The sequence below is a fragment of the Panicum virgatum genome, chromosome 9N (assembly GCF_016808335.1).
Source record: "Panicum virgatum strain AP13 chromosome 9N, P.virgatum_v5, whole genome shotgun sequence".
In the NCBI taxonomy this organism is placed as follows: Eukaryota; Viridiplantae; Streptophyta; class Magnoliopsida; order Poales; family Poaceae; genus Panicum; species Panicum virgatum.
Window position 1 is genome coordinate 28676138 of NC_053153.1, and position 143276 is coordinate 28819413.

The 143276-nt window shown below is 47.0% G+C and overlaps 5 protein-coding genes, 1 long non-coding RNA gene and 3 pseudogenes across 17 annotated transcripts; 2 read left to right on the plus strand and 7 right to left on the minus strand.

Annotated features, from left to right (window-relative positions):
* The first annotated feature begins 18575 nt into the window (after positions 1 to 18575).
* Positions 18576 to 22792, plus strand: LOC120692743 (type I inositol polyphosphate 5-phosphatase 4-like). Of its 2 annotated transcripts, XR_005682715.1 has the most exons (12): positions 18576 to 19069; positions 19208 to 19307; positions 19628 to 19702; positions 19831 to 19918; positions 20031 to 20135; positions 20246 to 20773; positions 20919 to 21054; positions 21166 to 21356; positions 21458 to 21566; positions 21766 to 21914; positions 21997 to 22548; positions 22634 to 22792. XR_005682715.1 is itself a non-coding variant. In XM_039976127.1 (11 exons), exons 1-11 carry the CDS (start codon positions 19019 to 19021, stop codon positions 22241 to 22243), a joined length of 1779 nt encoding a protein of 592 aa, XP_039832061.1. In that variant the 5' UTR covers positions 18576 to 19018; the 3' UTR covers positions 22244 to 22792. The 2 variants fall into 2 exon arrangements, 1 of the variants encoding a protein (XP_039832061.1); XM_039976127.1 differs by having other exon boundaries at positions 21997 to 22792.
* Positions 22793 to 48480: 25688 nt separating this feature from the next.
* On the minus strand, positions 48481 to 51890 carry LOC120689746 (annotated as a pseudogene).
* A 1131-nt stretch (positions 51891 to 53021) lies between these two features.
* LOC120693201 (FCS-Like Zinc finger 8-like) lies at positions 53022 to 54565 on the minus strand. The gene is made up of 2 exons (XM_039976620.1): positions 53611 to 54565; positions 53022 to 53509 (listed from the first exon to the last, which is right to left on the minus strand). The coding sequence occupies exons 1-2, from the start codon at positions 54357 to 54359 to the stop codon at positions 53446 to 53448; spliced, it is 813 nt and encodes a 270-aa protein (XP_039832554.1). The 5' UTR covers positions 54360 to 54565; the 3' UTR covers positions 53022 to 53445.
* Positions 54566 to 67474: 12909 nt separating this feature from the next.
* LOC120693308 lies at positions 67475 to 68593 on the minus strand (annotated as a pseudogene).
* Positions 68594 to 68659: 66 nt separating this feature from the next.
* LOC120688940 lies at positions 68660 to 95331 on the minus strand (annotated as a pseudogene).
* A 205-nt stretch (positions 95332 to 95536) lies between these two features.
* LOC120691756 (glutathione S-transferase T3-like) lies at positions 95537 to 97805 on the plus strand. 2 transcript variants are annotated; one of them, XM_039974943.1, is made up of 4 exons: positions 95537 to 95889; positions 96310 to 96592; positions 96668 to 96864; positions 96959 to 97805. In XM_039974943.1, exons 2-4 carry the CDS (start codon positions 96385 to 96387, stop codon positions 97532 to 97534), a joined length of 981 nt encoding a protein of 326 aa, XP_039830877.1. In that variant the 5' UTR covers positions 95537 to 95889; positions 96310 to 96384; the 3' UTR covers positions 97535 to 97805. The 2 variants fall into 2 exon arrangements, with proteins under 2 accessions (XP_039830877.1, XP_039830876.1); XM_039974942.1 differs by lacking the exon at positions 95537 to 95889 and having other exon boundaries at positions 96069 to 96592.
* A 6563-nt stretch (positions 97806 to 104368) lies between these two features.
* Positions 104369 to 106126, minus strand: LOC120691895 (uncharacterized protein sll0103-like). The gene has a single exon (XM_039975096.1). It carries the CDS (start codon positions 106096 to 106098, stop codon positions 104506 to 104508), a length of 1593 nt encoding a protein of 530 aa, XP_039831030.1. The 5' UTR covers positions 106099 to 106126; the 3' UTR covers positions 104369 to 104505.
* Positions 106127 to 107329: 1203 nt separating this feature from the next.
* On the minus strand, positions 107330 to 114657 carry LOC120690225. Of its 10 annotated transcripts, none has more exons than XR_005681659.1 (4): positions 111717 to 114647; positions 111239 to 111350; positions 110997 to 111152; positions 107330 to 110757 (listed from the first exon to the last, which is right to left on the minus strand). It is a non-coding gene; the product is annotated as an uncharacterized LOC120690225 (long non-coding RNA). The 10 variants fall into 10 exon arrangements; XR_005681665.1 differs by having other exon boundaries at positions 107347 to 111152; positions 111717 to 112955; positions 113994 to 114657; XR_005681662.1 differs by having other exon boundaries at positions 107347 to 111152; positions 111717 to 112964; positions 113994 to 114657.
* A 19015-nt stretch (positions 114658 to 133672) lies between these two features.
* On the minus strand, positions 133673 to 137213 carry LOC120688941. The gene is made up of 4 exons (XM_039971284.1): positions 135747 to 137213; positions 135161 to 135257; positions 133857 to 134119; positions 133673 to 133750 (listed from the first exon to the last, which is right to left on the minus strand). The coding sequence occupies exons 1-4, from the start codon at positions 137211 to 137213 to the stop codon at positions 133673 to 133675; spliced, it is 1905 nt and encodes a 634-aa protein (XP_039827218.1).
* Positions 137214 to 143276: the final 6063 nt, after the last annotated feature.

Genomic DNA, 143276 nt, shown 5'->3' on the forward strand with positions numbered 1-143276 from the left:
ATAACCGAGGGTAGCTCTTTGAGCCACCTCCGGCCAAACTTGTTCAGCTTGTTGAAGATCCTTGGTTTCAGTCCTTGGAGGATCATGCCATTAGCACGCTCCACTTGCCCGTTCGTCTGTGGGTGCGCCACAGCCGACCAGTCCACACGTATGTGGAAGCTGTCGCAGAACGCCAAGAACTTCTTGCCTGTGAACTTGGTGCCGTAGTCGGTGATGATCGAGCTCGGGACCCCGAACCTGAAGACAATATCAGCAAAGAACAGAACGGCTTGCTCGGATTTAATCTTGCCGATGGGTCGAGCATCGATCCACTTGGAGAATTTGTCGATTGCTACCAACAAGTGGGTGAAGCCCCCGGGCGCCTACTGTAGCGGGCCGACGAAGTCCAACCCCCACACGGCAAATAGCCACGTGATGGAGATGGTCTGCAGAGCGTGGGCCGGGAGGTGCATCTTTCGAGCGTAGAACTGACAACCCTTGTAGGTCCGCACGACGTCGGTGGCGTCGGCGACCGCGATGGGCCAGTAAAAGCCTTGTCGAAACGCATTACCCACGAGGGTTCGCGGCGCGGCGTGATGACCGCAGGTGCCAGCGTGGATGTCACGGATCAGCTCATTCCCTCAGAGATGGGGATGCATCGCTGCAAGACGCCCGAGGGACTGCGCTTGTACAGCTCGTCGTCGATTAGGGCGAAGGACTTGGCCCGCCTAGCGAGGCGCCGCGCCTGAGCGCGGTCCGAGGGTAGGATCCCTCGAATCATCTAGTCGAGGTACTGGGTGCGCCAATCTTGCGAAGTGGGGGCCTCGTCGTTCTCCATTGCTTCGGCCTCGTCCATGGAGGAGGTCTCGAAGTCAATGTCCATGGGCTCGGCCTCGTCCGCTGGGGGGTTCCCCCCGGAGGGCCCGGCGTTCGAGGGGCCTGGCTCCGCCGGATCCTTGAATTCGACGGAGGGCTTGGTGATGTCGCGAGCAAAGATGTTCGGGGGGACGGTGGTCCGCCCTGACACGATCTTGGCTAGTTCGTCGCCATCCTCGTTGTACTTGCGCGGGACATGATTGAGTTCTAGGCCGGCGAACTTGTCTTCAAGGCGGCGTACTGCTTTGCAGTTTGCCTCCATCTTCGGGTCGTGGCAGCTAGACTCCTTCATCACTTGGTCGATGATGAGTTAAGAGTCACAGCGTACGTCGAGGCGTTTGACGCCAAGCTCGATGGCGATGCGGAGGCCACTGAGGAGGGCCTCGTACTCCGCCATATTGTTAGACACAGGGAAGTGCAAGCGTATTACGTATCGCATGTGATCTCCGAGGGGTGAGATGAAGAGGAGGCCAGCGCCGGCGCCGGTTTTCATCACCGACCCGTCGAAGTACACGGTCCACCATTCAGCCTGAATTTGTGGTGGGGGTAGCTGAGTGTTAGTCCACTCAACCACGAAGTCAGCCAAGACTTGGGACTTGATCGCTTTGCGGGGGGGCATTGGTGAGAGTTTCTCCCATCAGCACCATGGACCATTTGGCAATTCTACCCTCGGCTTCCCTGTTGCGTACTATCTCTCCTAGAGGGAAAGACGAGACCACGGTGACGGGATGGGCCTCGAAGTAGTGGTGCCGCTTGCGCCGGGCCAAAACCACTGCGTATAGCACCTTCTGAATCTGCGGATAGCGTGTCTTGGTTTCAGACAACACCTCGCTGATATAGTACACCGGCCGTTGGATAGGCAGAGCATGGCCCTCCTCTTGTCTTTCGACAACGACCACCGCGCTGACCACTTGGGTCGTCGCGGCTATGTACAGATAGAGGGGCTCGCCATCCACGGGTGGCGTGAGAATGGGGGCGTGAGTGAGCGATGCCTTCAGCCTGTCGAGGGCTTCTTGAGCTTCGGGGGTCCACGTGAAGCGTTTGGTTTTCCTTAGTCGATACAGGGGTAAGCCTTTCTCGCCGAGACGCGAGATGAATCGGCTGAGAGACGCTATGCATCCCATGACCCTTTGTACCCCCTTTAGGTCTCGGATCGGTCCCATCCGAGTGATGGTCGAGGCTTTTTCAGGGTTGGGTTCGATGCCCCACTGGGAGACAATAAAGCCCAAGAGCATGCCTCGAGGGACTCCGAACACGCACTTCACGGGGTTGAGTTTTACCCCTTTGGACCTTAGGCAATCGAATGCGATCCTGAGATCGGCAACCAGGTCGTCCGCCTTCCTGGATTTTACAACAATGTTGTCGAATATGCCTCTACTTTCCGCCCGAGATGGCCCCTGAAAACGTGGAGCATACACCGCTGATATGTAGCTCCGGCGTTTCTAAGGCCAAAGGGCATCGTGACGTAGCAGTACTTGCCGAAAGGTGTGATAAAAGAAGTCGCGAGCTGGTCGGACTCTTTCATCTTAATTTGGTGGTAACCGGAGTAAGCATCAAGAAAGGAGAAAAGTTCGCATCCCGCAGTTGAATCTATGATTTGATCAATGCGTGGCAAAGGAAAGGGAACCTTCGGACATACTTTATTTAAACTAGTGTAGTCTACGCACATCCGCCAACTCCTATTCTTTTTCTTCACTAATACAGGATTAGCTAGCCACTCGGGATGGAATACTTCCTTGATGAATCCGGCCGCCAGAAGTTTCTGCAGCTCCTCGTCGATCGCCCGGCGCTTGAGCTCGTCGAAACATCGCAGGCTTGGAGTTGGGTCGAATATCAAGGGAGTGCTCGGCGACCTCCCTCGGTATGCCAGGCAGGTCCGAGGGGCTCCACGCAAAGATGTCTGCGTTGGCGCGAAGAAAGTCGACGAGCACCACTTCCTATTTGCTGTCGAGGGTGGCGCTGACCTGCAACGCCTTGTCGGAGCGATTCGGGTCGAGGGGCACCTTCTTGATACCCTCGGCGGGTACGAAGCTGCCCGCGTGTCAGTGCGTGGAGTCCAAGGCCTCGCTTGCCATTTTGTCGAGGGTGGCTACGAGGGCCTCGTCCCCCGCTTGAGCCTCCGCGTGCTCAACGCACTCGACATCGCACTCGTAGGCGTGCTCGAACGAAGAGCCGACACCCTTCGGACCCGGCATCTTCAGCTTGAGGTAGGTGTAGTTGGGGATGGCCATGAACTTGGCGTAACATGGACGACCAAGAATGGCGTGATAGGATCCACGAAACCCCGCCACCTCAAAGGTGAGCACTTCCTTGCGGAAGTTGGCTGCCGTGCCAAAGCAGACGGGTAGATCGATCTGGCCGTGGGGTTGGACTCGCTTCCCCGGCGCAACGCCATGAAATGGCGACTTGATGGGGTGAAGCTTGTTCAATCCAATCCCCATGAGCTCTAAGGTGTGGGCGTACATGATGTTGAGGCTGCTGCCTCCGTCCATGAGCACCTTGGAGAAGCGGGTGTTGCCGATGATGGGGTCGACAACAAGCGAGTACCGTCCCGGGTGTGGGACATAGTTGGGGTGGTCCTCGCGGCCAAAGGAAATGGTGTCCTTCGACCAGTCGAGGTAGGATGGCGTGGTCTTGGTGACGGAGAAGACTTCCCGGCGTTCACGCTTGCGCTGCCGAGAGGTCATGTTCGTCGTTGGTCCTCCAAAGATGAAGAAGGCGCTCTCCACAGGGGGGAACTTGTCATCTCCATCTTTGTCGCCAGTATCCTTCTTATTGTCCTCGTCGCGACGCGCGACGCAGTTATAGTACTTCCTGAGCATTTCGCACTGCTCGAGGGTGTGGTTGACCGAGCCCTTGTGGTAAGGGCACGGCTTCTTGAGCATGTCATCGAATAGGCCGCCTCCACCTCGAGGGGGACCTCGAGGTCCTTTGCGGTCCAGGGCGGCGACGAAGGCCTCGTCGGAGTCTTCAGCCTGCCCCAGTCCACGCTGGATTGGTGGGGCCTGCTTCTTCCCTTTCCTCCCTCGCTTTTGTTTCTTAGCGGGGGCGTCGATCTTGGCGTTGCCGCCCTCTGCGGGCGCATCTTCCTAGCGCTTGTTCGGCATGTCGTCGAAAATGGCACCAACTGCCTCCTCGCCGGCGGCGTAGTTGGTAGCAGCGTCGAACAACTCGTTGGTGTTGGCGGGACGGCTTCGCGCAAGCTCGTGCACCAGGTTCCTACACGTCGTGCCCTCGAGGAAGGCGTTGATGACCTCGACGTGGGTGACGCTGGGGAGCTCAGTGCATTGCTTGGAGAAGCGCCGCACGTAGTCGCGCAGGGACTCATTGGGCTTCTGCCGACACCCTTTGAGGTCCCAGGAGTTCCCAGGGCGCACGTACGTGCCCTGGAAGTTGCCCACGAAGATCTGGACTAAGTCGGCCCTGTTGTGGATCTGGTCCGCGGGCAAGTGCTCGAGCCACGTTCGTGTGGCGTCAGTAAGGTGAAGGGGAAGGTTGCGGATGATAACCGCGTCTTCTGTCGCACCGTCCAGCTGGCATGCTTGGCGGTAGTCGTTGAGCCAGACTGCGGGATCGGTCTTGCCCGAGTACTTGACGAGGGTGGTGGGCTGTCGAAAGCGTGGGGGAAAAGGAGCGGTTCGAATCTCTCGGCTGAAGACACGGGTGCCCGGAGGCTCCGGTGACTCGCCCCTGTCGTGCTCGGGGTCGAAGCGTCCACCCCGTCGAGGGGTGTACTTCCTGCCGTTGACGATGTAGCGGGCGTCGCCGTCGCCAGCATGCCCGCGCATGTCGTGGAGTCGCTCCCTTGCGGGAGCCTTTCCGATGCGGTCGTGCACCGAGGGTGCCTTCGCATCATGCGCTACGGCTGCCTTTCCCTTCCCCCCTGGTAGAGTGTGCACCGAAACCTCGTGGTCCTGGCGTGCAGTCCCACCGGGCTGCTTCGGGACTATCGAGCTCATGCGAGACGCAGAGCTCTCGGCATGCTGCACAGCAGCTTGCTCGATGAGCGCCTATGCCTCGCGGCGCAGGTTGCGACCCGAAGTCGTCGACGGCTCGGGCATCGCTTGGAGTAGGTAGGCCGTAGCGACGAGTTTTTCGCCGGCCGTTTTCAGTTCCGGAGGTTTGTCGACGTTGTCATCGGCTAGGATCCGCTCCCGGGCAACGCGTGCCGCCGCCTGGGCATGTGCGCCACGCGCGGTGCGCTGCTGCTCGAGTGCGGTGCGCAGCTACTAAGTCTGCCGACGCTGCTCGTCGAGCTTGGCTTGAAGCTCCTTGAGCTGCGCCAGCTGTGCCTGCCACGCCGCCGAGCTTGACGAAGAAGAAGGGGCCGCAGCCGGCACCACCGGTTGGTTTGCCTGCGCGTCTGCCCCGCCGTTCCCGTCATCTCCCGGAGTGTTGTCCTCTTGCTCGTCCGCGAGCTGGACCGTGAAGCACTCCCGGGCGGGATCGTAATCCCCCTCGCTGGAGTCCTCGGAGCAGGTGAGGCAGTAAGACGCCACGAGCTGGAATGAGCGGAAAGCGTCGGGGTCACGGACCCCGGAGTAGTCCTCGGTCTCCTCGGCCGTGAAGTTGTCCATGAAGAAGCTGATGTCATCAGCGATCGAGCTCGCCGTCTCGGGGTAGGAGTCGTTAGGAGACGATGCAATGAGGTTGCGGATCGACAGGGGGTGATGACCCGGTATATCCTCATACTCGGCGAAGTTGGTGCTGGACGAAGAGGCGTAGGAGGCAGCGTTGCGCATCCCGATGGGGAAGGGCGACGTCGCAGTCGCGCCCCCCTGGGAGGCACTAAGGCTGCAGTCTATGATGGTGCCGTCATAGCTGACGCCGAGGCACGTGATGACGATGCGGTGGCCCCGTCGGCCGCGACGTTGAGCTGCGACATGGCAACCTCAACCCACGTGGGGGAGCTGAGGCGTGCCGCCCAGCGCCGCTCCACGCGCGCTTGTCGCGAGTGCTGGCCCGAGCGCCTGTTGCGTCGGGCTGGTGAAGTCGGAGTGTCGGGGTTGCGTCTGGGCGAGAGGAGCTCCATGAGGTAACCGTTGCCGGTTGCTCTGAACTCAAGACTCCTGAACCAGATCACGTATCCTGCTGGGAGCGGATCCAAGACGGCCATGGGGAATGGGTTGGATCTGCTCGCCATCCCTGGATATCAAATGGGAACAAAAGAGAAAAATCACGCAGCGTCCCCTACCTGGCGCGCCAACTGTTGGTGTCCTAACCCGGCGGTCCGGACCCAATTAGTAATGTTGCTGCGTGTTTCCTCGTCCCAGATGTTGATGCAAGAGGCAACACAATAACGCACGGGTTTATCCTGGTTCCGGCCGCGGGGCCGTACGTCCAGCATGAGGGTGTGCGAGGGCACTGTATTATCTTGCATCGGAGGTGCCTGTAGTAGGGGGTACAGGAGAGGCGAGAGAGGGAGGGAAGCTCCCAAGTCTCTGCTAGAGAAGGAGTTGATTGAGGCGTGTGCCAATATCGGAGGCTCAGTGGTGCTGAGTGTTGCGTGCTCTCGAATGGGTCCAACCGCGACCCCCTTAAAGGAAGCCCGCCTCCTCCTTTTATATACACAAGGAGGGACGGTGTACATGCACAGGGGATCGTGGAAGTCGTCGTCTTTTCCCCGAATCGCGGGGGTGCAGTGGTCGAGCACTGTGGGAAGTACACTGTGGGGTATGGCGTCGGGCGTGGCAGTCGTCCTGGGCATCGTCCTCGGCCTTGCGGAGATCGTGCCGGCGTCCTGACAGCCCCAGTAGGTGTGGTGAGGTGGAGTCCGGACAGCAGGAGTTGCCAGAATAGTAACGGGAGCCGTGCCGAGCACGTCTCGTACCGCGTCGCAGGTTCCCACAGTGTTGCCACAGCGTTTGGCATGTCGGAGCAGTGACCGGAGTTGGCGGACGGGACTCCGGTCACAGCCACTGTGGGGAGTGGCGGCCTGACGCCGTCTGACCTGGGCGCTGTGGAGGAGTGGTTGGCATTTAATGCCTCCGTACGACGAGCGGTGAGCGGAAGGGTCGTTTGTCCTCTTCGTCGAGGGGTGGCCTCGAGCGAGACGGAGACGATTCACCCCGCTCGAGGGTAGGTTCGCTACCCTCGAGCGAGGCGGAGACGATTCGCCTCCCCGAGGGTAGGATCGCTACCCTCGAGCGAGGCGGAGACGCGGGGCGCGGTCGAGGGTCTCGATGGGAGCCCTCGAGCGAGACGGAGATCACCCCGCAGGTCCGAGGGGGGTGCGGTTGGGCCGCGTGCTGGGCTTCTTTGAGTCCTTTCCTTTCTCCCAGATTGAAAGGAGGCCGTAGGCCTTCGTGGGCTCAGTTGTCTAATATGTGTTTGCGTTTTTGGGGTGATTTTAGTACCCGATTAGGGTGCCCCTAATCGTGGTCCCCGACATGAACAGAATGATTGTTAGTTTGACATGTGGGCCCTACTCATCATCCCCTTCCTCTTTCCTCCTCTCCCCAATCCATGGCTTCCTAACGATGCTTGGCACACGAGAGGCTACGGTGCTGCCGAAAGCTCATTGTCAAAGGTAGCCGGGTCAGCTACGAAGCCATCGAGAGGCGCAGCTTGGTCGATCGTGCCTGGTTGAGATTGCGACAGCTGCAGCTCGCCGGTGATAGCAGGGGGCTCGGGTGCCAAGGCGTCGGGAGGTGGAGCCTGGCCGTCCATTCCAAATGCGGGAGATTATTGGAGCCCTATGTGTAGCCGCGTCAGGGTCGCCGCCGCCGCTGCCGCTCGAGGTCGTCGGCTAGCGTCTGCGGGCGGTGGCGTGCAGCCATGCCCACCGCCTCGCCACACCGAGCACCTCCCCCAAAAGCGTAGCTCTCCCTCCTCTGCTCTGCAGCGCCTACCGCCTCCCTCTCCAGCAGCTCACCGGCATCCATGGTGGTGCCAAGCACCACTACCAGCCTAGCTCCTATCAACGCCTGCCTGTGCGGCGCAGCACGGCTACGGCTGGTGTGGTGGATGGTATGACCTGGCATGGCCGCGGAGCAGTTGACACGGCACGGCCGCCAGCCCAGTGCGCAGGCGGCGCGAGCGGCCCCAAGCTCACGCGCTGGAGGCCCCAGACGGCGAAGGCAGGCACGCTCATGGCTCACCCCTCTATAACAAGGTCGGGCCTGCATGTCAGCGACGAGACTAACGGTGTTGCTAACATAACATGATGGTAGTGTCAAATAGGCAAAGAAAACTTAGGTTGGGGATATATAGGCAAGATTTTATATTTTTAGTGTCAAATAGGCAAACTCTATTTTTTTTTCTAGTTTGAAATAGGCAATCCTCTTCTCTAACTATCATCGTAGACAACGCAACTCTGATAGACTTCCTCCGACTCGGAGTCTCGGCGGCTGTGGCTCCGGCCGTGAGCCTGGCCTGGGTGTCCGTGCGCAGCATAACACGGCGCCGCAGCGGCACCCCTGCGGCCTGTGCGGCTGCGCCTGCCCCTTGCCAGCGCGGCACTGTGGCAGGCGGCCCGTGGAACGGCCAGGCTTGGAACGGCGGAGTAGGGGCGGGCCGCTAGGCACTGGATCAGGATGAGTCCTAGGAGCGCGCTCCGGAGCCAACGAGCGTGACACGGCGGCGATTGGCGAGGCAAGGAGGCGGCGCGGGCGCGCTAGGGAGCCAACTTGGCTCAGCCAAGGAGGGCAGGGAGGGGGCTGGTCGGGTGGTTTGGGGGATTGACTCAATTTTGGGCCATGCAAGGGGATTGGGCCGGTGGTGAGGTGGGGTGGACTGCTTAGTGTTTTTGGGCTAAAAAGGAGATTAAGCCCTTGCTAGTCTTGTTTGTAGTATTATTTTTTTAATCATATATATACCTATAATATAAATTTTTGTTCAAAAATAATAAGTACTCAACTGAATACCATTGAATTTAATAGGGTCCGCCTCTGATATTATGGGTGATAAGGAGGGGGTGATGGTTTGGAAAAGATGAAGGAGGTCATAGCGGGACTCAACAACATGTATACTGTGGTAGGGGATACTATGTCCTTCGTGGCGCCGGTGACCGGTTATGATGGCATCAGGTGCTGTGGTGAAAAATCTCGCGATGACGTTAGACTAAGGTTTACCCAGAGTGGTTCTCGGTGAGGGGTTAAAAGATATTCATGGACAGCGATATCGAGGCGACCTTTGTGGACGTGTATGTGATCACATGACTGCTTATGGATGAAATTGATGAACCTAAAATACAGTTTCATAGTTTATGGACCTAAGTGACACAAATTACAAGCTTATGAACACAAAAATACACTTTCGGAGTTTTATGGACCTATATTTTCAAAGTTTATGGATCTAAATGATACAAATTATACACTTTAGAGTTCGTTGATCTAAATAACATACTTTTACAAAGTTAGTGGACCTTTGGTGTGTGTGTTGTTATTATGTAGGCGAGCTTTGGGTGGGTTTTATCTTACTGTGGTCGGCCTCGTGGGCCTGACATGCTGAATGCCCATTGCCCAACAAGGAGTGTCTCGTCTACACTGGGACGGATGTTTGGAATGGTCCGAACAGCTGTTGTGGTGTAATCGTGTGTTTGGTGTCTTAAGACCATCCCAACCCTCCATGTAGGATGGTGTCCATAACATTAAATATACTGTCTTATAGAACTTTTTTTATGTGGCACTATAATAAATAAGAGAGAGTGGAAAGTGGAAGAAATTGGGTCTCATGCAAGACTCAGTGTCAACACGTAAATCAATACGCTAGCACCACATGTTGTGCCTTGAGAGTGAGGTGGTGTCTTCATAATAAATGAAGAACAAATATGATAGGTGGAGAAAAGAGAGAGTTTAAGGTTAATCCCAACCCATAGTGTCTATCAGTAGTGTCTATGTCGTCATATCATCAAGACATCATCTTTAGAAACTATACTCTACAACCCATGATTTTTTGGTGTGGATTCCTATTAGACCCGTGGAACGGCCAGGCTTGGAACGGCGACCCATGGAACGGCCAGGCTTGGAACGGCGAAGCCGGTGGAGTAGGGATGAGCCGCTGGGCACTGGATTAGGATGAGCCTAGGAGCGCGCTCCAAAGCCAACGAGCGCAAGACGGCGGCAACCGGGGAGGCCAGGCATTGCGGCGGCGCGGCCGCGCGGGCGCGCTAGGGAACCAAGGAGGGCAGGAGAGGCCTGGTCGGGTCGAGTGTAGGGATGGCAATGGGTACCCAAAATCCGAAATCCGATGGGTTTTTGCTCTATTAGGACACGGGTTTGGGTCAACTTTTAGACCCGTAGGTTTATTAATGGGCACAAAGTTATACCCGTTGGGTTTATGGGCACGGGTTTGTTCCTACAATACTCGAACCTGTGAACCCATGGGTTTTTTTAAACCCGGTTCAATATAGAGCAATTGTCATTTTATTTTGTTAGTTTATAACAAATTTAACTTCAATTTCCTTCAATTCTTATTTGAGTGAACCCTTAAGTGGTGGGTATGGGTGTTGTCACTTTGCAGTTGTCGTGTTTGTATATGCATATGATGGATTGTGACTTTGTATGGTGTTATGATCATTTAAATATAGAGCTTGTTATTTATATTTTTATTATCTTTTGTAAGTTTTAGTGAACATAAATTTCTTACTCATAATACACTACAATGATGTTTACTATATTAAACTTAATGATCTGTAGGAAAAAAATGTATAGTAAAGTGTAGATCCATGGGTGACCCGTGGGTCTACACTTACCCGATGGGTTTGGGTTTGGGCAAAATTTTAAACCCGTCACGGGTATGGGTTTTTTAATGGGTTCAAATATTTTTCATAGGTTTGGGTTTGGGACGGCAAAACTCGATGGGTTTAGACACATTGCCATCCCTAGTCGAGTGGGGGTGGGGGAATTGGCTCAATTTTGGGCCATGTGAGGGGATTGGGCCGGTGATGGGGTGGGCTGCTTCGTATTTTTGGGTTAAAAAGGAGATTGAGCCCTCAGTTGTATTGTTTGTACTATGATTTTTGTTTTTTAATCATATATACCTAGAATATAAATCTTTATTCAAACATAATAGGTATTCAACTGAATATCATTGAATTTAATAGGGCCCGCCCCTGATATTATGGATGATAAGGAAGGGGTGATGGCTTGAAAAAGATGGAGGAGGTCGACTCAACAATATGTATACCGTGGTAGGGGACACTATGTCCTCCATGGCGCCGGTGACCGGATATGATGGTGTCAGGTGTTGTGGTGAAAAATCTTGCGACAACGTTAGACTTAGGTTAACCTAGAGTGGTTCTCGGTGAGGGATTAAAAGATATTTATAGACAGCGATATCGGGGTGACTTTTGTGGACGCGTATGTGATCACATGACTGCTTATGGATGAAGTTGATGAACCTAAAAATACATTTTCGTAGTTTATGGATCTCAGTGACACAAATTACAAGCTTGATCCAAAAATACGCTTTCAGAGTTTTATGGATCTGTATTTTCAAAGTTTATGGATGTAATTGATACAAAATATAAGTTGATGGACTTAAAAATTTACTTTTGGAGTTCGTTGATCTAAATAACATATCTTTGCAAAATTGGTAGACCTCTAGTGCATTTTACTTTTTTTCCCCCTGCTTGTATGTGTTGTTATTACGCAGGCGAGCTTGGGTGGGCTTTATCTGACTGTGGTCGGCCTCGTGGGCCTGACATACTGAATGCCCAACAAGAAGTGTCTTGTCTGCACTGGGCCGGATGTTTGGAATGGTCCGAACGGCTCTTCTGGTGTCATCTGTGTTTGCTGTCTTAAGAGAAGAGAGTCCAGAGCAGCCAAAGAAGGTTGGGAACATATAGGTAACATTTCATTTTTTTTGTGTCAAATAGGCAAACTCCATTTTTTCTAGTGTAAAATAGATAATTCTCTCCTCTAACTATCATTGTAGACAACCTTGATAGACTTCCTCAGACTCTCAGAGCCTCGGTGGCTGTGACTTCGTCCGTGAGCTGGCCCCTACCCCCTGGGCTGGGTGTCCATGCGCAGCGCAGCATGGCGCCGCCCCTGCGCGCCAGCCCCTGGCCGGCGAGGCACCGTGGCAGGCGGCCTGTGAAACGGTCAGGCTTGGAACGGTGAAGCCTAGGTGGAGTAGGGGCGGGCCGCTGGGCACTGGATCAGGATGAGCCCTAGGAGCGCGCTCCGAAGCCAACGAGCACGAGACGGCGACAACCGGCAAGGCCAGGCAAGGCGGCGGCATGGGCGCGCTAGGGTGCCAAGGAGGGGGCTGGTTGGGTCGGTGGGGGAATTGGCTCAATTTTGGGCCATGTGAGGGGATTGGGCCGGCGGTGGGGTGGGCTGCTTAGTGTTTTTGGGCTGAAAAGGAGATTGAGCCCTTAGTAGTCTTGTTTGTAATATGATTTTAATTTTTTAATCATATATACCTTGAATATAAAAATTTTGTTCAAAAATAATAGGTATTCCACTAAATACCTTTGAATTTAATAGGGCCCGCCCCCGATGTTATTGGTGATAAGGAGGAGGTGATGGCTTGAAAAAAGTGGAGGAGGTCATAGAGGGACTTAACAATATGTATGCCGTGGTAGAGGATACTATGTCCTCTGTGGCGGCGGTGACCAGATGTGATGGTGTCAGGTGTTATGGTGAAAAATTTTGCGACGATGTTAGACTTAGGTCAACCCAGAGTGGTTCTCGGTGAGGGGTTAAAAGATATTTATGGACAACGATATCGGGGCGACTTTTGTGGGCGTGTATGTGACCGCATGATTGTTTATGGATGAAGTTCATAAACCTAAAAATGTTTTTTCGTAGTTCATGAACTTAAGTGACACAAATTAAAAAGTTTATGGACCAAAAAATACATTTTTGGAATTTATGGACTTGTATTTTCAAAGTTTATGGATCTAAGTGGTACAAATTACAAGTTGATGATCTAAAAATGTACTTTTGGAGTTCGTTGATCTAAATAACATACCTTTACAAAGTTAGTGAACCTCTAGTACATTTTATTTTTTTCCTGCTTGTGTGTGTTGTTATTACGTAGGCGAGCTTGGGTGGGCTTTATCTGACTGTGGTCGGCCTTGTGGGCCTGACATGCTGAATGCCCAACAAGGATGTTTGGAATGGTCCGAACGGCTCTTCTGGTGTCATCGTGTGTTTGCTGTCTTGAGAGAAGAGAGCCTAGAGCAGCCAAGGAAGGATAGATATAGTAGACATAGGCAGGCTTTCCATGAGTAGCAAGCATGATGCGATGATTGCGTGCTCGTCGTTGGTGGGCCCTGGCTCGCGACCACGACGACATGCTCGATGCCTCCACGGACCGTCAATGATGGGGGCGGGGCCCAGCTGGAAGAGAGAGATGCAGAGGGAGGTGGAGCCGCCTGGCCTAGCGCCCTAGCCGTCGCTGCTGCAAGTGCAAGCAAGGCAGGAACGGCTAGTGAGTGGTCCTGCATGTGGGCGGCGCGGCGTGGGCGTGGATGGACGACAAAAGGGGGAGGGGGAATGACAGCAAAGAAGGGAAGGCGCAAAGAGGGACCGAGGATGAAGAAGGCTGCAGCAGCAGAGGCGCGGGCGATCAGATCACAGGCGCAACGCAAAGCAGAGCGGGGCCCAGCCGCAGCCGCAGCCGCAGCCGGCCGGACCCCGGTAGCTCGCCGCAATGATCAGCAGCACGCGGTCACCGTCTCGCCGATCCGATCCGATCCGCCCGCTAGCTATAGCTAGAGGCTCGCGGCCACGGACAACGACGTTGCCTTGCCCGCCGGCATGCCATTCTCTTCGTCGTCAGCGCTGCTGCATGCAGCACACGGCCAGACCTGTACATGCATTGCTCTATTGCTCTCGAGGGTGCGGAGTCGGTGTCTCGTGCCATGAATCTTTGCCTGTGCTGTCAGTCCTCCAACGATCCTTGTTAAAAGGTTTGTTGTGTTTTCTTCAAAAAAAAAAGATTTGTTGTGTTTTCTTCAAAGAAAGGAAGGTGGTTTGCTGTGCACCGAAATTCCCCACCTCTCTCTCTCTCTCTCTCTCTCTCTCTCTCTCTCTCTCAAAGTCAGCACAGCAGGCAGCATCCAATTGGATTTTGATAGTACCGTACTCCGTAGGTCATATATACAGACGGAGTGACGGACTGACGGATTCTTGGCGGTACATTTTGAATGGCTTCCCCTACTGTATCTGACGTCATTATCGCAGCCTTTTCCTTGGTCGACTGCTGCAGCATGCAGATCCCGGTCCGTCGACCACGACCATCGAACCAAAGCTCAAAGAAGAAGAGAGAAGAGAGGAGCAGCCGAGCAGGGCCCCGCTGCCAAAAGCGAGCATGCAAGCCCAGATCCTGTTTTGACCGCCCCCACGGCGACACGCGCAATGCCCAACACCAGCTAGAGCTAGCAGCTCAGTCACCTCGTCACCACCATCATCATCATCGCAGCAGCATTCATAATAACGATCCTAATAGCCCCGACCTCGATTAGGCTAGCCTCACTGATTATTACGTGCGTCCCGCATGGTGCTGCACGCCCCACGCCCTAATTAAGCATCCCACTGGGCGACATACAATCGTGCTTCCTAATTAGCCCATTCAGAGAAGAAAAACTAGCCTTCAGTTTACTTGCATGTTAGGGTTTTTTTTTTTGTGGAGTTAAAGTTAAGTGCTAAACTTCAGCACATATCAATTAGCACTCGTACACATACTAAAATTTTTAAATCTTGACTAAAGTTTACCCCGCCCTATTATTAGCACTTCTGTTTGGATAAGCTAGTGTTAAAGTTTAGTACTTTCATTCATTAACATTTGGATGCAAACGGAACCTTAATCCGGCTGCTGCTACATATTACACCCTGCAGAGGCACAAAACAACAAGCCAACTCTGGCCTGCCTGCCACTGCCCTGACACATATTATGCACTCAGCCATTCTTAATTGCCCTCTCATGCCCTACTTGGTATGTATGCCTAAAACACACTATCCTAATAGCAAAAAGAAGAGCAATTAGTTTCCTCTCTTTCTCTTTCTAGCCTAATTTGACCCTGGTCAAAGCCCCTGCCCACGAGACAGCAAGGCTTTTTAATTAGCTATTAGGGGTTTGTTCTGCTGGAGGGAGCAACGCTACTGCCCAGAGGGCGTACTTTAGCGAATTAATTAGTAAGATGCTAACGACCTGGGCGCCGTGTACTTTGCCGGTCTAAATCCTAGATTGCGACCTTTAAGTAGGCTGCTAATCATATCTGATGCCCGCTCGTGCAGTTCCTTTTTATGCTCACATATCTGTTAATGCCACCACGGTCGTCGGTCCCAGCGGTGAGGTGCTCAGCATCATACTGCGGGTCTGAATTACGGGTTGCTCCTCCTCCGTCTTAAAATAAGTGTTTTTATAGCAAACCTCAAACACATTACTACTTATAATACTCCCTCCGAATTATTAATCATTTTAGCTTTTCGAGATTCATAAACTTTACTACGCATAAGTATATGGAAAAAATAAAAATGACTAATAATTAGGGATGGAGGGGAGTAGTTAGTTGTGATTAAATGTTGAGCTTTAAGTTTGGGTTTTTATATCATAATAAACAAATGCATTGTTGGAACTAGAAAATACAAGCAATTAATCATTTCAATGGCTCCGTGTGGCTCTCTCTCTATGTTTTTTATTAGTGCTGGACTGCTGGTGTTTGCTCAAATTCATTGAGCCTCATTAGAAGCTTCAGGTGTATTTTTTTTAGGTATGAAAACTAAAAGTTAAAAGAACACTTATTTTGAGACTACTTATTTTGAGACTAAGGAAGTATTTAGACTCCACGTAACCTTGCTAGTTGTGGCGGATTTTCCCATTATTATGATAGTACCACCAAGGTTAGGTTACACCAAATTCTTGCCCATTTTTGAAAACACAAGGCCATTACTCCACTGACACATCCTAAATAATGGTGATAAAAATAAAATAATTAAGTGAGCTCTAGTTTTCGACTAGGTTAGTTAACATGACTTATCAAATAAATACATTAGTGATACCTATGTAGCCCAACTTCTAACTTGACAATCAATTTTCTCTATTAGGTTCTTGTTAGAAAGATGTATTGACACAACAAGCATGACCGTAGAAAAAACTACTATGCCAAAACCATCTATATCATACTGCACTAGTTGAGATCCAAAATCTCACCTAGGAATACAAAAGTTTTTCTCCCTGCTCTTTAGAATTAACTCTACAAGTCTACATAGGGTTGAAAAATTAAGATTTACCTAAACATGAATTCTTTTCATTTCCAACAATAAGGAGTATGGAAAAAATAAATCTACCTAGGGTTGAGGTGTTATTTATTTATTTATTGAGGATAAGCTATAGACAACTCTATCTAGGGTTAAGATGTCTTAATTCATTGTGGATAAATTATAGATTGTTTTTGTAATAGATTCGTCTTTAGCCAAAAGTCTTGCCCTAAGGCAACTCCTGCAAGTGTGCGACCTTGCATTAAAAATTTCTACTCATGGGAAATTGAAATGATTAATATACCTAAATATTGCAATCTAGGATTGGACTACCCAATTTTTTATGATCTTGCCAATTAAATCATAAACCTCTTTATTGTTGACACTAGTAATGTCGCTCCCTTGCTTGGAATAAGAAGCCCATTATATATTCACTATAACTGTTTCAAGTTTTGGTGCACGTATGAAGGCTTGAGTATGGGCTTTACATTAATATATTTCATGAACTTATGATGTTTTACACACTATTAGAATGCTCCATATTTCTTGATATTTTAGTAATAAGCTTGGTACAAAACATATATATCATCATGGAATGTGTGCAGTTGAGATTTTCAATTTTGTTTATTTGTTATACGGCATATTATAATATTTTGCATTATTCAGCATATACTTTATTGTATGAAAAATGTTGATATATTTATTGCAGAGTTTCTTGCATATATTTTATTATAGACAATGTAATGCGCCTTAGTCACCTGATTTTGGGATTACAAAGTTAGTCACCTGTTTTACTACAATTGCTCATTTTATTAGAAAATTTCTTAGATCACTTTAGTTAAGGTACTTTGCATGGATCCTAATGTTTGCTGTCTTTGTATAATTGCTTAATGATACGATAAGGAAGTCAAGAATGTTATTTATGAATTCGTTTATTTACATGCCCATCTGTCTATCACAATTAGTAATAAAAATTGCCATTTTAGGGAGAACATTGCCTAATAAAAATATAACAATGCTAATTTTAGATAAATGTATGACTACTAAAGATCTGGCAAAGTATTGCATCTAAGATAGATTGGTGTGTTACAAGAAAACTTCAAGCCGTGGACATGATCTAAATACATGTAGTGAAGTTGACAAGTAATGGAATCCGTTTTCTTAAATGGCTCGAAAATCGCTATTCCACCTTTTAGGTTTAGGTATCGTGAAAAGTGATATATGTGAAGATCGTGCATTATTTCAGTCATATTCGGATATATTTTTTGAGCCCATGATATAACCAAATGGATGGATCAGTAATAGTGAACATAACTCAAAATTAGTAATGGTATATATTCTTAGGGAGCTGTACCACCCTCTCGGTGTGAGGACGATTTAGAAAGCACTAGGTACAAAAAGAAATTGCATGCACATTGTTGTATTGGTTGGCACAAATAAATTTGAAATGGGTGGTATTTTGGCAAACTATGTTTTATGTTCCGAAAGGGTGCGAACACATCACCCTTGACTAAAAGCTTCACCAAGATGTTTTGAGCAAGATTATTGTTTGCCGGACAAGAAAAGCAGCAAGTTGATCAAGAAACAAGATGAATCATTTAGATGAGTAACTATTTACACATATATAGTTGAGCATCGAAAACAGAAAGAACCCAAAGGGCGCCTTTCCCATATATAGGGTGCTAGTCAAGCTTCGTCCAACTGGTCCACGAGCAAGTCACACGAAGAATGCCGTCGGCCCTTTTACCATAACGTCCGGGCGCTAGCAGTGCCATTTACCGTAACGTCATCTTGTCGTGTTTTCTTTCGGTTAGCCGGCGGCAGAGGACGTGTTTGTTTGCCCCTTTTAGTCTCTTGCTTCTGCAGAGCCGTTTTGTCGCTTGGGCATAAAAAGTTTCTCTAGTAGCGCAGCTGCTGCTTAGTCAACATGACGTGTTAACATATCACGTAATAAGTCCCTAACTGCTATATATCTATGTGTAAACCTTCTTCTACAGGACAAATTTACATGGAGTTTGAATAGCATGCTTGAGCGAAGTTTGTGGTGCTTGTGATGCACCAATTCCGCTCCTTGCACCCTCAAACAAGGCAGTGAATGAAGGTGGCCAAACATTGTCCTTATTTACCCACCGATATGATTCCGCCCGGCAGTCAATGCCGGCAATTCAACAGGTTTATTACCTCAGCACGGCCGGACTCACTTGCCAAGCTCGGCCAAACAAAATTAACAGCACGGTCGTTTCAGGTTTTGACCGTGGGCCGATCGTCCTCGTCCTGTCATCATCACATTCACCTCAGCAACTAATCTGAATCGACGGCTGTTCCTGGGCGATCAATTGTGCGGCATTTGACGGCTAATCAGGTGTCTAAACGTTTAAACTTTTGAACGAGAGAGAGAGAGATGGACACACACACACTCTGTCTCTCTCTCTAGCTTTACTCTAGCTCACTCTGTCAGTGTCTGCAAGAAAATGCTAGTAGGCGTCTCTTTACCTCCTAGAAGTAGGAGACAGTAGGAGTAGCATCAGTACTGCCATTTGGCTGCTGGGCGCCTCCTTTCTCCCTTTGCTTCAGAGGCCAGCCATTCCAGTCCAGGCCAGCTCCAGCCTCCAGCCGCGTGACCCTGAGTGACCCCGTCGTCTTCCTCCCCCGTCCCACTCCTCCTCCTCCAATTAACAAATTCATTCATTCATCTGCCTGCCCAGAACGGCAGAACCAGAACAATCCTTGCAGCCTTCTTGCTCCTCCCCCAACCCTCTTCCTTTCCCATCACATCGCAATCTCTGTGCACGGAAAGACAAACAGTGGCCCGCTTGTCTCTACCGCCCCCCTGGCTCCTACCTTAACCTTAGCCTCACCTGGCCTGCCCATCCCCTGCATTGACAAGAGACAGGTCAAGCACACAGCGTGGGGGGGGGGAGAGAGAGAGAGAGAGAGCCGTCGCCGTCGCCGTCGCCTTGCCTGGCCTGGCTGCATGAGTGGCTCCTCCTCCCTGAGGAAGGGGAACAATGAGGGATGGCGGCGGCGGCGGCGGCGGCGGCAACAGCAAGATGAGCAAGGTGTAGCGCCCGCCACTCTCTCTAAATCACTGCGATTCTCTGAACCTTGTTGTTTACCTGACCTGACCTGACCTTCTTCTTGCTGCTGCTGCTGCTCTTCTTCTTCTTCTTGCTGCGTTCAATCCTCCATTTTTGCAGCTGTCGTGGTCCAAGAGCCTCGTGAGGAAGTGGTTCAACATCAGGGGCAAGTCCCATTACTTCCACGCCGATGCTGTGGCTGCGGGGACTGGGAGGTCAGGTGAGCCCGGTAGCTGCAGCCTGCCTGGCCTCTCTGCGTGTGTTCTTGTGGGGGCCCGCCACTGACTTCCATTGCTTCCGTCTCTCCTACCTCTGTCTGCCACTGCAAGATCACTCTTTTGTTCCTTCCACCCACTGTTCCTCATGCCCTTTGTCCTCTTCTCCTCCTCTGCAGCTGCTGCTAGTCAAACCGTCAAAGGCCTCAGCTTTCCAGTACCTGTTTTCTGTTCTTTAATCATTCTCTGTTTCTGTAATCGAACGTTGTTGAGGCAGTCTTCTCTTGGATTTTTTTTTCAAATTGAATATTTGTTCTTGGTGCAGGTGGCGGAGATGATGACTGGATGGATGGCGGCTTCACCAGGAGGGACTCCTGCGGCGCCAAGAAGAGCAGGACAGGTGAGGAATTCGTTAGTTCCTGCACTGCACCCAAAGAAAGAAAGAAAAAAAAGTCGCAGCGTTTCTGCTTCCAATCGAATCGTGATTCCTGACTCGCATTGCCCAACGCCATGGAATTCTCGATCCAGAGAGACCGTCGCGGAGGAGCCACGAGCGGTCGCGGCGCAGCAAGATCGACCTCGACGCCGCCGAGGCCACCGTCATGCTGGACTACAGGTGAGCACCGTCGCGGTGTTGCGGCCCGGAGTCCATCCAAGAACTCGATCGATCGATTCATTCCGTGAGCGTGATGTCCTCCTCCTCCTCTTGTGTCGCGCCGTGCGGGTAGGATCTTCGCTGCGACATGGAATGTAGGTGGCCGCGCGCCGCCGGGCTCCCTCAGCCTCGACGACTGGCTCCGCACCTCGCCGCCGGCCGACATCTACGTCCTCGGGTACGCCGGCCGGACTCATCAGTTACCTTCTTCTCCTCTTTTCTTTTCTTTTCTTGCGTTGTATTTTGTATCATCCGCGGTGATTGATCGGCGGCTGACTGCCATTGTAGGTTCCAAGAAATCGTCCCGTTGAACGCCGGGAACGTCCTCGGCGCCGAGGACAACGGCCCGGCGAGGAAGTGGGTGTCGCTGGTCAGGCGGACTCTGAACAGCCTACCGGGAAGTAGCGGCGGCGGCTTTGGCGGCCGCAGGAGCCTGCAGACGCCGTCGCCGGCGCCGTACCCGGTGGCGGAGATGGACGCCGACTTCGAGGGGTCGAGGCAAAACAACCGGTCCTTCTTCCACCGGCGGTCGTTCCAGTCCGGGCTCAGCCGGAGCCTGCGGGCGGACGGCGACATCCTCGCCGGCCCCGGCCCGGCCAGGCTCGAGCGCCGGTACAGCGTCAACGACCGCGTCATGTACGGCAGCAGGCCCAGCGACTACGAGGCCAACTGCCGGTGGAGCGGCGGCCAGTCCGACGACGAGGACGACGGCGGCGGCGGCTCGCCGAGCACCATGTTCTCTCCAATGTCGCACGTGTACGGCAACGCTCCGCCCACGGAAGAATACTACAACGGATCAGCTAGTGGTCCTGCTAGGTACACTGTCAACTCATCTTCTTCTTAACTGGAAAATGCAGTTCCAAGTACTATCTGAAAAAAAGTATTTATTTCAAAATCATGAAAAACATGTGCTGTTTTCTTGAAATTCTTTTGATTTTTATTTGTTATTTTTGATGATCAGGTACTGCCTGGTTGCAAGCAAGCAGATGGTCGGATTGTTCCTGATGATTTGGGCCCGGAAAGAGATAAAGAACGACATAAGGAATCTGAAGGTGTCCTGTGTTGGGAGGGGATTAATGGGCTATCTTGGAAATAAGGTGAGTTAACGTAGTACAACAATGCAACTTACATGTGCAATCAGCGTAAGAGAGTTGGTTTGGCTCTGATCGTTTTGGAATCCAATGAGAGGGTTTTGGTGTGTTTTTCAGGGTTCAATTTCCATTAGCATGTTATTGCACCAAACAAGCTTTTGCTTCGTCTGCAGTCATCTAACATCAGGTCAGAAAGATGGCGACGAGCACCGTAGGAACTCGGATGTCATGGAGATTTTGAGGAAGACCAGGTTCCCGAGGGTTTATGGGCAGTACGAGAGTTGTCCGGAAACAATCTTGGAGCATGAGTAAGCAGAGGCCTTATTCTGAATGCATCCGCAGCAATTTTCAGTTGCATGTCTTGTGTAATGTCTTAATGGCATCCTTTGTCTCTGCATTTTTCTCGTAGCCGGATAATCTGGCTTGGGGATCTCAATTACCGCATCGCGCTTTCCTATCGATCGGTGAAGGCGCTTGTCGAGATGCGTAACTGGAAAGCATTGCTGGAAAAAGATCAGGTGAGAGCTTAGCACCAACTTTGTAGACACAATGTACCTTCCATGCATATCTTCTGATCGCGAGTAATAGAAAAAGTAGCAAAATTCTTTCCAGTAGTAGATTTCTTGTGACATTGGCAACCAATGCTTTATCTCTTGTCATTCTTTAAATTCTTTGGTGTTACAAGCCTTCTATAGTGTGATACTTTTGTGCTTTCAGCTGAGGAGTGAGCAAAGAGGTGGTCGTGTGTTTCCTGGCTGGAATGAGGGGAGGATATACTTCCCACCAACCTACAAGTACTCCAACAATTCTGACAAATACGCTGGAGATGACATGAACCAAAAGGAGAAGAAGCGAACTCCAGCATGGTAATGTAGTTACAGTAAAACTTGCCAGAATTTTGTCATATTTTGTACAGTTATAGAAACTGACTAATCTCTTTTTATGCAGGTGCGACCGCATTTTGTGGTATGGAAGGGGCCTTAGCCAGCTCTCATATGTTCGAGGAGAGTCTCGCTTCTCGGACCACAGACCTGTCTACAGTATGTTCGGTGCAGAAGTGGAATCGATCAATCACAGCCGAATTCAGAAGATGAGTTCTTGGAGCTCCCAGTTGGACATAGAAGAACTACTGCCATACTCGTATGGGTACACTGACATTAATCCTTATGGATATACTGACCTCAATTTCTTTTGAAATGGACAGCGTGACTCTCAGATTGAGCTACATGCCTGAACTGAACCGCCATTAGCTAGCTATTGGCTCACTGCGATACCAGTTATCTTTGCCAAGAATTGAGAACAGAGTTGATAGACATGGAGGAGTAATCTGGTCTAAGTTTCTGCTATTGATTGATCGGTGCTCTGCATCCGCTTCTCAAGGTTATAGAAGCTTGTTAGTGTAGTCACATGCCTTGAGTTGAGAAAAGCAAATCTCGAACTTCAGCATTGCCATTTTCTGAATGTTCAGATTGCAGTCAAGATTTTTCCTATCCGAACAAGGTACATACCCAGTCCATGTATAAAAGCTGCTGCCTCTGTGGTGAAATGAGAAATCTGATGAGCCTCTGGATGATCTCTTTTGCAGTTCTCCATATAGTGTTAGCCAGTTTAGAGATTGCAAGTAGTTGGAAGATGATAGAAACATCGAGAGAGATGCTCAAATGATGATGAGCAGATAGATAGCATAGCACTGGCCCTTCAATTTGAAGGCCAGGTGAATTTGGAAATATTCCGTTTTTCTCTACACCTGTATACTTTGGTCATAACCAGTTGTGGGACCGAAGCCGGCGACCAGAGGGGGGTGAATGGGAGCTGATCAAAATTTCTTCCGAAATTCAAATCGTCGGCCTATGTCCCAAAATCGCCCAAGCCCTCAAGCGTTCTGACCAAAGCTTGGGGTAACTATTAAAAAGCTAACCCAACACAAAAGGCCTCGAACGAGCGAGCGAACCCACGAAGCAAAACGGAAGCGAATCGGGAAAGCTGCAGAACTGATCTGCCTGGACCGGTCTGACCGGTGCGCTGGACCGGTCTGACCGGTAGCACCCAGAAAACCCCCCGAGAAATTGGATTCAAACGGTGAATCCCGAGCAAACGACCACGAAACCCGACGAAACTTGGGGGAATGCTTCGCCCCTACCCCGTGAGCATATCCCCAAAAGATCTCGTCCCAAAGATCAACAAATCGTGAGAATTATGGGGGAGATCAAAAGGGATTGGGGTTTTCTCAAATACTTAAGAACTCGAATTCGAACACGCCAGTGATTCCAGAGGGTTTAGGTCAGAATTGGGAGCACGGGAATCACAGCAAAGAACTCGAGGTCTTCTCTCAATCAAGTGTGCCAAAAACGAAATCGAAAATCCATTGCACAAGGCACAAAACCAGGGGATTGAATCAAATCAAAAGCCCAGAGGGCACGAGGAGGATAGGGCCTCCTTTCCCAATCAAATCCCTTACAAGGTTTCAACAATCCATGGACAAAATCAACTCAAACGAGAGGAACAGAGGGAGGGAGACGCAGGGGCGGCGACCTGGAGAAACAGAGAGTCCACGAGTAGATTACAAAAGCCGCTCTTAACCTAACACAAGTGAAGGGGTATTTATACCCGCGGGACCGGTCAGACCGGTACGCTGGACCGGTCAGACCGGTTGGTTAGACCGGTCAGACCGGTGCCAGGGACCGGTCAGACCGGTTGGCCTGCAGCACCCCCTGTACAACGATCTCATCCGACGGCCGCGGTTCTTTCTTCGAAATGAAGTCTTCTCTGCGATGCCGCCGTCTTGATGGAGATCCAGTCCGCGGTTTTGGAGGGTCCGCGAAACCCGGGTAGGTGGCCGGTTTTGAGAAAACCGCCAAAACCTCACGCGCGGGGGGATTCCCGCCTCCACGCCGTGGCCCTAGACGCCGTTCCCGCCTCGGCCTTCTGACGGCCCTAGACGCCGCCCGACGCCCGTCACCTCCTCGCCCGCAGCGAGGCCCTAGATGCCGTCGACGCCCGTCGCCTCCGTCAGTGCCGAGACCGACGCCCGTGCCTCCACGACTTGGCGTCTTCAACCGCCGTCTGCCTCTTTGGTTTTGTGGCGCAAACCAAGAAACCCGCCTTCCGTCGCCGCTTGCGCCCTCGATCCAGGAGTGGACGCCACAGCTGCCGCCCGGTCCGAGCTCCGGTCCCGGCTGCCCTTCACCGCCGTCCACCGCACGGTCCATCGGCCACAGCACCTCCACGGCAGCTCTCCGTCGACACTCGACGCCCGTGTACCTGCAATCCAAAGACCAAGCGCACGATCACACCGCACGGTTGACAATTCACTCATCACAAGTAGGATAGAGTACTCAACATTCCTCTATCTCCCCCTTGATGAGTGCATTGTCAACACACCATAAACAAACCAAGAGAAGTGAAACCAGAAAAGAACAAAGAAGCACAAGCAAGTGACAAAAGGCTCAGAAAGGCAAGAACAGTCACTTACTCAAGCAAAGATCGATCCCCTAAGACAAGGGCAAAGGCTCGACGCAATCGATCAAAAGTCAAAATATGACTCCTCAAAGACAGAGGTAACGCTCGACGCAGTCATGCAAGAAGCAGAGGGAAAACGAGGAAAACCAGGAGCCAAGAACAAAGCAAAAACTCCCCAAGCAAAGTTTTTCCCTCTCAAAAGTGCAACTCTCCCAAAATAATGCACTCTCAAAGCCCTGTGCACAACAAGTTTTTCAAAAATCAAACAAGTCTCCCCCTTGTTCGATCACTTCTCTCAAAATTCTCCCCCTTGTTGGCACATGCACACATCAAGGCTACAAAGACCTAGAGCTCCCCCTGAAGCAAAAACTCCCCCTGAACAGATGCTATGCCATGAATGCAATGCAGGAGGTGTAAGTGAAAGCATTCAGGGATATAAGGATATGAGCAACATCTAGTCACAAGTATGTGTGCATCCATAAATAGGACCTGCATCTAGCTCAACAGGGTATATAAGATCAGTCTAGAGCTAGGCAAGTTCAGTTTAGGAGAAATAAAAGCATCACCCATGATCTAGCACTAACAAGTAGGGAAAGGAAAGCAGTGCTACTCAAACTCATACAGGTGAGCCAAAACAGCCAAAACAAGTTGCCAACATTCCTTTTTCAATCAACTTTATCTCAATCAATTCTTAATGCCAGGGGTTGAAAGCTTGTCATGCTTCACTTAGCAACGAGGCCAAGCCTATGCCAAAAGACAATCAGAAGCTTAAAGCACTCGTTTCAGTCATGCACAGCCTTGCCCGGGTTCTCACAAGTGCAAAGTGAGCCGTCTCGAAAGCTCGATCAGTGCGACAAGCAATCCCACCTGGATCTTTTCAATCCATTTCAAGAATAGTTCAAGCAATTTTATCAGATTTAGATCATTTCAAGTATGAATTGCTGAATGAAAAGCCACACTAGCATGAATAAGATAGCAAAGCACATCAACACGCCCTAACATGCTAGTAGCCAAGACAGGGTGATCATGTTTTTAGATTTTCAAATCAAAATAGCTTAACTCAGATGATGTCATATACACAATGGAGCAAGCTATACATGATCAAGTTTATCAACTCACACTAGTAGGCACTAGAAGATCATAGCAATGTATTCAAGAATGCTAGTGCAAGTGAGATAATGCAAGAAGCAAACATGTACAATGCATATGCACAATGCAACTACCAAACCTAGAAAACAAAGAGAAGCAAAACAAAGACCTACCAAGCTAACTAAAACAAAAGTCAGCGATCAAAAGGGGTAACAAACCCCAAGCTCCCCTCGCAAGTGAGCAAAGGTGTCCTGCTCTAGCGGTTTGGTGAGGATATCTGCAGTTTGCCTCTCAGAAGGGACATGGATCAAGTCTATGTGTCCTCTCTCATGGTTGTCTCGCAGGAAATGGAATCGGATGTCTATGTGCTTGGTTCTGGAGTGTAGGACAGGGTTCTTTGCAATGCTAATGGCTGACATGTTGTCTACAAAGATGGGAACCCTACCGAAACTCAAGCCATAATCCTGCAAGGTTTGTTTCATCCAAAGTATCTGGGAGCAGCAGCTAGCAGCGGCAACATACTCAGCTTCTGTGGAAGAAAGCGCTATGCTAGCCTGCTTGCGAGAGGACCAAGACACCAAAGATGTACCGAGAAATTGACAAGTGCCGGATGTCGACTTGCGATCCAACCGACACCCACCGAAATCGGCATCAGAAAAGCCCACCAAAACCAGAGAAGAATCCGCAGAATACCAAAAACCAAATTCAGGGGTGAATTTCAGATACCGGAAGATGTGTTTCACCACCTGCCCGTGGGAGGTGCGCGGAGAAGCCTGGTAGCGCGCACAAAGGCAGACGCCGAACTGAATGTCCGGTCGCGTCGCCGTCAGGTACAGGAGCGAGCCGATCATGCTCCTGTACTCCTTCTGGTCCACCGCCTCGCCGTCCAAGTCCTCATCAAGCGCCGTAGATGTACTGATCGGAGTCGGCTGAGGAGACAAGTCGCTCATGTCGAACTTCCGCAGCAAGTCTCTAGTGTACTTGGCTTGATGGACAAAAGTGCCCTGAGGAGTCTGCTTAATCTGCAGCCCGAGGAAGAACTGCAGCTCACCCATCATGCTCATCTCGAACTCCCTAGACATCTGCTCAGAAAACTTGGACACAAGAGCGTGAGAAGAGCCACCAAAGATAATATCATCCACGTATATCTGAACCAAAAGAAAATCAGTGCCAGATCGCATGAGAAATAAATTTTTATCAACACATCCCATTTTAAAGCCCTGAGCCAGCAAAAAGGTTTTCAATCTATCATACCAAGCTCTAGGTGCCTGTTTCAAACCGTAAAGAGCTTTCTGAAGTTTATAAACACGGTTTGGAAACTTGGGATTTTCGAAACCAGGGGGTTGCTTCACATAAACCTCTTCTTCGATAAAACCATTCAAGAAGGCAGATTTAACATCCATTTGGAAAACCTTAAAACCCTTGGAAGCAGCAAATGCAAGAAAGATTCGAATAGCCTCCAAACGAGCAACAGGAGCAAAGGTTTCCTCAAAATCAATACCCTTTTTTTGGCAAAACCCCTGGGCAACAAGACGAGCCTTGTTCCGAACAATCAAACCATCCTCACCCTGCTTGTTTTTGAAAACCCACTTCGTTCCGATGGGATTACAAGCAGGTGGAGGCTCGACTAAAACCCAAACTTGGTTTCTTTCAAAAATTTCAAGTTCCTCATGCATGGCATTGACCCAATTAGAATCAGAAAGAGCGTGTCCAATATCTTTGGGCTCAAAAGAGGCAACAAACGCTGAATGAGCAAAGCCAGCGATACTTGTTACCTTGGACCTGGTGACTCGCTCGTTGAGATCACCTAGCATCTGTTGAGGTGGATGGCGGCGCTGAATGTGTCGCGGTGCTTCCCGTGTCGAAGTCGCCTCCTCCTCAACCAAAGCTGGTGCCTCCTCAGGTGCAGCTGGTGAAGCCTGAGTCACCTCCTCGAACAGCCCCCGTGAAGTAGGCGTAGTCGGATCGGGGCCGTCGTCATCGTCCGAGCTCGTAGCAGAGATAGCCGGGTCCACAGCACGCGTGGTAGCCTCAGCCTCGCCATCTGCAGCTTCTTCCTCCTCATCTTCAAAGATGGAGGTGCCGAGCTCATCATCTCCTGCAACTTCAAAGACAGAAGAATTGCACGGTGCAGTCTCGTCGAAAGTGACTTCACAAGTCTCTCTGACGATGTTAGTATCAATAATCAGCACACGGTACGCTCTAGAGTGAGAAACATAACCGAGAAAGACACCGTCAGAAGAGCGAGACTCAAACTTATCAAGATTTCCATCTTTCAACACAAAGCACCGGCAACCGAAAACTCTGAAATGGTCAACACGGGGCTGGCGTCCAAACCGCAACTCATAAGAAGTCCTGTGCATGAAAGCACGCAAGAAAATGCGGTTGGATACGTAACAAGCGGTGTTAACCGCCTCAGCCCAGTATTTGCGAGGAGTCCTATACTCATCGAGCATCGTCCTCGCCATCTCAACCAGCGTCCGATTCTTCCGCTCTACAACTCCATTCTGCTGTGGAGTGTAGGGAGAAGAATACTGGTGTTCGAGCCCTTGATCACTACAAAAGGCGTCAAAACGAGCGTTTTTGAATTCTGTGTCATTGTCACTGCGGATCGCTCTCATGGCCTGGGGTAACTCGTTTTTCAACCTCAAGATCGAGTCTCGAACAAACTCGAAAGCCTCATCCTTGGTTCTCATGAAAAAGACCCAAGAATAGCGAGAAATGTCGTCCACAATCACAAGCACGTACCACTTCCCACCAACAGACATCACCCGAGAAGGACCAACAGTGTCCATGTGTAGCAACTCTCCAGGGTGAGAGGTCATCACCTGATTAACAGGCGGATGTGAAGCGGCAATCATCTTACCGTGATGACAAGGATAGCAAACAAGGTTCTTCTCAAACTTCAATTTGGGCAATCCTCGGATCAGGCTAAGTGAGCTCAGTCTCGACAACAGATCGAAGCTCAAATGTCCTAGTCTCCTATGCCACTTCCATAAATCAGAAGAAGGACCAGCCATCAAGCAATGAGAAGGGCCAAAAGGAGTTCCAGAGAAGTCAACCAAGAAAACTCGATCACGAGGTGTAATCCGGCAAACCAAATCTCCCCTGGAATCCAAAACACGCAAATAGCCCTCCTTAAAGCGAACCTCAAACCCCTCATCAAGAAGTTGTGAGACAGAGAGCAAATTAAAACCAAGATTCGAAACCAAAGCAACCTCTCTCAGGGTAAAGCGATCAGAAACACGAACAGCGCCAAGTCCACGTACCTTTCCTCTTCCATTGCCCACGAACACAATGTACTCCTTTGAGCGCATCGGGGTGAGGCTGGAGAACCATTTGTCATTTCCGGTCATGTGGCGTGAACAACTGGAGTCCATGATCCACCTGTTCTCCAAGCCTCCGACCTGCACATCAGTAGTGAGACAACGGCTGAGCAAATGTCTCAACACTGGGGTTAGCAAAGTGAGAAGCAAACCAGTGTCGAGCCATTTGCTCTATAGAAGGGTTAGCAAAACCAGACAAAGCGTATCCCCCGTCCCGTCTACCGCGTGACTGACGAACACCACCGCGAGGAAAGCGTGGAGTCTCAAAACCTCATCCAAAGCCTCGGTCCTGTGGTCCATAGCCGTACTGAAAACGACCAGGAGCATGGCCGGCAAAGCGACCACCCGCTGGAGCACGGTAGCCACCACCGTCTCCCTGACCTCCACCTACACGGCGCGCCCTAGCATCTCGCCTATCACCACGCCGAGAAGGACCATCCACCCGAGCAGAGTACATGTCCGCATTCCGTCTCTCCTGCTCTCTCCTCACAGCCCGCTTCCTCCTGAAGCAAAACTCCTCCAGGTGACCTTCCTTGTCACAGAACTTGCAGTGGTACCTCACCTCACGCTTGGGAGGTGGAGGCCTAGCCTGCGGACGAGGAGGAGGAGCCCTCTTCTTCTGGGCAACCTGGGCTGTGGCAGCAGGGAGCGTGTCGAGGGAATTCCTCAGCTCATTGGGCTTTGGAACCCAAACCTGCTTCTGCGGAGGTGCTTTCGGTGGTTCTTTAAGCACACCATCCGCGGGGTCAACAAGCGAGGGCTGCGTGCTCGTGCTAGTAGTGTTTCCAGCAGCCTTGCCGATCTTACCATACAACCTGTCAAAGTCTGACTTCGTGTATGTGTAACCGACCCCAAACTCATCACCACGCTTGAACTGCTTGATCATCATGCCCAACTGCGGCTCATTAGCAGAAACCCAACTAAGAATCGCCCTAAGATAGGTATTCTCATTCTCCAGGTTGGCTTTCTCTACCGCAAGATTATCCAAATCAGAGATCAAACCAGGGCAAACAGAGCAGTCAATAGGTGGGCTAGACTCTATGACCTTAGTCTTTCCAAAAGACTTGATCAAAGCGTTCTTCTCCTCTAGCTCCGACCCAAGCGTGGGACAAAGCTTACAAGCACCAAGCAAAACTGGCCTAGACTTCATCTCCTCTAGCTCGCACACAACAGTAGCAAACTTGGACTGCAAAGAAGCTAGATCAGACTTGAAGATAGGACACTCCTCACATTCAAGCACATCGCTAACAATAGGAGCATCCTTAACCAGTTCTAGTTCATGCTTGGCCTTAGCGAGCTCATGAGACACATCAGCAAGCGAAATCTTAGCAACATCTAAGTTCGCGATGTTCTCATCATGCTTGGCACGGAGAGCAACAAGATCGTTCATGTGAGATATGCAGCCAGCGCAATCATCCTCACTAGACTTCTCCCTAACACAAGCCAGCTCAGCCCTAAGCTTTCTACGCTCTCTAGCTGCTTCCTTAAGCAGCCTCTTCTGGTTGTCGAGAGCGGCGTACAACTCCCTAACCTCTGTATCAAGCAGGTCGATCGTGGAGTTTACCTCTGAATCGCTCTCGGATCCAGGAGAAGAGCCGGAGTGCGTCGGTGTAGCATGTCCACCCGAAGACGCACGAGCACCATTGGCTTCGCCCGCCATGGTGCAGAAGCTCTTGCGCCGACCGGTCGCCAAGCAAAGGCTGATGAAGCCGGTGGCTTCCTTGTCCCGCTTCTTCTTCTTCTTGTCATCGTCGTCGGAGGTCGGTGAAGAAGAGCGGTCGGTGTCGGAGCTCTTGTCGAGGTCGCTGAGCTGCGCTAGGAAGGCCTTCTCCCGCTTCTTGGCCTTGTACTGGAAGCGCTTCTTGAGCGACTCCTTGTCGAAGCGTCCTCCCCGGTCACGACTGCGGTGCTTGTGGCGCCGACGCTCCTTGTTGGAGCCTCCCTCGTCGCGGTCGCGGTGGCGGTAGTAGTCGAAGGAGTTGTTCTGGCCACCACCGGACTTTTTGGGGCAATCGGCGACGAAGTGGTTCAGATCGCCGCAGTTGTAGCACCCGGGGTTCTTCTTCCTCTGCCTGTTGTGGTAGACGCGCTGGAACTTGCTGATGAGGAGGCACAAGTCATCGTCGCCCAGCGTCTCCAGCTGCTCATCTGAAACAGAAGGCAAAGAGGCAAGAGAAAAGCCAAGAGCAGAGTTAGCGTTAGAGCTCGATCCACCTGGGCCAGTCACAAGAGCGACGCTCTTGGAAGGAGGGGCACCATTGAGCTTGGCTCGTGTCTGGTTATCCACCTCCATGGCCTTGAGCTTGCTGAAAAGCTTGTTCACCGTCAGAGTCTCATAGCCAGCAGACTCAATGATGGTGTTCACCTTGAGATCCCACACAGAGCGATCAAGTGCGTAAAGCAACTTAAGGGCCTTCTTGTGCTCTGTGTACTCAAGGGCACCAGCAGATCTGTTCGCATTGACCTTGTTCACAATCGACTGAAAACGACTGAACATCAGGTCAATGCTCTCACCCGGCTCCTGTGTGAAGTTCTCGTACTCACGCCGGTGAGTCTCGAACAGTTTGGCCTTCACCTGAGGTGTACCCTCGTGGTAGTTCTCAAGACACGTCCAAATCTTGTGGGCTTCTTGAAACCCCTGGACGCGTGAGAACTCCGCACGAGAAACGCCAGCGAACAAGGCATTAACGGCCTTGGCGTTAGCCTCGTGCTGGGTCACCTGAAGAGGCGTGGTCCGAACAGCCAGCACCTCGTAGAGCTGGTTCGTGGTAATCTCCCAGACATCGGCTCCCATGCTCTGCAGGAAGGCTCTCATGCGAACCTTCCAGTAGGCATAATCCTCGCCGGAAAACACTGGATCTTACCAAGACTCGCCATGGTCGCCGAGTGGTTTCCGAACCGGTTAAGGTATTGAAAACCTCAACCAAGCTCTGATACCAATTGTGGGACCGAAGCCGGCGACCAGAGGGGGGGTGAATGGGAGCCGATCAAAATTTCTTCCGAAATTCAAATTGTCGGCCTATGTCCCAAAATTGCCCAAGCCCTCAAGCATTCTGACTAAAGTTTGGGGTAACTATTGAAAAGCTAACCCAACACAAAAGGCCTCGAACGAGCGAGCGAACCCACGAAGCAAAACGGAAGCGAATCGGGAAAGCTGCAGAACTGATCTGCCTGGACCGGTCTGACCGGTGCGCTGGACCGGTCTGACCGGTGCGCTGTACCGGTCTGACCGGTCGTGCCTACCGGTCGGACCGGTAGCACCCAGAAAACCCCCGAGAAATTGGATTCAAACGGTGAATCCCGAGCAAACGACCACGAAACCTGACGAAACTTGGGGGAATGCTTGGCCCCTACCCCGTGAGCATATCTCCAAAAGATCTCGTCCCAAAGATCAACAAATCGTGAGAATTATGGGGGAGATCAAAAGGGATTGGAGTTTTCTCAAATACTCAAGAACTCGAATTCGAACACGCTAGTGATTCCAGAGGGTTTAGGTCAGAGTTGGGAGCACGGGAATCACAGCAAAGAACTCGAGGTCTCCTCTCAATCAAGTGTTCCAAAAACGAAATCGAAAATCCATTGCACAAGGCACAAAACCAGGGGATTGAATCAAATCAAAAGCCCAGAGGGCACGAGGAGGATAGGGCCTCCTTTCCCAATCAAATCCCTTACAAGGTTTCAACAATCCATGGACAAAATCAACTCAAACGAGAGGAACAGAGGGAGGGAGACGCAGGGGCGGCGGCCTGGAGAAACAGAGAGTCCACGAGTAGATTACAAAAGCCGCTCTTAACCTAACACAAGTGAAGGGGTATTTATACCCGCGGGACCGGTCAGACCGGTATGCTGGACCGGTCAGACCGGTTGGTTAGACCGGTCAGACCGGTGCCAGGGACCGGTCAGACCGGTTGGCCTGCAGCATCCCCTGTACAACGATCTCATCCGACGGCCGAGGTTCTTTCTTTGAAATGAAGTCTTCTCTGCGATGCCGCCGTCTTGATGGAGATCCAGTCCACGGTTTTGGAGGGTCCGCGAAACCCGGGTAGGTGGCCGGTTTTGAGAAAACCGCCAAAACCTCACGCGCGGGAAGATTCCCGCCTCCACGCCGTGGCCCTAGACGCCGTTCCCGCCTCGGCCTTCTGACGGCTCTAGACGCCGCCCGACGCCCGTCACCTCCTCGCCCGCAGCGAGGCCCTAGACGCCGTCGACGCCCGTCGCCTCCGTCAGTGCCGAGACCGACGCCCGTGCCTCCACGACTTGGCGTCTTCAACCGCCGTCCGCCTCCTTGGTTTTGTGGCGCAAACCAAGAAACCCGCCTTCCGTCGCCGCTTGCGCCCTCGATCCAGGAGTGGACGCCACAGCTGCCGCCCGGTCCGAGCTCCGGTCCCGGCTGCCCTTCACCGCCGTCCACCGCACGGTCCATCGGCCACAGCACCTCCACGGCAGCTCTCCGTCGACACTCGACGCCCGTGTACCTGCAATCCAAAGACCAATCGCACGATCACACCGCACGGTTGACAATTCACTCATCAAGCAGGATAGAGTACTCAACATTCCTCACCAGTTTATTCGTACTGGTACAATACTAGCTAGCTACTAGTTTTTGCTTGTGTTTTGATTTTTGAAAGCAGTAAAAGAAGGGTCATGAATGCCTGCAATGTTCTCAAATCATTTCGTTTCCCTGCATGGTGAATGACCATCATGCGTTAGTTGACAGTTGCAGGGGCAATGCGTGATCAGTGAGCTGATGAAAATGGCTACCTGTGACACTGCAGCCTTAGCTCTTCAGAAATGTGCAGAGGTCTTGTGTGTTGCTGGAATCTGCAGAGCGACGGCTTAGTTTCTTGTTGCCTCTCTCCGGTGCCGATATTCTTGCCTTTTCATTCCGAGGTTTCAGATTTATCTGTTTTACTTGCTACTGCAAATGTGGAACCGTCCGATTTTTAATCTTGATGCGCAATCAAATTCAGACGCATCCATCATTGTACAAGTTCTAAAATCCATTGTTTGCTGACGTCAGATTTCTTAATTAGCCATTGGTTCCGGATGACCAACACACTGCAGAAATCAACAGCAGATGCACCGTACCTTCCCTTCTGCGACAAAGTCCCTCTTGGGAACTCAACTCTTAGCGAAAGCTATGCAATACTGCACGTCTCTCTCTCTCTCTCTGGTGCACCACTTTGGGATCTTTGTTGGACGTACAGTTTGATCTGATGGAAGGAAGAGAAATCAACAAAGACCATCACATCTCAGACGCTGGAGCAAAAAGCGCCGCCCCAACGAGGAGCGTGCTAGACTGCTTTAGCCATGAACACTCGTGTCAGCCTTGCAAACTGTGAACGTGTTTCCACGAGGAATACAGTGCTCGCTACGTAGCTCCTTCAGGCTGCTAAAGCTGCATGGAAAGAAGTGTCTGTATATTGGCTTGGTGGTAGAGATCAACGAGCGTATGTAGTAGAGTCCCATCCTGAGAATCTGTTACATACGTAGTACTAGTACAGGAGTCTCGATCACCAGCTCCCCCCAAACTTTGGTTCAAAATTCACACAACCTATTATTTTCATTGAATATCCCCTTTTTACAAAGACGATCGTTTACATTTACATTACCTATCCCAAAATACATGTTATTCTAGAAATTCTAGAACAGATTAATAAGTAAGTAAAATGACCGTGTTTAGGGAACGAGAGGAGAGTATGATACAGACTAATAAGTAGGTAAAATGACTATGTTTAGGGAAGGAGAGCAAGGAGAGCCCGGGCAGCCATCAGGCCAGCCTCTCTGACTCAAGGGATTTTTTTCATTTTTGTATTTAAAAAAAATTAAAATTTCAAAAATATATGGCGGTTTCGAAAAATTTCAAAACTATACCCCTGTCGCCTCTTGCCTAGGCGACAGGGGGCCTGTCGCCCTTTGGCTGGGCGACAGGACCTAAATGTAAAAAAAATTACATTTAGGTCCTGGCGCCCGGGACGCATTAAACAACGAACTTGTAAAATAGATATAAAATCGTAGAAAAATCGGAAAAATACAAACTCAACTGTTCTGGATTCTATGAAACAAGATCTACAACTTTTGTTATATAAAGTTTTTCATTTGATCAATGTATCTTGCTCTATTTTAAATACTAGTTTAATGCACTTTTATTTAAATCTCAAGATTCATCCTTTGGATGCATGTCATCTTTGGCCAGAGTGTTGCATATGGTAAGCATAGGCTTGTACAAAATTGGTAGGCCCAGAAAACATTTCTAGAATAAGTTTTTAAATTAAATCTTGCAATATGTCTAGTTTAAATGAGTTATTTATCCATGCTGCTATACTGAGTTTTAGAAGCCATAACTTTTACAGTACTATTATTTTATTTCCTAAGAGCTACAAAAAAGTTTGGTAAATTTTAGATAAGCACAACTAGACCAAATGAATTATTTCAAATTTTTCTAGGTACAAGAACTATTTTTCTTGATTTAGTGCATTTACCTTAGTCATAATTCATTTGGTCTAGTTGTGCTTATCTAAAATTTACCAAACTTTTTTATAGCTCTTAGGAAATAAAATAATGGTACTGTAAAAGTTATGGCTTCTAAAACTCAGTATAACAGCATGGATAAATAACCCATTTAAACTAGACATATTGCAAGATTTAATTTAAAAACTTATTCTAGAAATGTTTTCTGGATGTACCAATTTTGTGCAAGCCTATGCTCACCATATGCAACACTCTAGCCAAAGGTGACCTGCATCCAAAGGATGGATCTTGAGATTTAAATAAAAGTGTATTAAACTAGTATTTAAAATAGAGCAAGATATATTGATCAAATGAAAAACTTTATATAACAAAAGTTGTAGATATTGTTTCATAGAATCTAGAACAGTTGAGTTTGTATTTTTCCGATTTTTCTACGATTTTATATCGATTTTACAAGTTTGTTGTTTAATGCGTCCCGGGTGCCAGGACCTAAATGTAAATTTTTTTTTACATTTAGATCCTGTCGCTCAGGCAGGGGGCGACAGGGGTATAGTTTTGAAATTTTTCGAAACCGTCATATATTTTTGAAATTTTATTTTTTTTAAATATAAAAATGAAAAAAATCCTGACTCAAGCGCCTTGGACTCGGATCTCGTCGGCCGCGCTCTTGCTAGAGTGGAGTGTGGGCCGGGGCGTAAGAATCCAGTCTCCACACATATATATTTTGATTGTTGCTTCTTCCAATTGTATATATGCTACTAAACATGATTTCGTAGATGACTAACTACCCATTTTTACAAGCAGTTCTCCTAAGAACCCGCATGAGCAAACTGAGCGTAGCTTAGCTGATAAGATTCCTTGTGGTGGAACTTGCCCACCCAGGTACGAATCCCCAACTTACCTGTGGGTTGTGTGAGTGCATTCATAGGTTGAGTGTGCATTGCATGTTTATGAGCGTTTGCAGTGTATCCGTGAAATTAAAATCGTTTCTATATATAGTTGTGATAAATCTATCACAATTACTGTTTTCGTGAGTCTGATCAAATAAGAACATACATACACCTTCTTCCCCACATCATGGGCCAAAGTTTTAAAAGCCTCGTGACACGCATTTTAGGGCGACATCTATTGGTCCACGTCGTCCACGGGCGTTGACAAAAGCGTGACAGGTCGGTGCGTGGCGTGTACATCACCATCACCCTTGCATGCATGCATGGGGCCCGCCAGGATCCAAGTAGTCGATCGATCGATCCACATGGCAGCGCATCCTTTGGCCTTTGGGCATGGAAGTGACTGGATCGGAGAAAAGCAATGCGAAGCAATGGATGGATGGATCACCCGCGTCGTCATCGTCGTAGAGCCCTAGATATACAGCAGCCATGCCCGCTTGCTCCTAGCTCCTAGCAAGAACCCTAAAGCTCAATTATCCAGGATAATTGTTAGAGGGGATTTCTTTCCACCTCTAGACAACTTCAACCTCCTTGCAGTGCATCCATGATAAAAAAATACTAAAATAGCAAGGGGGCTTAGGAGGGGCTCCATTGGTCCGGCGGCAGTAGGAGGGGCTAGAACCTTTCTAGACCCACCGCTGGATCCGCCCATGCTAAAGCTAGCCATGCACCCATGGCACCAACAACAACCAGCCGAAAAGCATATGCATATCGATCAGTGAACTTAATCTGCGTGCAAGGGGGCCAAGGCAATTAGTTAGCTAGTAGCTAGGACAAGCGATTCCTACAATGTATGTAGCTGGATGATGAACTCGATCTCATGGGCATGCGTATATGCAGTGGCATGCAGCATCAGCATGCCGAATGATGTGGTACATGCTCAGATCTTGCATGCCCTTGTTGGTTGGGGTTCATGATTCATTGCCTTGCCTGCACATGTTCTTGGCCTAATGTAATGAGTGGGGAGTGTGCCTCAGGTCGTCATGGTCATGCAGCTGCCCGGGTGGGTGCGTGCTAGCTGATGCTGGAAAAACCTTCAACAACTCGACTCGGTGTGTGCACAAGACTCAATCAATCGCCTCGCAAGCAGGCATCATCCGTCTGATGGAGCCCGAATACCGAGGCACGCGCAATGTCGCGTAAGTGATATCAGGAGCACACACCTTGATTGATCACCACCTCCCAGTTCCAGACTCCAGAGCATGCGGATGCGGCAGAGAGACGCCCACACAGGCAGCAGCAGGCACTGTCGCCAGGAGTCCTAGCGACACCCCCTACCTTACTTGTCTGCTATGATCGACACGCACGCAGCATCATCTCCGGCTGGGTCTGCCAAAAAAGGATAAGGTTAATCAAAGTCTAGAACAGTGCGTGGTGGCAATGGATTGAGAAAGATAGTATTACTCTCAACTCTGTATTTTGTCTACTTACAATGATACTAACTTTTTTCCCAAACACCATCTCCTGCTCTGTTTCAAACGATGCGAGCATGTGTGTCTTCTCTCCTCACCAAAAATCAAAGAAAATTTAGCCGATCAAACGGCTGCACAGAGTAAACTGAAGACCTGAAAGCTTCAGCTGGTACGTGTAGGGGCTTTCTAATTCGCGCGCGCGCCAGCATAGCTTCTGGCGATCGATCAGACAATCCATCATTACTGGCTCGGCGGCTCCCCTCTCCGGCGCACACTCGCCGCAGTCCTGCATGTACACGTTCGTCCGACTCCCACGGCCTAGTCAAGCTAAAGGCAGTGTCCACTCACATGCACACCGTGAGTTCGTGATTCCCGTTCTCTTTTATCATTTTGAACAAAAAAATTATATGAAATAAAAATATAAAACCAAGCTATGTCAACATAAATTAGGGCGTACCCAATGCCGTAGACTTTCCGCACTGTGCGAGGTCTGGAGAAGGGTTGTCTTTAAGCCCCAAGCCTAACCCACATAAGCTATGTCAGCATAAATTATATTAGAAAAAAAATTATGCATAAATAATATGTTCATAACTTATGCATGAAATTATATAAAATATTTGCATACATTGGATGACACAAAATTTATGTGTATAAATTGTACTGCAAAAATTATGCACATATATTCCTGTTCATAAGTGATGCAAAAAATGACTAACTTGTATGCAAACATTCTATAAAAAAATTATATTCATAAGTTGTTTAAAAATATTTACGAAAATTATGAAGTAAAAATATTAAGGCACAAAAAATGAAATAAAAAACGAAAAGAAAATGCCTCCTGCTTTTGCGTCCACTCAGAAAAAGGAAAAGAAAACCGTGAGACTCACGTGTGGCCATGGTTTTAAATAGCAGTCTAAGGGGTTTAGCTGTTGGATTCAAAAAACAGCTAATAGCGGGCTAAATGAGGCTTTAGCGAGCTATAGCGGCTAAATTACACATGCGTTCAAATAACGGTACCATACCTTAAATAGCTATAGCGAGCTTTACCGGAAGCTATAACGGGAGATTTAAAACCTTGCGTGTGGCGTGCGAGCCGGGCGGACGGCGCGGTCGGAATCGAGCGCCCGGACGCCAGCCAACGCTCGCGCGCGGAACCGGAATCTCGGTACGTGTAGCCGGACCGGAGAATATCTCGCCACTCCAGGAGAGGCAACGTAGCGTGCACATCAATACCATTTGGATCCAAATGACTAACGAATCAGAATCGAAGAGAAGGCGCACACTTCCTCTCTGTTAATTTGCCTTTGGAAACCCAAGCCTTGCTTACAGCATAGCAGCCTAGCGTCCAGTAGGAAATTTGTGCTTAGAACAGAGAAGAGATGAGTGATTCCTCTCAATTATTCTTTGATGAAACACCAACCCATTCTGTTCCTCTGAAAGGATTCTCAAAGGATCATTCTGGAGCACCATCAAATCTAATAAACCCGCTGAACGACCGAGAGAAGATACACGGCACATCCATTATATCCTATCAACTGTAAGCCAGTGGAAGCATGCATTTTGTTCTTTCTGGGACAGATAGAATCCCGCCCATGCATCGCTACTATTTTCTGACGTGCACGTCTGCCCCTGAATCCACACTGACAAGTGACAACCCTTTGCAGCCTTTTGCTGTTGGAAAATCAGGTCAACCCTTAGTACTATCCCGACTGCAGAGTGTTTCTAGAAAACTTAACAAGACAACTGAACAAAGTAGTAAAGGATAGATGGCAAAACTGATTCAGTGTCATATATAACACAAAAATACTGTGTAGAATCATACAAGATTAAAATTGACACATTTCACCATTATTACAGATCGGTAGAGTTTTTATGTGCAAAGGAAGGCTAAGCTGTACTCATGCAGTTCATATAATTAACTCTGTGCATCAAGTTTAGTAGGTCACTCAATTTCAAGTTTAGTAGGTCACTCAATTTGTCATAACTCATTCACAATCATCTCGTCGTTACAATCAAACACATACCATTTTAAAGAACCTTGTATCATCCCTGGAATCTTCAAGCCACGGTGGTTCCGTTGGGAACAAAATTAACTGTATGGTGGTGCATGCAGATTACTCAAGTAGCATTATAAGTTTATATCACGTCAAGCCTCCCATGGGAGATTGCAAATAATAGCAGTCAGATCACTCAAAGGTGCTTTAATCACCACGGCTGTGTATGATTTCATGGTGTGTGTCATGCTCATTGAGATTTCCAAGAGCTAGGGCATTTCTCTCTGAATGGTCTAGCATTTTAAGAAACTTCGTTTTCAAGAGTCCTTTTATACCTTGAGACTTTTCCTTTCCACCGTGCAAAGGTGTTAATGTTATATTCGTTTGCTTGAGCCAAGTTTTCTTTTTTCAAAAGAAGAAAACAGCACGGGTCTAGCCCATAAAAGTGACCTTGTCTGCAGAAATGATATATTGCTCTAGATCACTGGAGTGGCACTACATTAAATGAGCCTTGAATGATAGATTACAACTAATAGCACCCAAATCATTAAAAGATGTTCTAATCACCATGATTGTGTATAGTTTTGGTGTATATTATGCTCATTGAGATTTCCCTGAGCTAGGACGTTTTGCTGTGAATGATCTAGCAGTTAGTAAATTTATTAGCATCTTTCTTTGCTTAAGCCAAATTGTACATAAGGATTTAATGCATAACTAAATGAGTGTTGTCTAAAGAAATGATATACTGGACTAGAAAGCATCAGTAAAAATCTATAACAGACTAATGCATAAATATGCCACTTAACAATGATGATACATTGCATTGAAAGGGTGAGCTGGGCAGTAAGTGACATCAATAAATACCTTTGTCATCAAAAAACCCCCTTGTACCAACTTTATCAACAAGCACCCCTGCACCACATAGAGAAGGAAGTTATTATTTCAGCCAGTAGCCCATTACAACTTGGTACTTCTGTTTCAGAGAAAGCAGACTTGATTTATCATTTGTGTGCCTGGAAAAAAGAATAGAAGTTTAGTATATTCTACTAATATTGTTACTATATAAAAAATTTCTACTGGAACCATGCAAGCGCTAGTGGTAAGAATTAAAACAATTTGGCACAACATAGCAAACATCACTGGATTGGAGTTTGTAGAGAAATACCAGATATGTACTTGTACTGCGTACGTTGTTAATACACACTACCTGTTACTAGTAAGGGTGCCCGTGCTAATGCTACGGATAAATTTCAGACATACAAAAGACAAGACATGATCCATAGTCCAAAATAAAAAAATATCATCATCATTTGTATATATTTATAATTTGAATGATAAATAAAAGAAATATCAATATACAAGAATACCAACATAGGAAAATGATAAATAAATAAACAAAAGAAACATCGATATATAAGAAACCTTCGTTGGTGTTTCCAAACCACTACTACTATGATCACGCAGCTACACTAGAATATTCAATATAAGCAGCATCGACATCAATTTTTTAAACATCCTTGCCGGGATGAGCCCAAACTTTTTATCATGGTGTGTTCCTCCATAACCTGTCTTCCTGCGTCAAATGGAACAAAGGAATATTTGCTTGAGTTTGTCATCCAATGGAGCACTCGGTGCCAACAGAACATGAAACCAAGATACTCTCTCTGGCCTATAGGACACTACTCTTCCTGACATTAAAGAACCACCAGATAAGCATGAAGAAATTAGAGATTACCTCAGCTATAAATTAGAGATTATATCAACTGAGTAACAGATTTAAAATCAATTTCAGGTCATGGATAGAATCATAGAAAGCCACATAACAGGCACCACACAGAATCCCAAGTTAAAACATTTTTTGCATGATTATTTTACTGCTTGCAGCTATCAAGCAATAGCTCCTTTTGCAACCTTGTGAAAGCGATCGGGTGCTCTAACCTAAGAGGGGGAGGGGTGAATTAGACACTATTAAAATCTTAATCTATGGCTCCAACTAGTTTGCACAAAACTTAAACTAAAACAAACTAACTAGATGTGCAACTACGGTTCACCTTAGTGTGTAACCCTCGTCCCAAAAGAGTTTTGCAACCTATAGCCAATCCTAGTAAGATACTACACTAAGAAGGTAAAGGCACACAAGTTGCAATATAAAATGTGGAAGCTTAAAGAGAGAGATGAGAGGAAGCGAACTCTCGACACGAGGATTTATCCCGTGATTCGGATTGCCACAAAGGCGCCCCTACGTCCACGTTGTTGAAGCACTCACGAAGAGTATCGCTTCCCGGCAATCAAGTCTCTTCCGTGAACACAATCACAGTCATCTTTATCCTGATCTTCACTAAGGGAGATTGCCCACGAAGGAGGGGTCTCCATCCCCCGCACAATGTCGTCGACGCCGCTCCACACCAAGCCGGAGGGTCGTTGACTTGCCGGCGAGCCACCAAAGCTCCAAAGATGGCCAGCGCACCAAGATACAATGTTGGTTCACTCTAGAACCACAACACAAAGATCTAAACCTTGCTTGATCACTCACTCAAGAGCTAACCTTGCACTAATGCTCACAAAGCTTGTGCTAAGGACTAAGGATTTGATCTTTATGCTCTTGGATGGCTTGGAGGTGTTCTTGGGTGTGAGTGGGATGTCCAGCTACTCCAGCAAACTTCAAATGGCCGGGGTGAGGCGTATATATAGGCCACCAAGTCTTGTAGCCGTTGCTCTAACGGTCAGCAAAAAACAGCATACCATCGGATGAACCGATGCCTCTGTATGGGGCGGCGTCGGTTCACCCGGTCACTCTCAGACCTGAAATAGCCGTTGAGCTTCTGACGCACTGTCTGCGACACTACCGGTTTAACCGATGACTGTGTGTCGGTTAAACCGGTCACTCACAGCACTCAACTAGCCATTGGCGTCTTTCTCTCCTGCTGACGTCATTACACCGGTGCTATGCTCCGATGGACCACCGGTTCAACCGGTGCTGAAGACTTGGCTCCTGCGTGCTTAACATCGTCTCTGGAACATAGTACATCCAATACACCGATGCCTAGCTTGACGCCGTCGGTTCAACCGGTGACATGGCTATCTTGACTTGGTCTTCGCTTGATCTCCATTTGGTGCTGAGATTTGCACCGATGCCAGGGTGTCGGAACTTCCGACAACCATCGGATGCATCGATGCTACATGCATCGGTTCTTCCAGTGCTCCTGTTTTCTGCAGAACTCATCCAATTCAGTGTTTCTTTGAGTTCTTTCTTCGTGTATTGCTTTGTATGGCCTTTTTACTTCATCCTTGGGATCTAGAAATGTTCACTTAACAAAACCATTAGTCCCATTGATTGTGTTGTCATACGATCACCAAAATCACTTGAAATGGCATAAATGGTGCCATGTTCATTACACCTTGGAAGCTATAGCGGCCTTACAAAGTATAGCTATGAAAGACAAGATTGTAGCTTTGCTCACATACAGGTCAATCAACAAAATAACCACGTCCATTGTGTAGCGTTAAAGAGGTGAACTTTTTCGTCCTGTGGTGAATAAAATGAATATTGACAGTGAAGATGAAGCATGGCGCATTAAGCAGCAGCATCCAGATCAAAATCTCACTGCTTAAATGGAAATAGAAAAGTGGGATGCGCAACACTCATGTTACTTTCCCCTTGGTTAAGCCATCCATGAAAACAACGGCACAATTTGCAGGTTTATTCTTTTTGCTTTCTCCTCCAACACCTAGCTTTTCTGCCATATATTTATTAACAGAGTCGGGTCCACTCAACGAAATGTGAGGAATATTGAGTACTCTATCCTGCTTGTAATGAGTGAATTGTCAACTGTGCGGTGTGATCGTGCGCTTGGTCTTTGGATTGCAGGTACACGGGCGTCGAGTGTCGATGGGGAGCTGCCGTGGAGGTGATGTGGCCGATGGACCGTGCGGTGGACGGCGGTGAAGGGCTGCCGGGACCGGAGCTCGGACCGGGTGGCAACTGTGGCGTCCACTCCTGGATCGAGGGCGCAAGTAGCGACGGAAGGCGGGTTTCTTGGTTTGCGCCACAAAACCAAGGAGGTGGACGGCGGTTGAAGACGCCAAGTCGTGGAGGCATGGGTGTCGGTCTCAGGACTGACGGAGGTGACGGGCGTCGACGGCGTCTAGGGCCTCGCTGCGGGCGAGGAGGTGACAGGCGTCGGGTGGCGTCTAGGGCCGTCAGAAGGCCGAGGCGGGAACGGCGTCTAGGGCCATGGCGTGGACGCGGGAATCTTCCCGCGCGTGAGGTTTTGGCGGTTTTCTCAAAACCGGCCACCTACCCGGGTTTCGCGGACCCTCCAAAACCGCGGACTGGATCTTCATCAAGATGGCGGCATCGTGGAGAAGACTTCGTTCCGAAGAAAGAACCTCGGCCGTCGGATGAGATCGTGTACAGGGGGTGCTGCAGGCCAACCGGTCTGACCGGTCCAGCGTACCGGTCTGACCAGTCCCGCTGGTATAAATACCCCTTCACTTGTGTTAGGTTTAGTGCGGCTTTTGTATTCTGTTCGTGGACTCATTAATTCTCCAGGCCGCCGCCCCTGTGCCTCCCTCCCTCTGTTCCTCTCTTTAGAGTAGATTTTGTCCATGGATTGTTGAGACCTTGAGTGGGATTTGATTGGGAAAGGAGGCCCTATCCTCCTCGTGCCCTCTGGGCTTTTGAATCGATTCAATCCCCTCGTTTTTGTGCCCGTTTGTGATGGATTTTGGTTTCGTTTTTGGTGCACACGATTGCGATGGTTCCATGAGTTCTTTGCTGTGATTCCCGTGCTTCTAGCTCTGTCCTAAACTCTCTGGAATCACTAGCTCGTTCGAATTCGATTTCTTGAGCTCTAGAGAAAACCCCACTCCTTTTGATCTCATCCCGAAATTCTCGTGCTATGGATATCTTTAGGGTGAGATCTCTTGGGGATACGTTCTTGGGGTAGAAACGAAGCCTTCCTCCGAGTTTCGTCGATTTTAGTGGTCGTTTGGTCGAGATTCATCGTTTGAATCCAAGTTTTCGGGGGTTTTCTGGGTGCCACCGGTCAGACCGGTAGGCAAGACCGGTCAGACCGGGCTGCTAGTTTTTGAACAGCCACGACCGGTCAGACCGGTCCAGTGCACCGGTCAGACCGGTCCAGGCAGATCAGTTCTGCAGCTTTCCCGATTCGCTTCCGATTTGCTTCGTGGTTTTGCTCACTCGTTCGAGGCCTTTTGTGTTGGTTTAGCTTTTCCATAGCTATTCCAAGCTCTGGTCAGAACTCTTAAGGGCTTGGGTGATTTTCGGGATATAGGCCGACGGTTTAAATTTCGAAGAAATTTTGATCGGCTCCCATTCACCCCCCCTCTGGTCGTCGGCTTCGGTCCCTCAAAATGCTATGAAACATCAATAACTATTGGTTCGTCTAAGCATATGAATTATTTGTAGATAGCAAATCTCATACAAAGATGTTGATCCGAACGCAATGATATCAATACCATAAAAAACATTGGCATGGAATTTAATTTGCAGCAGCACATGGCATGATATAGCAAAGGCAATTTGGGGGAATAGATGCTCACCTTGTGTGTTTGCTAGTTCCTTGTGGATACATCCTCCATTCGAATGCATACTCAGCTCTGATTTTTCTCCTACAAATTTGATTGTTCAATATCCTTCACATGGATTGCCTCTGCAAATGGGAACAAATAAGAGGTATGAATATGCCTTCAAAATATCAAAGCAGAGGCCGCCTAAGCTGCACCAAAATCTTTGCATTTCCCTGAAATCATGTAGCTACGTTATTCTCTTGTCTTTGAAACACTGAAAAACGCAAGAAGATAGTATGTTTAAAGTTCCACACGATAAAAAATTGGTGAAGTGGTGAAATTGGTAAAAAAAAACCAATCAAGCAATCAGCAGCACAAGTGCTAGATTCATTTTTGAAGCAATTCAGAGCTATGAAATGGCAGATCAGCCTCCATGAAGCTTTAGATCAGAGAATGCAACTATTGTCATGAATTAAACTGGGCTACCTCTTCAGATTCCTGAAGTGAACATGATTCAGCTGGGCATAAAAGAAATCAGCATTGAACCAAATAGAAGCACACAAATGCAAATTTTACCCGAGAAATAGATGGCTGAAGAATTTTAATGTTCAACCATTGAACCATCTATTGGTCCTACATATTCAGCATGCTTGTTCTCCTGGACAATCTATGTTTGGAGAAATATTATGGTCTGTAATCCATATATATTGTTTCAAATAGCTACATGAAGAAAAATGCATTCAAAAAATAAACCAAGTGTGCCAGCTAGCTTATAGCATTTTGTTATCATGAGGTCAAAGGCCGATGCTAGTACAGAAAAGAGCCCCCAAGTATATAATGGTACATTGGTACTTCTCTATGTATACATCTTCAGAGGCAATTTTACGCAAGTCACCTATACAATGCCTGGCAAGAAGATACAAAATATGGTAACATCTTGTCAGGCATAGAATGGAGTCTTAAAGCAAAAGGAACCATATACTGTATTACCTTTGCCCTCTTTATTTTCATTTTTCTTTCTTCTTGCTCTATTGCTCTGTCATTTCCATGAGCCAGTTCCTGAACAGTGGTAAAACAACATTTTACCGTTCCGTCGCATTCTTGATGCATTGACCCAAACACTTTATTACTTCACCTAGGCATTGACAAAATAGCCACTGAATATTTATGTTCCAGCAAGGCAATGTCGATAAACAGGCAGAGAAGAAAAAAAAAGCATAATCTGTCCCAATCAGAATTTAGACGATCATTACACGCCAATGCTAAAGGCAAATGCACATGGACATGGATCACCTAAACGGCCAAAATTATACAGCACAGTGTCAGATTCTCTGAGATGGAACAAAATTCACAAAAGGTATCTGCACATGAACAATTGTCTTAAGTATGTAAACCAATGCTTGAATATATACTCTGCACTGTTAGAATAGAAGTGCACACAAACAGTAGGTATCTGCATACAATTAGTAAGAAAAGACCACATAAAAAATCAGGTAAACACCACATTAAAGAATGAAACACGTTTATTTTTCCTAATCGTTCTTTCAGTAATCTAATTCTAAAACCTTGCATTTACCAATTTGTAATCATGTCACAGTTTCCAATCTTATTGACCTTTGCAATGCTGATGTTGTAGTTGAATTGCAGGGGCTGTTGCATTTAGTAGGCTAGAGGTTAATTGTATATTAGGTCTAAACTCCTAAATCTGAAAACTTAAACATAGAAGAAACAATCCAGAAACAGTTAGAAATTAACCTGGGTAGCTCTCCTATGCCCAGTTCTATCCCAGCAACTGTAATTCAGCTTCATTTGAAATGTGACATAAAATGGGTAATTCTATTGTCACGGGCTAGGGATGGATGAGAGTTGGTTGGAGGAACGTTGCGAAGATTGTATTCAAAGGAGGTAGGCGGCCTCGTCGGCGCGCCGGAGCTATGGTTGAAGCTCACAGTGCGGCAAGGAGGCAGGAACCCAGGCCAATGTTCAGATAAAATCTTAGATGCCAAAACTAATCCCATGTCATGACTTATATTATGCCAAGTCGGGTAACAGACTCCAAAACAAACTAACCGAACCAATCTAATCTAAACCAACTAGGACTCTTCTTGTTGTCTTGCGTCACCTCTTGCTAGTTCTCGTCTGTTGCCTTGCGCCGCCTCTTGTACGTGAGTCCGACCATAACATCTCCCCCCCGGAGAGGCAGCTCGTCCTCGAGCTGGAACTTCGGAAAGTGCTGTTGGAATTCTTCAAGTAATACCCAAGACACATCCGTTGCTGGAGCTCCTGTCCAACGCACCAAGAGCTCGCGCTGTCCTCGTGCTAGGCGACTTTTGATCACAGACTCCAGTTCAGGCATCACCCGTCCATGCTGCAATGGAGGCAGTGGAGGGATCTCAGCAGGAGGCGTGCCATGGAAGGGCTTCAACAATCCCACATGGAAGACATCATGAATCCGAGACCCAGCAGGCAGGGCCAACTTGTAGGCAACTTCTCCAATACGGTCTAGCACTTGAAAAGGCCCAAAGAAGCGAGGACCCAACTTTCCACGACCACGAACGTTGAGGGAGGCAGCTGGTCGGTGTAACAAACGGAGCCAAACCCACTGACCTGGTGAAAACACCACCGGGCGATGGCGCCGATCATAAATTGCTTTGTAATGCTGCTGAGCCTGCTCCAAACGATCTCTGACCTCAGCAAAAAAATAAAAGAATTTGCTAGCCTATGCAGGCATACTATTCGTGAACAAGGTTGTAATGATTAATGATTAATGATTAAATAACACATTCTGAGTGTGATTTCCTTCTTAGACCAGGTCAGATTAACACAGGAAAATTTGAAAGATGAGACGCAGCATAAGTGAGAATTATCATCATCTATTGCTGGATTACGATTGTGTAGATTATTAAGTCTTAAATCTCCCCAACTAATTGATGTTCTCCGTTGTGAATTCCACATTTTTCACTCATTAAAAATTTGAATATGATACATTTATTTCTTCAAAGAATATTCACAAATCACAATCTAGAGAACTTATAGGAAGGATAGAATTGGTGTAATGGATGGATTGTTGTATTGCATTGAGGCTTCGACCGGTATATATAAGAGTACATGACTTGGGGGGCAAGACTTCCCGGGATACATATGGCAGTCTACGATACATATATCTACAACTACCAAATATAAATAGAACTAATCCAACTCTCTGTAATTATGATTTGCATTTTGTATGCCTCGAAAATGCACAAATACTGCTTTTTCAATCACATGAATTGTCACCACATAGAATGTTTCAGCTGAAGCATTTGTTGTAATAAAGATAACCTTGTTTCGATACATAATATAGTTTGGTTTCCGATTACTAGTCTGCTAGCAGACACTACACAAAATTGCAAAACAAAATCATGTTACCTTCTAACAAACTCCACGATTACGATTTTCAGGAATTTGTAAAGATCCATCCATACAGCAGATAATCGAAGAGTTCATGATCAGATATCACAGAGCATGAGTTGAATCTTATGCTCTCATGTCAACCCTATCCATTTCTTGAAATGTATCGCTGCTTCTCTCCTTTTTAGTTGTGCTTCTGTTTGCACCTTGGGAGCCTTTTTTTTGTACAATGTTCTGTGGTATTTAAGCCACAAGGACTTGTACTTGTATTTGTCAATAAACATCTCACTTTTTTCCATCATCTCTATAACTTCCATGGCTCGAAGGAAGAAACCACCTCTTACAAAGCAATACAGCAGAGAGTCCAAGAGCTCCTGATCAAATTTCATAGAGCTTGAACCAGCCAGAACTTTCATTTCGCCCCACAGGTCTGTCACCTCCACATATTTGCCACCAATGGCAGCATAAGCAGCTATTAAAGAATGAAAAGTTTGTGCATTTGGCACATGGCCAGAAGCTCGCATCTTGTTCAGTGCACTGTGAGCATCATGCATCAATCTCTTTTTGCAGAAGAAATGGATGACATTATTCCAGTCATGAACAGCATGATCAACCATATGACCACTTCTGACTTCCTCCACTAGCCTGGCCGTCAAAACAGCTTCATTGTCATCAGAGCCTTGCACTAAAGTCTGAAATTCCTTGTGACCAGATTTCAAAACATTTGAATTCTTCAATTCTTTAAAAAGATGGAGAGCACCTGGGGTGTTACAATGACTCACCCTAGATTGTATCAAATCCTCATAGCAGCTTGTGTCAAGCTGAATGCCTGCTTGTTGAGCATCCTTCAAAAGCGCAGTTATGTCATCTTCATGTTGGCCCTCTTTGCAATAGGCTTTTAGGAGTGACGAATAGATGGATGAACCGACTCTAATTCCAGAGAATCTCATTTCATCCAGAAGGTCATGTGCTTGCTCTAATAACCCAAGAGAAATGCACGCATTTATCACTTGAACAACAAAAGACCTTTCAACAGACACAGGAGAATCTTCTTTGCTTGCTTTCACAAGAAACGACGCCAATGCACTGATCTTATCTGCTTCCAGAAAAGCTTTAACGAGCTTGGCGTACATTGTTTCAGTTGGATGGAGGATACCATGTTCAGATTTCACCAGTCCAGCATGTTCCTGCAGCTTATCTGATAACAGCTTGAGTAATTCTCTTGCCTCCAATTCAAGTCTTGCAAAGCTATTGTCTTTGAAGAATGAAACATAACTTAGCATTTGGCTATTAGATATAGGTTTCTCTGAAGAGCATGAATTGTCAGCCTCAGTTTTCTCATAAGGCAAATAAAGTTTCCTATTTTCAACAGCTTCAAGAACTGCTTTAGCTGCTTCCAATGACCGCTTTGCATTCTTACCCTTTCTTAGCATAACCAGCACCATATCAACTGCAGAATCCAAATCCCCAAATTTCAAATGACAGGAGAGAAGGCAATCATAAAACTGCCTGAACTCTGATTCGCTAAGACCATAGGCCTCATCAACATGCCTCTTTAATTTCTGAATCTCATCTCTGCGCCCATTCCTTTCATATATGCGGGCAATAACAATCAATAAGTTGACTTCAGGCTTCACACCTATCCGAGGCATTAGTTCGAGAAGCTGCTCCGCTTTTCTTGTAGTACCAAACAAGAGGGATGCAGTCAGAACAATGTTGAATGTAAATGAATTGGGTTTCATTGATAGCAAAGGGCGGTTGCTCTTCTTCCGCGGATCAACTCTATTATTCTGGAAAAGGTAACCAAGCTCCATTACAAGGTCTGCAGCTAGAAATGCGCCAGTGTTGGTTTGACACATATGAACAACAATTGCCGACCATGCTGCAACAGGTGGGTATGTCTCCATCTTTACCAACTTCCTCACAACATTTATAGCAAGATTAGGCAGAGCACTACGTGCAAGAGTAAGAGATAGGTAAATCAGGGGCTCTTTATCCAACAATTCATACTTCTCTTCAAATGCATGGCTGACCACATTGTAGGACTGGTTAAGCCAGTGAGCATCACAGCTCTCTGCCAAGCCAGTGATGAAGCTTGCTCATCAAAACGGAATTTCTTGGAAGTCCATCCATGTGAACATGCTTCTCATAAGCCCTCCATGCATCATCAAATCTCTGCTCATTGATTGCATTCTCTATCTCCAGAGCTAGCTGAGATGGATCACGAGCTTGGACTAGAACTGTTTCGGTAATACTGGAAAAGCAAGCGCCATGGCTACCTATATTTAGCTGTGGTCTCAAGAATTTGGCATTATTATCACCTGTTCGGTTAGTCCCATGACACTTGCAGTCCAAGCAGTGTGGGTTTTTGCAAACAAACAAACATCGAGGACCTAGCAGTAATGAGGATACAGCATGGCGTGCATAAGCTCCTGAACAAATTCTTCCAGCACGAAACATTTGCCTGCCATGGATAACAAGGGTCAAGTGGAAATAACTCAAGACTAATAGGACAAATGTTACTTTCAGAATGTAGCAGGTTACACCATTAGAATAGCTGGAGTTCGGCAATATTCCATCCCAATTTATAGGACTTTACATCTAACAGAGCCTAACAAGAAGGCAAACACAGATCATGTGTGCCACAAACATATCGAAGGGGAAGTCATAAATCGCATCCTTTGAGCGACAAAGATAAATAAAACAGTATGAGAACATGACACCCTAGCAGCTCCATATTTCCTCTCCGACGATTTGATTTAACTAACCAGTAACCATCTGGTTCATTCGTTCAAGCATCACGACGAGGGCTGAAGCGTGACGGAGATTGAGTAGAGAGTACGCACCAGTCGCCGTGAAGGGGATTTGCCGACGGAATGGGATTGGCTCCTATGCCGCTGTGGCCCGTGGCCGTGCACCGTCGCGGAGTGCCAGCGCCGCGCGTCCCACGCGGGAAACGACAGGGCGCCGGGCGTAGGCCGGCCGGGGCGGCGCCGGGGTCGGAGACGCGGCCTGGACAGTGGAGAACGGGCGGGCGCCTCGCGGATCGCGGAGGCGCGGATGAACGGCGCTCGACGGCTCGCGCGGCCGCGGGTAGCGGGGGTCGGGGGAACCGAGGGAGCCGGGGCGGGTTCAGCGGTGCGCACCGGCGCGGCGGCGACGAGGAGCTGAGGGAGCTCTGCTGTTGGTGGGTGGTGGTGGAGCGCCGGCGGCGACTCGTGGGTCAGTGGAAGCACAAGTTGGAATGGGCCTCCAACGGGTGGGCCGGGAAGGGAAACGCACATGCCCAATTGGCCCAAACAGCTTTGGACCGGGACGACCACGATTGTGTGATATAAGTAGATGTGTCCTAGCCCAAAACTACCTGGACAATACCGACAATGCAGCTGGATCAATTTTGGGCTAGGGAAAATTAATTTTTTGCATTTAAATGATATAAAAACTAATTTTAAATGCAAATTAAATATATGTTTAATAAATATTTAAATACTTAATAAGTACGATATATAAAAAATATTTCACCATTAAATAAAGGCAGCGTACCTTCGTATGCAAACTATGGAAACTCTAATCTGGACCATCGGATCAACATCCAAGAGGAGGGGCGCAGGGGTGTGGGAGGGGGGATTTGCAAAAGTGTGATTACCCAATCCAAGGGCGGATCCAGATTGTAAAATTATCACATCCCACATGCTCCTTGGATGTTGATCCGATGGCCCAGATTGGAGTTTCCATAGTTTGCATACGAAGGTGGTTTGCATAGCATACGTCGCCTTAAATAAATAAATAATTTCATTTATGTAAAATAATTTTGTCATTAAATAAATATATTAAAATAGTTAAACTTAATTTTTTTAGCATTAAGAATATTGAAATTAACATTATTAGTCCTCTAGATTTTTAAATACATTAAATGGTGTACATCATTAAGTAATTAGCTGTAGAGATAAGTTTAAAATTGTTTCACTAGTTATTTTTTATTGCGGATACGGGTATGGTCAGATATTACACATTTATTTCTGATACGAATATGGAATCAAATAGAGAAAAATTCTAAGAATCGGATTCGGATACATCTATACAACACCCATATTAAAATTAGATAGATAATTCGGATGTTGAGCCATCCATATCCATCCTTAGCTGTCTGCAGATTGCAGTGCTTCATGCCAAGTGCCGATGCAAGGACCGAAGATTCACCCAAACCACCACCCGCGCGTAGTTCTAGGGTGTCTTTTATACGTAATGATGCAACCTTATGTGTACGCTTCAGGTATAGAGAGGCCAGGATTCCATTGTCATCTACTCATAAAAAAGAATACGTACGTACTAGTCAACACTGACACCTTCTGCACCGTAAGGACCGTAGCCTTTCTGATCGATAAACCAAATTTAGGTACAAGGTGATTTGCTTGGTGATGTGGCACATCGATCGATTTCAGTCAGAGGGACATAGATGCTTGAGCTGCAGCCCTGTTACTGTTATCCAGACACGTTTCCAGTTGCTTGTAGTGATGGAACACAACAGTTGCATGCATGAGATCAGGGCCGATCAGGCAGCTCGTCTACAAGGATCGGAGCGGCTACCAAAACGACGATCTAGCGGGCTCAGAACGAACGCTACACGCCTACACTACATCTGACGGTCGGAATTAAAACTAGCTAGCTAGCTAATAAAATTGCAGCGAAGCAGGAATGCAGCATGATCGATGGATCGTTTCTTTCTGATCAAGAGCAGCATCTGAAGCTGAATGTTGTCGTTGTTGCGTCAGGATTATTCGTCGAAGAGCAGCATCTCGCGGTACCGGCACTCGTGGCTGCAGAAGGCCATCTCGCCCCTGCAACATCATCAACGTTGTTCTTGTTCATCAGTTCGTCGTCTCAAGAAAAGAAGCCAAGGAACAGAAAGAGAGACTTTTGCTATGCAGTGAGTACTGACCTGTACATGAAGATGTCCTTGCCCTGCCCAAGATCCTTGCTGCAGCCGTGGCACCACCTCAGGAACCCATCGCCCTCACCGCTGGCTCCCACCGCCACCGGGAACCCGCCGCAGCCGTCGACGACGATGCGGCCGTCGAATATGTGCGTCGTCCTCAGGTTCGGGCCCCCGCGGGCGATGACGCGGGTGTAGCCCTCTGACGCCTCCATCTCACCCGGCGACATCATCAGGCGCCGCCGGCCTTGCGGGGAGGTGGAGCGCGCCACGCGGTCGGCGGCGGCGGCGGTGGACGCGGGGCTAGCGCTCCGGAAGCTCCGCCCTGTCAGGACCGTCGCCGCGGGCGGGACGGCGTCGCCGCCGTTCAGGGCGCCGGCGAGGCCGAGCCCGGTTGGCCTCGCCGGCTCCCAGGCAGGGCGGTGGCCCTGGCGGCGGCTCTTGTTCTTGCACCGGTGATTATCGCCGCCTGATGACGAGCTGGGCACGCCGTGACGGGAGAACGGGGCGGCCGTAGCCGCCGGAGACGTGGGGCTGCCGACGGCCGCCTGCAGGTGCAGGGTGGAGGTGGGGCTCATGATGCCGGCCTCCGCTGCTACCTGCGACGACCCGCCGGAGACGCCACCGTCAGCCAAGAACAGCTTGGGAGGCGGCGGCGCCAACAAGGGAGACGCCGCCGAGACGGCGGTCCCCGTGCGATCCAACGAGGCGTCGCGCCGCTCGGTGACCGCCCCAGCAGTCATCCTCCCCAACATCTCGCTTCTTCGCCGGTGTAGACTGTATGTAGCAGCTGATACTGCTGCAAAATTGCTTACCAGCTAGCTAGAATCATGCAGAGTCACACAGAAGCAGTCGAGCAGAGTGTGCAGCCAGCCATGGCCCATGGAAGAGCAAGCAACGGGCAAGGCTAGCTGATGGCTGTTAAATACATGCGGCATGCGAGTGAGAGAGGAGGAGATGAGCCCAATGCCAATCCGATCGATCGAGCGAAAAGATGCAAAGCAAATTGCAACGAAAAGAGGACGGACGGCGATGGCCCACCAGGCAGTGCATTGTAGAGGAAAGGGGTCGTGGAAACAAAAGAAGGGACGCGACACCTGGCAGCATGCTGGCTGGCGCCCAAGGATAATCATCAGCACAGCTGCGAAACTGTGAGCGCTCATGCATGCACGGAAAGTGCCATTGATCATTTGAGCCCTACCGGCTTTAATTCATCTGACGTTCGTGCGTAATTCGATCACGGTTACATTATTCTCGCAATCTTGCGTCACATATGATCCGTTTTCATGGAACTGGACGTGCTTAAAGATAGGATTAATATAGTATTCATCGAAGGTAGATTAACACGGGCAGGGACGGCGAAAAACCAGGCAATTAAGTGGTGGGGTCTCACCGCGCCCGACGGAGATCGCCAACAGTCGCTATTGTGACTGCAAGGTAGCCACTGCACGCGATCTGAGCCATCCATTTCCCCAGTGAACGGGCCAGATTAATTGCTACAGTGGTAAACAGTACTCCCTGCTCCGGCGACTGTTTAAGTTGCAGTCGCTATAGCTACTTACACAAGGACTCGGCACGGCGCCGCATGCAGCACTCTGCAGATTATGATTGGCCATGCATGCTCGTGACAGACTGCAAGTATGCCGATGCATGGATGGGCGCAGTCTAGCAACTAGGCTGCAATCCCTGCACCATCTGCGTACAAACGGGACAACTGCTGCATAAAATGGGGACAAAGCATATGGTTTTTAGCAGGCATTTGTGCTAGCTAGGGCCTTCTTCCCCCCCCCCCCCCCCCCCCCCCCCGGTGATGGTAACTGGAGAATTTGACCAGATCGAGCACCGATATCTGAATGGACGTCTCTTCGGAGACATCCGATATCTGAATGGACGTAGATACGGCACTCTACGGCACCAATAATCTTCAATGTAATATCAATGGGCAGTCGACACGTAAGGAGCATGTGGGCATCAAAAGGAAAGGACGTTGAAGGGGGCATCAAATCAAAGCCCCAACTATTCAAACTGGAGCGAAAGGGCCTGTAGCTCAGTGGTTATAAGAGCCTCAGTAACATCTGAGGTCCTGAGTTCGACTCCCCGTGAGAGCGAATATTTTGGGATTTAACGGCGTTGGGCATTCAGTGGTAGGCGATGTTCCCGTCGACAGCAAGACGTCTGTGGTGACTTCGTCAATCTCGATGATTTGCCGGCTCAGTCTTCGAAGATGTTCATAGAAGTAGAGTTTGCGTACGTGAGTTCAAAGGGGTGTGAGTGTGCATGCGTTGTGAGTGTCTACGTTGTACTGTGTAATCTAAAAAACTATTCAAACTGTATCCTGCTTCGTCGTATCCCGGCACCTCCTTAAAAAACCAAGCCCCGAATTTAAAACTGAATTTGTTTGCACTCGGGCCAGGAGGAGATGGCCGTCCCCCCCCCCCCCCCCCCCCATTCGACCAGTACTCAGGCTCAATAATTGTCTTCAGTTCTGCAGCTGGATGGGCCAGCCAGCCATCACTAGAGTTCTTCTCTGTTCTTCAGGGCCAGGATCCAGATGGTCCATATCAGAAGGAGCGGCTGAAATTGGATGGTCCAAGTAATAAAAAGTTTATCAGTTTGTGGATTGATATATACTTGCATTGGTAGCTAGCAGCACAGTGCATATATATATGCATGGATGGGTCCTTCTGTTCTTGTGGGCACTCTACTTTCTGGAAAAATTGGATGCCTACTTTGACCATGACCTAGCTTGCTAGCTTGAGATCAAAGTGATATACTCCAGATGTAGGGGTCCCTCATTCTAGTAGCTGCTACCATGCATCTGAAAGATGCATGTATAAGCGCCATGCCATTGTTAACTGCCATGCAGATTCAGTGGTGGGCACATCCCCACCCACACCCAGGCTAAAAATACTTGGTCTTTGGCTTAGCTTTATTTTTTGTTATTTTCATCTCATGTTTAGTTCTGACGACAGCATAAATGAAATGAACCTTTAACTATTATAAAAAAATTGAATCACAGATGTTTTATGCTAAATGTGCGCAACCTGAAGCCGTAGTCTCTGTACAAGGCTTAGCTTTCACTTTTGCTGGTAGTATACCAACCTTCCCTGTTTCTACAAACATTGTGACCCCTTTGATCTCACATGTTCAAACAGTCAGTGGAGGATCCACACGACAGGGCCTTAACGATCCCCTTTGATCTCACGAGCAATGATGACCTTGAGGTATATGATCACTCCATGAATGCCTATGAAGGCTTTCATCTTTTGTTCTTTTTTCTTAGCCTCTCATCTGAATACAGTTATAGTATCTTTCATACATGCACACACACCCACCCTACACATGCACACCTCACTCACACCCCCCATGTACAAACAAACCTACAACTAGACTCAGATCGACAAACCGCGTCCATCTTGAGATCACCGGATGACTCCATAGGCAACGGGCGCATTGCAATCCATTTGTGGCTCCACGCATAGGGGTGGTAAAGGGCTGGCAATTTTGGCCTAGATAAACTAAGGACCGGGCCCTAAAAGGATCGGACTCTAATCCTATACAATTACCCTGTACTCTACACACATTGTGACCCCTTTGATCTCACATGTTCAAACAGTCAGTGGAGGATCCACACGACAGGGCCTTAAACGATCCCCTTTGATCTCACGAGCAATTGATGACCTTGAGGTATATGATCACTCCATGAATGCCTATGAAGGCTTCATCTTTTGTTCTTTTTTTCTTAGCCTCTCATCTGAATACAGTTATAGTATCTTTCATACATGCACACACACCCACCCTACACATGAACACCTCACTCACACCCCCCATGTACAAACAAACCTACAACTAGACTCAGATCGACAAAACGCGTCCATCTTGAGATCACCGGATGACTCCATAGGCAACGGGCGCATTGCAATCCATTTGTGGCTCCACGCATAGGGGTGGTAAAGGGCTGGCAATTTTGGCCTAGATAAACTAAGGACCGGGCCCTAAAAGGATCGGACTCTAATCCTATACAATTTTGAGCTAAAAAATTAAAGGGCCAAGTTGGGCCGTGAAGTGACCACTAGGGCCATGGCTCATTACCACCCCTGAGGCTGTTGAGTTTAACCGGGGGAAACCTCGGTGAGAAACACCCACTTTAAACGCAAAGTCTAAGAAGCGACAGGTCGCGCCAGCAATCTATCGCGTGACCCTGTGGCCCAGCGGGCCAATACCGCTAGCCTGCTTCAACATAGAGAAGGCCACTACTGTCTCCAGTCCGTTTGTCTCATCCACAACGGACGGCCTCCTGCGGCAGCCGAACCAGGAGTGCGACTCCGGCAACTGAGGGAAGGCGACTCTGGCGAGGAGCGACGGCAGGAGAGCGCAGAGCACGTGCGGCGACCAGTGGGGGCGGTGCCCCATCTTCCCGCGGTATGTATCCCAAAACCCCCCTCCCCTCCCCCAGCTCTTGGTCCCCGTCATTTCGGTTCGATTCGAGGCGTGTGGTTTCGGCTCTACGGCGCGGCGCATGACCGCCAATTCGTGCGGTGGAGGGCGGAGGAGGAGGATGCGCATGTGCACGGGGGGTGCCCGCGCGGTGGTGCGCAGGGGGGAGCACGACGCCGTGGGTGGTGATCTCAAGCTGGCGGGCGTCGGGTGGTTGAGGAGGCAGAGGATTTGGTCCGATTTGGTCCCAGCAGGAAGGCAGGGAGGGCACAGGTTGGGGAGGATTTGAGCATCACCTCCCCCTCTCGGGATTTTGATGCCTAATCATAGCAAATTTGATGCCTAATCCTAGTGAATTTAATGCCCTAATCCACAAGCGAACAGCATCCCCCATGGAAAAATATTACAAGTTGTGTTATTCTTTTGCATGTAAATAGTGTCAAGTTTCAGAACGTTGTCGTGTCAAGTTTATATAGTCATGATATAGTGTCATATTGGGGCATGAGCACTGTCAAAGGCTACAATATAAAGTGTCAACATAGATATATTTTTTTATCTACTCTTTTCCTGCACCACAAGCTATTTGTGTTATAGTGACATGTTTTTACTCTTTCTCTGTGTCCGTTCATCATGGCTCGGAAATAGAAACTTCAAACTTTGGATCATCCTTCTCCATCGAGAAGGAATACAAGAGCATCTTCTAAATCAGATTTGGGAGTTGGTGCTACTGGTGGTGGTGGGGGAGGAGGGAGCTCATAGGCACAAGATGATAGGGATGCTGCCCTCTCGCCAAAGAGGGTATTTTAAAAAAAAAATAGATTTGAACAATAAGGTCTGTTTTTTTTGCGTGCCTTTTTTAGACAACAAATGAGATGTGTCAAAAATTTTATGGTACACATGTATCAACTTATGAAATTCATAATATCAAGTTAGTTATATGAGGTATCAAGTTATATTCTGTTTTCACATGTAATTATTGGTAAGCCTATATCAATTTATGCAATTTTTTTAATGTCAAGTTATATGCGGTATCAAGTTATTCTTTTTCTACATGTAGTTATGGTACACCTAGGTTTGTGCTTTTTTATACTGCAATTGAGATCTCGGAGTTACGGTACACCTGTATCAACTTAATCATTTTTGTAATCTCAAATTAACTTTTGTGAGGTATAAGTTATTTCATACGTCATGTGTCAACTCATGTCAAATATGTCACACCTTTCTTTTTTATATCACAACCTTTTCTTTTTATCACAACCTGCGTGTCTTTTTTCTATAACCAATATATTTTGGTATATTTACTAGTTTTTTATTGTTACAACATGGCAAGAAAGAGAGAACTTAAAATGCCAAATCTGCCCCCTTTCCGTGGAGGAAGATGAGAGCAATGTCTGGGATGGAAGTTGGGGCCGGGGAACTCAACAGACCCAACAAGATAGCAAAACAAGGACAAGTCGTCAAATATCAAGGAAAATTCAATAAATGAAGATCCATCAAACAAGTGTAGGACTATCAAGGGAAACCTGAAGATGCTAAACCTTCCTCGGAGGAAGACAAGCTCAACTTCTATAATTGAAGGGGTCAAGGCGAGCGCTCGGAGACAAGAAAAATAGTGAAACACTCCCCTGAGGTTGACAAGATTTATCTTATGTGGACATACGACAATTTGCTATTGTGTTTCTCATGCTTTTTTCACGTTTCAAACTTTTGTTTGCAAAATTTTTTAGTAGCAACTTATGGTCATATATTATGTCAACTTGTGTGATTACATATGGTAATTTATATAGTTCAATATACCAGACACAACTTTTTTAGATATTGTGCTATCAATCTACATTCATTCTGATATCAACTTGTATAGATTGTTCACTATCAATTTATGTATGCTCTCATTATCAATCTACACCCTTCTGACTAACAATTTTATCAACCTACACATATTTTATGACTATCAGCTTGTGTATTCACATTGGCAAATTATAAGTAACAATTTCTATGCCATTCATCTTTTATGTAAATTGATACTATCTCTACATAAGTTGTTACTATATTTCCATGAGTGTTAAGCAATAGAAGTTCTCTACATAAGTCAATACTAATAAGTTGATACAAAGTATCTATTTAATTTAAGGTGCTAATAGATATAAACTATTGCACTGTACAAAATATGTTGCTATCTGTCCATGTATAAATTTGTATTAGACAACAAGTCACTATGCATTTGTATATAAGTCATGGTTTTAAATAGCGGGCTATAGCCCCTCTATTGCGGAGCTATAGCCTTTTTAGAGAGTCTCCGCTACGCTATTTGTATTTATGCCGCTATGACAGCTATGGACGCTAAATTGCGCTATAGCTGCGCTAAATGGCGTAGCTTTAGCACCGCTATAGCCGCATACTTAGCTCAGTGCTACTATTTTGATCTTTTAGACAACTGAATATTGAATGTATGAATTTTATTGTATTGCCAACTTAACTAATGTCCCCGTAGCCCTACAAACATATTTATGTTTATGGAATTTTCTAATTACTATATTTTTGTGCATCTATTACTTGTATTTTTCATGGTTTAGTAGTAAATCGCTATTTGCCATAGCCCGCTATAGCCTTCGCTATAGCCTTTTAGCTTCGGGAAAAAATACGTCGCTATTTACCATAGCCCGCGATTTAAAACCTTGATATAAGTTGTCATTGTACAGCCAGCATAAGAAGATAATTCTATACAAATGATTTCAAAATATATCAAAATGGATCTTATATTGTAGATATTGCTGTAAAAGGATACAATGGTGCAAATAAAATTGAAAACGGATCCTGAATGAGAGAAATATACAAATTTGAAGAAAACATCATCTCTATATGAGTTGTAACGAAGTAAAAGTTATCACATATTCTATACATAAATGATATTAATAAATTGATATAAAAACTCAATATAAATTATAATAAAAAGTTACGATATTGTACAGTATACGTTGCTATGTCTATGTGTGTGCACATGAAGGAGAAGTTATTATTTGTAAAATATAATACAAATTGTTACATAAGTTGTACATATGTTGTGATTGCATATTCAATATAAATTGATAGTTGTATAAAATAGCTTCAAAATATACCAAATATGGATCTAGTTTTGTAGATCTCTTTGCAAAGAATACAATGGTGCAAATGGATTTAAAATATGATGTGTGATGAGAGAGTTATGCTCATTTGAAGATAATATGTCTATTTTGTAATGGTGACATCAGTAATGATGTCAGTCGAAAGCGATAGTTTTCCCAAGAGGCTTTGCGCGTGGGTGTTGAGAACCAACCGGGACCAACCATGCATGGGCACGAGCCAGCAGGAGAGGGAGGAGGTGCGCTTCCGTATGCTCTGGTTAGGCGTGGGAGCACAGGATAGGGTCGCGACCCGTCGCGCCTTTTCCCGGCCCAACTTCGAACCTAGGGTTCGAACGCTGTCGGTCAGGCTGCACACCAGCAGCGCTACCAACCGATCTAGTGCTCGTTCTCGGCTTTCATCTTTTGTAGTCAAGCACTCAAGCATAAGCTCTCATTCGAGGTCACCCTCCTTGTTGTTAGGCTGTGTCATCTTTCTGATCCCAAGCTCTAACTCTCATTGTAGGTCGTCACTCTTTTTGTGATGATAAGGATTTCATCGATTGTCTAATTTGTACGTGCTAAGTTTCTAACCCTCCTATTAGAGGTCACCATCTTGCCTTCAGCATCCTACTTTGTGTGCTTGTCTCCTTGATGATGGACAGTACTCCAGTTCAGTACATATGGATGTACAACCATATCCTTCTCTTTCTTTTGTCTCTGCAATAATCACGCCTCAACTGTCGCATTCACAAGTTAGCTCAGAAAACAAAAAAGCTTTGCGTTCACAAAAGATAAAGTTATGGCAGCCAATGTTGGACGAGTGCAAATGGCAAGAAATCGCTGTGAACTGTCACTGACGAGAGGTTTGAAGCTCAACTGGTCAAGATCAGCACCTGTTCACAAAAAAAGAAGTTTTGGCACTGTATCTTTCAAATGATAAAACTAGTAGAACACAATTAGCAAACATGTCCTCGCCCCCTCTTTCAATGCGTGGATGCAAACCTATCACCTCGATGGAAGATTAATTGCACTTGACAACCTGATAAACAAAGTTATCACCGGCCCAGGTGTCATGTAGCGAGCCTGTGTTTGGCTTTTGTTGTCATCTGAAAAAGCAGCCTATGACTAGTAACAGTGATTAGCCTTATACAATGGTGGCAACGAACAAGTGGTTGCAGTAGAAGTATACAATTTATTAATTTAACCACCATAACTGATTGCAGTGTTATACATACGCATGGCCCCGAATTTACAACTTTTGTGTCAGCAATATATATTTTTTCTTTTCACATAATTTACCAGTTGCAACCACTTTGGGACAGCAGGAATCAGATGCCACCATAAAGGATTCATCCTCTTTGAGAGCAATGATATCATTTTTGCCAACATATGGATAAGGGTTTGTCAAATTGCCTCCAAAGGTTGGTCAGTGGGCTCAAAACTCGGCCCCTTTTCTTGGTTTGTGCCTTCCAATCCAAGGCTCCTACCAAGTTCCTACTAATCCAAAGTCACCACTACTTGATCCGCACACACTTTCCATGCACAAGCTCCAATTATGAGCACAACTTTGATCGTTGTGCAGTCTTAGTTAACAAACTGATGGGCCCTACATTTCATATGGCAAGGATGTATCCAAGTTAACCACTGGCACTCTTCTACTGCAACCACATCTTGAGTATAAGGATAGCAGTATGAGACAACACCCTACAGACAGGTCTGTAGCAAGCATATCTTGATCTCGGCCTGTACGTCCTTGAGTTGCGACATTTCAAGGTACTCTAGTAGGCATCAATTAGCAGTCGACAACGCATGAATTCAATCAAGACACATCTGATTGAGTGATCAAGCTAGTATTGGAGCCTGCCAGGAATCAAGATGACATCGTGCTAGCTAGCTAGAAATGGACTACTACTTCCTTGGTGGTCTCATAAACAGACTCAAGATGACGAGGAAAGTAGGTTGGTGGAGATGGAACAGCTTGAATCTCAGCCTAATCTCTATCTTACGCGACAGACTGACGGCGATGGATTAGTTATCTTGTTTCGATCAGTGTTTGTTTGTTCACCGATTACAGCATCAATTAGAAGGTAGGAACTTTTTACAAGACACACCCACATGGTCAGGAGTGATGAATATTTGCTCGCCCTTATCCAAAATGATTGGATTGCATATGCTCTCATATGCTACACAATGGATATTGTATATGATCTCTTTTTACTGCTAACTGTAGTAGATGGTACACAGTGGATAAGAAAGTAATTCACCTTTTTTCAAAGGACGAAATGAATGCGTTATTATTCACTCATCTATACGTCGAGATAAAGGAGGGCAATATATGTGTATCTAGCTGCTTGCTTTACTCTGCATCTACATACTATCAGCAGGAAAAAGTTTTGTTTTGTTTTGACAGAAACGGAATTGAATTATTTCAATTACAGCCTCCTATCAGGCCGTGAGGCCGTCATCCTCCTCATTCAATGGCATTTTTTAGATAAATGGAGGAAATAAAAATATTCCAGCCTCCACATCTTAAGACAATTAGCCCTATCATTAATGACATGAAAATTAAAAATATCAAATAAGTTATTAATCCTGCCTAATCCTGATTGTCAATGTTAGGAAAATAAGATCAGTTCCATCTTCTTTGGGTCAGAAATTCCTATGGGCTGGCTACTGACCAAAAAGATTGTCTCTCTCTTTTTTTTTGAGAGAGAGAATCGGGTCCATATTTCATTTCATAGTTTGCATCGTACATCTTACAAAGACACCCTTTGATGAAAGAAAAAAACCACACACATCCTTGTAAGAAGATCCCGGTCGTTCTGCTCGCCGACGGCCGGAGGAGACAACCTGCAGCCGACCACCATCCCACAAAGCAGCAACAAAGTTTGAACTGGCCCCAAGAGAAGCACGCCGGAGAGACCAACATGCCAATAAATCGCTGAACGTACAGGCCGAGAAAATGGCCGATGGCCATCGCTTCGCCGGTGATGTAGGAGTCTGACGCCACGCCGCATCAACTTCAACACGCCGACAAGAAGAACACCCAAAAGGGATGCAAACCACCAGAAAGGTGGGAAAGCAAACCACCGACCCGATTCCTCAGGATAGTGGTAACCATACCTCCCTAGAATCTTGTCGGAGAGGGCATCTTCGCCGGTACCATCCCCGAAGAAGATGAAGGAGGGACAAAAGAACTCACCGATAAGATCTAGAGCTTCAAGCGAATCCCCAGATCCGGTGAGGATGCAGCACACCAGCCCTTCACCGCAGCCAACACGCACACCAGCGAGGTGGAGAAGGGACCGGAGAAACTTATTCGTTAAAGGCGACGTCGTCTCCACCGACCGCTCGCCGTCATGACATAGGAGACCTACGATAGGTACTATGTACACCAGACACCTCAATCCCCATTCCCCATCCTCTCCAGTGCCGAGACGATCACCGAAGAGGAGGGGGAATGGAGGATCTCGGCGCTGGACTGGAGACTCCCTCTATTCGCCCGCTCTCAACAGTAGCTCTGGAACCGTCGGGAGGAAGAAGAGCCGTCCCTTCAAAAGATTGTCTCTCTGGTAGCTGATTTCTGAAGCAGTCACCAAAGGTCCATGCTGTCCATTAACTGCAAAACGCACACAAGGCCCAATAAACTACCGTATGCATGAACAATATGCTGGTTGCCTGCACTTAATAAGAATGTTAGTGCTCAATTAAGGGATCTCATACGTTCAGTTCTATCTGACGTTAGGATGACCCATGAGCTAATATTGTAGCGCTACAACACGTCGCTACAAATCGACAAATGTATGACACTACTATAAAAAAAAGACAAATTAAATGTATCACACTATGTAATGGAAAATAGGTTAAACAACTGCTAGGCTTCCACTGCAGTAGGGTATGTACAATGGTGTAGACTGTTGTTGTCTGTAAATGTCTTAAACACTGCACACAGACAATAGAATAGATAACTTATACAATGGAGTGTCTGTTAGTATGTCTGTTAACTATTTAAGTATGGAATTGATCTTTGTATACCATCGTATGGTACTTCTCGCACAAACGTTCTAATGTTGAGATTTGCATATGATATTTCCTCATCAACGATGACTATTGTCACGTACATGAAACTGCATATCAGAATTACAACTTGTACCCAACTATCAGACCATCGTAAACAACAACTAACGAAACAATAAAAAAAAATGAAAAGAGGACACCACTACACCTTGACCTTATCTCTTCGGTCCTCTGTCTCGTCATCCTCCCGTGACTCTGTCTCTCTCGTTTCTTCGATTCATTTTCTTCTTTCTCTATTCCGGCGCAAGGGGCGATGCTGAGCTTTCAGCTCATCCAAGCGCGGCGTCCGATTGAGGCAAGCGATGGTGCGGATGGAGCATGGCGTCGCGGCAAGCACGAGCGACCGGATCTAGGCTGTCATTGCTGGCGGCGCAAATGTGCATCCCAAGCGCAGCGTTGCGGTTGGCGCAGGGCTGCGCGGTGCAACAAGCGGCGAGCAGCCGGAGGAAGGTAGGTACCAGTTCTTTCGATTTGCCGCCATCTCTGCCTCCTCCGCCCGTTTGCGTCGCGGCCGGTGTCGCGGCCGGTGTCACGGCGGCCGGCTCGGCGCGACGGCCAGCGCTAGGCGGGAAACCGCACGCTCGCGGGAAGGTTAGCGCGCCAAATCGTAGCGGGGAGCACGGGATCTCTCACCGCTGTTGCCGAGTCGCAGCCGCTCCTACAACGGGTGGCTTGCTGTCTACATCATCTGGCAGCACGAGCGTGTGCCGTCGTCTCGCGAGGTGACGGCATCGTCCGGTTCTTCGTTTTACTATCTCGGTAGTCGCAATTAACCGGATATAGACAGCATCATTATTGGCGTTGTACATGCCCTTAAGCTTCTCCAAAAGCGCTGCCTGGAGAAGCAACTTACTTCTTCAAGACACAGCTTTTCGGATCGAGAAGCTAACCTCGGATGTTTGGGGATGCTTTTTCCATAAGCGTTGGGTGGAGGGAACTCAAATTAGCATTAGTCAAAATGAGAGATGGAGCGGTGGTGGTGGTCCAAGCTGTCGTCTACGCGGTCGCCGAGGCCCTCATAAGGGCACCCGCAACAGTGTCCATAAGCTCTCTATAAGCCTTCCACGTAGGATAGAGAAACAAGGAGAGAGAATAAGTTGTCGCCAGGGCTAGCGAGAGCCGCTAGCACGCGCCTCTGTGTTGAGTGGGCCCCGTGATCCGGACCGATTGGGCGACGGGCTGAGCGCGACGAGCCGACGACAGGGCGGGGAGCCGGGAGAGCAGCTCGCCGGTCTCACCGGGTGCGCCATGGAGTGAGGCTCGGTCGAGGCCGCGGAGGAGATCCGGCAAGACAGACCGATGGCGCGGATGAGCGTGGAGGTCGAGCAGGCCAGTGAGCTGCGGACGGCGTCACGGGCGAGGGTGATCTCCTACGTGATGCATGCTATCTACGGGCGGCTTCTGCTCGTCGCGGCCACCCAGACCTGCCTAGCCTTGCGTGAAGTCAGGCGAAATCGATCTCGTCGATGGCCTCCGCTGCTGCGAGCAAGGAAAAGCGCGGCCAGAGTGGCGGGCGAGCTGTCGAGCGGGCGCACAAGGTGGAGCGAGCCTCGGCCGCCGCGGGTAGGATGGAGACGGTGCGTGGCCGTTGCCGTGGGTGAGCATGGCGGAGCGGAGTCGGACAACGTGCCAACAGCACAACCGTCGAGCGTCGAGTGTGGCGAGGAGCATCCGTCGAGCGGGGCGAGGAGCCCGCCTTTCGCCGACGAGCGGACGGAGGAAGAGGGCATCCATGTGCGTCGTTGGGAGGAGCAGGGCTGCAGGGGAAGGGAGAAATAATTTTTTCTGACTCTTGGACCCCACGAGGCCATGTAAATCGTGATGTGTCATCTATTTTGCTATCTATAAAGTGATGTGTCATCACTTATGGAGAGCAGCTTGCTACAACCATTGCGGGCACCCTCAATGGCCGCAGTAAGCTAGCTCTCTATAGCAGTATTCACGTAGGAGACCTTATAGATTACTTGGCCGCCATTGGTCTTACTATAGCACAGCACATGTGGGGTCCACGTTTCTTCGTTCCTTCGTCTTCTCTCTCCCTCATCGATCTCCGCCCGCCCACCGCTCCCCGCCTGGCCGCCTCCCCGGACCGTGCGGGCCGCGCCTCTCTTGCCCCCGCTAGCCCTCCATATCTTCGTTGAACTCAAATGAATTGATTGGACTGTCAAGGCTGCAGAGCTTTCTACCACTTTCATCCCTCCTTATCCCATTGGTCATTATCAAATCAATTCATTCTCCTGATCCGACTGGTCATTTTCAGTCACTAAGAACCTTCTTGGAGGTCTGTTGTCACCGGGCACCCTGCGTCCCTGTTATAGAAGCCATGTATGCCTCCCTTATCTTCTTCAGTTTCACAACCACATCGCGCGTCGTCATTCTTCGGTCCGGCAAATCATCAGAGCATAGTAATCCTATTTCAAGCACTGGGATCAGAAAGTCATTCAGACTCCCAGCAGGGTCTTGCTGTAGCTGCTCATCCACAACATACATAACATTTGTTGGAATGGCCTGATGAATACATCTCCTAATGTCTAGCTCCCCAACAAACATAGGGACCGTGGGCCTTTTTCCAGTGAATACTTCAAGAAGCATGACCCCGTAGCTGAATACGTCACTTTTTCTTGACAGCCTTCCCACCGATCCATACTCTGGCCAAGAAATTTCCAAACAATATGAAAACACTGGAGACACTAGAAGCAAATGGTAGTATTAAAAAAAAACTAGTTCAAGCTACAGTAAAAGGTGAATTACCTGGTGCGATATAACCGATTGTTCCAGCCATGCTCGCAGAAACTGCGGAGAAGTCATCACCCAACAACAATTTTGCAATCCCAAAATCCGCCACATGTGCTACCATGTCCTCATCAAATAGAACATTGCTAGGTTTTAAGTCACAATGCAGGACGACCTCACAATGATCATAGTGAAGATACTCAAGTGCCACGGAACATCCAACATAATTTCCAATCTCTGAAGGTACCCCAGTTGCTCTCTGCCTTCAGTGTGCATGAGAGCCTCTAAGCTTCCGTTTGGCATATATTGAAGGACCAAGGCTTTGAAGTCAAGATTGGAGCAGGTTGTAAGTATACTTATCAAGTTGCGGTGTCGGGCCATGCGCAGGACACGGCACTCGGCATCGAAGCTTCTCACAGCTTGTTCTAGATGCATGTTCAGAACTTTTATCGCGACCATAGCTCCATCGATCAATTGTCCCTTATAAACTTTTCCAAAGCTTCCAGCCCCAATCAGACTACTCTCACTGAAGTTGTCAGTGGCTTGAACGATCTCATGGTAAGAGAGTAACCTGTGGTTGACCATGTCAACTAGACGAGGAGAAACCAGCGTCTCCTCCTGCCTTTTGGTTTTCTGCCTCACTATCATATATAGGCATGTAGCCATAGCTCCAACAGCAGTAACTTCACCAGTTAACAAGTTTGTGGTTAAGAAATAGTTTTTCTAGGTTCCTTAGCATACCAATATTTTTTTGGTATGGGACCAAACATGACATTCTGAGAGAGGCTAAGGATTTGGAGCTTGTCCATCATCACTATTGGTTCTGGAATTGTACCACTAAATTGGTTTCCGAAAAGTGAAATCAAAATAAGGCTGCTTAAATTTGAGAGTGTTGCAGGAACTTCACCAGTTAACAAGTTTGTGGCTACAGAGAAGTAATTCAAATGAGTTGATAGGTTACCTACAGAGTCAGGGAGGCCACCTGTGAAATAATTAAATCCCAGGTCAAGCACCTGGAGTTCTTTAGAATTTGAAAGTGTGGATAGAAAGCTGAGTTCTCCATGTAATTTGTTTCCAAAGATAATAAGAGTCTTGAACGATCCAGCGCTACAAAATCCGGTTGGTACTAGCCCATGCAAGAAGTTATCGTCCAATTCGAGTTCATATAGTTCAGACAAGTTGCCAAAAAAGGTAGGAATGTGTCCGGTGAGCTGATTATCATGGAGATCAAATACATTGATTCGCCTCAACAGTCCAAGCTCCGGTGGGATCAGACCTTTTAGCTTGCAATATGAAATGTCCAGTTCCTTAAGATTGGTAATATTGCCGAGAGCCGGTGGGATGGTGCCAACAAGGTTGTTTTGTCCTATATAGATTATAGCGAGATCTGGAAGCAAGGCTAAGAATGCTGGCACTGGACCCTCTAACTGGTTGTCTGCCAGTGACAGTACTTTGAGGTATTGACATACCGAGAGCCCTAGTGGAATTTGACCTGTGAAGCTGTTCGTACCCATGGCTAATATTTGTAGCATCGGGAGGTTAAAGGTACTGTTGCCACTGGGGATGGTCCCATTGAGGTTGTAGTTGTTTGTAAGATAAAAGTACTGCAGCCTGGTCATGTTGAAAATCGCCGAATTGGTACGGGGCCGGAGAAGTGGTTGTATTGCAGGTTCAATTCTTGCGGCATGGGCAACTGGCCAAGGGCACGTGGAATCGCGCCCGACAAACTGTTGTTCCCTATTTCAGAACTTCTAACAGAGATGTGTTGTTGAACAAATCATGTGGTACTAGTCCAGTGAGATAATTGGTCATAAGAACCATGTACCTAAGATTGTGTAGATTTCCCAGCTCGCGGGGGATCTGCCCTGTGAGTTGGTTGTGCCGCAGGTTAATGTGTTCAAGGCTTGTGAGGTTCCCTAGTGCCGATGGGATTGTGCCGGACAAGGTGTTGTTGTGAAAAGCAAGGATTCTGAGACGAGGCAGCCTTCCCAGGTCCGGAGGGATGGAGCCTGTAAGCTCTGTTCTGGTGAGGTTGAGGACAGGGAGGAAGGAGAGGTTACCAAGGAGAGGGGAGAGACATCCTTGGAGAGGCACGTCTTGCAGCACGAGAGTGACACGCGGCCGGCGGCGGCTGCACTACACGCAGACCCAGTGGCAGAAGGGAGTGTGAAGTGTCCCCTCATAAGAGAAGACTTAAAAGTGATACAATATCAGTCCCAGGAGGCTGATAACACTTTTATTACATCAGATGGTATATCACCGTACAACTCTACGCGGAAGTGGGCAGTGAAGCGCCACTATCGCGAGGATAACAACTAACACCCACACAACGATATTAACTACGAAGAGGGGGTCATCAGAGTCTTGCGCCATACGGAACTTCCTGCGGGTGACCCTATCCACAGGCAAGGTTGGGTGCAGTACGGGACCTGTACTCAACGTCTTCGGGAACGAAGCCTGAATCTTCCTCTGTAAAAATTAAAAATGGGGTGAGTACAAACGTACTCAGCAAGTCCAACCACACCCAAGGAGGGGTATAAACAGAATATAATGCACAGGGTAATTCAAGGATAAGGCTAGGGTTTAATTTGCGGAAAGTAAATTTTTATGCAAGGGTTCATTTGAAAGAAAGGATTTTCAAAACAAGTTTTTCTTGTACCGGGTAACACGTAGTGTTGACCCACACAGGATCCAATTTTTAACCTGCTACCGAACTCCTCATCCGCCATAGCACACGGCACAACTGCCGGACACTTTTCCAAAACCACTCACGCCAACCCATCCATTCCTAGAAGAAACACTAGTTATGTGATCACACCGTAACTCGCCCAGTACCGTGGGCACGGCTATTCGAATAGATTTTTAACTCTGCAGAGGTGTGCAACTTTACCCACAAGCGGGGTACCGCAACTCGATCACCTTAGTGTCGGTGCATATCCCAACAAAGCCATTACCCACCTTAGCTAGACCTGACTAGCCACCATGGGATCCACCAAGGGGTCATCGACCTTTCACCTAGGTTTAACCGGGGCATAAGTCACACAGAGCTTATCACTTCTCCTTAGTCACTCGTTGCTCTCAGCTCTCCTGATGGCTATCAGACTAACTAGTGGGGTTTATGCTAAGCCGTTGCCCATACAACGGTCGAGTGATTTGCAAGATAGTGGAGTTAGGTGAGATAACATACCAACTCGGTTCTTAATTGTGACAAGATGGATATCTCCCTTCCTTGCCCAACCACACAGGTCAGAGCACACCATTCGGCAATTCACACAGAAGTGCCATCCATCCCATCTAAACTCATCTTTCGAAAATTCCACATTTTTTCCCTTCCCACACACTCACGCATTTTTCTTTTATAAAACAAGTTGAATCGTGTTTAAGGTCCCAAGTGTTCTAGAAGCGATTAACGTCCAAACAATTCACATTCAGACATTAATCTTGGTGGTCAATGAATGGTTATAACAAATCAAGAGGTGGCTATCCAACCATGTTTTCAGCAGGAAAAACATATGCAGTTTTGTAAAACAGGTCAATAGGTTGTGTTTATAAAAACTGGGACAAAACATGCATCAAAGAATGAGATTGAACTTGCCGTTCTCAAAGCCTTCCGGGAAGTCCTGATCGAGGTACTGTCCTTCGGGTTCGGGTCGCGGAACTGGTCCTCGTTCGCTTGTTCGCAGTACTGCTCGTCGACGGGCTCTTCCTCGTTTACACCGTGATCTATGACGCATACAGACAAACACACAATCAAGAAAAAGAAATAAAAGTTTTATCGTTGAGCTCGAATCGGAAGCAATTAAGATATGGGGATAGGAGTAATATTTTTGGGCGATTTTCTAATGGCATGGCCAAAACTATATTAGGAATTGCGCGGTAAAGTTTCAGGTCGATAGGAGGATTTTTGGCGCATGAAATGATAGGTCAGAGAGGGGTTTAGGGCTAAATAAGGATCCAGGGGCTTATTTGTAATTAGTTTTGAGAGTGAAAGGACTTGATTATAATATTGAAAATGTTCTGGCTAATCTGGAAAGGGGCAGGGACCTATGTGTAATTGTTTTTGTATGGTGGAGGGGTTAGTTTTTAAATAGGGAGAATAGGGAGGGTTTATTTGTAAAAAGATCATAAAGGGAAAAGGGCTCTTAATGAAATTGGGGAAAAGGGAGGGGGCTCAAGGCAATTTTGCCTTTCTTCTTCCTCCTCCCTCCTGTGAAGCAGAGGGGGAGCAGGGCGCCGGCGGTGCCTCGGCCGGCGGCCCTGGGGCACGGCGTCAAGCGGGAGCAGGGGGAAAAGGGGGAGTGTGACGAGGGGATCCCGTCCCCCACCTCGATTTGGGTCGGAATACGGCGAGGCGGCGGCGCCACTGAGGCTGGCGGGCGGCGGGCGGCGGCGCTGTGGAGCGCGGCGGCGGCCAGGAAGCGGGGGAAAATGGAGAGAGGGATGTGGGGGTTCGGATGCCCTACATATCTCGGGCTAGATTGGAGCGGGGCGGCCTGGCCACGAAGGCCGACGACGGTGGGCGGAGGTGTCCCTGGCGGCGGCGCTGCAAGGCGAGGGGAGGGGCTAGCGGCGGCGGAAGTGTTTGCTGTAGTGGGGAGCGTGATGGGAGGCCTATTTATAGGCGGAGTAAGGTGGTAGAGGAGGGGCGCGGCGGTGGTGGCTGCCGGCGAGCTCGACGGGGCGCCATTAATGGCGCTCGGCCGCTTGCGAGTGTTGACGGCGCGATTCGCGGCGGCGACGCGACGTCTCGGGAAGCGGGCACGTGGGGGTGGCAGGCTGTGGAGCTCGGCATCGAGCTGTGCGGGCGCGAGCGTCGAGGCGGGGCGTTGTGCGTGCTGTGCGGCTCGGCGGGCGACGCGGCGAGGTGGCCAGGGGACGGGACGGGTCGGCGAACGGCGCGGCGAGCGGCGCGTCCGCGCGGTGCGCGTGGAGCGCGTGGAGGCGACCGGGAGCGGGCGCGCGCGCGCGTGTGCGTGCGGGGAGCAGGGCGGCGCGGTGAGTGAGCTGCTCTGCAGCGCGCGGGAGAGGAGAGAGGGAAGGAAGGGAGGAGGAGGAGGAAAAAAGGAAAAGAAGGAAAATGGAAAAAGGAAAAAGAAAAAGAAAAAAAGAGATGGAGAGAGAGAGACGGCGGAAATCGCGGCGGCGACCACGGCCGGACGCGCACGCGCGCTGGTCGGGCATGATGCGCGGGACGAGGGCGAACAGGGAGACGGGACAGCGATGAATCCGTATGTCGGGACCGGTTTTTCGGGGGATCGGGCGGGAAAGGTCTGAGCTCAATGATGATAGAGATTTGAAAATTTATTTTTAACACGTGATTTATTTTGGTAAATGTTTCAGGATGTCACAAACCTACCCCACTTAAAATGAATCTCGTCCTCGAGATTCGGCTAGCTCCTAAACCGATGGGGAAATTCTTTCTTCAGAGCATCTTCACGCTCCCATGTAGCTTCTTCTACTCCGTGTCTGCTCCACTGAACCCTGCAAATCCGTACTTCGGAGTTTCTTGTCCTCCTAGTGATAGTGTCCAAAATCTTGACAGATATTTCCTAGTACCGAAGGTCTGTTTGTAGATCTATCTCTTCTTCTGGCACATGCTCTTTCTCTGGTACTCTTAAACATCTCCTTAGCTGGGACACATGGAACACCGAGTGTATATCCAACATTCCTTCTGGTAGCTCCAGTCGGTATGCTACGGCTCCGACTTTCTTCAGAACTTGGTACGGTCCAATGTACCGAGGGGCCAACTTTCCTTGTACTTGAAATCTTCGAGTTCCCCGAATAGGTGAAACTTTAAGGTAGACGAACTCTCCCAGATTGAAGCTTATTTCTCGTCTCTTCTTGTCTGCGTAGCTCTTCTGTCGGGACTAGGCGGCCTTCAGTTTTTCTCTAATCTCGGCCACTCTTTATTTGGCTTCCTTTATGAGTGTGGGTCCAACTAGGGCACGTTCTCCAACTTCTTACCACATCAGAGGAGTTCTGCATTTTCTCCCATAAAGAACTTCAAATGGTGACATGCCTAGACTCGCTTGATAACCGTTGTTATATGAAAATTCCGCATAGGACAAACTCTGCTCCCAATCCTTTCCATAGGTAAGAACGCATGCTCTCAACATATCCTCCATAATCTGATTTACTCTTTCTGTTTGGCCATCCGTTTGTGGGTGATAGGCGGACCTGAAATCCAATTTGGTGCCCATGGCTTTATGCAAACTTTTCCAAAACCTAGAGGTGAATTGGGTCTCTCTATCTGAAACAATTCTGCTAGGCACACCATGCAACTTTACTATGTTTTCCACATAAAGCATGGCTAGCTTTTCTCCACCGTAATTGGTCCGTACGGGTATGAAATGAGCCGCTTTAGTGAGTCGGTCCACTATTACCCATATGGAGTCATGTCCTTTCTGTGTTCTGGGCAAACCCAGTACAAAGTCCATTCCTATCTCATCCCATTTCCAAACCGGGATGGGTAGGGGTTGCAACAATCCTGTTAGCTTCTGATGGTCGGCCTTGATCCTTTGACAAGTATCACATTGGGCGATGAATCGTGCAATATCCGTCTTCATTCCTTTCCACCAATATTTTTGTTTTAAATCCATATACATCTTGGTGGATCCTGGGTAGATGGAGTAAGCCGAGTTATGGGCTTCATCCATGATTATGTGCCAGAAGTCCCCTTCCTGTGGCACGCAAATCCTACTTTTATACCATAAAGTTCCCTCATTATCCACTCTAAAATCCGGTGCCTTATTTTCTCCAGTCTGCTTTCGGATTTCCATCAAGTCCTTGGCCGAACTTTGGGCCCTTCTGATCTTATCCTCCAGAGTAGGTTGAATGCTCATCTTGCGAATGGAAACTCGGGGGACAATGTGCACATTCAATTGTGCCATCTCTTCCTGCAGATGGGCATTCTTGGGTCCATAAGATTTCCGGCTTAAGGCATCAGCTACCACATTAGCTTTACCATGGTGGTAATGGATTTCCACATTATAATCTTTAACCAGTTCTAACCATCTTTTTTGCCTGAGGTTCAGGTCTGGTTGGGTAAAGATATACTTTAGGCTTTTATGATCCGTGTATATCTCACACTTGTTTCCGATCAGGTAGTGTCTCCAAATCTTGAGGGCATGCACAACAGCTGCAAACTCCAAATCATGTGTTGGGTAGTTCTGCTCATGAGGCCTGAGTTGGCGGGAAGCATATGCAACTACTTTCCCATCTTGCATAAGGACACACCCGAAGCCTTGTCGGGATGCATCACAATAAATGACAAAATCCCGATGAATGTCCGGTAGGGTGAGTACCGGGGCGGTTGTCAATCTTCTCTTAAATTCTTGGAAACTCCTTTCGCAGGATTCTGTCCAGACAAACTTCTTCTCCTTTTTAAGCAGTTCTGTTATGGGTCGGGCTATCTTGGAGAATCCCTCAATGAACCTTAGATAATACCCAGCTAATCCAAGGAAACTTCTGATTTCACTAACATTGGTCGGTTGCTGCCAGTTGGAGACTGCTTCGACCTTCTCAGGGTCCACTGCTACTCCTTCTGCGGTCAGAATATGACCAAGGAAAGCTATTTTCTCAAGCCAGAATTCACACTTGTTGAATTTGGCATAGAGCTTATGTACTCTCAACTTTTCCAATACTACCCGCTAATGTTGCTCGTGTTCCTGTACACTCTTGGAGTAAATAAGTATGTCGTCGATAAAGACTACGGAAAACTTATCTAACTCATCCATAAACATCTTGTTCATGAGATTCATGAAATAAGCAGGTGCATTAGTGAGTCCAAAAGACATCACAGTGAACTCAAACTGCCCGTAACGGGTGACAAAAGCTGTCTTTGGAATGTCACTTTCTCTAATCTTGAGTTGAAAGTATCCTGACCTCAGATCAATCTTGGAGAAGTACTTGGCTCCTTTTAGTTGATCGAAAAGGTCATCAATCCTGGGAAGGGGGTACTTATTCTTGATGGTAACCTCGTTCAGTGCCTAGTAATCTACACACAACCTCATGCTCCCATCCTTTATCTTGACAAATAGTACTAGGGCTCCCCAAGGTGACGAGCTTGGTCTAATGAAGCCAATTCGTTGTAGTTCCTCTAGCTGCTTCTTTAATTCCGCCAATTCAGAGGCTGTCATCCTATAGGGTCTCTTGGCTATAGGAGAGGTTCCAGGGACAAGGTCGATGACAAACTCTATATCCCTATCTGGTGGTATTCCGGGAAGTTCTTCAGGGAAAACATCTGGGTATTCGTTTACTACCGGGACTTCTTCCAAGGACTTGGCTTCCATGCTAAACACCATTGGGTCAGATCCACTTTCCCCGGTATGGCAGGTCACTCGTACTCCTTCTGGGTTCGTTAGGTGTACCACCTTGTCAGCATAACCTATGAGACCATTGTGTAGGCTTAACCAGTCCATTCCAATGATCACGTCTATTCCCTTAGACTTAAGTACTACTAGGTCTGCTAAAAATTCTACCCCACTTAAATTGATCCTTACCCGTAGACAACCTAGTTGACACTTGATGTCACCTCTAGGCGTCCGGGTTAATAGGGGTGTTTTTAGTAGTACTGTAGGTATACTGTGCTTTTCCACAAAACTTGAGGATATGAACGAGTGTGATGCTACAGAATCAAATAATACCGTTGCAAGAGCTGAGCTGACTAGGTACTCACCGAGCACTACGCCCTGAGCTCCTTGAGCCTCCTGCGCGTTGATGTGGTTGACGCGGGCTCATCCAAATGACTGCTGGGGCTGCCTCATCTGCTGATTGTTGTTGTTGGTGTTGTTGTTGTTGCGGATGGGCACTCGATTGGCACCTGACAGAACTGGCCTTGGTCCATTCACCGTGTTGGAGAAAGCTGATGTAGCAGGCTTGTTCTTGGCATATGGGCAGTTGGCAATGAAATGCCCTGTCTCACGGCAGTTGAAATAGGCCCTAGCATTGCTGTTGTTGGTGGTGACCTGGCTTGCATTGCTCTGCGGGGCCTTCATGGTGTTCTGGCTCCTGAACTATGTGTTAGAGGCCTGTGGGCCTGTCACCTGAGACTGGGTCCTATACTGCATTGGGGCCTGATATCTTGGTGCCATATAGCTGGAATTCCTTGATTTCTGGAAGCTGTCCTACTGGCGGGCCTTGCTTTCTAGAAATTTGCACTTGTTATCCTTCCTTTTTTCCGTTTTGGCCCTTTTTGTGAGAATAGCATTGTTCATCAGAGTGTTGAAGTCCGGGTAGATCTGAGGGGTAAGCAAGGTCCGGAGTTCTGGGTTCAATCCCTTTTTGAGCATGTCCTACTTCTTTTCATCATCGACCACTTCCTTTGGTGCATATCAGGCCAGCTCCATGAACTGGTGGGTGTACTCCTCTACTGACATGCTCCCTTGCTGCAGTGCGCGGAACTCATCCGCCTTGCGCTTCATGGTGGCCGAGGGGATATGGTAGCGATGGAACTCCTTCACAAATTCCTTACAAGTGATGGTGGAGGCATCTTCGGCAGCTGCACAATAATTCTCCCACCAGGCAAAGGCAGTCCCGGTGAGTTGGTGGGTTGCCAGAAGAACTTTGTCTCGATCCTGGCATTCGAACGGCTCGAGCTTCCTCTGAATCACACGCAGCCAGTCATCTGCATCCAAGGGGTTGCTAGATCCGGCAAAGGTGGGCGGCTTGGTCCTCAGAAAAGCTGTCAGCTTGTCATTCATGGTCTGCTCTCGAGGCCACTTGTTGACGAGGGCATTTGCCAGTGTTTCCAGTATGAGGGTCTGGTTGTGTATTATCTGTGCGAGGTCTCCGAGGGGTGGTGGTGGTGGCAGTGACACTTCTCCTAGATTTTCTCCTCTGTTCTGGCTCACTTCCTGTTCCTCCTGAGGAGGGTTCTGTCCATTAGGCTGTACTCCCGCATCAGCGGTTGCAGGGGTCCGGTTGCGGGAGGCCCTCGTACCGCTTCGGGAAGCCATCTGTAGATTGGGTAGAGTCTTTGTGAGATCGGGATTAGGATTAAGTGATGTTTAAGTTGTTTAATTCGTATTTTTGAACAGGCAGAATCTACCTTCCGCCGAAAAGCACACAAACTAACAACAATCACACAAGTTTGCAAGCAACAAGCACAAACAATTTTATTTCAACGAGGGGAGGTACAACACTGGGGCAAGGCCTAATGCGTACTACACGTCCGGGTACAGGGTCACACTTAAGGGTACAACTCAAGCCAAAGGGGCTGGGTGGCTTCGGGGCATGCTACTCGCGGGGCGAGCCTTCTTCAGAGTGCGCTTCCTGGGGAACGAGCAGTCATTGCTCACCGTTCTCTAGGTTTCCGTTTTCCCGGGGTTGTGCAGCAGCCTCTCTTTCAACGGCGGCAGTAGGCCCTTCAGGGTTCTCAGGTGGGGCTTGTGGGGTTCTTAAGAGTGGTCTCCATCCTATGACGGGCGTCCCTAGTAGAACATGGTCTTCCCCAATTGTCAGGATTGGAGTTCTACTTCTGGTCCATTCTTGCATACGTCGGTCCTGGGCCTGCCTGAGGCTCTCCTGGGCAACCGCTTCGCTACTGACCGCGGCTGCGGCTCTTGCCTCGGCTTGGGCTGCCCGGATCTATTGCAGTCTTATCGCGAGCTCTGCTTGCTCGGCTCGATGGGTCTGCACCCTCAGGATGCTGGCTTGCTCATCAAAGAGCTGATCCAAAGAGGCTAGGTAGGTAGCCACTTGGTACAAGGGGTCTTCTTCATGGCGGCGCCGTTCCAGGCTTCTCATACGAGCTTTCCAAACTGGAGTCCTGATGGCCAGAGGAAAGAATCTCATTGGTGTGGGGGCTAGGTGTCCTTCAAAAATCCGGCACAGATAACAGAGTGCCTTCCTGACGGCCAAGGGATAGGTGTCTTGGTGCCTAAACCCTGTGGCGGTCACTCGCCATGGCTGGATGTCGGGGTAGCGGTCGCTTCTGGCGATGACCAAGATCACCCTGCAGTGGAGGGTACCATGGTGCTCGTACTCTCTGCTGTAGTACCTTGGGCGTTCCGTAACGCAAAGGCTTTCTAGGTGAAAGCATCTAGGCCCCTAATTCAAGTTTTGGTAATTAATGACAACATTTTGTGGATTAACAATTTCATTCGAGATAATGAGCATAGGTTGATCCACAGATGAAAGGGATTTGGTTGTGAACGTGTGAAGTTTGGAGATGATATGCAATGCTCAGGCTCAAGGCAAAGGTATAAAATAGGGCTTTTGTATTTTACCGGTCACAAGGCGTTTAGTGGATGAAAAGTGACCGGATTTGTTGGATAGATAGCTGTACTATCAAGAGGGGTCAAGTACTCGTGCTTGACGGATCGTTAGTGCCATTTTGCTCAAAATATCTAGGTGCATACATGAGGGCTAACGGCGTTTTGAATAGATTTGAAAAAGATCAAGTTTGAGAGCTGACTGCACAAGCGCGGACAGTCCGCTCCCTGGAGCGCGGACGGACCACACACGTACCAGAGAGCATGTTTGGCTCTGGTGGAAATTAGATGTGACTGGAGGACAGTCCGGCCCAGGTGGGCGGACGGTACGAAGCTCTAACTTAAATTGTACCAGAGAGGGTGTTTTCTCTGGTAGAGGTTATGATCTGTGTGGCGGACGGTCCGCCGGCTATTTGACAGTTTGTACCAGAGACATTGTTGTCTTTGGTGGATTTCATGGATGAACGGCGGACGGTCTGCCGGCCTTTTTCAAAGTTGTACCAGAGACGATGTTCGTCTCTGGTGGTGTGGAACACATAACTGCGGACGGTCCGCCCCTGGGACGCGGACGGTCCGCCAGGGCTGTAACGGCTTGTTCTGACATGCTTTAAATGCACTCTAACTCACTGATTTATAATTGCCGATGGTCTAGTTTTTGAACCGCGGATGGTCCGCGACTTCGCAGAAAAGAGTGTAACGGCTAGTTTTTGAAGAGATGTCTATATATACCCAATGCCCGGCCATTGGGTCATTCTCTTGGCCATTTGGACTGCATACTTGACACTATAGAGCTAAGGCATTCCTCTCTCACACACACTTTCTTAGAGATTGCATTCTTGAGAGTGTGAGGGCTTTCTAGTGCATTGCATCAATAGTTTGAGCTTTGTGGCACTAGGGAAACTTCAAGCAAGCGTCATCGACTTGTTACTCTTGGGAGTTGCCGCTCCCTAGACGGCTTGGAGAAGAGGATTTCGTGGAGCTCCTCCAAGGAGATTGTTGAGGAGCCCCGATTTCGGTTGTGAGAGGTCTTGTGCTCACCTCACCGGAGTGGTGAAGAGCAACTCTAGTGGAATCGAGGTGTGGAGCGGTTCCTTGATTCAAGCCGGCTCAAGATCAAGAGGTTCTTGATAGAGGAGCGGTTGATTCTTGGAATCCACCTCAACGTGGATTAGGGGTGACCGGCAAGTCATCGACACCACGGGATAAATTCTTGTGTCAAGCTTGGTTACTTCTCTTGCTCACTTTAATTCTTGTTTTTACTTTGAGCAATTTACTTTACTAGAGCTTGATTTGTATCTTGTCACCCTAGGTTGCAAACCCATCTAGAGATAGTAGTAGCATGACATAGGGCTTTCCTTTGTTACTAATTAAATTTCTCTAGTGTTGTTGGTTTTAGATTTTAAACCGCCTATTCACCCCCCTTCTAGTCGGTGTTCTTGATCCTACACCAGGGCATTGATCAAAAGGCTGGGGAAGCCAGGTGCAACTTGGCAATTGCCCTGGGTCCATCCTTCCTCAGCCATCTGAAAACAAAGATAGGGTGAACAAATTTTGCACAAGTATTTGGGTACAAAAGGGGGTAGATGGTATTTATTATTACAATATGGTGGGATACAGATTTCATGGATACACAATTATTAGGATAGGGTTCTAGCTTGGAGAGCTACTCCTATCATGGGGACTCCTCCTCGATCTGGATAGGGCGCTTCTTTGGTGAAAGACACTGCTCCATCACATTATCTTCGATCTGAGTACCCCTATCCCAATGGGTTTCTTCGGGTTCTTCTTCTATCCACCCACCTATTCCTCTACGAGCCTCGTATTCTTGCCATTGGGCTTGGAGAGCGGCTAGGGAATACTCAGCACGTGCGGCTCTTGTCCGTTGTTCCTCCAGTTCTTGGGTTGCCTTTTCTGCCCTGTGGATTTGGTGCTTCAGTTGTGCCGCCTGTTTGCGGTAGAGCTCATCCAGGCCGGTGAGGTAGATGGATAGGTGGGAGACCGTATCTTCTAGGTCTTCTTCTTCTCTTCCAAGTCCTCTCATCCGGGCAATCCATGAGCGTCCTCTTCCTCCAGTAGGCGGGAAAAATCCCATAGGAGTCCGCTGAAGATGATGCATGTAGACCACACGCAGACGTCGCAGGGCTTTCCGGGCGGCCTTTCGGTAGGTGTCAGGGAAGCGAAAGCCAGTGGTGGAGATGAACCAGGGGTCCACGTCAGGGTAGCGGGTGCTCATTCCCATGAAGATCATCAGGTCGCATCGAAGAGTGCCCCTGGAGTCGTACTCCCGGTAGACATACTCTGGTGGGTCCACCACTCTGATGTGTTCCAGACTGAGTCTCAATAACTTAGGAAGGCCGGGCTCTGCGTGGTAGATTCCGCCACTCCATCCATTGTCAGCCATCCGGAACAGGGCAAGAGTCAATGGTGAGTGTATGAGTGGAAAAAGGATTAAGCAAGGAAAGTCCTAATGTGGAAAGGCTCGAAAAAGGGGTCTCGATCCTAGGGTCATGTCCTACGGCCAACCTACGGCTCTGATACCACCTGAAGCATCCCCTCATAAGAGAAGACTTAAAAGTGATACAATATCAGTCCCAGGAGGCTGATAACACTTTTATTACATCATATGGTACATCACCGTACAACTCTACGTGGAAGTAGGAAGTGAAGCGCCACTATCGTGAGGATAACAACTAACACCCACACAACGATATTAACTACGAAGAGAGGGTCATCAGAGTCTTGCGCCATATGAAACTTCCTGCGGGTGACCCTATCCACAGGCAAGGTTGGGTGGAGGACGGAACCTCTACTCAACGTCTTCGGGAACGAAGTCTGGATCTTCCTCTGTAAAAATTAAGAATGGGGTGAGTACAAACGTACTCAGCAAGTCCAACCACACACACAGAAGGGTATAAACAGAATATAATGCACAGGATAATTCAAGAATAAGGCTAGGGTTTAATTTGCGGAAAGCAAATTTTTATGCAGGGGTTCATTTGAAAGAAAGGATTTTCAAAGCAAGTTTTTCTTGTACCGGGTAACACGTAGTGTTGACCCACACAGGATCCAATTTTTAAGCTGCTACCGGACACCTCATCCGCCATAGCACACGGCACAACTACCGGACACTTTTCCAAAACCACTCACGCCAACCCATCCATTCCTAGAAGAAACACTAGTTATATGATCACACCGTAACTCGCCCAGTACCGTGGGCACGTCTAGTTTTTGAGGGGATGTCTATATATATCCAATGCCCGGCCATTGGGAGGCTCTCTTGGCCATTTGGAGTGCATACTTGACACTATAGAGCTAAGGCATCCCTCTCTTACACACACTTGCTTAGAGATTGCATTCTTGAGAGTGTGAGGGCTTCCTAGTGCATTGCATCAAGAGTTTGAGCTTTGTGGCACTGGGGAAACTTCAAGCAAGCATCATCGACTTGTTACTCTTGGGAGTTGCCGCTCCCTAGACGGCTTGGAGAAGAGGATTTCGTGGAGCTCCTCCAAGGAGATTGTTGAGGAGCCCCGATTTTGGTTGTGAGAGGTCTTGTGCTCACCTCACCGGAGTGGTGAAGAGCAACTCTAGTGGAATCGAGGTGTGGAGCGGTTCCTTGATTCAAGCTGGCTCAAGATCAAGAGGTTCTTGATAGAGGAGCGGTTGATTCTTGGAATCCACCTCAACGTGGATTAGGGGTGACCGGCAAGTCATCGTCACCACGGGATAAATTCGTGTGTCAAGCTTGGTTACCTCTCTTGCTCACTTTAATTTTTTTTTTACTTTGAGCAATTTACTTTACTAGATCTTAATTTGTATCTTGTCACCCTAGGTTGCAAACCCATTTAGAGATAGTAGTAGCATGACATAGGGCTTTCCTTTGTTACTAATTAAATTTCTCTAGTGTTGTTGGTTTTAGATTTTAAACCACCTATTCACCCCCCCTCTGGTCGGTGTTCTTGATCCTACAAGTGGTACCAGAGCTAAGTACTCCATTAATTGCGGATTTAACCATCTTGGAGTAGAACAATGACTAGTGATAATGGGATTCATGTTGGGAAGCCACCGTTCTTTGATGGGAACAATTATGATTATTGGAAGACTAGGATGTCGGCTCATCTCAAATCCATGAGTAGAAAGCTATGGAGAGTAGTAAATGATGGATATGTCATTTTGGACTCAAAGAAATTGACACTCCTAGATGAGGAAAATGAGATACTAAATGATCAAGGGGTTAATGTGCTCTTTATTGCTCTTGATGTGACTGAATTTAATAGAGTCAAGAGCCTCATAAATGCAAATGACATATGGAAGAAGCTCATGGAAATTCATGAGGGCACATCAAATGTGAAGAATGGCCAAGCTTATTTTGTTGAATGGGATTCCGATGCAAGCTCCGATGATGATGATGATGATGATGATGATGATGATGATGATGATGATGACAAGCCATCCAAGGGAGTTGCCGGGATCGCCATCAAGGAGGCTCCATCACTCTTCTCTACACCACATTGTCTTATGGCAAGGGTTGGTGCAAAGGTACAACAAGATGGTGAACTTGATGAACTTTCATATGATGATCTTGTTGAAATGCTCAATGATGCCGATGAATTCATGACTAAGAAAATGGCTAAGTTAAAGGACTTGAAGTTGAAGTTTACTTCTCTTCAAGATTCCTATGAGGAGCTAAAGACTTCTCATGAGAATCTAAAAAAAACTCATGAGAAGCTTGATAAAGCTCACAATACCTTGCTTAATCATGAAAGAAAAACAACATTGAGCATTGGTGTTAGTTGTGATTTAATTGATGATAAACCTTGTGGCTCTAGCTCTACTAGTTCTTCATGCACCAAAATTGATAACCCATCTTGCAATGAATCTTTCATTATGGAAAATGATTTATTAAAGAAAGAAGTTACTTGCTTGACTAATTATTTGAGAAAGTGCTATGATAGTAGAGCCAAATTTAATCATTGTTGGGCAAGCCAAAAGTTCACCTTGAACAAGTAAGGGTTTGGATACATTCCTAAGAAAGGGAAGAAGGCTTTTGTGCAAACCAAAACTACTTTTTTGAAGAGTAGCGGTAAGTCATATTGTGAAAAATGCAAGAAGGTTGGTCATGTTGAGAAGAATTGCACCAACAAGAAAGTCATATCCTTTGATTCAAGTTACATTCTTATGAGAAATTCAAATGGCAATGTTAGTGCAAAATTTGTTGGGATACCTATAGATGGTGCTAAAAAGAATGCCATTTGGGTGCCAAAAGTCTTGGTCACTAACGTTCAAGGACCCAAGAAAGTTTGGGTACCTACAAGAGTTACTTCTTTTTTGTAGGTGAATTACAAGTCCGGAGGAAGACATTGGGTGCTTGATAGTGGGTGCACTCAACACATGACCGGAGATCCAATGATGTTTTCCTCTCTAGATGAGAATGTGGTTGGCTATAGTGACATCATTTTTTGTGACAATAGCCGGGGCAAAATCAAAGGAGTTGGTACAATTCCTATCTCAAGTGATCATTCTCTTTCAAAAGTATTGTTGGTTGATTCTCTCAAGTTTAATCTCTTAGCGGTCACTCAACTTTGTGATTTTGGATATAAGTGTAGTTTCACTAAAGATGATGTTGTAGTGACTAGCTTGGAAGGAAAAGATCACATCTTTACGGGATTTAGACATGAGGATGTATATCTTGTGGATTTTGATACTAAAGAGGCAAACTTGTCTACTTGCTTGTTCACTCAATCATCTTTGGGTTGGTTATGGCATAGAAGGCTTGGTCATGTTGGCATGAAGCAAATCAACCGACTTTTGAAGCATGATTTAGTAGTTGACTTGAAGAATGTGAAGTTTGAAAAAAATAAGTTATGTAGTGCATGTCAAGCCGGAAAGCAAGTTGCAAATGCTCATCCCACTAAGAGTGTCATGTCAACCGAGAGACCATTGGAATTATTGCATATTGATTTATTTGGTCCTACAACATATAGAAGTATTGGTGGGAATTGCTATTGTCTTGTGGTAGTGGATGATTACTCAAGATATACATGGGTTTTCTTTCTTCATGACAAGGCCGATACATATGACACATTCAAGAAATTATTGACAAAGGCCCGAGGACGGTCCGCCGTTGGTGAGAAAGATGGAACAGAGGCAGTTCCAGTCGGGTGTGGATCAGATTTTTCCAAAGGCGGACGGTCCGCCAAGGAAACGCGGACGGTCCGTGATTGGACAGATTGGTGGGGTCGGCCAGACTTGACTTATAATGGGTGTCCCTCTCACTCCCCCCACCAAACCGCACACACCACATCCAAAAGCCATAGCTCTCTCTCTCTCTCAAGCACGTGGAAGAAGATCTTAAGGGGGAGGACTTTTGTCGTGGTTTCCGGACGGTCCGAGCACATCCCCGGACACTCCGCGACATTCTACACCATGTCCTCTACGTATTTCGTCAAATCTCTAACTCTTGTTCATGGATTTCATCATTGGAAAGAGTTAGGGTTAAGGGCTCTGATCTGTTTTTGGGCCATGGATTCTTGAAAATACTTGGGGGGTCTTGTTCCTAGTGATGAGGAGGTACTATAGTTAAATTTTGGTGGGTGGATTTGATCTAAAACTCATAATATGGATGAATCAAAGTTTGGGGCGATTTTGGGCTCTGTGCGCATGAACAGATGCATCGCGGATGGTCCGCGCCTGGCTGGCAGACGGTCCGCTGTTTGGCAGAATTAGCACATGGATGCGGACAGTCCGCGGCCTTCATGCGAACGGTCTGCCAGTGCACAGAATGGATGATTCTTGTTCTCTTGTGATGATCTTACTTGGCTTGGATATTATACTTGAATATATGAATCTTATGATTGATTATTGATCTCAGGCCACCCCGGAAGACCCTCAAGGCCACTACTTCCAAAATCAAGAAGGTTGTGTCTTCCAAAAGACAAAGAGACAGTGATGACTCTGATGATGTGGACTACGCTCCCAATCTCAGTGAGATGGCTGCAGCATCTTCAGTGGGTGATGTTGGTGATGAATCTTTAGAGGAAGAGACTGAGGAAGTTGAGGATGATGTTACAGATCTGATGGGGCTAGATCTTCCAAGCCGACAGTGGACTGCTGAGAGCTATGCCAATGCTAGAGCAGTGAATCAGTTCAACTTGCCTCGGGACATCAACATCCTCTTCTTCAAAACTGTGGTATAAAAAGATGCTTACTTTGGTCATCTAGTTAAGAAGAATGTATTCAAACATCAAACCATTGACCTAGGCTATATGAGATCACGACAAGTCATGTCTGATCTAGTGGATAGATTTGAGCAAATGGGGTTAGCAAATTTTCTGCAGCATAAGTGTGATTGGAATGAAACAGTCATACGTCAGTTCTATGCCACCCTAGAGATCAACATGGTTGAGGAAACATTTTGGTGAACAACTGGCAAGAGAACCTATTATGCTACATTTGCACAGTTTGCTGAGGCTAATCAGTTGGATTATGATTTCATCACTAGTGAGCAAAGTGTGAATGTTGTGTTAGAAAACCCGCTAGATGAGAATGACTACCCCATGTACTATGAGCCTGCACATCTTGGTATTGCTAGAAGCTTTGGGGGCATTCAGGGTCTGAGGCATCATCCTGCAATGATTAATAAGATTGTCAGAGTCACATTCATGCCTAAGAGTGGCAATAAGGAGAAGATTAGAGGGCTCTATTGGAATGTGATATCTCATATCATGAACGGTAATAGAATAAATGTCATTGCTCTTACTATGGATCAGCTTGCAGATTTAATGCTTAACATAGAGCTGAACTTATATTTTGCTCCATATATTATGCCCATCATCAAGGTCAAGTCTAGCTTCAGAGGGATATGTGAGAGCAAGCACACTCCTTTCAGGCCATTCAAGAATGACAATGCTTTTCTTTTGAGGCCTTTGACTCCTTTCCCTGGAAATGATATGGATGCTGAAGCACAGGAGCTGGATGGTGATGATGATAGTGATGATGATGCTCACATGGGAGCAGCTGTAACACCCGGTTCATAAAAGGACATAAACCGAGCAATCATATACGTGCCAGGATCAAGTCACACGTATATACAATAGAATGAATAGTATACCACAGCATATATCACGTAAAAAGATATAATAAATCAAATATGAATGTTATTTATTACATAAATGACAAAATGTCTGATACAGCGGAAGCGTAAAGCATAACGAAGCCTCTCGGAAGCTGGGCACCACAGGGACGTCGACTGGGAGATGAACGCCTAGAAGTCCTCGTACTCCTGGTAGCTCCGGGTGAACTCCCTCGCGTCGGCAGGAACTGAGCAGCAGTAGAGTATCCCCAAGAGGAAAAAGAGTAGAGTAGGCAAGAGTGAGTACACAACTTGTACTCAACAAGTATAACACAAACTATGAGGCTCTAAGGTTGGCTGACTCAACTGCATTAGCTTTTAATCTTGACAAAATTTTATTAAAGCTATTTACTACAAGTTGATGAATTACCATACACCAGTTACATAGTAATTAATCAAAATTAATTATGAACTACTGAGAACCAAACCAAACCAACCACCCGGGGAAACCTGCCTCGTCAAAGGAAGATAACCCCACTAATCAAAAGGAGGATCTGGGCCGCTCAAGACCATGAGCACGGCTAGTATACCAGTTTTACACTCTGCAGAGGTTGCACATCTTTACCCACAAGTCGTGAGCTACGCTAGTTGTTCATCACACTTCCTTAGGTGAGATGACTAGCAAACTCACTACGAGGCCGTTACAAAGGATCACGTTGGTAAGGTGTAACCGCTAAGGATTCAGGCAATGCAACGATGGTGCCCATCTCGAGGGGTACACAGACCAAGCCTCGTAGCCTGGGGACCATTGAAGCTCGACTCCCCTCGTGCCCCGTTGGTAAGTTACTCCCGAACCAAAATAACCTAATTAGTAAGCCAAGACCGTCCCATTCCAGTCTTGTGGTAGCGCTGTTGTCCCAGGTTGTCGCTCTATGAACTGGTCCTTATGGAGAGTGGCCAACCCAGCAGTAAGCACCATGCTGGCCCCCTAAACCATGTTTCTAACAAAACCATTTTAACGAGACGTGAGCCCCTCAAACGGGCCACTCCCAGAATTAAGTTGCATATACCATTAATCAAATTAATTTAAAAGGACCAGGTGTGTTATAGCGTGGCACCTAGCACAACTAACCAAAATGCAACCCAAGGGATATATATAAAGGATATAAAGTGGCTAGGAAATCCTTATAGGCATACAGTATTAAAACACAGTATGAAAATGTATTTAAAGTGATAGGTGGTGTTCATGTTATACTTGCCTTCCTCAAAGTTCTCCTACTACTCAAACTGCTCTGAAGATGGTGTCTGCTCCGTGTACTGGTACTCCTCCGAAGGATCAACGTCTACTCACGAACACGTGGCCAAAAACAAGTCCAGCACAAACACATACATGCAAACAAGAGCAAACACTAAGAAACAGTACAACAATACATAAAAACAACGAATAAAACTAAGCTAGAACTATTCTACGCGTTACAACGATCGCGTGGATATAAAGAACGCCTAAAACGGAGATAGAACGCGAAAACTAGGCCTAAAACAAGGTCCAGGGGTTTAACTGCGAGAAAAACTAAGTTTCTAGGGGTTTTCTGCAAAAACCGAGGGTCTAAACGTAATTAAACATTAGTTCTAGGGTCTAACGTGCAAAACTGCCAAGGGTGGACGGCGGGTTCTAATTTAAAGAAACTCAGGGGGGTCCGTGCAAAGTTCTGGGCCTATCTGGAATTAGTTTTGAACTGACCAGGAGCGTGGGTTCAATACAAGGAAACGCAGGGTCTGTTTTGCAAAACGGCCAAGGCGAAGCGATATGCGCGGCTCTGATCCATCGGATCGGGATCTCGCGGCTCAGATTAAAAGGGTTAGAGATCTAATCGGGGCTATTGGTTTTGGATCGAGTGGCTGAGATGCTTCGCGCGCGGGAGCGGCGGCGGTAGGTCACCGGAGCTCTGCTCCGCGGCGGGGGGGGGGGTCGCCGGGGTTGGCCAAACCGGTGCCCCAGGGGTCAATTCGACCCGGCTCTAGATCTAGGATGGACTACGCGCCATGCGTAGTCCACCTGGGGCTTTTGCGGGCCTCGGGGAGGTCCGTGGCGGCGTGCGCACCGGCGGCGGCGAGTTTGTGCGGCGGCGCTTGCCGGCGTGCTTGTTCAGGCAACTATAGGGACGCTGCGGCCTACAAGAGCTTGCGCAGAAGGGAAAACAGTGTGTGTTGATGCTTACCGGGGGTCCGAACGGGCTGGCGTGGCCGTGCAGGGTGGACAGCGACGACGTCGAGCAGCGGGTCGCCGGCGGCGCTCGTGGGGGTGGCCGCTGAAGGGGTGCGCCGGGCCTGCTGATCAACGAAGGAGGTCCGCACGGGCCCTGTGAAGGTCTACAAGGGGTCAGAAGGGACTGGGCTTCGCCGGCGGCGAGAAATCGGGGCGGCGGCCGTGTTACCTGCAGCGGCGGCTCCAAGGGAAATTCCCGGGTGTGGCGCGGCGCAGAGGGCTGAGGAGATGGCCGGTGGTGCTCCTGGTGCCAAGGCGGCGATCCTGCGGTGGTCCTTGATGGCAGCAGAGGTCTAGGGCGCTGGCAGCACGGCGGCGCAGAGCTCTGCTCTACTCTGAGATTCAAGGCGGCGGTGGCTTGGGTTTGGGGGTGCGCTGGTGGATGGGAGGGGGCGCAGGGGATCGCGGGCGGTTTAAAGGAGGCGGGCCGGAGATCTCGGGGTCCGGGCTCGGGAAGGAAGGCCGCGGTGGTTTCGGCCGGAGATCTCGGCCGGTCCGTTGCGCGGGCGAGGAACGGGGAAGAAGGAGGAGCTGTCGGGTGGGGTCAGCCTGTCAGCGAGGGGAGGGGGACGCGTGCGGGAGTGCCGCTGACTGGTGGGGGCGGCCGCGGGTGCTGGTCTGCGCTTGCGCCGAGCGTGGGGAGGGAGGCTAGGCCGTGGGTGCTGGTCTGCTGGGCCAGGGAGAGAGGAGGGCGCGCGCGTGGGAGCGCTGGGCTACGGGGTGAGCGGAGAGAGGGAGCTGGGCCTAGCGCTGGGCCGTGCGGAAGGGGGAAAAGAGAGCTGGGCCGCGGGGCTTGGATTGGGTTGCCATTTGGGTTTTGGGCTGGTTTGGGGTTTGGGTTTCTTTTCCTATTTCTTATCTCTTTTTCTAATTCAAACCAACTAAACCTATTTGAATTCAAATTTGAATTTGAAATCAAACCGCACTCAATCAAACAAAATTATGCACCAGCATGAATGCAACAACAAATTTTAAATTAGACAAATTTTATTTACTTGTGGAACAAAAATTAGATTAAATGCGAGCCTAAACACAATAAACCTTAGAAATTTAATTAAAGCCAATTAAATTTATTATTATATAGGAAAATTAAATTAGGGTGTTACAAATCCTACCCCCTTATAGGAATCTCGCCCCGAGATTCTGGGCTGGCTAGCAAAGAGATCAGGATATGTCTTCATCAACTCCTCTGAATTCAGACACCACGCGAATACCATCTGTGGGTCTAGCCTCCATCTGATGAAGAAAACCAGAAGGCTCTGTAGCACCGACTGTCACCTCTTGGCCATCAGATGTTGACAAGTGAACTGACCGCTGAGCACAATCAATACGGACTCCCCACTTGGCAAGAGTATCCATTCCCAGAATCACATCAATGCCCTTGGTGTCTATCACCATCAGATTTGCACTGAACTTTACCCCCCTATGGAAACACTGACTCTGGGGCAGAAGATATGAGACCTCAATTGTCCTCCAGGTGAAGATACTAACATGCACCTCTTTAATGTGCTAGTACGAATACCATGGTTCTCGACAAAAGACTGTGAAATAAAGGAATGCGTAGCACCAGTATCAAAAAGCACCGTAGCTGGATATGAGTTGACCATGGATGTACCAATAACCACGTTCGGAGACTCGGCCGCTGACTCGGCCATCACATGGTTCACCTTCCCCTGTCGTGGTGCCCTGGGTTGGGCTGGGCGCCCCTGCTGTCCTGCCTGCCGTGGAGCCGGTGGAAGGCGCTTCTGTGGACAACCTTTGGCATAATGACCTTTTTGCCCGCATTTGTAGCACATGCGGTGGTGGTGAATGGCGCTACCTGGTTGACCTCCCTGTGAACTTAACATCACATCTTGCATCATTTCTGCTGCTTCCTTTTTGGACTCCTTGCGGCCGCGTGGCTGATCACATTCATAGTGATAGTCAACCCATCAACATAATCATAGAGTGCTTGGTTCTTGACCTGTGTATCTCTAGAGCACTCAGGATCCTTTCTCTTCTGGATGGTCTGTAGCTCATCGACCGATGGGGAGTCAAGGAAAAGGGAATCCTCTGCTAGCTGCTCTTGATGGGACATCTTTCTCTTTGTACTGGAGAACAATCTCTGGTTCCTCCTAGTTGTGGCTTCTTCTTCAGTCGCACGAACTTGACAACAAGGAACGCATAGAATTGGCAACACGGGCAAGCTTTCTCACCATTCTTCGGGTGGTATGTTGTTTGCAAAGACTGATCTTGTACCGTTATTGGTTGCTCCACGGAAACTGTTGCATGAACACCATCACCCATTGCACTATCTTCAAGGCCTTTTTGTTCTGCCGACATCTGAGCTGGGTAAAGAGGAAACACAGGTAAGGTCAAGAAAGAGAGAAAAACTCCACTATTTAAGGTTCTATCTTATCTAGACAACACTGCCCATGCATCACTGCTGCTAACTCAAGATAGGTGTTACATAAATCCGAAAAAAAGGGAACTGTAGCATAACTCTTCTGCCTCATCTGAGAGATTCTCAAATTCTCATGTACTATCTGTAGGCCGAGGTGTCACAGCAGCTGTAGCTCAGCATGCCATGCCACCACCACATTCTCCAGTACAGCAGCAGTGGGCTCCTCTAGCTGGCTACTTTGACCCTTACTTTGCATCCATGCAGGAGAGCATGTCCTCTCAGATTGCGAGGTTGGCTAGTCAGATGACCTCAACTTCCAGAACATGCAGCAACAGATGTTCCAGCCTATGATGGCTCAGATGCAGGGGGTTCAGGAGAGTTTACACTCAGACATAGCAGTCTTGGACTCCCGCTTTGAGGATTTGCCCTCTTCTGAGCAGTTTGAGCAGCTTGAGCAGAGGCAGCAGCAGCTAGAGCAGCGCTTTGATACTTTTAGCACAGCCTTCACCGGGTTTTCTGACCACTTCTACTCAGTGTTCCCGACTCCAGTGCCGCCTCCAGAGTTCTACCCGCACCAGCCATTCTACCCACCGCCACCTCCTCCACCACCGATGGATTGACGTTCTTGGCAATTGATGCCAAAGGGGGGAAAGGAGCTTTGGAGTGCTTGGATCTAGGGGGAGCTCATGGACTTCACATGGAAATCATTCGCTTTCGGCTTCCGCTTGCTACTCGTGTTTATTTGTGTTGAACTATTGCATTACATGTTTATGATTTGTGTCTTGCATGAACTCGGTTTGTGATTTGTGGTTGGATTTGAACATTTGGTTTGTAATGTGTGATGAACTATGTTGATTTGTGTTACTCTTATCTATTTATGTTCATCTTGTGGTTGTGAGGTTATGCTAACTAAGCTAAAATTCATATCATATATATATATATCTTGTATCTTCTATGCCTCGATTTCCACTTGTAGGGAAAACTCCGTCAAAATTTTCAAATTTCATATATATGTGCTGTTGGTATTCATTCAAATTTATATGCACATATCAAGGGGGAGTTCTCTCTACTCATCGAACTTGGTGAATTTATTCATACCATATTCTGAAATTTTCAAGAAAAATGAGTAAGTTCTTCCAAAGTTCAATTCCAAGTCCACATTATGCCTAGTGTATAAAGTTGACTTAAACACTTTTATCATTCCAAAATTTAGTGTTGTCATCAATTACCAAAAAGGGGGAGATTGAAAGCATCTAGGCCCCTAATTCTAGTTTTGGTAATTAATGACAACGATTTGTGGATTAAAAATTTCATTCGAGATAATGAGCATAGGTTGATCCACGAATGAAAGGGATTTGGTTGTGAACGTGTGAAGTTTGGAGATCATATGCAAAGCTCGGGCTCAAGGCAAAGGTATAAAATAGGGCTTTTGTATTTTACCGGTCACAAGGCGTTTAGTGGATGAAAAGTGACCAGATTTGTTGGATAGATAGTCATACTATCAAGAGGAGTTGTGTACTCGTGCTTGACGGGTCTTTAGTGCCATTTTGCTCAAAATGTCTAGGTGCATGCATGAGGGCTAACGACACTTTGACAAGATTTGAAAAAGAACAAGTTTGAGAGCTGACTGCACAAGCGCGGACAGTCCGCTTCCTGGAGCGTGGACGGTCCGCACCCATACCAGAGAGCATGTTTGGCTCTGGTGGAAATTAGATGTGACTGGCGGACAGTCAAGCCCAAGTGGGCGGACGGTCCGCTGCTCTAACTCAAATTGTACCAGCGAGGGTGTTTTCTCTAGTTGAGGCGATGATCTGTGTGGCGGACGGTCCGCCCCTGGGGTGAGGACGGTCTGCTGGCTATTTGACAATTTGTACCAGAGACATTGTTGTCTCTGGTGGTTTTCAAGGATGAACGGAGGACGGTCCGCCAGCTAATTTCAAAGTTGTACCAGAGACGATGTTCGTCTCTGGAGGTGTGGAACACATAGCTGCGGACAGTCCGCCCCTGGGGCGCGGACGGTCCGCCAGAGCTGTAATGGATAGTTCTAACACGCATTAAATGCACTCTGACTCATTGGTTTATAACGGCGGATGGTCCGGTTTTTGTACCGCGGACGGTCCGCGACTTCGCAGAAAAGAGTGTAACGGCTAGTTTTTGAGGGGATGTCTATATATATCCAATGCCCGGCCATTGGGAGGCTCTCTTGGCCATTTGGACTGCATACTTGATACTATAGAGCTAAGGCATCCCTCTCTTACACACACTTGCTTAGAGATTGCATTCTTGAGAGTGTGAGGGCTTCCTAGTGCATTGCATCAAGAGTTTGAGCTTTGTGGCACTAGGGAAACTTCAAGCAAGCGTCATCGACTTGTTACTCTTGGGAGTTGCCGCTCCCTAGATGGTTTGGAGAAGAGGATTTCGTGGAGCTCCTCCAAGGAGATTGTTGAGGAGCCCCGATTTTGGTTGTGAGAGGTCTTGTGCTCACCTCACCGGAGTGGTGAAGAGCAACTCTAGTGGAATCGAGGTGTGGAGCGGTTCCTTGATTCAAGCCGGCTCAAGATCAAGAGGTTCTTGATAGAGGAGCGGTTGATTCTTGGAACCCACCTCAACGTGGATTAGGGGTGACCGGCAAGTCATCGACACCACGGGATAAATTCGTGTGTCAAGCTTGGTTACCTCTCTTGCTCACTTTAATTCTTGTTTTTACTTTGAGCAATTTACTTTACTAGATCTTAATTTGTATCTTGTCACCCTAGGTTGCAAACCCATTTAGATAGTAGTAGCATGACATAGGGCTTTCCTTTGTTACTAATTAAATTTCTCTAGTGTTGTTGGTTTTAGATTTTAAACCACCTATTCACCCCCTCTAGTCGGTGTTCTTGATCCTATAGCGTGGAGCGCGTGGAGGCGACCGGGAGCGGGCGTGCGCGCGTGTGCGTGCGGGGAGCAGGGCGGCCCAGTGAGCGAGCTGCTCTGCAGCGCGTGGGAGAGGAGAGAGGGAAGGAAGGGAGGAGGAGGAGGAAAAAGGAAAAAGAAGGAAAAGGGAAAAGGGAAAAAGAAAAAGAAAAAAAGAGAAGGAGAGAGAGAAAGAGAGAGAGAGACGGCGGAAATCGCGGCAGCGACCACGGCCGGACGCGCACGCGTGCCGGTCGGGCGTGACGCGCGGGACGAGAGCGAACAGGGAGACGGGACAGCGATGGATCCGGATGTCGGGACTGTTTTTTCGAGAGATCGGGCGGGAAAGGTCTGAGCTCAACGATGACAGAGATTTGAAAATTTATTTTTAACGCGTGATTTATTTTGGTAAATTTTTCAGAATGTCACAGAGTGGCGCTGGTCCAGTTGTCGCGGAGGACGCCGAGAGGGTCGGTGAGCTGGGCTTTGAAATCCAGCAGGGCGGCGGCGTCGGTGTCGCTGCCGCTGGGCGAAGGAGCAGCGACGGCGGCCATGGTAGCCACTGCTAGCACCAGCAGCAGAGGACAACTGGGATGGGCATGCTGGTGCAGTAATGCATTGAGCTGCAAAGCCACTGCGAACGCTCCCAGGAGCAGCTGGTCTATAGCCTTTAGTGCTGTGAATGAGAGTGCTTTGATCTCTGTGTGTGTGTGTGTGTATATATATATATATATATAAAATAGAGGGCCGGGCAGACTGACTTCAACGGAGCTCATGCAAATGCATATGCAGCTATATAATATAATAAAATGCATGGCGCTGGTAACTTTGCATTGCCAAATCGTTCTCCAACGGAGAATGCATATCTAACACACATTTTGCACTTGCGGAGAGAGGAAATGTAAAAATACGTTCTCTCTCTCCTCAAACGCATCTCTGCTCGCAGCTCGCACCAACCGTCAAGAAGCGGAAGGCGACTCCGGCCTGGCGAAGTGAGTGAAGCTAGTTCACTCCGGGGAGACTAGGAAGTACGGCGCGGTTGTCCGACGGCCGGCGACGAGATCAACCACCAGTGCAGCTGCTGCAGCTTCGGCGGATCTTGAAGAGCACAGGTACACTGCTTTCGATTCCCAATCGTGGAGCAAAATAGATCCATGGGTTGCAGGCATGTGCATGTCGAATTGTATTTGGGGAAGGACAGAAGTTGGATTTAGGGGACCAGCAAGATCTGTCGCTAGATTTCCTATTATTTCAGTTCGCCATTGTTTTAGATCTAGACACTCATTTTTTTGTGTGTGTGATTTGAGGATTGGTTAATGGTGCTGCTTTTCCTGCAATATCGAGCATGACAGAGTGCTTCTCTTGCTGCTTCTGCAACTTTCGTACTTGTTTAGTACTTAAAATCTTAATTGTGTCCCAACTGATGTTTCTGCATATATGTAATTTACAGTATGGAACGTCAGTATCTCAATTTCGGAGGACAAAGCTCTCAGAGACAGCCATTTTATGTTTCTAATCAATTTCTACATCAGTTTGCTACATCCCAACAGAATTATGAGTACCCTAGCAGTCAGGAGGTGCAAAATTCTTCACAGTACAATTTTGTTATGCCAACACAACCATTGCCATCCCCTACACAAGCATATTCTAGGACTACTGGAGGTGATGATCAGGACATAGAGGAAGTTCGCCGTCCAACAACCAAAAGAAAGGGCAAGGAGAAGGAAGTTCCTCGGAGGGGTAGTAATTTTTCCAAGGAAGAGGATGTTGTCTTATGCTCTGCATGGCTGAACGTCAGCATAGATCCCATAATAGGTGACATTATTAGTCTATTTAATAAATCTTCCTAATTGATTTTGTACCTAACATGTAACGTCTTTGAATGAGCAGGAGCTGGACAGAGTCAAGGAGGTTTCTACAAAAGGATGCATGAGTACTTCAATGCGAACAAGCCACAAGGTAGCACAAGAAGTCAAAATGCTATACAAAACATATGGCTATTGGTCCAGAAATGTGTTAACAAGTTCTGTGGCATAAAGTCAGCTATTGATCGGAGGCATGAGAGTGGTAAGAACGAGGCAGACAGGGTATGTGACTCATTTCCCAAATGTAAACAATTTTCCAACTAATTCTTTGTATTTTTGTGACCTATGAAATTTTGGACCTTGAATGTATTTTTAGATTGAGGATGCAATCAACATGTACGAAAGGAAGGAACCATTCCAGTTCCTTCACTGCTGGAAAATTTTGAGAGACCAAGCAAAATGGAACGACAAGCTACTGGAGCTCAACAATAATGGAGGGAAAATCAATGAAGACAATGTGGCTGAACCAGGTTGCGAGGGCGAACTTCCATCTGAAAACAATGTGCATGATAGGCCAGAGGGTCGAGATACTGCCAAACGTAGAAGCAGAAGGGAATCTGAATCATCTGCCAGCACTGCATTTGAAGTCCTACAGCGCATACATGACAACAGGGAGAAGAGCCAGCTGAAAGAAGAGGAACAACTACAACAAATTTTGAATAGGAAAGATGAGAAGTTGAACCTACAAAGGGCGGTGCTCAAAGTCCATATGGACGCCATAGAGTTGAAAAAGCAGGCAAGAGAGGAGGACTTGTTGCTTCGAAAACAGGAACATGAGCTGCTGGCCAAGCAAACCGAGGCCCAGCTGCTCACAACTGAGGCAGGCATCATGGCAGTTGATCTGGAAAAAGTGGCACCACATTTCAAGGAATATTACATCGGCATGCAGTGACAACGTCACGGATTTGGATCTTCTAGCAGCAATAATTCTTGACAGCAACATGTTGCCTACTTGAACTATTGTGTTTTCATTATTCTGTACTGATGTACTACTTGTGTTTGTTGTTAACTGGAGCACCAAAAGACTTAACCATGGTGGCCCAATATAGATATATTCCATCTGCTACATAGTATCCTAAACTGTAAGTGTTGCCGTTGACATTGAACTCCACTTCAGGAGCTCTTCCATTAGCCAAATCATCAAATAGAGGTGATCGTTGCAACACGTTGATATCATTGTGCGAACCAGGCATTCCAAAGAAAGCATGCCAGATTCGGAGATCTTTTGTTGCCACAGCTTCTAATATAACAGTTGGTTTCCCTTTGTGCCCCTTGTACATGCCATGACGGGCTGTTGGGTAATTAGCCCACTCCCAATGCATACAATCTATACTACCCAATATCCCTGGAAAACCTCGAGCTACATTCACCTGCAGAATGTGCTGCACTTCCTCCTGTGTTGGAGGTCGGAGCGACTCATCTCCAAACACTTCAATGATAGTTTCAACAAACTTCTTCAAGGTTTCCAGGACAGTGCTTTCACCTATTTTCAAATGATCGTCTAAACAATCAGCTGGACCTCCATTTGCTAGCATCTTTATGGACACCGTGCACTTGTGGACAGGAGTGAACCCTTCCACACCAACACAATCATGTTTCTTTCGAAAGTATGGATTGGCAGCAGCAACACGATCAACAATTTCAAGAAACAAATCTTGCTTCATTCGAAACCTACATTCTGACCATTTGTTAGGACAAACAACAATTGAGTGACGAACCCAATAAAAATTGAGAAATTACCTTCTCCTAAAGTGATCCTCATTGTACAGAGGGCGTGGAACGAAGTAATCAGCCATTAATCTTTTGTCTGCCCCAGCTCTGTCACGTTTATATACTCTGTGTCCCAGAACAGAGCCACCCCACTTGCGCTTTCGTGGAACCAGCGACAGAGCAACGGCGGCGGAGATCTCATCGTCATCATCCCTTGGATCAGCATTACTTCCAAAACACGAAAGGCGAATGTACCTCGAGGCCATCCCTGAGACAACCTAAGTAAAAAACATTTGTTTGATCCTATGCTTAAGATAATGACCTATTGCCGGGACTAATCTGATGGAGGGAGTCCATGGGACTAACCTGCTGCACGCTATGTTGTATCGTTGCCGGAGCTAATGACTTGTGGGGACCGCGAGCAGTTCGCCGGAGCCCACTTTCGTCGTCGCAACTGGTTGGAGAGGGGACGGGGATGTTCATGCACGCAAGTCGAAGCGTAGAGATATATCGGAAAGTGCACGAGCGTCGGGTCAATTTTCCCGCTATTTTATATTTACTTCGCCCACTTCCCGCCAATCGACCAGGGTGAGTTTATTTTTACGCGGGAGTCAACTGTCGGAGCCTATGCATGTCTGGATGTGTGCTTCCGTAGTCTCTCATTTTTACATGCCTCATGCAACCACTGTACACGGTGCGCACAGTGCGAGCTCCGTTGAAGTCAGTCTAATATGGGAGACCTCGACTTGGAATTTGGTGCGCAGAAGATGGGGCCATTTGATTGTCGTCCGTTTGCCGGTTCCCGTCGGCCTCCGGAAGCACCGACTCACGTCCCGACACCCGCTCCTGCCTAACCCCCGCCAACATGTTTGACATTGATTCGGGCGCGTTTGGTTAGCCATCAAATCAAGATTTCACAAAAAGACGAATTTTCGCATGGAGTATTAAATGTAGTCTATTTACAAAATCTTTTTAGAGACGGATATAATTTTTCAAGACGAATCTAATGACAGTAATTAATTGATGATTTGCTACAGTAACCATCCTCTAATCACACGGTCAAAGACCTCATTAGATTCGTCTCGCGATTTGCACGGAGAGTTGTGGAGATAGTTTTGTAATTAAATTTTATTTGATACTCTAAATTAGTGGTCAAAGATGAAATTTTTGTCGGCCCTAACCAAACACGGCCTTGACCGTCGCCCGTCCTCCACATGATCCCAGGCGCGAGAACCCAAGGGTGACTAGGACTTGACCAAAAACGGGGCCATCCAAGGAGAACCTGGAATAACCGGTGCGAACTAGTAGGATAAACCGCGCCCTGATCGCGCATGGGCAACTGACCAATGGCATGTGGAATTGCGCCTGACAAGCTATTGTTTCCCTAGCTGAGATGCGTCAACAGGGATGTGCATGCGATTGAACAAATCACATGGTACTACTAACCCGGTGCGGTAATTCATCACAAGCAAGCCTCGTGAGGTTGCCTAGCGCCGATGGAATTATACCGGACAAGGTGCTGTTGGCAAGAGCAAGGAACCTGACACGACACAGCCTTCCCATCCCAGCCCAGGCCTGCCGGCCGGCCGGTGCCTTGTCAGGTCGAGGAAAGAGGAAAAACAGGTTACGATCGAAGGTCACGGGAGATGCGTCCTCGGAGAGGCATGTCTCGCAAGAGCTGCGACGCGAGGCCGGCGGTGGCTGCAGGCGCACGACACACGCCGACCCAGGGGCAGAAGGCGTTCCAGTTGGTGCGGAGGACGCCGAGAGGGTCGCCGAGCTGGGCTTTGGAAGCCAGCGGCACAGCGACGGCCGTGTCACTGCATGCTGGGCGAATGAAGCAACGGCGACGGAGGCCAGCACGTACACCGCTAGCACCAGCACTATGCAGTGCATTGCCATGCCAGCCACGACGAGATCCAGCTTCTGGTTGCTTATTCTTCTGAACAATTAGTCGAGATCCAGATCTATGTCCGGGGGAGGTGGCCGCCCCGGGAGGGAAAATCCCCACCCCCTAACGGACGGGGATGTCGCGGCGGCGGCACATCGGGGACGGCGGGGCACATCGGCGCACGGCGGCGGCCCGGGGCGAGAGCAGGCGGCGGGGCTCCGGGTGGAAGGAGGAAGAAATGACAGCCGGGACCCACCTGTCAGTGGCTCAAAAATAATTCAGGTGTGGGGAGAGTTCCCCACACCCAAGTGTGGTTTAGCATTTCGAAATAATCATCCATAACCATAATCACGTGAGGACCTCCATCACCTGCAGTGACAGCATCAGTGTTTGGTTCAGCTAATTTCAGAGTTTCAGTTCAGAGTTACCAGCATTTCAGTTCAGTTCTGCCAAGTGCAGAGTTTCAGTTCTGCAGAGTTTGTCTACCAGCGGTCCAGCACCAACAGCTAGACAAAGATAAACATATTTGTGTACCAGCAAAAATGAACATGCCAATGGTGAAGTTTTCCACAGAATTGATTTGCTGAACCGATATTAAAAAATAGATTCATTTGCTGAACCAATATTTAAAAACAGATTGATTTGAGCACCCCCTGAATATGAGCAACAGAAGGACCACACAGAGGAGCTTCTTGGTCAGTCTCATAAAGTTTCACTGACTAGAACAAAACCACAAATAACTAAGTACAAATTGAACTGTGCCTGCGCTAGAAACAAATTCCTATTGCTTGCTACAATTGAAAGAAAGAACCTGTGCTACAAACAAATGCTTCACAATTGTCCACAGAAGTAAGAGGTACCAATTACCTGAGTGGTCTTCCGCTCCACTGTCTTCTCCCCCATCAAATTCAGAGGCCCCTGATGAAATTGATGCAGTCAGGAAAGTAGCAACAGATTCACAGCCACTAAATTGATGCGGCGGCGAACTGGCCACTGGACAGAGAGCCGGCGGATGCTTGCGCGCGGATCCTCGGGGGACGGCACCGCCGTCGGGACGCCTTTCCTTCCAACAGTTGCTGCCTTCCGAAGCCGCGCATCCGCTCCCGTGCAGCCGCCGCTGCTGCTACCTCCTTCCGTGGCATGGCTGACGGCTGCTCCTTCTGCGCCGCCACTGCTGCTTCCTCCTTCTGCATCATGGCGTACGGGATGCTTGCGCGACTGCTGCTGCTTGCGCGACTGGGTGGGGAAGGGATTTTGCGGTGCGGGGATAAAGAGCGCGCGGGGAATGGATTTGACGGCACGTTGGCGGGGAGAAAACGCGCGCGCGGGGAATGCAGGGAGCAGCAGATCAGGCGAGTCGATGGCACTGTAACGAACATGGTCCCAATTTCGAGTGATTTTGGTGATTAAATAACAACACAATCAATGAGACTAATGTGTTTGTCAAGTGTATCTCATCAGATCCCAAGAATGAAGTAAAAAGCCCTAACAAAGCAAAACATGAAGAAAGAACTCAAAGAAACGCTGAATTAGACGAGTTCTGCAAAATCAGTAGGGTCGGATAATCCGAAAACCCTAGGGTCAGACTATCTGAGCAAAGCAGCTGGATTATCCGACGCTTAGAGTTAAGAGGCATCGGATCAACTCTGACAGGATCCAAGTCTCAGTTGAAGAAAATCAAGTAGGATCGGATGAACCGACTTGTACAAGAGAAGAGCATCGGATTAAGGCTCGGGTCATTCTTCAGAGAGCCTGTTTTTAAGACTGGAAAATTCTCTTCAGGATCGGATGATCCGATGTAGCAGTAATAGAGCGTTGGACTAACTGACAGGAGTAATGATCGTGTCTGTTGGATGGAATTCAAATATGATCGTTGGATCGGATGATCCGACGTCGGAGCTTGAAGGCCGTCGGACAAATACGTCGGATAAATGATGTCAGCAAAGGGCAACGGTCACTGGAGGAACCACAGTGGGGTCGGATTATCCGACGCCTACGCAGAAAAAGCTGTAACGGCTCTTAAACGGCTAGTTCGCTTGGAGGGCTATATATATGGGTTCCCCTGGTCATTTGAAGTTTGCTGGAGTTGAGAGAAGACACACCCACACCCTAGAACATCTCCAAGCCAACCAAAAAGCTCAAGTGTTCAAATCCTTAGTCCTTAGCACATATTTGAGAGAAGTTGTGCTAGGTTAGCTCTTAGTGAATGAAAGGCAAGGTTGTGTACCTTGTGATCTGGTTCTTGAGTGAACCCAAATTGTGTCTCGATGAGCCAGCCATCCTCGGAGTCTTGGTGACTCGCCGGCACGTCTTCGACCCTCCGGCTTGGTGTGGAGCGGCGACGACAAACTTTGTGCGGGGGACGTGGAGACCCCTTTTCTTGGTGGAGAAGCTTCTTAGTGGAACCCGGGGCCAAGGTGACCGTGACTGTGTTAACGGAAGAGACTTGGTGGCCGAGAAGCAATACTCTTTGTGAGTGCTTCAACAACGTGGATGTAGGTATGCCTTTGTGGCTAACCGAACCACGGGATAAATCTCCGTGTCAAAAGAATTTGCTTTCTCTCATCTCCATTTAAGGTTTCGTATTTAATTATTATAATTCTTGTGTGCTTTTACTTTCTAGAGTAGAATTTTGATAGGATTGGTTATAGGTTGCATAATTTATTTGGGACGAGAATTTTCACACTAGAAGAATACTAGTTGCACATCTAGATAGCATGATCTTAATTTAATTTATGTGTAAATAGTTGAAGTTTGAGATTAAAACTTTTAGTTTACCTAATTTACTCTCTCTGCCTCCTGGGCTACAAGCATCCGATTGCTTTCAGGCACCTCAGTGCTGGAGCTCCAACGAGAGGCGCGGCCGTCTCGTCCATCTTGGAGCGCGCGCGGGTGCCGTCGCGTGGGGAGGCGATGGCGCTGCCGTCTCCTGGCGCAAGTGGGGGTGTTTCTGTAAAATGATCACGAAAGAGACGGCAAAAGAGACGACCGTTGGAGATGCCCGTATGTATTCAGCAAATTCTATTCAAGTAGACAGGCATTTCCACATCTCCGTTATTGAGAAGTCAAGTACAGTATTTAGTAACCATTATTATTCCACAACCAAAAAAAGAACGCTAACAGATCAATGAGTTTCGCTGGGCAATGTACCAACTGCATCACTTCAATGTAACTATGTAAGCACAAATGGAAGTTCAAGGGCAAAAATGTATGTCACTTTTACCTTTGTTCCAGTGGATCAGGAGATCCTAGCACACCTATTCCTTTTTCTGAAACAAATTATAACTGGAAAAGATATTATTTCAAAAATAACTGGAAAAGATCAAAAATTTCAGTGCCTGCAATGCAGTTACATCAAGAAAGTTGACTAAAAAATTAAATAAAAGCGATGGACAAGTTTGTCACATTTTAGCCATTGAAAAGGAGCCACATCAGAAAGACAAATCTAAAAGACAGTACAACAAAAAATCTATTAGATTATTCAAAAGGTTTACAAGTACTATGAAAGACTAAAAAAAAGGAAAATCCTTTTTTTCTAAAAAATAAAAAGACTTAAAAAAACTTGGTAAGAAATCCTAATAGAAACCAGACAGAGTCATAATCTGCTTTTTGAAAGAACGAAAAAGTTGCTGCATTTTCTCTATGGTTTGACAAGTACAGCAAAAACACTGATCTGGTGGTTCATGTATGCAAAAATCAGTTGATGTATGTATAACAAACAAATCGTTTTCTTTTGTACTATATCAACAAACAACAAAACAAACTTAAACACTACACAGCACATGAACAACTTGATTGTAGCCACTTAAAATGAATAGTATTTTGTGTGAACATATACCTTACAATTATGTTTCACTATTATTCTTGCATAATAACAAACTTCATATAGCAACACATAATAGTGCTATTATTCCTGTACCAACTGTACCTAGCATGGCTATTATTCCTGCATTATAAAGCATAACAAACAACAAAGACAGTGAACAGAATGACACAAACTATGCATCTGGGAAACAATCACATTAACTAAGCAAAAATTTTGATCACATTAACTAAGCAAAGATAACAAGCATCAAGCTGCAGGGCACACCTTTCCTTGGAACTATAGAATCGAACAATGCGAACTAAAACACCACCAACATATCATATATAAAACGATGGAGTATGGCATAATATTGCAGCAGTCTGATTGTAGCCATAAAAGCCCACATATATATTGTTTTGTGGCTAATAAGTAAATCGCTGGCATTCAGCTCAGAAAATTAATTTTCGCTTAGATCTTCCTTGATCTGTTTATCCAGCCTCGATCCTCCTTCTGGCCGCTCGCTGCTGCCACGCTTCCTGCTGCTGCTGCTGCTCTCACGCGACAGGTCCACCATCTCCTCCATCTTGGGAGTCAGGTACGCCCTCGGAGTCTTGCCCGCCGACGACTGCAGCTCCACCCCCGAGGCCCGCTGCTGCGCGTGCGAGCTCATGCCGGCGAGCAGGCACGCGCGCCCCGACTGCTGGTACTCCCGCCGGTCGCCCACGCGCTCGCTGAGGTCGCGCAGCTCCTCCTTGATCGCCTCGCACGTCGGGTCGTCGCCGGCCGCCCCCGGCGCCGACCGCTCCACTTCCCGCAGCCGGCCGTTCAGGATCCGCGCGGCCCCGGCGTGCTCCCCGCCGTCGGCGGCTGCCCGCGCCGCCGCGATGCCATCGGCCGCCGCGAGGCGTACGCGCTCCCGCTCGACCTCGATGGATGGAGGAGGCATGTCCGTCAGCTCCAGCGGCCTCTGGATCATCGCGGCGGGGGCGGCGACATGGGCCGTCTGCCCCGTCGCGGCGAACCGGTAGGTGCAGCTCACCTTGACCAGGCGGGTGCGCTCCTCCGTCGGCCGCGCTCTCGGCACGTACACGAGCACCAGGAAGCGCCGGCTCTCGTCGTCATAGAGCTCGCCGACGTCGATGGAGGCGGCACAGCCATCGGCGGCGACGTGGTTGCCGTAGCTGCCGGACTTGACCTCCTGGACGCGCACGCCCCGGTGCAGGCACGTGACGTCGATGCGCGCCCCCTGCACGGCGACGGAGAGGAGCCCCCCGATGCAGCGCGCGAACGTGTTCTGGATCGCCGACTGGGCCTGGACGAAGGAGAAGGTGCCTCCCGTGGCCTCGGCGATGGCGTGCATCACGGCGGCGTCGTGATCGGCGCCGAAGCCGAACGTGTGGATCGGCGCGGGCCGGGAGGCGGCGTGCGCGAACGAAGGCGGCACGAGGCTCATGTAGTTCTTGGCGGCGCCGTTGGGTTGCGGGAGGAGGACCGTGTCTTGGCCGTCGGACAGGAGGATCATGCTGGCGACGACGTTCCTGTGGCGGCGGCCGACGAGCACCTCGGCGCCCACGCGGAGGCCCGCGCCGATGTTGGTGCCCCCCTCGACGGCGAGGGCCTCCACGGCCTGCTTCGCCGCGGCCTTCCCCGTGTCTGACATGCGCACTAGGCGGGACAGGCGCCGCGCGCCGATCGAGAAGACGACGACGGAGAGGCGGTCGGCGGGGCCGAGTTGGTCGACGACGAAGCAGACGGCCTGCTTGAGCAGCGCCAGCTTCTGGCCCTGCATGCTCCCGCTGACGTCGAGCACGAGCACGAGATCGAGCGGCGCGCGCGCCACGTCGGCCGGCGCCTTGGCGTCCACGAGCACCGCGAACTTGTCCATGGACGCGCCCCTCCCGAGCGCCGGGAACTCGCACTGCGCCTTGAGGACCAGACCGCCGCCGGCCGCCCCGCCGCCGGCGGTCTGGCGCTGCTCCAACGGGTCGTCGTCATGGAACGCCCCAACCGGCAGCGGCAGATGCGGCACCGCCGCCTTGGTGTCCGTCATCCCGGTCTTTGGTGTGGACTGGCTGAATGTCCTGCGGCACCAGATCGATACAGAAAAATATCCTGCGCCGCTGCGTTGCACGAGGTATTGATAAGGAATTAAGGATCGGATCGGCTGCTGATTTTTAGGAAAGATGGCTGCCGCTGATTTTTAGGAAGTTAGGATTAGGAATGATAGTATATGGCAGGGTTAACAATTTCGGCGAAATTTCGGAAAATTTTTCGTTTTCGCTAGTTACCGGGATCCGAAATTTCGGTACTTTTCGGTATATTTCGTTTTCAAATTCAAAATTCAACAAATTTCGACCGAAATTCAACGAAATTTGCCGAAATTTACCGAAATTTCGGAACGGAATTCCGTTTCCGCTAAACACCGGGATTTGACCGGAAAACGAAATGGTTAACCCTGGTATATGGCTGCTGATATTTTTTTTTTAGATTCTGCATGCCGGCATGCAAATCCCCCCGTCCCTCGGGCTCCCTGCATGCAAATCCAGCAACTGCCTGGCGCCAGCGCTGGTGCTTCGCACGCTTCAATTCCCGCACCAACGGAGCGAACTGAATTAATTAATGTCTCCACATCAGTCGATTGATATCTCATTATTTGTGAATCACATGTTTTCACTATTAATTATTCACCAACGTGTCAGACAGTCACATCGACCACGCCGACAGGTTCAATTTTGTTTGTTTGTTGAGGACCCGTCAAGCGGGTTTGGACTTTTATGGACCAATTTGCACAGCTCTGCAGCAAGCAGCATTTTGAGCCCAATAAGGCAACAACGTCCAAGTTATTGACTGTACATTTCCCACAGACAACATATATAAGCCTTGTTTGGATCAAAGGGCTAGAGCTAATTAGCTCAAACAAATAGTCCTTCAAAAAACTAGTCCTTGACATGTTTGGATCCAAGAGCTATTTAGCTTTTAAAACACCTTTTCCCAATCATTAGAATCCTATACCTCTCTTGCTATGGTGGGCTCTACCTGAAATAGCTCAAATAATCACCCTTTGGGTGTGATAGTTTTTTGAGGTAGGCTATTTACAAATAGCCAAAAACTAGCCCTCATGTTTGGAGGTTTTGGGCTATTTTAGGCTAAAAATAGCTTTAGCCTTTAGATCCAAACACGCCCATAACATATTGATAGACAACATTAGTATTATTTTCCAGTGTTTAAACATATTATCTCAGAGACGGCTTATACTAGGACCCAAGAGGAACCGAAGGCCATGGCAAATGCAGCTGAGTTTGTTACCACAAATAATGATCTGTAGCTGCAATACCAGGAACAAACCTGAAACAAGTGGCAATTAAGTGCTCGTAGCTATACATGGTACAGGAACACAAGTGAAAGTAAAACCATGCTACAGACTCTTAACATATACAGCACAAGGACAAAAAAAAGTTTCATAACGAGAAGATCTGCTAGCTTGACCATAGCCTGAAATCATAGTCCTGTGATTGAGAAACATGCTTATCAGTTAGCTAGCGCAAGTACACCAAAATAATGAGATGGGCTGATTAGTCATATGTGATCTGTTTGTAAAACAAGTTATGGTTCTTGTCCCAGGCAATCCCAGACAAAAAAAAACAAAAAAAATACTTGTACAATTTTTGGCTGATAATAAAGTTACATTTACCCTTTTATTTAAAAAGTTACATTTATCCCAGATATTTACATAATTACATCTACAATTTCTAAGCTGATATAACAAGAAAAAAGCCACAGATCTGAAGAAAAAAAGATACACATTTATAGGTACAATTTCTGGGCCAATAACAAGAAAAAACACATCAGAAAAAACATACATTTATAGTGCAACTTTTCGGCTGATAACTAGATAAAAAAGCATGAAATAACACACATTTATAGGTACAAATTTCTGGGCTGATGACAAGAAAAAAACACACATTTACAGTGCAACTTTTCGGCTGATAACAAGATTAAAAAAAATATCTGAAAGAACAAACATTTATAGTGCAAATTTTTGGCTGACAACAAGAAAAAAACACAGCTCAAAAATAGATGTACCTTGTAAAATAAAGAGGATTAATAACAAGAGAGTGAGCCTATAAATGTACCTTGTAACAAGATAGAGAGGATTGATAACAAGAGAGTGCTCAAAAACACAGCTCACTAGGCTGATAACAAGACAGGATTGAGTATGTACCTTGTAAGATAGAACTTAACAACCCAAGGTGATAATAATATATGTTGCCAGAACAGTTGTAACAAATGTAAAAGGCATTAGGATCATGTGAAATTAGTAAATTGAGGAAAGTTAGAATATAAAAGTAAAAAAATAGGCATTCATGAGGAATGCACAATGCAAAGACAGAACGATAAATGAAATGAAATCACAGCCACTAAATTGGCTACCTATATGAAACGAAGTGGTCATTCTAGCCTGAACAAAGTGGGGGGAAAAGCAATTCCTGAAAGTAGCCCATGGATGACAGGTATAACATACCTAATCAAAACAGCTAAGTGAACCATGGAAAATGATTTAACAATAAATTGATAACACCAAAGGTCAAGAAAATTACATAATATTATTTTCTAAATGGGCCACGCAAGACACAACCATCAATCAACAACCCTGTAATTTGATAGATGTAACACTAAACAGCATAAGAAGAAAGCTATACTAGGAGAGCACATGATCGTGTTTATACTATTGAAGGCTGCTGAACAACATATGCTATTGCCAAAGAATAAGAGATCATACTGCCTGTAAAAATGAGATCCATGTACATGAAGCCTTTTAAGTGCCATCATGAGATCCACTGCTTGACAACACGAGTACTGACTATTAGAAAGCTACTCTTTCTGGTAACGTAGGGTGGAAAACTGATACATAAAAATTCAGTGCTAATATTTAGAGCCAGCTCAGTTACTGGTTTAGACTATTAGATTAGATATACCAGGAACTAGAGAAGTAAAAAAAATATTGTTCTAACAGCTTTATTAACTGAAACTGACATTAGTAGTTTAAAGATATTCCGAGCTGGATAAACATGAGCTTCATATAGTAAATAGCTTTATCAAGGGCCACTCGTTTGCCATACAAATTCAAGTACCAGACTATTGTTTCTCTGACAGAAACAAAAGTTCAAGTTAATCAATCAAACACATGGAGAAAATGGAAATGCAGAACTAAATCAATTTACAGCGTGTCCAGGGTTTTAAAAAAATATTCAGAGTTGGCATAATGTGGCATCTGAAAACAGACATATGAAATCCTATATGTTATTTCATATAAAAGAAAAACCACATAGAAGTGGCAATAGAAATGCATAGTAGCATGTACTTAAATCTAACATTTTTAACTACTTAAAATAGCTTAAAATGGTAGATACATATCAGTTAAGCCTAGACATGCATATATAGTCATATAACAACACATGTCCATATCTATCTTAAAAAACATAAACACAATAAGTTCAAACAAATCGGTGGGCTTTGAACAATTTTGTGGTTCAAGGAGAGGCAACTCCCTCGCCAAAAAAAATCATTATGCCTAATGAAGGCAATGATATCAACATGATCTTAACATTTAGCATATATCAGCATGCAGCCCAATGTCTGAAAAGAAATGACTAATGTCTACATGAAAAAAGGATGGTCATACAAGTGGGGGTGAAGAAAGTACTCATATTAAAATGGAAAATATCGATGGAAGTATAATTATTATAAAGCTATGTTAATTGAATAAAAATTACACTATTCTGGCTAAAAAAATTGTACAACTTATACTTCAGTGATGCTTGGTGTGATTACTGGGTAACACCACTTAATAAAATTCATGTGTTAAAAATCCCAGAAAAGTAGGTCAAATACATGGTGACCTGATGTTTAACATCATGTGTTTACAACCAGACACATGAGAGCTATAATTGGAACACACATTTGTAGTGATGCAAACTACAATCTACAAGTAGCAAGTCTACACTAGAGAGGCACAAACAGATAGATCAGAAAAGATTATGAAATGGTAGGTTAAATCTGGAAGAAAAGAGAGGCAGACTTGGACAGATGATCCTCTCAAAGAAAAAAATTCAATAGGCATCGGATCGAAGTATAACACGAAAAATCTCATGTTAGTTTGCTGTCCTACAACCTATCTTTCTCCTTGATATGGAATTCACTTCACAAATAAATTAAATGAGTCTTTCAAGTATTGACATTATAATATAAAAGAAATATTCAGGGACCAATCAGTCTATATTGTCATAAACGCATCTTACACTATGCACAAGGCACTTTACAGAGAAAGAAAGGTATAAGAAAAGATATCAAAATGAGTTGGAACTCTTATGCAAAAATTAATTGACACACAATTGCAGTAGCCTAACTTCACTACAAATGGAACATAATCAGAAACCCAGGTACCTCATATGCCTCTCAAAAATTCTGATCAGTTATGCAAATATTAAAAAAAAAAGCTGAGCCCAGATCTAACTAAATTGGAAATAAAAAAATTATATGATACAAATGAATGGGCTCCGCTTAAAGTGGAGATCCTGCTGGCAGTTATCAAGGTCGCGAGAACAAACTTGGCATCTGTATCTATTTACGTATAGAGAAGGATTAACAACCTGTGAGCAAAATGGAGAGCTCTCTCATTTCTGGTCTAGCTGCGCATTTATCGGACATGCTGCTAGCACACAACAAAAGAGGAATACTCATTTCTGGCTCTACGCAATGAACCACCTCAAAAATCTTGCTATATATAAGATTCTTACTGCTAATTCACAAAACACAAAAATAAAGTTTCACTAATATTAGGGCGTTGGGGCAAGTTAGCATTTTTTTAAAAAATTTCAAGGAACTCAATAAAGAAATAGAGATGAACAACTAGTGACCGAGACTCTAGGGAGTATTGAGGACGCTCACAGTGACATGGCGTGGAGGAGGCGCTCGTGCTCGTCGGTGGTCCCCTTCTCTAGTAGCCTTCTAGGCTTGCTTCCCCACTGCCACCATGTCACTTCCTTGCCTAACCATCGAAGATTTGCCACAGGCTGCCCACTTGCCTGCCATGCCTCTCGGATTCTGCACACGTACACACATGTAATGGCAAATCAGTATCTCCAGGTATGGCCAGACATCAAAACAAGAGATCCACTTGCGGAGAATACCATTCTCATTTCTGAATGGAACACGAACAATGTATGTTTGCTCAGTTCCAATGACCTTCTCTAGCCGCTAGCCACAAGTAGTACCAATGGCATCAAGCAACAGCCTGGTAACCTGCAACGAATAAAAGCATGTAGGCACATTTACTCAGAAGACTACACAATGGAGGTGCTCACAAGTTCAAACATGATCTGAAGCAATCCACCGAACAAACAAGTCCCAATCTGTGAATCCACAGCCAAAACCTAACCCTAATCACCTCTCATATAATCTCCCTCTCAAGCATGAACCAGATCAAGTTCCGCATAACAAATCCATAGCAGAATCATGCGCATATTGACTCCACCTTTCCCCCCTCATCCACAGGTCAAATCAATTTCACAGCACGAATCTACACAAAATCAAACTGAACAACAACAGAGAGAAGGTCCAAGAGAGAATAGAGAGGGGGGGGGGGGGGTCTGCTGCATCGCCGTGCACCTCCGCTGGTGCTGCTTCACCGCGGGAGAGGTCCTCCATCTCCCCCGGTTGCCACTCAGCACTCACATCTTTCGGGAGGAGAGAGGTTTTTTTTTTGAAACAGTAGACGAACGAGAGAGTTAGTAGGAAGGGAAGGGGACAACTAAGGGGCTCTGACAACTGATACTCTGTTGGACCATAAGGGAAAGTACAACAGTGTAGACAGCTGCTATCTTTTTGTCACAAACAGACAACTGAACACACAGCTTGTACAATGGGATGTCTGTTTGGTTGTTTGCAAAGTGATTAATTCGTCCTTTGACACATAAACTCATGGTGATCTAGTGCATAATTGATCTTTGCAGCCATTTTGAATACACGAGAGAATGCACAATACATTCAAATAAATCGCATAACTCTTAAAATAAGCATGTATATAATATTATATAAATATATATTCATATGAGACGATCTTAGGAATACATGATATAACATAATAAATTCACCATTTAATTGGACATGTGCCTCTACTTTGTCTTGGCCCATAAGAAAAGACATGTACGCTTCACACTTGACTGCAGCACACTTGACTCCATGGTCAATGTCTCCAAAATGACAGCAAATAGAAAATATTCATTCAGTTCACACACACACATTTGAGTTTCAGACTTCACACTTCACACTAGAAAAAGAGAAATCAGCCTCCATTGGAACCAGAGATGACATTCATACTCCAAATGACTCCATATGACAATTCTAGTGTAAAAATTCCAGAGAAGTCAGCATCCATATCTGCTCCTGACATCAACTTAGCATCCATGGTCATGTTTTATATGAGCAACAGATCATTGGTAACTTAGCATGTGGCATGTTTTCAGATTTCATAACTTAACAGTGGGCATGTTTTCAGAGTATCAGTGGCATGCTAACTGAAATTAACTGAAATGAAAACTTGACATAAATGATACTTGACAGACAATGGCAGATTTCAGACCATGAATATAGATAGCCTACTGCGATATGTAAGAAAACAGCTAGCAGTGACATTTAATAAAACTTTAACATACCTCAATCAGAGAAGCACTAGGTCTGACCAGCTAGCAGTTGTACAATACACAGGTCTGAACAATACAGAGTCAAAATGATGAATCAAACCTCTCCTTAATTTATAAAATGGAAAATTTCAGACCTGATATATAATGACAGCAACCATCTGAAACTGAGACACCAAAATGCTACTTATAATGACAGCAACCATGCCTGCAACAGCTACTCTAAACAGATCAGATATATACAGAAGGTCTTACATTCTACTCTAAAAATACCTCCCAGGAAGGATTAGCTGCAAAATGAGATACTTCTACAGAACAACAAAAGCATAGTTCTGGACATTGCACAATTCAGTGACAGATTTCAGAAATCAAAGATGATAAAATGGTAAGGCTTCATCCAAATAGTAGTGTATCTTTTAAGTTATTCACCTAATTGAAATTGAGTAGTGTACTATGGCCAACTAGCCAGGCAAGCTTATTTAAGTTAGTCATACCTATTGCAGAGTCAAGCGTAAACAGATAGAGGTATATTTGAAACATCTTTCTGAACCAAAAAAATAATATACTAGCCAACAAATTAAGATACAAGGCATATATTCTGCAAATGTATATTATCCACAAACACAAAATCGCTGTGATCTTCCTAAGTGCAAGCAATCAGACAGGAGATTGATGGGTTTGAGATTTAGACCTGCTCCACGAAACAAAGTCCAAATATGCTCCTAGTTAAATAATCCAATGATGGTTACATCTGTCTCCATTATTAGGTACAATAACATTTCACTGCCAACTAATTTACACTGGACAGAGCTCCTAGTTAAATAACATCTGTCTCCAAATATGCTCCAAGTTAAATAATCCACTGGCAGAGCTCTTGTACTCTACTACGACAAATTTAAACAACCAATTTGAACAAAAGGATAGTCCTTTACTCGGGAAAAAAAAAGGATAGTGTGCAGTACACATGGTAGGAAGACTGAAATTAACTGTACTGAATATGTGTTTGTGTGTGGCCAGTACACATGGTGGGAGGTGAGAAAGCAGAGCAAAGTGTGCAGAGTGTAATGGATTGACTGAAAGAATACCGAAAGATAGGCAGAGGTCGTTGCATATTGGCAAAGATCAGTTTGGTTACTGAAAACACATAACCATAGGTCATTGCCTTACAAGATTACTGTCTAATGGATTACAGTAAGCAAAATTACTAGTTCAAATAAGCCAAAAATTAAGTAACATCGAGTATTACCATGTTGAAGGATCCGAAGGCTGAGACATCCATGGCTGAATGGGGCTCCGTCCACTATTGCCAAAGAAGCCGCCGGCGCCCCCGTTGAAGAAGCCGCCGGCGCCATATGCACCCACATGCGCCGCCCCGCTTGAAGCCCTCTGCTCCGGCACATGCGTCGCTCCGCCCGAAGTCCTCTGCTCCAGCAGAGGCGCCGCCCCATCCCGAACTCGCCCCGGGGCCTTCCGCATCGGCGCCGTCGCTGCCTTGCGCACCCGAGCCGCATCCACCTTCAGCAAATCTCGCGCCGCCGCCTCCTTCTGTCCCTCGCGCGACATTGAGGCCGCCAGACCAAGACCTAGGGTTGGATGGGGAGCACGGAGGACTATTTCAAGAAGGAAGGGATTTCAGGGAAGAGAGGAAGGCGCGAACCTTTGGCGCCAAATGATTTCTCCCCCGCGCGCTCATCGGATCCATGGCTCGTCGTCTCCCCACAGCAACCCCTGCAACGGCCGGGCGGGGCTTCTCTGCCGTTGGCCCTGGTCACTGATGTGTGAGGAGCCCATGCGTAAGTGATCCAATGGCAGAGGGACCAAGGCAGAGGATTTGCTTCCGCAACGGGCACCTTCACCGTCGCCAAGCCTGGGAGCACGGGCCGTCAGCCGTAGTTGAACGAGACACCGGGTTGGCAGTCAATGCAGGCTACGAGAGGGGTTTCTACAAAAAAAAAAATTATGCATGTCTACTGTAGTCGACGACCCGTTGTACGTGCTCTAACGGGAACTCAACATACAAGCAAAGCGCACCCGTTATCACCCAAACGGATACACCGATTACTCTATTACGCATGAATCAACCATAGCCGCCGATCTCAAAACCGACGCACCACAACATTGACGGATAAGCAAAATATCTTCTGATTGACACCGAGTAAATCTGTTAATTAAATCGTCAATCAAATCCTTAATTGCATGCATGAACTAGACGCCGGTATATTTGTGATCGCTCCCTGATTTGACTTGTTTTACATTTCCCGTGATGCCTGAGGAAGGAACTAAGCAGCTGCATGTCTCATCGGGGATTTATTCCCCTCAGGGGTGCCGGGGTGTGGTGTGTGAGTGTGTAGGTGTGTGTGCTCCGGTAGTCACGTTCTCAGACTTTTCGGCAGTCCACCTGCGTTAAAGCGCGCGGTCGGCGCAGGTGCCCAACTGAGTTTTTATATGATTTCCCAGTGCTTCTGGGTGCTTTCAAAAAAAATGCTGCCGGCCAGTAGGGTACGTTGATTTCTTGAGCTGCCTGCACTTCTCTTTATTTGCAGAGAGCTTTCTAGACGACATGCAGTTGTGCAATGGTTGGACCGTTGGTCCTATGGGGCACGGAGGAGTAGGAGGTAATTCTTCTGCAGATCAGGGAATGTAATTTTATTTTTGGCTTCGACACTACTGCAGAAATAGTTTGTAGGGGCGGGTGAAATGTCATTTTTAGGGGCGGACACTCCAACCGCCCCTACTTTTCGCAGCTAAAAATGGCAATTTGCAAGAGCTGGTACGAGAATTGCCCTGGAAATGTATTTTTAGAGGCGGGTGGAGGGTCACTAAGTGTGATTTGTGAGTTGTGACTATGTATTGCACACTATGCGTGTGGATGTGAACTTATGTTAGTATCATTTGCTTTTGTGTTTTCATGAAGTCACATCGGGTTTGTTGGATGATTGGGTATTGTACGGGTTCATTTTCGAAACATATCTACAATGAGTCAAAGTGTCAATTAGAGTAAGGCGTGACAAAATACTTAGATCTAGTCCAAATACTTAGATAATATTGTTCTCCTACTAAAATAGCATAACTTTGTCTAAAAGTTTGAGGCAAATAATCTCTCAAATGGCTAATCCACACCATGGAGATCTAAATCTAGTGAGAGGCAAAGAGAGCTCCATTTGAGCAAAAAAGCAAACCCAAAACCTTACAAATGACAAGGATTAAGTGCTAACTTACCTCTTAGAGCCCCCAACTCGATGGGAATCAAGTTGAAACCCCCCTCCCCCTATTTTATTTTTTTTCAGATATTGGGGGAGCTACTCTCCCGAGCCAACAATGGGGGATCGAGGAGGAAGAATGTGCCCAGAATTTGTACATATATTTATAGGGGCAGGTCGGGGGTGAACCGCCCCCTAAAAATCCATTTTGGGGTGATCCGCCCCTACAAACACCATTTGTAGGGGCGGATCACCACACCCCCGACCGCCCCTAAAAATGAACGTCATTTTTAGGGACGGTCGGGGGGTGGTTTGAGCTGGCGGCCAGGGGTGAGCCGCCCTACAAATGTTGTTTCTAAGGGCGGGTCAATTGCTATAGTACCGAGGTCCATTTATAGCAACGAATTAAATTTAGATACGCCCCTAAATAAATTGAGCCGTTGTTACAAATCGTTTTTGTAGTAGTGTGATATAGTAATTTCAGATCAAATTCTCTCTATTTCTTTAAATGCAAATGATTGGGACTGAATATCCTGCTCTTTGTGGTGTTGGGTTGTTGTGTTTCGGTTTTTTTATTGTTCAATCTGAGTTTTTATTTTCTGTTTAATATAATTGGCAGCTCTTCTACCCAGTTCGTGTTAAAAAAAAACAATATTCTGCTCTTTGTGTAGTCTGTTTCTCTGTTGCTGGTTTTCAGACAAGTCAATCGATGGGACCTGTCTTCAGTTTTCATCAGCTCAAGAAATTAAGAAGTTGTAGAATTTCCGATGTCGTTTAACTCTTTTGCATGTTTTAGTTGACCTAAAAATGCCTGCATGTTACTTGACGCAAAAATTCAGAAAATTTAGTACTTGACCTGAAATTTCAAACGGCAGTACTTGATGCCTAAAAATTCAGAAAGTAAATTCATCCCTAAAAATTCAGTAAGCTCAGAAAGTTGCTTGATGCCTCAAAAACCAGTAAGTTTAGAAAGTTACTTGATGAATAAACTTCCGGATGCTGGCGGGCATGCTACAGTAGAATCAGAAGTTGTTGGACTAGCTCAGTGAAATCAGCCTTTTGCGTGTTTTAAATTTGACTTGTCTTTTGCAAGTTGGAACAAAAGGAAAAGGTTCTATTCAGATAATTTGGATCTCCAGTTCAGCCTGCTGGTAAACGCAGCGGAGTAAAAGGGCATCAATGGCCGCCGGCGGTTCCCTCCTGCCAACTGCCGACTTGCCGCTCGCTGCCACACTCTGCGCAGTTTCCCGAGGAGGCCCTCTCTAGTCTCTACAGCCGCACCCTCCTTTCCTCCCTCGCCCCTGCTTCCTCCCCGGCGGGCGGCGGAGGGGCTCTGCTGCCCCAACGTGGAGGTTGAGGTCTCTCTACATGGGCAGCACCAACACCAGCAGAGGTTCGGAGTAGGAGCAGAAATGTTGTGATTCTGGTGAATTGAAATTCTGAATTTATGTGAATTGAAATTGTCACTCAATATTAAATCCGATGATCGAATGTCTTTTTTAACGAGACTCTGATTATTGTGTTCATTTGAGAATGTGAAGATTATAATTTTGGCAGTAAAAGAGATGGATTCTTCAATATGGCAATAGAACGTGAGCAAGTAGTGATGACTGAGGCCCCGTTTGGTAGGGCTTCGGCTCTTCCAAAAATAGCTCCGGCTCTGGCTTCTTAGATGGAGCGGCTTTTCTGGTGGAGTTGGAGCCGTTTTAGAAAATGTTTGACAAAACAGCTTCACTTGTTAGATTGATGTGTAAGCCGCATGAAGCCACGATTTCATGGCTTCACCTTGCCTGTGTAAGCCGCCGACGGCTTCAGAACCGGCTTCACACGTGAAGCCGGTCCTGAAACAAACGTTTGGGAGGGCTTCACCTGAAGCCGCTCGTGAAACCGCCGGTGAAGCCCTCCCAAACAGAGCCTGAACATTGAACATACTGTCAGAAAAGCAGAATAATGTGAGCAAGATTGAGATTTCCATGTGCTATATAAAAGAGATGCTTGGAAAGCAAATATTAATACAAAACTGATACTTTAGAATGTTGGCTCGCATAAAGAGCTCAGCATGCATACAATCCTCAATCTAGCAGGATGGTTGCTTGAGGGGGTGTTTAGATTGAGGGACTTCAAAAAAGTCCTAGGGACTTTTTAGTATTTAGAAGTATTAAATAAATATTAATTATAAAACTAACTGCAGAACCCTGGGGCTAAACTGCGAGACGAATCTAATGATGTATCTTAATCTATGATTAGCGAATGGTTACTGTAGCATCACTGTAGCCAATCATCGATTAATTAGGCTCATTAGATTCGTCTCGCGAAAAAGCACTCAGCTGTCAAAAAACATTTATAAACAGATTTTATTTAATAATATAAAATAGTAAGATTCCTTTTGATGTGATAGGGACTTTTGGAAAAAGTCCTGGAGCCAAACAGGCCCTGAATCTCGTCCTGATTGTTTCAGTTATTCCAATGGAGCACATTCAGGATTCTGTGCATCTGCCTGTTAAGAGGAGATTAGATGACTATTAAGAGGAGATGGTGGTGAATGTATGTAAATTTATATCTTCAGGTTAATCACCATGTGTTTTAGTTCTTACCATGTGTACTAAGTACGGTGCCAACATACTAGTAGTTCAGCTTGGTGCTTGCCTGAAATTTTGAGTGTCAATAGTGAGGAATGAGAGTACTCTATCCTGCCTATGATGAGTGAATTGTCAACCGTGCGGTGTGATCGTGCGCTTGGTCTTTGGATTGCAGGTACACGAGCGTCGAGTGTCGACGGAGAGTTGCCGTGGAGGAGCTCGGGCCGGGCGACAGCTATGGCGTCCACTCCTGGATCGAGGGCGCAAGCGGCGGCGGAAGGCAGGTTTCTTGGTTTGCGCCACAAAACCAAGGAGGCGGACGGCGGTTGAAGACGCCGAGTCGTGGAGGCACGGGCGTCGGTCTCGGGACTGACGGAGGCGACGGGCGTCGACGGCGTCTAGGGCCTCGCTGCGGGCGAGGAGGTGACGGGCGTCGGGCGGCGTCTAGGGCCGTCAGAAGGCCGAGGCGGGAACGGCGTCTAGGGCCACGGCGTGGAGGCAGGAATCTTCCCGCGCGTGAGGTTTTGGCGGTTTTCTCAAAACCGGCCACCTACCCGGGTTTCGCGGACCCTCCAAAACCGCGGACCGGAGCTTTATCCACACGTCGGCATCGCGGAGAAGACTTCGACTCGAAGAAAGAACCTCGACCGTCGGATGAGTCCTTGTATCTTTTTCCGGTTCAGCCCCTACGGGCTTTCTAGTGTTTATTTGAGTCTAGGGGTAATGTAGTCTTTTTGGGTGAGAGTTGTTGGGGTTAAAAACCCCCTCACCCCCTTCCTCTCTCCCCTCTCCCTATTTTTCCTTTCCCCTGCCGCAAGAACAGGCGTGCGCCTCCCCTCCCGAGCGTCCTGCTCCTCTTCCTCTCTTCCTCCCTCTTCTCCCCTAGGGTTAGGATTTTGTGATGGAAATTTGAGACCTTGTACCATAGATTCACTGGGAAAGGAGGCCCTTTCCTCCTAGTGCCCTCCGGGCTTTTGGATTGAGTCAATTTGTGTTGATTTTCGTGGGTTTTTGGCTTTCCTTTTTGTCTGATCTTGCACAAGTCTTGGAGGGGTCAGGGGGCACGGTGTGTTCTGCTGCTGCAGTGAGCAAGTGCCTGGTCGTGGCATGCGTTTGGCCTAGCTTGGTGATGCAGGCAGGCATGCAGCTGTGCAGGAGGTGTTGATTTAATTTCAGTACTTGAAATTCACGTGAGTTCCTGCCTTGGTTTTCCGTGTATGTTTCTTTGTTCTTGTGATGCGCAGGGGAAAGGGAGGAGCCTCCCTGGTTGCCGTGCTTAGCAGGGTCTGGCAAGGCACGGTTGCTAGGCGGTGCTGAGGCAGGAGCGCTGGTGCTGATCTCTCCTGGGCGCACGCACGCAGGGAGTGGCGCCCTTTGGCTTGACAACCAGAGCAGGACTGGTCGACGCACAGCAAGCAGCGCACACTAGGTGTTCGAGAAAAATTTCCACCAAGATTTTTGTTGCACTTGTGTGTGTTCTCGATTGCTTTGCAGGTCTTCGTCAAATGCGTGCGTGTGTGTGGGAAATTCATGGTGCGATGCCGTTGATTTGCAGCTAGTTTCATCGACGCCCACCAAATGTTCGAGGAAATGCTGCACAAGGGTTTTCTCTGCCAAGGTGAAGACTTTAGGTAGCGCTTGTTTCTGATTAGTGCTTAGATTAGTTTTATTCTTGTTCCTGCTAATCTTTGCATGCTTTATTAAGAGAACTCTTTTGTAGTAGTCTGTTGTAATCCTTTTGCTGAGTCTCTTAATTAGCTTGTTGTTAAGCTTCGCTTCAACTAATTTTGACCTGTGCTATTCTTTATCATATCATCGCATGCTTGTTTAAGTGAAGCTTTTGTTGGCAGCTTTTGCTTGAGCTGTTTAATTCTTGCTAGCTTCCTCTTAGTCGCGAGCTTTCGGTGTTTAGGTAAATTTCGGCTTCCGTTTTGTTTTGTGTCTTGCTCGAGTAAATTGCCTTTCACGTGTTTCCGCTTTACATCGAGCTTTTCCTAACCGTTCTTGGGGTGAACTCGTCACTTGTTGGCGTGTGTCGCCTTGACGGTTAGAAGAGAGGTGCGTCGGGTTGAATTCGGGACATAGGCCTGGTTCTTTTGGAGAATTTATTAAAGGCTCCCATTCACCCCCCCTTTGGTCGCCTGTCCGGTCCTTCAATTGGTATCAGATCTTGGTTGAGGTTTTCAGTACCTTAACCGGTTCGAAAACCACTCGGCGACCATGCCGAGTCTTGGTAAGATCCCGGTGTTTTTCGGTGAGGACTATGCCTACTGGAAGGTTCGCATGAGAGCCTTCCTGCAGAGCATGGGAGCCGATGTCTGGGAGATTACCACGAACCAGCTTTACGAGGTGCTTGCTGTTCGGGCCACGCCTCTTCAGGTGACCCAGCACGAGGCTAACGCCAATGCCGTCAATGCCTTGTTCGCTGGCGTTTCTCGTGCGGAGTTCTCACGCGTCCAGTGTTTTCAGGAAGCCCACAAAATCTGGACGTGCCTTGAGAACTACCACGAGGGTACACCTCAGGTGAAGGCCAGACTGTTCGAGACTCACCGGCGTGAGTACGAGAACTTCACACAGGAGCCGGGTGAGAGCATTGACCTGATGTTCAGTCGTTTTCAGTCGATTGTGAACAAGGTCAATGCGAACAGATCTGCTGGTGCCCTTGAGTACACAGAGCATGAGAAGGCACTTAAGTTGCTTTACGCACTTGATCGCTCTGTGTGGGATCTCAAGGTGAACACCATCATTGAGTCTGCTGGCTATGAGACTCTGACGGTGAACGAGCTTTTCAGCAAGCTCAAGGCCACAGAGGTGGATAACCAGACACGAGCCAAGCTCAATGGTGCTCCTCCTTCCAAGAGCGTCGCTCTTGTGACTGGCCCAGGTGGTGGATCGGGCTCTAACGCTAACTCTGCTCTTTGCTTTTCTCTTGCCTCTTTGCCTTCTGTTTCAGATGAGCAGCTGGAGATGCTGGGCGACGACGACTTGTGCCTCCTCATCAGCAAGTTCCAGCGCGTCTACCATAACAGGCAGAGGAAGAAGAACCCCGGGTGCTACAACTGCGGCGATCTGAACCACTTCATCGCCGATTGCCCCAAGAAGTCCGGCGGTGGCCAGAACAACTCCTTCGACTACTACCGCCACCGTGACCGCGACGAGGGAGGCTCCAACAAGGAGCGTCGGCGCCACAAGCACCGCAGTCGTGACCGGGGAGGACGCTTCGACAAGGAGTCGCTCAAGAAGCGCTTCCAGTACAAGGCCAAGAAGCGGGAGAAGGCCTTCCTGGCGCAGCTCAGCGACCTCGACAAGAGCTCCGATACCGACCGCTCTTCTTCACCGACCTCCGACGACGACGACAAGAAGAAGAAGAAGCGGGACAAGGAAGCCACCGGCTTCATCGGCCTTTGTTTGGCGGCCGGTCGGCGCAAGAGCTTTTGCACCATGGCGGGCGAAGCTAATGGTGCTCGTACGTCTTCGGGTGGACATGCTACACCGACGCACTCCGGCTCTTCTCCTGGATCCGAGAGCGATTCAGAGGTAAACTCCACGATCGACCTGCTTGATATAGAGATTAGGGAGTTGTACGCCGCTCTCGACAACCAGAAGAGGCTGCTTAAGGAAGCAGCCAGAGAGCATAGAAAGCTTAGGGCTGAGCTGGCTTGTGCTAGGGAGAAATCTAGTGAGGATGAGTGCGCTGGCTGCATATCTCACATGAATGATCTTGTTGCTCTCCGTGCTAAGCATGATGAGAACGTCGCGAACTTAGATGTTGCTAAGACTTCGCTTTCTGACGTGTCTCACGAGCTAGCCAAGGCCAAGCATGAGGTTGAACTTGTCAAGGACGCTCCCATTGTTAGTGATGTGCTTGAATGCAATGAGTGTCCTATCTTCAAGTCTGATCTAGTTTCTTTGCAGTCCAAGTTTGCTACTGTTGTTTGTGAACTAGAGGAGCTTAGATCTAGACCTGCTTTGCTTGGTGCTTGTAAGCTTTGTCCCACGTTTAGGTTGGAGCTAGAGGAGAAGAACGTTTTGATTAAGTCTTTGGGGAAGACTAAGGTCGTGGAGTCTAGCCCACCTATTGACTGCTCTGTTTGCCCTGGGTTTATCTCTGATTTGGATAATCTTGCGGTAGAGAAAGCCAACTTGGAGAATGAGAATACATATCTTAGGGCGATTCTTAGTTGAGTTTCTGCTAGTGAGCCGCAGTTGGGCATGATGATTAAGCAGTTCAAGCGTGGTGATGGTTTTGGGGTCGGTTACACATACACGAAGTCAGACTTTGACAAGTTGTATGGTAAGATTGACAATGCTGCTGGAAACACTGCTAGCACGAGCACGTAGCCTTCGCTTGTTGACCCCGCGGATGGTGTGTTTAAAGAACCACCGAAAGCACCTCCGTAGAAGCAGGTTTGGGTTCCAAAGCCCAATAAGCTGAGGAATCCCCTCGATGCGCTCCCTGCTGCCGCAGCCCAGGTTGCCCAGAAGAAGGGGGTTGCTCCTCCCCGTCCGCAGGCTAGGCCTCCACCTCCCAAGCGTGAGGTGAGGTACCACTGCGAGTTCTGTGACAGGGAAGGTCACTTGGAGGAGTTTTGCTTCAGGAGGAAGCGGGCTGTGAGGCGAGAGCAGGAGAGACGGAATGCAGACATGTACTCTGCTCGGGTGCATGGTCCTTCTCGGCGTGGTGGTAGGCAAGATGCTAGGGCGCGCCGTGTAGGTGGAGGTCATGGAGATGGTGGTGGTTACCGTGCTCCAGCAGGTGGTCGCTTTGCCGGTCATGCTCCTGGTCGTTTTCAGTACGGCTATGGACCACGGGACCGAGGCTTTGGAGGAGGTTTTGAGGCTCCACGCTTTTCTCGCGGTGGTGTTCGTCAGCCTCGTGGTAGACGGGACAGGGGATACGCTTTGCCTGACTTTGCTTACCCTTCTGTAGAGCAAATGGCTCATCACTGGTTTGCTTCTCACTTTGCTAACCCCAGTGTCGAGACGTTTGCTCCGCCTATGTCTCGTTGGTGATGCAGGTTGGTGGCTTGGAGAACAAGTGCTCCATGGATCTTGGTCTTATGCAGGTTTGATCAAGACTTGATGGTTCTCCAAGGCTGATGGATAGCCCGTGGTGGTTTGTGTATCATATGTACATTTGAGTTTGCCCTTTGAGTTCTTTGTACATTTTCTGCTTGTGACATGTTGTAGATTCTTTATCTCATACTTGCTTTGCTTGCTAGGTCTGTACTTGTGCTATGGTGGACTAGCCACTCTGTATGCTAGTTTTTATGGTTTTCATATTGTCATGACTCTTTCTAGCTCAGGGTGTGTGCTTTGTTCAGTTTCCTTCTGCTTGTGTAGCTTTTGCTTCTTAGTTCTAGTTGCTAGCTCAAGTATCTCCTTCATTTCGTCTAGCTACATTGGTTCATGCTACTGAGTGCCTTTAGACTTTTCTAGGAATATCTTCTGTCTTGATATGTTCTAGAGTGTCTTTTGGTATACTTTTGCATGTAGCTTGACTAACACCTAACCATTTGCTTGAGTTTTGTTCTGGATCTTTGGTGTTTGCTATTTCCTTGTGTCCTAGCTTCTCTTGTGCTAGGTATCACTTGTTGAGGAGGAGCTCTACCTCAGGTGCCGATAATGATCCGGAGTTACTGCGCCGGCTGCAGGCTCCGGCCCCTTCTGCTTCGACTACCTCAGCTCAGGAGGACGATCCAGTACCACTACTTCCACTTCGATCGTTCACCTCTACAAGAACCTGTTCGAGTAGAAGATGGATCCGCTGAGGACGCAGGGGAGGTGACCTCGAGCTTGCTATGCTCTAGGTCCAACGGGATCTTCATCGAGGTATGTGAGCGTTCGGCTTGTACGTTTTCCTCTCAGGATGGACTTGTGGTTTTCTGATTGTTACCTTTTCCATGGTACTCAGTTGGATCCATTTGGTCTAGTCCTGTGTGTCTTTGAGCCGTTGTATTTGCTGAGTTCTTCAGTTGCTTAGCTTTTGTTTTTTTCTTTGTCCTTATCTTAGTTTTAGCTTAGTTAGTTGCATTCTGCATATGCATTGTACATGTTTGCATTTTGCATTGCCTCACTTACACCAGCATTCTTGTATACACTGCTATGATCTTCTAGTACCTGCTAGTGTGAGTTGATAAATTTGATCATGTATAGCTTGCTCCATTGTGTATATGACATCGTCTGAGTTAAGCTATTTTGATTTGAAAATCTAAAAACATGATCACCCTGTTTTGGCTACTAGCATGTTAGGGCGTGTTGATGTGCTTTGCTATCTTATTCATGCTAGTGTAGCCTTTCGTTCAGCAATTCATACATGAAATTATCTAAATCTGATAAAATTGCTTGTACTGCTCTTGAAATGGATTGAGAAGATCTAGGTGGGATTGCTTGTCGCACTGATCGAGCTTTCGGGACGGCTCACACTGCACTTGTGAGAACCCGGGCAAGGCTGTGCATGACTGAAACGAGTGCTTTAAGCTTCTGATTGTCTTTTGGCATAGGCTTGGCCTCGTTGCTAAGTGAAGCATGACAAGCTTTCAACCCCTGGCATTAAGAATTGCTTGATATAAAATTGATTGAAAAATGAATGTTAACAACTTGTTTTTGGCTGAGTTTGGATCACCTGTATGAGTATGATTAGCACTGCTTTCCATTCCCTACTTGTTAGTGCTAGATCATGGGTGATACTTTTATTTCTCCTAAATTGAACTTGCCTAGCTCTAGACTGATTTGATATACCCTGTTGAGCTAGATGTAGGTCTTGTTTATGGATGCACACGTGCTTGTGACTAGATGTTGCTCATATCATTGTATCCCTGAATGCTTTCACTTACACCTCCTGCATTGCATTCATGGCATGGCATCTGTTCAGGGGGAGTCTCAGTTTCAGGGGGAGCTTTAGGTGTATTTAGGCTTGATGTGTGCATGTGCCAACAAGGGGGAGAATTTTTTGGAGAAGTGATCGAATAAGGGGGAGATTTGTTTGATTTTTGAAAAACTTGTTGTGCACAGGGCTTTGAGAGTGCATCATTTTGGGAGAGTTGCACTTGTGAGAGGAAAAAGCTTTGCTTGGGGAGTTTCTGCTTTGTTTTTGGCTCCTGGATTTCCTCGCTTTCCTTCCACTTCCAGCATGACTGCGTCAAGCGTTACCTCTGTCTTTGAGGAGTCATGTTTTGGCATTTGATCGATTGCGTCGAGCCGTTGCCCTTGTCTTAGGGGATCGATCTGTGCTTGAGTAAGTGACTGGTCTTGCCTTTCTGAGCTTTGTGTCACTTGCTTGAGTTCTTCGCTTTCTTATTTCTTTTTATCACTTCTCTGGTTACAGGTGGTGTGTTGACAATGCACTCATCAAGGGGGAGATTGAGGAATGAGAGTACTCTATCCTGCCTGTGATGAGTGAATTGTCAACCGTGCGGTGTGATCGTGCGCGTGGTCTTTGGATTGCAGGTACACGGGCGTCGAGTGTCGACGGAGAGTTGCCGTGGAGGAGCTCGGGCCGGGCGGCAGCTGTGGCGTCCACTCCTGGATCGAGGGCGCAAGTGGCGACGGAAGGCAGATTTCTTGGTTTGCGCCACAAAACCAAGGAGGCGGACGGCGGTTGAAGACGCCGAGTCGTGGAGGCACGAGCGTCGGTCTCGGGACTGACGGAGGCGACGGGCGACGACGGCGTCTAGGGCCTCGCTGCGGGCGAGGAGGTGACGGGCGTCGGGCGGCGTCTAGGGCCGTCAGAAGGCCGAGGCGGGAACGGCGTCTAGGGCCACGGCGTGGAGGCGGGAATCTTCCCGCGCGTGAGGTTTTGGCGGTTTTCTCAAAACCGGCCACCTACCCGGGTTTCGCGGACCCTCCAAAACCGCGGACTGGAGATTCATCCACACATCGGCACCGCGGAGAAGACTTCGACTCGAAGAAAGAACCTCGACCGTCGGATGAGTCCTTGTATTTTTTTCCGGTTCTGCCCCTACGGGCTTTCTAGTGTTTATTTGAGTATAGAGGTAATGTAGTCTTTTTGGGTGAGAGTTGTTGGGTTAAAAACCCCCTCACCCCCTTCCTCTCTCCCCTCTCCCTGTTTTTCCTTTCCCCTGCCGCAAGAACAGGCGCGCGCCTCCCCTCCCGAGCGTCCTGCTCCTCTTCCTCTCTTCCTCCCTCTTCTCCCCTAGGGTTAGGATTTTGTGATGGAAATTTGAGACCTTTACCATGGATTCGCTGGGAAAGGAGCTGGGAAAGGAGGCCCTTTCCTCCTAGTGCCCTCCGAGCTTTTGGATTGAGTCAATTTGTGTTCATTTTCGTGGGTTTTTGGCTTTCCTTTTTGTCTGATCTTGCACAAGTCTTGGAGGGGTCAGGGGGCACGGTGTGTTCTGCTGCTGCAGTGAGCAAGTGCCTGGTCGTGGCATGCGTTTGGCCTTTAGCTTGGTGATGCAGGCAGGCATGCAGCTGCGCAGGAGGTGTTGATTTAATTTCAGTACTTGAAATTCGCGTGAGTTCCTGCCTTGGTTTTCCGTGTATGTTTCTTTGTTCTTGTGATGCGCAGGGGAAAGGGAGGAGCCTCCCTGGTTGCCATGCTTAGCAGGGTCTGGCAAGGCACGGTTGCTAGGCGGTGCTAAGGCAGGAGCGCTGGTGCTGATCTCTCCTGGGCGCACGCACGCAGGGATTGGCGCCCTTTGGCTTGACAACCAGAGCAGGACTGGTCGGCGCACAGCAAGCAGCGCACACTAGGTGTTCGAGAAAAATTTCCACCAAGATTTTTGTTGCACTTGTGTGTGTTCTCGATTGCTTTGCAGGTCTTCGTCAAATGCGTGCGTGTGTGGGAAATTCATGGTGCGATGCCGTTGATTTGCAGCTAGTTTCATCGACGCCCACCAAGTGTTCGAGGAAATGCTGCACAAGGGTTTTCTCTGCCAAGGTGAAGACTTTAGGTAGCGCTTGTTTCTGATTAGTGCTTAGATTAGTTTTATTCTTGTTCCTGCTAATCTTTGCATGCTTTATTAAGAGAACTCTTTTGTAGTAGTCTGTTGTAATCCTTTTGCTGAGTCTCTTAATTAGCTTGTTGTTAAGCTTCGCTTCAACTAATTTTGACCTGTGCTATTCTTTATCATATCATCGCATGCTTGTTTAAGTGAAGCTTTTGTTGGCAGCTTTTGCTTGAGCTGTTTAATTCTTGCTAGCTTCCTCTTAGTCGCGAGCTTTTGGTGTTTAGGTAAATTTCGGCTTCCGTTTTGTTTTGTGTCTTGCTCGAGTAAATTGCCTTTCACGTGTTTCCGCTTTACATCGAGCTTTTCCTAACTGTTCTTGGGGTGAACTCGTCACTTGTTGGCGTGTGTCGCCTTGACGGTTAGAAGAGAGGTGTGTCGGGTTGAATTCGGGACATAGGCCTGGTTCTTTTGGAGAATTTATTAAAGGCTCCCATTCACACCCCTCTGGTCGCCTGTCCGGTCCTTCAAATAGTTAAAATGGAAAAACAGCGGCAGTGAGCTGGATCTAAATAAATTGAATCGATGTCAAGGTAAATAAACAAATAACACTCTGTAGGACCGGAAAATGCGACCAGAGGGGGAGGTGAATGGGAGCAACTCAAAATAATTTCGCACGGAAGCAAACAGATCAAACTCCCAAATTTCAAGAACTTTAGCAAATTAGATCCAAACGCGAGGAAACTCGAAACATAGGTTCACAAGATCACTAGAAATCTATTCTCAAAATATTATGCAAGGAAATTAAGTATAAAATGCGGATCAAGAAAACCTAGATTGAAACCGACGATAAACCTGACGAAGAAAAAATAAGCACGATGCAATGAAACGAAGAACAATACTTAATGATAAAGTATTAAACCAAGTACTTGTTCTTACAAAATTGCATCTAGCCTCCGCCCGATCGTCCTCCCTCTCTTGATTAGAGAGATCAACAAAAATCCCTCACTAGGAATTAAACCCTAGGCTAGACTGGAGAGAGGAGTGCACGCAAGAAGAGCTTCAGGGAGGCGGCTACTGTAGCGCGGAACTGTTCACGGCGGCTACTGCTAGAATTTTATTTTGTTTATCAACAAGTTTAGTCAACTCTTCAATTTCTTCTTCAGCAGAATTTTGTACCTCATTATCAGAAGAGTCGTTGCTGCAGTCATATGCATCACCCTCATTTAAAGCCATAGTGCACATGCCTCCCTTGATGTCAGCAAGAAAACAGAGTCCTCCATCATTGGTCTTTTTGGGCTTCTCATCTTCGGACTCTGAATCACTAGAGTTGTAGGAGGCATCTGAATCAAAGCTACCCAGCGAAGAAAAGAGAACATGTGCAGCCTTCTTGATTTGCTTGTCAGTAAACTTCTGTTGTCCCTTCTTTCTCCCACGCCTATCACTCTTGTTCTTCCTGTCCCTTGATTGTTCCTGGCGCCTGTAGCTGTTGCCATGCTCCGGTGCCTTCACCTTGCTTGGACAATCAGCAATGAAGTGTCCACGCTCACCACAGTTGAAGCATCCTTCTGAACGCCTTCTATTTCGCCTGTTTTCATATACCCGCTTGAACTTGTTGGTGAGCAAAACAAGCTGATCATCATCAAATACCTCCAACTCATCATCTGCAATATGACACAAGGAGGACAAAGCAAAACTAGGAGTAGATGAAAGATTAGCATTAGTGTTAGTACTCCCAGAAACCAAAGCCATTGGAATATTTGAAGAAGAACCAGCTGTGGGATTGTTAAGCTTTTTTCGAAATTGGATGTCGATCTCTTTGGATTTAAGCTTACTGAAAAGCTCATCAGTTGTAAGAGTCTCATAATTAGTAGACTCAACAATCGCTTCCACTTTTGTACCCCAAACATCCAAGTCGAGTGCATGCAACAATTTGAGAGCCCTTGCATGATCATCATACGGCATAACCGTTATGTTGGCTTTCATTTTGTTGACAAGACTCAAAAATCGAGCGAAAAGATTTTCGATAGACTCACCAGGCGATTGCATAAAATTATCATATTCGCGCCTGTAAGTTTCAAATAACCGGATCTTCACTGCGTTGGTGCCCTCATGAAAATTTTGTAGAGTAGACCAAATCTCATGAGCAACTTGTTTGTCAGAAACACGATCAAATTCAGATTTGCTCAAAGCAGCAAAGAGAAAATCTACAGCTTTGTTATTGTTTTCATATTTTGTAGCGTGAGCTGCATTTGAGGGATCAGCTGGAATCACATAAGTCGTATCAATTGTAATATTCCAAATCGCAATCCCTTTCCCCTTGAGAGAGGCACTCATGCGAGCCTTCCAGTACGGGTAATCGGTTCCATCAAAAGCAGGTGGATGTGAAGACGAAGTCATGATCGCCACAAGTGGATTTCACAACAGATTAGGTATGAGAAAACCTTAACCGGCTCTGATACCAATTGTAGGACCGGAAAATGCGACCAGAGGGGGGGGGGTGAATGGGAGCAACTCAAAATAATTTCGCACGGAAGCAAACAGATCAAACTCCCAAATTTCAAGAACTTTAGCAAATTAGATCCAAACGCGAGGAAACTCGAAACATAGGTTCACAAGATCACTAGAAATCTATTCTCAAAATATTATGCAAGGAAATTAAGTATAAAATGCGGATCAAGAAAACCTAGATTGAAACCGACGATAAACCTGACGAAGAAAAAATAAGCACGATGCAATGAAACGAAGAACAATACTTAATGACAAAGTATTAAACCAAGTACTTGTTCTTACAAAATTGCATCTAGCCTCCGCCCGATCGTCCTCCCTCTCTTGATTAGAGAGATCAACAAAAATCCCTCACTAGGAATTAAACCCTAGGCTAGACTGGAGAGAGGAGTGCACGCAAGAAGAGCTTCAGGGAGGCTACTGTAGCAACGCCCAAAAACCCTAAAAACGCATACCCCTCAATCCTAGGTGCCACATATTTATAACCCATAGGGTGGCACTACCTAAATTACAAATTTGCCATTACGTAAATCAAATTAACGTAATCGGCGCGTATCACTCAATATCATCCTCCACGGCAAACAATCTCGATGTCCGCGATCCTTCCATCTAGCACCATGGCGTCCCGTGATCTCGCCGCACGACGATCCGGAATCTTCTCGCGATCGACAATTGTCCCCGTCTTCAGCCACGTCCGCCGCAACGAACGTCCGGGATCTTGGTTTTGTGGCTTAACCAAGAAACCGTCCACCAACGTTCTCTCGCTGTGTCGTCAGGTACAGTAGACATACACCGCACGATCTCAAATCCCTCGAACGCAAGTCTTGATCCACCCTTCACCGCTCTCAGTCCATCGGCGTGGCATCATATCTTCATTCTTCACACGTCGCCGCATGTTCAGTCTCCACCTATCACCTGCATCGACACCAACCAAGAGAAACGTCACACGCACACTGTGTTGTTCAATCACTCATCACAAGGTCCTAGCCCCACGGGCATCTCAATCTCCCCCTTGATGAGTGCATTGACAACACCACACCACACAAATTTATTCAAACAAAAATAGAGTAAAAGAAGAAAGAAAAGAAAACAATCTAACAAACTTGATCCCCAAAGACATGGGCTAGCAACAAAAGCTAGGCTCGACACAATCAAGACAAATACAAGAGTAACTGAAAAGCTCCAAAGCTGACAAACTCCCCCTGTCAAAATGCTCAAACTCAACCTCCCCCTGAGACTCAGCAATGAATTTGTGTCACTCATTCTCCCCCTTGTTGACAAAGCACTCCATCAAGTAAAAGATACATGAGGGGACGGCACAGATAGAAGCTTCAGAGACATATATCAAATACTTATACCAGCGAACCAGCAAAACCAGCTGTTCAGAAAAGCAGCAACACAATGCAATGACCATAGAAATTTAAATTAGAACCTTTTGAAAACCAATTAGTCAGACCATGCAAACAAATTCAAAGCCAGTATCAAGCTGAAGACAAGACATATAGCAAGCTCACACGACGGGTAACAAAGCTTCCAATCAAAGTTCACTGCAAATGCTTGAATCAGGTCTATGCCATGAAAGACAAACCCGTGGCACACACAACACCTGCGACTGGGGCAAGCTGTGAGTAACCAACTTAGGCTGCCATGCCTAAAGCACAAGTCTGTATATACAAACCCAAATCTCAGCATCATATATATTGTTCCCAATGTTATATGCTGAATACTGAACCCATTTTTCTTTTGTTGTCCCTGCTGATCTGGGATCTTTTGACAGCCCCTGGACTATAGAGTGCCCGGTTCATGTGTGTCTTTGCGACACAAAGAACATTTGTTCTTTCATAGGCCCAAAAGAAGCTACATTCACAGTGACGAACCGGTCTTTGACCCATTGAAAGGAGCCAAAACCGAACCGTGAGCAAGATATATGTCGAGTATTCAACCAGATACTAGAACAAGAACATGTAAACAAGCCTGATAAAATCATGAAGTATCTGTGTGCTGTTTTCAAAACAAAATATGGTCACCCAAAGCATCACAACCTCTCCAAAGGCATTTATCACAAATTCGCTGAAACAAGTATAAGGCATATGTAACCGAAGCGACAAAAACATTGATACTAGAAAGGATAACACACACTAAACTCACCACGCAAACGTGCAAACGTGGCTTGATCGAGTGGTTTAGTTAAAATATCAGCCAACTGCTGACTAGTATCAACATGCTTAAGCTCAATATCACCCTTTTCAACATGATCTCTTAGAAAATGATAACGAACATCAATATGTTTCGTTTTAGAATGCAGCACAGGATTCTTAGCAACACTGATGGCACTGGTGCTATCACACAAGAGAGGAACATGAGAAAACGACAAACCAAAATCGCGAAGGGTAGCTATCATCCATAAAAGCTGAGAACAACAACTAGCAGTAGCAACATACTCGGCCTCTGTAGTAGATTGAGCAACATTGGATTGTTTTCTAGAGGACCAAGAAACAAGAGAAGAACCCAAAAACTGGCAAGTACCTGATGTAGATTTTCTATCCAAACGACACCCAGCAAAATCAGCATCCGAATAACCACACAAACTGAGCGTCGAAGAAGCAGAGTACCAAAGGCCAAATTCAGGAGTGAAACGAAGGTACCTCATTATGTGCTTCACCGCCTGACGGTGAGAGGTCCTGGGAGATGCCTGAAAACGAGCGCACAGACACACAGCAAAGTGTATATCCAGTCTCGTCACAGTCAAGTACAAAAGTGACCCAATCATGCTTCTATATTCCTTCTGATCCACGGATTCTCCATCTTCATCAGCATCCAAAGCTGCGCTAGTCGGAATGGGCGTTGAAATTGGCTTAGCATCAGCCATGTCGAACTTCTTCAGGACATCCATTGTATATTTTCCCTGATGCACAAATGTCCCTTCCTGTGTTTGTTTAATTTGCAATCCTAGGAAAAAGGTCAACTCACCCATCATAGACATCTCAAACTCCTTACTCATCGATTCTGCAAACTTTGCAACAAGAAAATGAGACGAACCACCAAAAATGATATCATCCACGTATATCTGAACTATTAGAGAATCATTGCCTTGTCTGAGGAGAAATAAAGTTTTATCAACAGAACCCATTTTGAACCCATTTTCAAGTAGAAAAGTTTTCAGTCTAGCATACCAAGCACGAGGTGCTTGCTTCAACCCATATAAAGCCTTTTGTAACTTGAAAACATGATTAGGAAATTTAGGATGTTCAAAACCAGGGGGTTGTTTAACATAAACTTCCTCTTCTATATACCCATTCAAAAAGGCACTCTTCACGTCCATTTGATAAAGTTTAAAACCACGTGAGGCAGCAAAAGCAAGCAAAATGCGAATAGCTTCTAAACGAGCAACAGGAGCAAAAGTTTCACCATAATCAATACCCTCCTTTTGACAGAAACCCTGAGCCACCAATCTGGCTTTGTTTCTGACAACAAGACCATCTTCTCCTTGTTTGTTCTTAAAAACCCATTTAGTACCAATTGGTTTGCAAGAAAAAGGTGGATCAACCAAAACCCAAACCTGATTTCGTTCAAAATTTTCTAACTCCTCATGCATGGCATTGACCCAATTAGAATCAGACAGCGCATGTCCAACATCACGGGGTTCAAAAGAGGCAACAAATGCAGAATGCGCAAGGACACATTGATTTCTAGATTTATACCTTGTCGTGCGCTCATTCAAGTTACCTATCATTTGTTGAGGTGGATGGCGACGCTGAATATGTCGAGGTGCTGTTCTAACAGAAGTTGCCTCCCCCTCAATTGTAGCTGGTTCATGATCAACAATAGGTATAGCTGCAGGATCTGCTGTGGATGTGAAAAGCTCTGAAGGCCCATCGTCTATCGTGCTGCTAGGCGTCTGAATGGGAGTTGCCTCGAGCACAGCTGGATCCTCTGTTGCATCATCATCATCGTCAAGTCCATCAACCTCATCTTCAAAAATGTTTTGTCCAATCTCATCATCACCTGCACACTCAAAAGCAGAAGAGAAACAAGGCATCGTCTCGTCGAAGGTGACCTCACATGTCTCCTCGATGCGATTAGTATCAAGATTAAGAACCCGGTAAGCTCGCCCTTGCAAAGCATACCCCAAGAACAACCCATCAGAAGAACGTGATTCAAATTTGTCCAAATTTCCTTTTTTCAGAATAAAGCATTTACAACCAAATACGCGAAAATGAGAAACTTTTGGACAACGACCATATCTCAACTCATAAGATGTTTTCCCCAGAAAAGCTCTCAGAAAAATACGATTAGCAACATAGCAAGCGGTATTGATCGCCTCAGCCCAAAAACGTCTAGGGGTTTTATGTTCATCAAGCATTGTCCTAGCCATCTCAACAAGCGTTCGATTTTTCCTTTCAACAACACCATTCTGAGGGGGGACATACGGTGAGGAAAACTGATGATCAAGACCCTGTTCTGAACAAAAAGATTTCATTCGAGCATTCTTGAATTCTGTGCCATTATCACTACGAATTGCTCTAACGACATTATTGGATAACTCATTTTTCAGCTTTAGAACAAGATCATGAATAAATTGAAAAGCCTCATCCTTGGATTCCAAAAAGAACACCCATGAATAACGAGAAAAATCATCCACAATGACGAGCACATACCACTTCCCACCAGCAGAACGAACACGGGCTGGACCTACAGTGTCCATATGTAACAACTCACCCGGTCGTTCTGTCATCACCTGAGTCACAGGTGCATGAGAAGCCGCAATCATTTTGCCATGTTTGCAAGGAGCACAAACCAAATCTTTCTCAAACTTGAGTTTCGGTAAACCATCTATCAAACCCATCGAACTCAAACGGCATAGTAAATCAAAGCTCAAGTGACCCAAACGACGATGACACTTCCAAATGGGGAGAGAACCATGAGCAACCAAACAACGAGCTTGTCCAAAAGATTTAGAGAAATCAACCATGAAAATTCGTCCAAAGGGGGAGATTTGACAAACAAGGTTACCGATAGAATCTAGAACTCGCGAATTGCCTTTCTTAAAACGCACTTCAAAACCATCATCAAGAAGTTGTGAGACAGAAAGCAAGTTATAATGTAAGTTCCGTACCTTCGCGACGTCCTTTAGCATGAATTTATTGGTTACCTTGATACAGCCATGTGCCATCACTTTTCCTTTACTATTGTCCCCGAATGTAATGTATTCTTTACCGCTCGCGGGGGTGAGGCTGGAGAACCATCTATCATCTCCGGTCATGTGACGCGAACAACCAGAGTCCATTATCCATATGTTCTCCTCGCCTCCATCCTGCAATCAATAGCGAACACGAGAGTGAGCTAATGACTCAACACTGGGGTTAGGATAATGCAATGAAAACCAGTGCTGGGCCATTTGCTCAAAAGAAGCATTAGCAAAATCAAATCTCTCGAAAGAACGACGATGCCCACGAGGGGGAAAACGTGGCATGTCATTCCTATATGACGCAGGGGCACTATTACGTGAGCGAAAACCAGAAAAGCGAACAACTGGCGCTCGTCTAGAGTCACTACGATCATAGGCACCATGTGCAGGGTACCGATCACGTCGTTCAGCACGCTTCCTACGGAAGCAAAATTCCGCCAAATGACCATCACGATCACAAAAATCGCAATGGTAAATATTTTGAGTAGGAGCAACGACAACCTTAGCCTTAGAAGTGGAACCAGAAAAATCAGGCTTAAGGTTATCCAAATGTTCACAAGTTGGTGGCCATGTGTTATTCAGGCTTTTGAAGTGTTTGGGTTTAACCCTCCAAACCTGCTTTTTAGGAACAGACTTGGGAGGTTCTACCACAAAACCTTCAGATGAGACCGGTGGACTCTTCTCACTGGGAGTAGGCCCATTGTTCTCACCATATGCATTCTTTTTACCAAAAGTACGCTTCAAATCATAACCAACACCAAAATGTTCACCCCTTTTAATTTGTGCAATAGTCATACCAATCTGGGGCTCACGCACAGAACACCAACCAAGGATTGTTCTCAAATGAGTGTTTTCTTCTTCTAAAGCAGCATTGTCCTTCTTTAAGATGGAAATTTCAGCAACAAAAGTAGGACAAGTCAAACACTCAGGTAAAATAGGACAAGTGTGTTTCTCCAACTGAACAATATGGCATTTAGCAACATTCAACTCAGTTTGCAAAAATGGACAAGTAGCACAAGCACCAAGTAAAACAGAACGAGAGCGAAGTTCTTCCAATTCAATCTTAGCACAATCAAATTTATCAACTAAAACAGCATGCTTAGATTGCAATTCAGAAATAGAAACCATATGAATAGAACATTCCTCACATTCTACAGCAGCAGGTGTAGCATCTTTTAGTGTTTTTAATTCAGCAGATATTCTATCATGATCAGCCTTAAGTCTTGCTAGAATTTTATTTTGTTTATCAACAAGTTTAGTCAACTCTTCAATTTCTTCTTCAGCAGAATTTTGTACCTCATTATCAGAAGAGTCGTTGCTGCAGTCATATGCATCACCCTCATTTAAAGCCATAGTGCACATGCCTCCCTTGATGTCAGCAAGAAAACAGAGTCCTCCATCATTGGTCTTTTTGGGCTTCTCATCTTCGGACTCTGAATCACTAGAGTTGTAGGAGGCATCTGAATCAAAGCTACCCAGCGAAGAAAAGAGAACATGTGCAGCCTTCTTGATTTGCTTGTCAGTAAACTTCTGTTGTCCCTTCTTTCTCCCACGCCTATCACTCTTGTTCTTCCTGTCCCTTGATTGTTCCTGGCGCCTGTAGCTGTTGCCATGCTCCGGTGCCTTCACCTTGCTTGGACAATCAGCAATGAAGTGTCCACGCTCACCACAGTTGAAGCATCCTTCTGAACGCCTTCTATTTCGCCTGTTTTCATATACCCGCTTGAACTTGTTGGTGAGCAAAACAAGCTGATCATCATCAAATACCTCCAACTCATCATCTGCAATATGACACAAGGAGGACAAAGCAAAACTAGGAGTAGATGAAAGATTAGCATTAGTGTTAGTACTCCCAGAAACCAAAGCCATTGGAATATTTGAAGAAGAACCAGCTGTGGGATTGTTAAGCTTTTTTCGAAATTGGATGTCGATCTCTTTGGATTTAAGCTTACTGAAAAGCTCATCAGTTGTAAGAGTCTCATAATTAGTAGACTCAACAATCGCTTCCACTTTTGTACCCCAAACATCCAAGTCGAGTGCATGCAACAATTTGAGAGCCCTTGCATGATCATCATACGGCATAACCGTTATGTTGGCTTTCACTTTGTTGACAAGACTCAAAAATCGAGCGAAAAGATTTTCGATAGACTCACCAGGCGATTGCATAAAATTATCATATTCGCGCCTGTAAGTTTCAAATAACCGGATCTTCACTGCGTTGGTGCCCTCATGAAAATTTTGTAGAGTAGACCAAATCTCATGAGCAACTTGTTTGTCAGAAACACGATCAAATTCAGATTTGCTCAAAGCAGCAAAGAGAAAATCTACAGCTTTGTTATTGTTTTCATATTTTGTAGCGTGAGCTGCATTTGAGGGATCAGCTGGAATCACATAAGTCGTATCAATTGTAATATTCCAAATCGCAATCCCTTTCCCCTTGAGAGAGGCACTCATGCGAGCCTTCCAGTACGGGTAATCGGTTCCATCAAAAGCAGGTGGATGTGAAGACGAAGTCATGATCGCCACAAGTGGATTTCACAACAGATTAGGTATGAGAAAACCTTAACCGGCTCTGATACCAATTGTAGGACCGGAAAATGCGACCAGAGGGGGGGTGAATGGGAGCAACTCAAAATAATTTCGCACGGAAGCAAACAGATCAAACTCCCAAATTTCAAGAACTTTAGCAAATTAGATCCAAACGCGAGGAAACTCGAAACATAGGTTCACAAGATCACTAGAAATCTATTCTCAAAATATTATGCAAGGAAATTAAGTATAAAATGCGGATCAAGAAAACCTAGATTGAAACCGACGATAAACCTGACGAAGAAAAAATAAGCACGATGCAATGAAACGAAGAACAATACTTAATGATAAAGTATTAAACCAAGTACTTGTTCTTACAAAATTGCATCTAGCCTCCGCCCGATCGTCCTCCCTCTCTTGATTAGAGAGATCAACAAAAATCCCTCACTAGGAATTAAACCCTAGGCTAGACTGGAGAGAGGAGTGCACGCAAGAAGAGCTTCAGGGAGGCTACTGTAGCAACGCCCAAAAACCCTAAAAACGCATACCCCTCAATCCTAGGTGCCACATATTTATAACCCATAGGGTGGCACTACCTAAATTACAAATTTGCCATTACATAAATCAAATTAACGTAATCGGCGCGTATCACTCAATATCATCCTCCACGGCAAACAATCTCGATGTCCGCGATCCTTCCATCTAGCACCATGGCGTCCCGTGATCTCGCCGCACGACGATCCGGAATCTTCTCGCGATCGACAATTGTCCCCGTCTTCAGCCACGTCCGCCGCAACGAACGTCCGGGATCTTGGTTTTGTGGCTTAACCAAGAAACCGTCCACCAACGTTCTCTCGCTGTGTCGTCAGGTACAGTAGACATACACCGCACGATCTCAAATCCCTCGAACGCAAGTCTTGATCCACCCTTCACCGCTCTCAGTCCATCGGCGTGGCATCATATCTTCATTCTTCACACGTCGCCGCATGTTCAGTCTCCACCTATCACCTGCATCGACACCAACCAAGAGAAACGTCACACGCACACTGTGTTGTTCAATCACTCATCACAAGGTCCTAGCCCCACGGGCATCTCACACTCTATACTGTATGGTAGTCCAGTATAGAGACAAAGGCTATTTTTCAAGCCAACGGTAGTCCAGTGGTACACTCGAACTCTAGTTGACAAAGGAACAGATAGTAACAGCAGCATGATAGCAACGATAATAAACTGGATGCGAGGCATGTTAGTAACAGAGATAATTAAAATTTTTAGCTCAATCTACATTACTGAAAATAAGGGGCGGATGTCCAGAAGTAATAACAAACTTACCGAGCCACGGATCCTCTAATCTGCACATGCATGAGGAAATACTGGTAAACTTTATGTACCAGGGTGGAAACACATAGATCTAAACTGGCATTGGTGTTCTGTATGTGTAAAAAAACAACCACCAAGAGGGCAGTGACCAGAAGAAAAATTATAGAAAAAAGCAAAGCAAATCTGAGTTTAAACGGTTTCTTGACAAATCTGCCAGAAACTATGTTCAAACGTCAATACTGACATTAAGCACTGAATACGGACAAATCACATCATGGTGTGGACGGTAGAAGTATATATGTAACCATGAAACAACATAGAGATCAAGATTTTTTGAAATATCAAATCAACTAGGAGCTTGAGTTCCTGGGCATGCTTACCATCAAGATAGGTAAGACTGCAGCGTGCTGCTCCAGATTGTGGTGGCACATCCATAACTCTCCAGCTGCAGTTTGCACTAGCTCTCGATCACCTTCCGGTCTGCCTCAAGTGTCACCTCCGGGTCACTGTCCCTCATCTCCAAATTGGATGCATGAATCAAAAGTTCAGTTTCTTTTCAGACATTGTACTGCAGCAACACAGGAATCAATAATTAAGCAATGGATAACATGGTTTTCAGCAAACTTAGTGTAAATGACAAAAAGACGACAACACCCTGAAACCAGCACACGAGTACCACATCTTGTTGATTGCATGGTTTAACCAGCATAATGATTCCGCACTGCACCAGAAAGGAGCTGATACATAAAAACAATATGAGCTGAATGTGCACAAGCGAGGAACAGTTAGTCAGTTATCAAAATGGGAATAAAAAGGAGAAAATGAAGTTGCCAGCCTAGTCAACAAAGTTTATCCTAGCATCATTTAACAAGCACATCAATAATGGATCACATAAAAGCTCTATACTGTTCATTAGTAGGCAGATTTTATCTTCTCCATGTATCCTCTTTCAAAATCTCATTGTTTACCGAGCATTTACCTACACCAAAGATGTTTATAGCTCAATTCGTTCTGATTACCTGGTATCACACATCCAAGCAAGCAAATGAATCATGATCTAAAAGGCTTAGAAAATAATGTATCCAGAGAGGTAGAACTTAGAATGACAAATATGCCAGAGCCCAGAAGTACACAGCAAGTGCGACGAAAATATGAGGTACTATCTGAGATATTGGCAAGGTGGCTCAGCAGTAAATCTTTGTAATATTTTACTTGTTACTCGATTTCTTGTTGAGTGTGAGATTAGCCAGAATAAATCAGTGTAAGATATCATTATTCTAATGGAAAGCAAAGGAACCCAGAGTACAAATTTAATTCATCAAAAGCCAAATTTGTGATCACCCTGGGGGCATAGAATCTTTAAATCACAGTTTTGTAAACAATATACATAACCAGGAGATTGACTTTAGCCCAAAGATGATTTGGATAGAAAGAAGGATATTGCTGTTATGCGTATCAGTTAGGCCAAGTAACATAGAGTTGAGCAAATTTTGAGCAGAATGTCCAATGCTAATTAATCAAACAATGAGAACAATACCATGTCACTGGGTTTCCCCTCTCTAGGGCTCTAGGAACATCGAGATGTGCAAAATTGCTAGTAATAAAAAAGACAAGTGCAACAAAAGTAATATAGAGGAGTTAATTTTGCCAACTCGAAGTCTGATTTTGTGAATAGCTGCAAAACGTCACAGTCAATCTGAAAAACCCATTGTGCACAATAAAGAATAAACTGAAACAAATTTGATCAAACCATGCACATCAATTCAAACCATGCTACATTAGCCATAAAATATTAAGGAAATGTCAAATGTGTACTCTAATAACACATGTCAGGACAAATCAGATTTTATTCTGCTGCGTGTGCATGATGCTTCTGGATGCCAACTTTATGCTGCATGAATTGGCAGTTTGCCACACAGTTAGATGCTGCAGTACTTATATAACACTACAAAATGCACAAGGATCAACCTACATATTTTCTCATGCGTTCCTAACACTACTAGAGAAAGGACCATCAACACCGGTTGAAAGTGAGCTTAGGTACCGATTTTGCAACCGCTACTAGGAAACCGAGACCAATGTGGTCTACCTAGAACACCGGGTAAATCACCCGGTGCCTAAGGTCTCCTTTGCCACCGGTTGGCTAGCAACCGGTACCAACACCCGCCAGCCCACCACGCCCGTTCCGCTCGCATCTCTGCTGTTCCTGGTATCCTCTCCCGTTACACTTGCATCCCTCACCGTTAGCAACAATCATTCAAAGAACTCAACCACAAAATACTGAATCGACCAATACAAAATCAATAGATCCCAAAAATCATTCAAAGAATCGTTTATAAAATTGATACAAAATCAATAGATCCCAAAATTGATACATCCCAAACTCCTCCTTGCGTGAGCCGCAACGCCAGGCTTCGGTGGTGCTCCGGCACGGCGGGGTCGTCCTTCTCAACTTCGTGGCGAGGTCGACGGCGGGCGACAAGCAGCAAGAGGAGCAAGAGGAAGAAAAGTGCCTTAGATCCCATGGTGACCAGCCCGCCTGCCTGCGATCCCACGGAATAAATTATAAAGACGAAACCATAAAACAAATCGAAGCAATCACCTTCACCTCAGGGAGGAATCAATCGAGAGGATCAGCAAGGAACGGAAGCAATCAAATCGATAAAAAGGGGCGGGGGCCGGAGGCGATTCGGCTGCCTGCTGCTTGCTATCCTTGTCGGCTTGGCGATGCGTGCCGGATTGGATTGGATTTGGAGTCCTGCCGCCGGATCTGGAGGATGCAGGGGCGCTAGGGAGGTGCAGACGCGCGGCCACGCCGGGCCGTCTCCGCGCCTCCGCCAACGCGCGGCCACGCCGGGCCGCCGCTCCTCCCGCGCCGACACGCGTCCATGGAGGCACGGCGACTCCAGAGGATGAGGATGAGATGATAGCTAGAGAAAAATGAGAGGGGCAGAGAGACGAGAGAGAGAGGACGGCCACGACTTAAAAATATCCAGACGCGAGAGGACATTGGGACATTGGTACCGGATGATTTTTTCCACCGGTGCTGAATCTCATCATTTGATACCGGTGCGTGCTATCACCGGGGACTAAAAAGTGCCTCTTTTATTAGTCCCGGATTATGGCACGAGCCGGTGCCAATTCTTGATCATTGGCACCGGGTTGTGCCACGACCCGGTGCCAAAGGCTTTCCTGGACACTTGGTTCAAATCAAAAGTACCAGCTGCTGTTGCACCCGGTACTCATGCGAGCATCAGTACCGGGTGCAATCGCAAGTGGTACTTTTGGTTTGGACCGATGACCTATTTTCTGGTAGTGTAACAGCACCATCCAGCATGCTTCAAGTATTTATTGAGATTACAGTTCTGGATTTCGAATTAAGGTAGGTAGCCTGGCATTGATAGTTACTTCTATCACAAACACGCACGAAATGCAGACATTTACTGTAATATGGAAACACAGCAGCTTACAGGAACTTACTTTGTCAATCCTCACTTTGAAATTTGCACAATTGAAAAACTGGAACTCTCTCTAATGGAACATCAATGTACGCAAGTCCTGCAGGAACAAATTACCACGTGCCAATAAACAAAGCATATAGAGATTCGACAGAAATCGCAGCACACATTCGACGCAACAAAACAACAGGGAAGAATTCTCGGAAGATTCCATTAAATCCAACTCCGATTAGGGTTACAAAATTGTTCAAAAACTGCTGAATTACTGTGGCATATTGACCTAGACTGTTCAAAAACTGGCGAATTATTGTGGCCTATTGACCTAGACTGTTCAGAAACTGGTGAATTACTATGGCCTATTGACCTAGACTATTCAGAAACTGGCGAATTACTGTGGCCTATTCAAGGTTCTAAATAGCCGGCTATAGCCACCGCTATAGCCTGCTATAGTCTTTAGGAGAGGAGAAAGCTAGGACATCCGTCTCTTAGCTCTAAAAGGCTAAATCCGCTAATAGCGGGCTATATCCCGCTATAGCCGCTAATTTAAGGGTTATTTAGCCAGCTAAATCATATAATTAGTCTTTATTTATTGTTACTTTAGTATTGAACTTTGTCATTTATAAAATTTAGTATTTCGTCAACGATGTAATGAGGGAATGAAGTCCAAGACGTACTTCAGTTCATGAAATTTTCTGAATTTCATTTTTATATGCAAAATTACTCAGAGATTTATGCATGATGTTGAAATAGAAATGCATAATTGTGAGAAGTGAAAGTGCATCTCGGCCCCTAGTGTGTTTTGGTGGATTGATTGACACCACAATTAAAGGGCTAACTA

Excerpts from the sequence above, each read along its gene's own strand:
- LOC120691895 (XM_039975096.1), bottom strand. The coding sequence starts at position 106,098 with ATGACGGACACCAAGGCGGCGGTGCCGCATCTGCCGCTGCCGGTTGGG.
- LOC120691756 (XM_039974942.1), top strand. The coding sequence starts at position 96,229 with ATGGAACGTCAGTATCTCAATTTCGGAGGACAAAGCTCTCAGAGACAG. Across the intron at positions 96,593-96,667 it reads CAGCATAGATCCCATAATAG|GAGCTGGACAGAGTCAAGGA; the intron begins GTGACATTATTA and ends TTGAATGAGCAG. Across the intron at positions 96,865-96,958 it reads GTAAGAACGAGGCAGACAGG|ATTGAGGATGCAATCAACAT; the intron begins GTATGTGACTCA and ends ATGTATTTTTAG.
- LOC120688941 (XM_039971284.1), bottom strand. The coding sequence starts at position 137,213 with ATGCCGTATGATGATCATGCAAGGGCTCTCAAATTGTTGCATGCACTC. Across the intron at positions 134,120-135,160 it reads CAGCCTCACCCCCGCGAGCG|GAAATTTGGACAAATTTGAA; the intron begins GTAAAGAATACA and ends TTCTGAAAAAAG. Across the intron at positions 133,751-133,856 it reads AGGATCCAGCTGTGCTCGAG|CTACAATTGAGGGGGAGGCA; the intron begins GCAACTCCCATT and ends ATCATGAACCAG.
- LOC120692743 (XM_039976127.1), top strand. The coding sequence starts at position 19,019 with ATGAGGGATGGCGGCGGCGGCGGCGGCGGCGGCAACAGCAAGATGAGC. Across the intron at positions 19,703-19,830 it reads CGCCAAGAAGAGCAGGACAG|AGAGACCGTCGCGGAGGAGC; the intron begins GTGAGGAATTCG and ends TTCTCGATCCAG. Across the intron at positions 20,774-20,918 it reads TCAGCTAGTGGTCCTGCTAG|GTACTGCCTGGTTGCAAGCA; the intron begins GTACACTGTCAA and ends TTTGATGATCAG.
- LOC120693201 (XM_039976620.1), bottom strand. The coding sequence starts at position 54,359 with ATGTTGGGGAGGATGACTGCTGGGGCGGTCACCGAGCGGCGCGACGCC. Across the intron at positions 53,510-53,610 it reads AAGGACATCTTCATGTACAG|GGGCGAGATGGCCTTCTGCA; the intron begins GTCAGTACTCAC and ends ATGATGTTGCAG.